Here is a 103,132-nt window from a genome sequence, read left to right on the forward strand (position 1 = left end):
AAATCAAGTTAATAAAATAAATGTCATAATTGTCGAGTATACAGTTATAAACATAATAAATATGTATATTTTTCCCAATGTTATAAGTAAATTAATCTTCCAGTGGAACTAGTGATTTTTTAAAACAATATTAAGGATTATTGACTTAGAACAAGTTCCTATATCTTGCTGAAATGTTACTTCTAAGTTAGTTTTGTCTTATTTCAAGTGTGATAAGATATTTGCACTAGAAACTAGAACAAAAATACTTGGTAAAATTGTATATTTTTGCAGTGTATAAACACTAAAACGAAGGCTGTTACGTCTATAATTTCAGTATTTTTTAGCTAGTTTTACCTCTGAGCTGAATTTGGTTGCTATTCTCTTTCAGATTTATGAATACCAAGGCTGCCAGGCAGCTCAGGACCTGCTGAGAGGCCAGGAAGGAGAGACTCTGTCCACCGCCAACGACCAGTGCTCCCTCAACATCCGCAGCCGCCTCTTCCAGCGCTTCTTCTCGCTGCTCCACGTCACCAACGTGGCTTCGAATGGAGAGCACCTGAACCGCGAGTGCAGCCTCTTCACTGACGACTGCAGATATGTCATCGTCGGCTCCGCCGTCTATGTCCCCGACGATCCGCCGCCGTACTTCTTCGAGGTAATGAGGTTTGGTTTGAGCGAAAAGCAGCCGAGTTCAGAGGTTTTATTTTTAGCTGACGTTCCACCAGGTGTATCGCAACAATGAGTCAGTGACTCCCAACCCGCGGTCTCCGCTGGAGGATTACTCCCTGCACATCATTGACCTGCACACTGGCAGGTTGTGCGACACCAGGTCCTTCAAGTGTGATAAGATCATCCTATCTCACAACCAGGGCCTCTACCTCTACAGGAACATCCTGGCCGTGCTGTCGGTCCAACAGCAGACCATCCACGTCTTTCAGGTGAGCAGGTCGTCCCCTAAGGGGTTAAATCCTTCACTGGGGAATCGGCAACATTGTTCAGATGATTTAGGCAGCAGGGCAACTAAACTGGGCTAATTATTCTGGTTTGTTTAGGTGGAAAATGTGTCATTTAGAATAGGCAAAGTGAACTGAAACAAACAAAAAATCTAAAAAGTGCATTTAAATTCCTAGATGATCTGCAAAGTATTTCAGATATTTTAGAAAGTGGTGCAGCTTATCTGGACTCATTTTTCTGATTTATTTAGCTGAGAAATGGGTTGTTTAAAAAACGTTGTGAACTGAAGCCAAAACATCTGAAAAGTGCGGCATGCATTTAAGTTCCTTGATGATTTGCAAAGTTTTTCAGATCGTTTAGGCAGCAGTGCAGCTTATCTGGACATATCTTTCTGGTTTGTTGTCTGAGAAATCAGTCATTGAAAACAAACATTGTGATGCGAAACAAAAGAAATCTGAAAAGTGCAGCATGCATTTAACTTCACCCCATTTATTAATATTACCCTGAATTAAAACCAGTTCAGCTTTGTTTCCTAGTGTCGTCTCAGTAGTAAACTTCTTTGTGTTTAATGTTCGCTGAGTATTAATCCAGATATTCTCTGAAGGCCTGAGGTTCTTTAGAGAACAACCAGAATCATGGAGACCAAGAGAAATATTTACTTATGTACTCCAGACTCCCCCTAGTGGTCTGGGGTAAAAAGACATAAAGTATGATGCACCTTTTCTTTAATTCCTCCACGTTTCTTCTGGATATCCTGTCTTTACTGAGTGTCTAGTCCTATGTGATTTAATGGTCGACTCCCCCTAGTGGCCTGGAGGGCTTTGAGTTGTTGGAGCATTTGATATTTGCTGTTGTTTTTCTGTATTTTCCCTTTTGCTTCCATTTTCTGCCTTTACAGCATTTTTCTTTGGCAGTGTTTTTCTAGTGAGTTTGTTTTTTGTGTGTGTTTTGGAGTTTGCAGTATGTTCACACCTGCTGGTCACCATTAAAGAGTAAAACGGCAGCAAAGCTACAATAGAACTGCTGATAAAGAAAAGATCCAGATATTGAAAACTGATGCAGCGACCCAGTCAAAGTCCAGACCTCAAGTAACTGAAATGGTGTTGCATTACGAGTGATGGATGGAAGAATGTCGTCCAGTTTTATTAAAAATCTGTTGTTGTTTTTTTTTTTTTTTACACAAAACATTTAATGTTTTTGTAGATATTTAAACACACGTTCACCTGCTGCCTTCTGTCTCTTCTTCTGTCCTCAGGTGACACCTGACGGGACGTTTCTGGACGTGAGGACAATCGGGCGCTTCTGTTACGAGGACGACCTGCTGACGCTGTCGGCGGTTTACGCAGAAGCTCAGGCGGAGAGCCAGACTGGCTTCCCGCGCCTCTACACAGACAAAACCATCAACTCCCTGAAGCACAGGCTGCTGGTGTACCTGTGGCGGCGAGCCGAGCAGGACGGCAGCGCCACCGCCAAGAGGAGGTGACAACGCCGATTCACAAAGCTCCCGTTCTTAGTTGATTTTTTTTAGTTGAATGTGTCTGAGGCTTGTTAGGTTCTGACCCGAGTTGTTCCGTCAGGTTTTTCCAGTTCTTCGATCAGCTCAGGCGGCTCCGGATGTGGAAGATGCAGCTGCTGGACGAGCATCACCTCTTCATCAAATACACCAGCGAAGACGTGGTGACGCTCAGAGTCACCGACCCGTCGCAGGTATGCATTCCTCCCCCGCCGATCTTTGTCCCGCTGCCCCGGTTTCCTCGGATGAGGAGAATTTCCCCCGTCGGGTTTCCAAGGAAACGATCGTCCAACGGATTCTGCTCAGTCCTGAGCTTCACTTGTCACAGGAACAGAAGGATTTAATTAATCCACAGTTCATTTAAGTGGAGTCTGAGCAGATAAAGATGGTTTATTTAGCATATACATTTTTCCAAACACACACAGTGACTTGAAAACTAGTTATACTAAAGTGTCCTAGTCAAATCCTCTAAAAAAACAAATGGAGAAATTTAATCAAACCTTCTCACTTTGTTTTCAACTGTTTTTTTTTTTTTTTTGATTGATTGGTTGAGTACATGACTGGATGGATGAGTAGATGGATGGATGGATGGTTGGATGGATGGATTTCTCTAACAGAAAGTCTTTCTTCTTCTTATCTTTCTCTCTGAGCCTTTTGCGCTGCGTTAACCTTTGACCCCTGGTCTCCCTACCAGCCGTCGTTCTTTGTGGTGTACAACATGGTGTCCACGGAGGTTCTGGCCGTGTTCGAGAACACGTCGGACCAGCTGCTGGAGCTGTTTGAGAACTTCTGTGACCTGTTCAGGAACGCCACGCTGCACAGCCAGGCCGTCCAGTTCCCCTGCTCCGCTTCCTCCAACAACTACGCCCGCCAGGTCCAGAGAAGGTACCGCTCCGCCGCCGCTCTGCCGCCGTGGCCCGAACTGACAGGATGTCACAGACAGACGTTAGGACGAGGTAGAGACGCCCGGGGGAGTTAAGAGCAGAAACAGGACGGAGATTCAGGCCGTTAACCTGGTCAGCTAAACGGGGATCTGATTGAATTTCACCCATTCTGGTGATAAAACCCTTTATGGGAGGAAAAGCTTTGTTTGATCTTGAAGGGATTTATTATGATTAAAAAGTCACATTTTACACGTCGAATTCACATAATACTGCCTCTTTAAGAAACCAAAAACACCCAGTCGTTTCTGTTTTTTTGCAAGAAATTGATGTATTTTGATGTATGCAAAACGAGCCGTTTCAAAAGCTAACAGAATGTAACGTCACAAATCAGCAGGAACTGCCATGTTACCTAGCAACCACAGCAAAGCCCGTCACCTAGCAACCAAAATGGAGCTCCAGTCCATTTGGTTAGTTGGTTTGGTCGCCGTACAATGGCTGCTGGAAAAGACAAGAGTTTTGTTGTTGACTTACCATCCAGATACCATTTGCTGCGTTATTGTTGGTTGTGCAGGAGGCTCCACTTCTGCTTTTCAAAGATGTACGGTTGTATTGTTCTGCATCTGTTTGCAGTGATTATCGTGTGTGAGTGTAAATGTTGGGCTGGGGGGGCATGGCCAGCAGCAACTTATTTGGATTTAAAGAGACAGAGTCCCTAAAACACTGAAAATAGGCAGAACTGATCAGACTGAAATCTCATTGTCTAAAAATTATTTTTAATGAACGTGTTTTGAACAGGATAGAACCTGCCCTAATCTGTTCAAGGAAGCATAATGGGTCACCTTTAGAGTGAAAAACGAAGCAGAAGAAAGTGGAACTGAAGTATTTTCCCCGTTTTTCCTCCCCAGATTCAAAGACACCATAGTGAACGCCAAATATGGCGGCCACACGGAGGCTGTGCGGCGGCTGCTCGGTCAGCTGCCCATCAGCGCCCAGTCGTACAGCAGCAGCCCTTACCTCGACCTGTCGCTCTTCAGCTATGACGACAAGTGGGTGTCAGTGATGGAGAGGCCCAAGACCTGCGGAGACCACCCCATCAGGTAGCCACTCCAATCAGGGCGCGCACACCTCCGGATGGCGCAGCCCTGCAGTCAGGCTAATGGGGTTTACATAGAGATGACTTGAACTGGAACAGCTTCTAGGGTTTTAATTGGCATTTAAAATCATCATGGAGGTTTGCTATCACCTTTTGCTTCTTATCGTTTCCTCAGCTGAAAGTTCAAAGATGCAGCTTTGCTCCTTTCAAGTTAACATCCATCCTTCTGCTGTTTGTTTCCACGTCTTTCATTCATCAAACGACTCTATTGTTTATTAATATACAAGTAAAAAACATAAATATAAATAATAGACTGAAATAATAAAAATAAATCTACAAAAATGATAATGAAACTATTTAATTTATATATATATATACATATACAGTATATGTATATAATATATACACAGCTAATGAAACAATTGATTTAAAAAATACAATAAAGAAACAGCTTTAAATAAAAAAAATTATAACAAATTTGATAATGTATAAATACTGGTTTTTTTTTTTTCATTTAAGGAAAATCGATGAAAATAAATGAATATAAATAAATATAAAGACATGGTCAGATGCAGCAGTTTAACGGAGCCGCTCTGCCTCTGCAGGTTTTACGCCCGCGACGCCGGCCTGCTGAAGTTTAAGATCCAGGCGGGCCTTCTGGGTCGACCCGTTAACCACGCCGTGCGGCGCCTCGTCGCCTTCACCTTCCATCCCTTCGAACCATTCGCCATCTCCGTTCAGCGGACCAACGCGGAGTACGTGGTCAACTTCCACATGAGACACGTCTCCGCGTGACGGAGGAGAGTCGTCCTCCGCTCCTCACTCAGGGATCCTGGACATTTCTACTTGCAAACGTCCAGACTCGAGTTTTCTCTGAATTTTAAAGACTAGATATAAAAACTCAGAGATGTTCTCACAGCTGGATTTCAATATCAAACCAAAAAAGAAAAACAGGCAGATGGACGGATGATTAATGAAACTTTTACAGTTGGATAAGGAACATGAATTTTTTTTCTCCAGACTTTACTTCCATACTTTTAGGAAGTAAGATTAGGATCCCTCTTTCCTTCTCTGCTTCCTTTTTTTTTTCTCATTCCCTGGTTCTTTTAATTTTTTATTGTTTTACTTTTTAATATTTAACTCTACATATCCTACAGCTAATAAAATTCATTTGATTTTTAAGTTTTATTACCAAGGAGGTTTGACTTTTTCTTCTCTCTAAAGAATGCTAAGAAATGTTCACTTGTATTGGAGAACTGGAAGATAAATTTGTTTAGTTTGAGTTTTTTCCCGTCTAGCCTACATTGTAAAAGCCACACACACAAAGTTACACTGTCAAGAATTAACAGCAATAATTTTTGTTGTTTACTCTGCATAATGAGAAAAAGAGGTTTAATTTTTCAGTCATGTTTTCACCTGTTTTTAAAGGTCACAGTTTCAAAGCTGAATATTTTGTTTGCTAAAAAAACTATTTAAAACCAAATATTTGGATCTACACTAAATATTTGGTTTGAAGCTAATGTTTAGCATGCTAACTAAATATTTATTTGGAGCTTGGCAGTTTGTTAGCGTAATATTTTTCTAGTAAATTAAATGTTTAGTTTGTAAACTAAATATCTCACTTGCAAGCTAAATACTTAGCTTCAAACCTAAATGTTTAGCTTGATAAATAAGTACTTAGTTTGAGTCTGTACTGTTTATGAACAGATTTATAACATGGTGAAAATGACATTTTTTCACTTGTAACAGACTAAATAAAATTATTGCTGTTAATTTTCAATCAAGTTTATTTGTTTAGCACATTTCAACCAGTAACAGACGTTACATTTTGTCAAGTACCAAAGAGAAACAAAACATCTCACAATAAAGCCTTACGTACAAACCTAATTGTTGAACTTTATGGAAAAATATTAATTAAAATCTTCCAATAAGATTAAGATAATTTAATCAAGTTTATTTGTGCAGCATATTTCAGCAACGAAGCAGTTCGAAGTGCTTTACTCTGTGAAAACATTCAAAAACAAAAACACCATAAGCACATCAAATTGTCAATAACTGAAAACCAGTAACAAAAAATCATTGCTACCCATCAAAATGTTTATCAATGTTTCATTTATTATGTTTTAAAAGCGACTCTAAAAAGGTGGGTTTAGTCTGGATGTAAAGGAACTCGGTGTTTCTGCTGTTTTTCAGTTTTCTGGAAGTTTGTTCCAGATTTGTGGTGCATAGAAGCTGAATGCTGCTTCTCCATGTTTGGTTCTGGTTCTGGTTCTGGGGATGCAGAGCAGAACCAGAAGACCTGAGAGGTTCTGGAAGGTTGACCCAACAACAGCCGATCTTTAATGTATTTTGTTGATTTATAAACTAACAGAAATATTTTTGAATGTGTATCTTTCCGAACCGCGCTCATACACACACGGAGAGCTAAAAATCGATTTCAGGTGTCGCCGGCTGTGACCCTGACGCTGCTCCCTGCCGTCTGTTCGGCAGCGTCTGGGATCAGAACTTCTGTTCTTTACTACATCCATCTGTTCTCCACCTGCTTAGCTCAAATGTATCATTAATCACACGCCGGCACGGACAGAAATCTGCAAATATGCAAATGGTCGCAGCAGCAACAGCAGAGACCCTGGAGCTGCGCAGACATGTATAACAAACACACGAGGGCCTGAGAGGTGCAGCCGTCCGGCCAGCTGCAGAGATGGAAAGCAGGTGCGGAGGGGATTAAGTGTTCTGCTGCCTCTGGTTACACAGAACAGCCGATTCACGTTTGTGTGTCCGACTGACTGAAGCGAAGCGTTTACTGCAGAGTAAATGCAGATGAAGGACGAAAAGAGGCCATGTTATGTCATTACAGTGTGTTTGTGTGACAACAAGCTGTGATAATCAACTAATTATGGGAAACTCGCATGGCGGGAGGACACAAAGCAAACAGGTCACATATAAGAGATGCAGGAGCGCCAGAAACTGGAATCTTCTCATTGAAAATCATTTGTTTTCAGATTCAAAAATAATTTATTGATCCCAAAGGGAAAGTAAATGTTGTAACTCATTAATTCAAATTCTTCAAAGAGTTATTGTAGATGCTGATGGCTGTTGGCAGGAACAATGTCTCGTAGCAGTCTGTGTTACAGTGAGTTTGAAGACGCCTCTGACTGAAGACACTCTGTTTTCCCAACACAGTCCCATGAAAAGGATGATCAGGGTCGTCCATAATTTTCTTCATTTTATGCATCGTCATCTGTTAAGACTTCAGAGGTTCTTTACAGAAAAATCTGCATCATTTACACTGTAAAAAATGAAGTTGTCATGTTCTGTGTTTTCTGTGTGTTAATTTCGAGTTTTCCTGTGTATCTGTGTCTCCGTGTTGTCCTGTCTCTGCATGATTAGTTCCCAGGTGTTTCTTGTTCCCTGATTACCCCCAGTGTATTTAGTGTCACGTGTGCGTCTGCTCTTTGTCAGGTCCTCGTCTAATTTGCGTTCTGTCCTCCGTCTTATCCAGTCGTTTTAACGGTTGCTACCGGCGTCGAGCCCTGGCTTCCGCTCGGCCATGCGGCCCGTTGCTGGACTGTGTGTTTCGTTATTAAAATCTACTATTCATCTTACCTGGGTCTGCTGCGTCTGCCTCACCACCAATTCATGACAGAAGTACATTTTACAGTAAAATGTGGTTGGCAAAACTTTTTTCCTTTCATTGTTAGATGGCATCATCATTGTTGATTTTGCAATTCAAATTGCTACTGGAGTCAATGTTTTACTGTAAAAAGGTTTTAACTTAAGGAAAATAAAAATTTTTTCTAAAATCAACATAAAAACAACCTATAAAATGAATGTACAAGTGTAAAATATACAAGCAACTGTTTTCACCAGTTAATCAACAGCTTTAAATTCTCAATAGTTAACAGATGTTTCCTGTCAATTTTACTGTATATTACTATTGAAAATACAGATTTTATTTTACAGTGTACTAGCTTGCATTAGTTTAGGGAGGCTGATCATCCACTGGATAAATATTTAGTTTGGAGCTAAATTATTTCTAAGCAAAATATTTAGCTTTGTAAATTGGTTTACCCTGCTAAATATACATTTAGTTTATACCTATAGTTTGTAAGCAGATTATTTAGCTAACTAAATAGTTTAGTATGTAAACTAATTGTTTAGCCTACTAAATACATATTTAGACTTAAATTGAATATTTAGTTAGCAAAACAATTAGCTTGCTAAGAGAATATTTAGCTAGCAAGTAAAATCTTTAGCTTCTTATCTAAATGTTTACTCTCTAAACTAAATATTTAGATTTGAACTAAATAGTTTGTAATCAAATTATTTAGCTAAATGTCTAGGTGATTGACTAAATGTTTATCCTACAGCTAAATATTTAGAATTAAGGTAATATTTAGGTTGCTAACTACATGTTTAGCTAGCAAATAAAATATTTAGCTTACTTGCTAGCTAAATGCTTCTTAGTGACAAACTAGCATTCAAGACGCTGTGGGTTTACAAACTAAATATTTAATTTGAAGATAAATAGTTTATAAGGATATTATTTAGCTAAGTGTTGAGTTTATAAACTAGATGTTTACCCTGCCAGCTAAATATTTTACTTTTTAATTCATAAACTGAATGTTTACCCTGCTAGCTAAATATTTAACTGTTTAATTCATAAACTGAATGTTTAGCCTGCTAGCTAAATATTTACCTTACTAACTAATTATTTAGCTATTCAGTAAAAAACTTTTCAACTTTTGTAGCTCAGAAATTTCCTTTTTTCTGAGGTTAAAAATTATTAATTTTGGCAGAAATTTACTTCTCCTTTTTTCTATGTACAATGAACTTAATTCACCATCGTAATTTAGCTTTTTTTGTCGTCCACTTCACATTATTTTCTGCTGCTCTACCGTTTCTACAAACACATGTACAGCTTTCCGTGATCTCACCTGGGACCCTGCGGGGTTAAAGGTCAAGCCAAACTCTCTTGAACAGGACAGCAAACAAACCGCCCCACATAAAATAATAAATAAAACAAAAGACGCTCCTGTATCCGTCTTATTCCTGAGAACCAGGTAAAACTCTGAGCCTTCTCCCTGACCTTCGCTGCCATGGCAACATAACCGCTCTCTGCTTTCTAATTGCTGTTGTCTTGGCAACAGCGCAAGCACAAAAAAAAGGAAGAAAGAAAAAGAGTCCAGAATCCTGAGTGTTTCCTGTTGCAGCGTCCCTCGCAGAAACATTTCGAACCACACACACATTTCTCCAAGCTGTCGCAGCAGAACTGACCCTGAACCCAGCAGAACTGACCCTGAACCGCAGGCTGGGCTGGAATAACTCAGATATATCGCCTTTTTTCTCAAGTTTCTGCCCTTTCGATGATGACGTTTCACTTGCTTATGCTCAAAGGGGAAGAGTTCAAGGCGTATTGACAGCGAGAGGTTAAAAATAAAAATTAAAAAATAAACCGAAAAGATACTAAAATAATTAGTATTTCCTGGAGCAACACCCTAAACCTAAAGTCTAAATCGAATTCCTCTCCTTTAAAGCCTGAGAAAACCTTAGAGAGATGTTGACTGGATCATAAAATAAATGGTTTATAAATATCAACTCTATTCATCCAGACGATGTTCCAGCAGGGAGAGGTTGCAGGGTTCAGCTTATTGAAAGAAAAAGGTTTTCACCCTTAAAACAACTCATTTTTTCTGTATTTCCGCAAAAAATAATCAGATGAATTCAAGTCAGTGGAGTCGGATCAACTCAGCTGAAAATACTGATCTGATCAAACTGATTATTATTATTATTATTTATGTTATCATCTGGTTGGAATCTATGTGCGTTTTCAGAATCAGCTTTACAAGACTTGATTTCATGCAACAACAAATAAACTTTAGAGATAATAAAATACTATTATTTTTTACAGCATTTTCCACAAATATCAACATACCATAAAGAAAAGAATGTATCCATCTACTTTATTGCCATTTTTCTTTATTTTATACTCTTAAAACTGAAATAAAATAATGGTTCTTTAAATATTTAAACACATTTTCTTCAATAGACATTTATCAACAATTATGAACACTTTTTTTATTTTTAAAGATCAGGAAACAATTTGCGGCTCTTAAATAAGTTTTATTTCGCTGCGCTGAGGGGAAAATGACAAACCCGATTATAAAGGTTGCAGACTCAATGGTCTAGCCAAAGTCCAGACAGAAATTTGAGAATTTCTGTCGCAATAAGAGTAAAGCAGGATGTATAACTCACAATTTGGACTTATGGACGCCTTTTTATTGGCTTCATATGAAATCCTGAAAAAATACCTTGAAGCTCATGATTAGAATGTGACACACGGCAAAACCACAAAATCTTCCCATGTATTTTTTTTTATAGTTTCTAGAGAAAATATCATAGTACACTTGAAATAAAACAAAACTAACTTGAAAGTAGGTCTAACAAGATAAAAGCTTGTTTTAAGTAAATAATTTCTTAATATTGGTTAAAGAAAAAGTACTAGTTTCACTTAAACAAGACATTTTACTGATATAAGTGAAATAATCTACTAGTGGAACTAGAACTTTTTCAAAACAAGCTCCTATATTTAGCTAAAGTTACTTACAGGTTAGTTTTGTCTTATTTTGACTGTACAGAGAAACTTGACCAAAAATACTTTTTGTGTTTTTACAGTTGTGCTCTTTATTTGAAAGTAGTTCCGACAGGAAAAAGAGACACGGCAAATGTCACCAGGCTGGGAATCGAACCTGCATCCACTGCCACGAAGACCAAGGCCTCAATACATGGGTCGTGCCTTTCCCCTGCGCCACCACAGCACCCCGAGTGTTTGATTTTTAGACCTTTGCTGAGGTGAATCAAATAAGCTTTGCATGTAAGTACGGGCCGATTACAGATTTCCCAAAATTAAGGAAATCGGTACCAATAAATTGGTGCACTCCTAAATTATATACCATATTTTTGCACTTTATATATATATATTTCTTTTTTTTGAAAGGTGAATTTTTGCAGTGCAGTTGGGATCTCCAGAAACAATTCACATTTTGTGAATGCTCAGCTGGAGTTTCATTGTAAACCAAACTACCTGTGTTTACCTTCACCTGGATATTAGCTACACTGGAATTGTTTTTCTTTGTCTTTTTTTCTCTTGCTGTAACATATAAACCAGTGTCAACATTTCATTTCACACGTCTATACAGTTTACTGAGACCCCCTGTGAAATCACACCACCTCCTAAAGAGCAGAAGGGAGGTCCAAGTATTGACAGCTAATATTTGATTGAGGGAACCAGGCGTCCTGTGACTCCTCCGCTCCTGTCTAGGTGCGTTATCACCTGTGTTTGACGTGCACAGGTTGAGATGCTCCGCTCTTTAGACTCCACGCTGGGGCAGATATACAGCCTGACTGTGGGGGATCGTTTCTAACTGGCTTCATTTCTGACTCGGCGACACCTGCGCACGTGCAAACACTAATGTTTCCCAATAACACGCTCGCGCACGAACACCTGACTGAGCGCCGGTCGGGGGTTCAGGTGGAAGTCCGCAGGGAAGGGTCTCACAGCAGGGCTGACCTAAAAATATAAAGTGGAAAGATGTCTTTTGTTTATGAACGAGCAGAGGGAAACCAGCAGAGCTGATGTAACAGAAAATACTTTGAATCACCTGGAGAAAATCACACGAGGTTAGCTAGAAAATCACACGAGGTTAGCTAGAAAATCACACGAGGTTAGCTAGAAAATCACACGAGGTAAGCTAGAAAATCACACGAGGTTAGCTAGAAAATCACACGAGGTTAGCTAGAAAATCACACGAGGTAAGCTAGAAAATCACACGAGGTAAGCTAGAAAATCACACGAGGTTAGCTAGAAAATCACACGAGGTTAGCTAGAAAATCACACGAGGTTAGCTAGCTGCGTCTCTTTTCTTTTCCTTTACCGTGAAGTAACAATGGCAGAGATAAGTGACGATGTTTGTCCCCTAAATACACAAACTTCACTAGTCAGCCAAATAAACAAGGAGGTGAAACAAAATCAATGTTTACTTTATCCGGGTTCATCTACTTGTGGATGATGGATATGGCAAACTGATCGGCATTAGAGACTAAACATTATTTGAATAAAAATAGCATATTAGCACTTAAACTGTTATAAAAAAAATGAAATGTTGTGTTTGCATATACATATTAGAGAAATAAAAACAGCTAAAAGCTATCTCCTGTTCCCGTACAAGCTAGCATTAGCACGTTAGCACAGCTAGTTGCTCCTAAATGTTAGAAAAGTAGCAAGAGAAATAGGAGGATAAAATGCTGGAGAATGTAAAATCACAGGAATGAAAAAAAGAGTCAAAATCAATTGTTTACTTGTTCCTGTGGATATAAAATAGCAGTAGCATTTTAGCATAACTAGTTGCTACTAAAAGTTCAAAATAGTGACAGAGAACATTGCATTTTGAGAAGCAAAAAGAACAGCAGAGCTAGGATGGTAGAAAAGTTGCTACATAGACTTTTATTTTCTTCAAAAGTCTAAAAGAAACAAAAACATTTGGATTAATTTTATGGCACCAATTCACAAGAAATACTCATGAGGCATTTTGGGAAAAAAAGTTAATTCAATCCAATTGTACAGACAAATTCTGGTCAAAATACATGCATTCAAAAATGCCATTATTAAACCACATATTAATATGTATTAAACCACATATTAAGAAAATGGTTTTCTTTGCCGCAGGCCTAACTTCCTGGAACATTTCACAACCCGAGACATGGTGCTCTTCTTCTTCTGTCCGTTGGGTTGTCATAGGAACCCAACCAGATATGCAACCCAGCCATTTTCTAACTGACTGGGTTGGTTGTCTTTGTGTAGCAATGTCTCTCAAAATAACTACTAAATTAAGCGTTGCACCAGCAATACCAGTCGTGAATTTCCTAAAAACCTGATGTCAACTTACGATTAAAGACGTTACATTTTGTTTTGAAATAGGACAGCAGAAGTTTCCCACAGAAAAGCTGACTTATGATTTTATTATTGTTATTTATATAATTTGTTTTCTTCTTTTTTATTTAAAGCTTTTTAAAGCTCTAGTTGCCAACAATTAGAGCTTAATTGACCAAATTCCTGATTTATTCATCCCAACCCTCTTCCACCAAGTGATTTTTACATGTAAGTAATAAAATGTTTGTTGTTTATTCAGTGTATTGGCTGAATGAAGATGCACCTTCATGACCCCAGAGCCGTTTCGGCTACAGCGGTCAAAGTGCTCCCCCTGCTGGTCAGACAGTGACGCTGCAACCTTCCTGTTTATGTTGTCACATTAATGGGGATTTTTAACGATTTTTCAGATTTTAGTGGCGTTTTACCAGCATGATCAAATAAGGAACATATTTAAAAACTAAATTATTCTCATATTGACGTATTAAAAACGATTTATTTCATTTAATAGCTTTTAAATTAAATCTGCCTGCAGTTAAATTAAATTACTTTTTTTCTCTCCTAAGCAGAAAGATTATTTTTACAAGCTGACTTTGAGTTATTATTATATATTTTTTGACATGTTGGTGTTATCTTATCTTGGACATGACCCTGAAACTAAACCTCAGCATTTGACCGTTTTATATTCCGCTTGCAGTATTGTTACTCCTTTCTTCAAATTAATTGGTAATTTTTAATAAAGTATTTGTTTTACTTGGACTTTAAAACATCTATATATTTCAGATAGATCATAGTGGATCACATGTAACCAGGTTTCTGTTTGACTCATTTACAGATTAACTTTAGCTTTGAATGTATGGCTTAAAAATATATGGCTTAAACTAATTAATTAAAAAGAGCTAAAATATAATTAAATTAAAAATATTTTAGCTGTTTGTATTTTCTGTTCATCATTGTGATATTAGCTGGCTGGTTGTGCTTTACAATAAGTTAAATCAAATTTAAATGAATCAAATGGGAATAAGCTTTTTGTTTTAAAATTTGAATTTGACCTGTTTGTATTAAATAAAAAGTACTGCATTACGACGTTAATTGTTAATTGGTGCTTTTTAATAAATAAATCAAATTAGTCAAACTTCAGTGATTCTGAATTATTAAAATGAAACAGTTTAACAGTGATCAACTTCCATCCATCCATCCATTTTCTTACACCCTTGTCTCTAGTGGTCAGGAGGTGCTGGTGCTCATCTCCAGTGAACGTTTCACCCTGGACAGGTCGCCAGTCTGTCGCAGGGCATAATCAACTTCCAATTTGTCCCTTTTACATTGTACATTTTTAATTTTTAAAAAATTTGATTGAACTTAATTAGAATTTTTAGGTTTTGAGTGAAACAAAATGCGTCTCCAGAGTGATTTCAGCTGCTAGTTTAAAATAAGCTGAACTGGATTGATTGTATTGAATTTATTTTATGTACAAGGAAACTAACCTAAATCTGAATTTAACCCACTAAAATGTAGTGTATAGGTTTATCAATCAATCCTGAAATGGAATAAAAGCTTCTAAAGTGGCGTAAAGGGATCTTTCAGTATTAAGATATATTTGAGATGCTGCAGGATGAACATCAATGATTGTTCAAAAATCTGTCTTGTAATCCAATTTGTAAAACTGATTTTCATATTCCAAAACGGGTTCATGGGCCTGTGCAGCACAGACTTTCTTAGCTCTACTGACAGCACTGTAACAATGAAAAAGTAATAGTTGTTAAAAAAACATTTTGAAGTCTTGTTTGAGCAACAGCAGCATCAATAAAATAATCAGCGAATTACGATTAAACAGTCTGTTTCATTCCGTAACAGGTCTAATTAGCACCATAAATAAGTTAACACAAATGTTGGGTGAAAACATTAAATTAATAATGTCTAATTAGTTTAGTTTAGTTCTGTATGTCTTAATCTTGTTATTTATTCTCATCTTTAGCTAAACGGAACAGAACTAAATTGAAGCGGACACCAGCCAATGAGAGACGCAGACGGCTGAGTGACGTCAGAGGTCAGCTGACAGGTTTGTTTTGCTTGCCAGAGCTCGATAAAAACAGAGAGGCAGGAAGGAAGCGACGACATTACAGCAGCTCTGAACTCAGCCACCTGGACGACCTCCACTTTTCATAAAGCCTTCGCTTTTCTTTCTGGCATTAATTTCCCTTTTTATTTCTCTCTCTCTTTTTTTGGCTTTTATCTCGTGTTGACTCTGCTTTTTAACGCTGCCAGCTGACTTTGACGCAATATGTCTTCAGAGAAAACCTTCAAACAAAGAAGGACCTACGGTGAGTCTCTGCTTCTTTTACGACCTGCTGCTGTTTTCCGTCAGGTTTTATCTGCAGACATCTATACGTTTCAAAATGACTATCATTTCTCTGCGTGCAGCAGAGATATTTCTGACAATTGGCGTGTCTGTGTGAGCTGATTTAGGCCTCAGTGCTGCTGTGGGGTTAAATGAGGGTTTAAATATGGCATGTTGGCTGTTTGCTGCACAGCCTGGCCTCCCTTTATCTCTCTAGTGTTTACTTGAATGTGAGCAGAGGCAGGAAAACAAAGTGGTGTCGAAATGCAGAGCTGGAGAGCTGCAGGATTGGGGGGCAGAAGACAAGAATTTCCTTTGTGTGTGTCAGTTTGTTCACCAGCTTTGGTATTTATCTTGATTAGCTGTGGAGATAAACCGTGAGAAGATTACTCAAATTTCACCCTGGCTTTAGTTTCTTTAAAAGTGTTATCATTCTGTTAAGACCTGCTGATTCGGTTTGTCTAAACTTTGTTTTAACACAACAAAATCTACATAGATTTTCAAAAATGTAGCGAAAGTATTTGTAGGTTGCACAACAACCAGTCTCTACAGTTATTGTTTTTATTTGTACGTCACATTTAAAAGCAACTTGAAAGTGAAAAACTAAAATTCTTTCAAGATTCGTTGTCGTCATATTTACTTCTGCATGTTGCAATCAGACTAGTCATGATAAATTTTGTTTGATAAATTGTCCCAGTAATTATTGTGATAAATGATAATGTTGTTTTGAGGCCATTTTCAAGTAATGTATTGACATTGGCAAAAATAATGCAAGTTTTCCCTCTCAAAGACCAGCAGAGTTTTAATTTAAGAACTGGAAGATATTTTAAATACCCAAAATAAATCAAAATAAAACATAACAGCCAGAAATGATAAATAAAAACTACACGCAGTGAAAACCAGAAACAAAATGGGATTTGTCTAACTCATTTTAATTTAATGCGGGTAATTGCTTGTTGCTACATGTTGAGGTACAATACAAAAATGTAGTTCTTAGGTCCTAGATATAAAACAAAATCAAACACATAAAAGACAGAATTATTAAATAGCAAACATTATATTGAACCAGATTCAATACAGGCCAAAAAAAGTGGGATTGTTTCAGATTATTTTATGCATGTAAGAAGCAGTGGGGGATAAAAATCCAGATGTTTTGTGATGTGGGATAAAGCGTTCTGGGAGTCATTGCATACATAATAGTACAAGATAAAATTCAGTGTAAATTCAATGACTAAAACAGTCTGATTATAATGAGTGTATTTCTTTCATGCTTTCTTAGTACATTGTACTTTTCAAACGTTTAGCTGACAACTTCTAATAATCCAGATTAGTAAAGACCCAAAACAATCCCAAAAGCTAAAAAAAAAGCTCAACGGCTTAATTTTAAAGGCTAATGAAACATTTTTCAAAAAATCTACATGGCCTCCTTCATTAAAAATAAACACCAGTTCTTTGTTTTCGACATGTTGAACCTGTTGGTGTGAAAGAAAAAGATCCTGAACAGAACCTCGAGCCCTGGAAATATGTTTTCCCCGCAACGCTATTAATAACTGACCTGTGGCGAACCGTCATGTTGCTGGTCCAAAATTACTCAACTTGCGCGTGTGGGGCAGCCCAGCAAACAGAAGCGTCACGTGTGGGGAAACACGTTTCTGTGACTCGCAGCTTCATGTTCAGAACCACAGCTACTGGGTGGGGAAGAGGTCCAAACGTTCAGAACCATCTGGAGCTGAAACCAACCATTATTTGAGTAACCGATTAATCGATTAATCAGATCAAAAATAATTGGCACATTCTGCACACTTTTCAATATAACCTCTTAAGTGTTTTTTATACCATAGAAATAAATTTAAAATATGCTGATTTACATAAATGTTAAACATTTTATTCCCTACAAAGACACGACAGCTTTCCTTTAGTGAACGCCTGATCATTTGTAGCAACATTAATATGTGAAAAGATCAGTTTTTCCTGTTTTCTTTTGAAGAGTCTTTTGTATACTCTGTTAATGATTAATTGATTACTAAATTAGCGATTAATCACAATCGTTTCAGCCCTGATAAAGTCACTCTGGTTAGTTCTTTTTCTTGCCCGTCTGGAAAACTTTCAAATGGATGCATCTGTCTTGTTAGAAGCAATCCTTTTTTTTTTAGTACTTTTCCAGGGGGTCTTTTGTGGGATCTAGTGTCCCTTATATGAAAGTAGGCTGACAGGAAAGGGGGAAGAAGAGGGGGGGAAGACATGCGGCAAATATTGCCGGGTCCGGGAATCGAACCCGTGACAGCCATGTCGAGGACTCAAGGCCTCCAAACACGCTATCCCCTACGCCCCGAAGCAATCCTTTCTACGTTTATTCTACGAAATAAATATTTGCTGACTAATTCTCATAATTCCTCACGATTAATCCGATTAATCGTTTCATCCCTAGAACCGTCGCTGGTTGTTGACCTGTTACTGTGACTCAACCCTTCGGATGTATTTGACGTTGCGAGTTAAAGCTGCTGGTTTGATGGTTTAGCAGCTGTGATGAGCTGATGAGGAACCTCTGAGCCGACTCATTCCCAGGTTGTGAAACACAACAGAAGCACGTGAGAAAAGCCATGAAAACGTCTCCAGGGCGAATGCTTCCCACTCTGGGTTTGTTTGTCCTCTTTTGTTTGAACGCTGCTGACTCAGAGGCTTCGCAGGTCATGAGAGACTGACTCTGTTCTCAACTGAAACCTGATCACCGATTGGCGTTTTTACATTCCCTCTGTGTTGGCGTGAAAACGGCCTGAAGGAAGTGGCCGTTCAGTCACACTCTGACCGCAGTCAGTCGTCTTGAGTAAACATTTTGTTTGGAGACGGTCACAAGACCGAAGCAGCAAATTGAGACGGCACAACTTAATGTTGCAAACCGTTTCTGATTTCATTTGCCCACCTGATTGGTTTGATTCAGTCAAAGTTCAGCTGTTTATCAGCCTCATACAGTTTATCAGCCTGTATGTAAATTTCTACCTCGTCGTGAATGAAAAAACTAATTTCCTGGTTCTGGACCTTTAAAATTGGTCTAACTTGATGTATTTTGACGAAACAGAAATAAAATGCACCAATCAGTACCGACCTGCTGATTCTAGCTTCTTTAAAAAGGCTTGAAAGTCTCACAGTTTGTTTTGCTGTCTGTTAAACATCTCAGCTGCTACAACATTTCTGCAGTGTTGGCAGAATATTGTTTACTATTTATTGTGAAAAATCTATTATGATAACATTTCCTGTTGTTGTTGTTACCATAAATGTCAGTTGATGTTAAAAAAAAAATTTCATTTTCTTTCTGCACCGATTTTTCCACAAGAGCATTGATGAATATCAGTAAATTACAAAATATGATTAAATGAAGTCTGTGTTTGGTGATTTAAATCACATTTCTTAAAGTAAGTAGCTGCCTGAACAAACTTACCTCGAATAGAAATGATTTTAAAAAGCTGTCTTCATGTTTGTGGTCTTACAGTCACAGCAAAACAATTGCCTAAAAAACATGTGGTAAATAGTTATACAATGCTACCACAAAAATATCGTGGTAAAATATCGGCCATCAAATATTTTGTATGTCGTGCATCAATAATGCAAAGATTGCAATTCAGTAACATCTCTGTTATTGATAGTATAACGTTAAGTGTAACGTTATAGAGTAACTTTAATTTGTTTTTCTTGTTCAAACTGGATTCATTCAGATCTTGTTGGTTCAATTAAACGCCATTAAAGCGTAATAAAATAGATTTGGTCGTCCGTAAGTCATCCCTTCCAGGTACAGCAGAAAGACTAAAGTCTCAGAATGAATTGAGAAAATGTGGTTTCATCTTTACCGTCTTAAAAAACAAAAAGGATTCACAACAAAACTGTAAAGAGCCCCAAAAAGGGCAGAATCAATTGTTAAACAACGATTAATCATTTCTCCTTTCCCTTTTGGTTGCTCTAATTTGATTTTTAATTCAGATTTCTGTTTAAATATTTAGTTTTTTTACTTTCAAACAAAAGCAGATTTTAAAGTTCCAGAGTTTGGGTGCAGGGCTGCAACTAACGATTATTTTAGTTATTATCCGCTTATTTTTGGTTATTCTGACAATTAATCAATTAATCTTCTAAAAAATGTTGGCACATTCTGTGGATTTTTCACTTAATCGCTTAATCTTATTTTATACAATATAATGAAAATATAATAAAGGATGCAAGTAAACAAATGGTTCAAGAAAACAAATATTTTAATGCCTAAAATGTAATAACAGCACTCCTATGTGAATATTGGATTATTTGTAGCAAAGGATGCATCTGCAGCTGAAAATGTCCTAATAAAATCAACATGTTCAGGCTGATCTGCTGATTATTTTCGGAATTAACTGATTCAATAATTGGATAGAAAAATCTTCTTAAAAGGTGCTAACTGTTTTTATCTTAAATGCTAAATGTATATGTCTTTGGTTCAGTTTTGGCTAAATTTCTGCTCTGAGTAAGTTGTTCTTTTAGAAAATGACCTTTTTTGAGTTTGTATCAGTTAATGATTAAGTGATTTCTAAATTAGTTGATTATTTCAATGATCAATTAATCACGATTAATCGCTTCAGCCTTAATAAAGTTCTTCTAGTGAGTAGTTCTGCCAGCGGTTCCCTCCTGTCTCCAATGGGAGACATCCATCCATCTTGCAGGAGGCAGTCCTCCTGCCTGCAGAGTTTTTCTGCTGAGAAATAAATGTTTGCTCTCTTATTCCCATAAACGTGTCAGCTCTCAGTCTCTCTGCAGAGCTCTGCCTCCTGTCGCCATGTTGGCACCAGTTTAAATACTGGATTTGCAAACATCAACAGCAACCCTTGCAGTACAGCCTGTCCATATGAGGGGAGTTTTTTTTATTTTATTTAAATTGTAGCGTAAACCTGTTGAACCACAATTGCCTGTATGTTGTAACCAAATCCATTATGATGCAGAACAACTTTATTCAAATTACAGTGTTTGGATTTTCCCTCTTCCTCTCTTCTAACGGCTCGTTCTGATGCTTCTTTCCTGTTTTCTCTCCCAACAGAGCAGCGAGTAGAAGATGTCAGACTGATCCAGGACCAGCACCCCAACAAGGTTCCTGTGAGTTCAGCTGCCAAACGTAAAACTGAAACTAGTGTCTGGGTTTTTTTTTTCTTTCTTTTTAAAACGCTCACAGGAAGACGAGACGCTTCCTGCAGCAAAAACTTCACCGACCGCACACTTCCTGGGCGATCACCTTTGTTCTCCTCTGTCTGTCTGACAGGTTTCTGCTTTTCTTCTCCTTTATTTCTGAGCTTCCAGAAACTGCTGCCGATCAAAATAAATCAAAGTGGTAGTTTATTTTAGGGCTGAAACAAATAATTATAATTAATTAACTATTGACATAACCATCAACAAATCTGGTAATCTATTAATTGTTAACTCAAAAAAGGGCCATTTAATGAAAGAACAACACAGTCAGAGCAGTAATTAAGCCAAAACTGTACAAAAATGTATACATTTGGCATTTAATATTAAAAAACTCTTTGTTAGTAAATATGTTTTTTCTCCTAGTGACATTTTTAGCTTCACCCACTTTGAATTCTGCAAAACAAATCTTGTATTTAGAAACTTTTGCTTCCCAACTGTCAATTAGTTCATTCATAAACTAATCATAGATCACCTACATTCTGTACAAAGACAAGCAGTAAGGGTGAAAAGTATTTTTTAAATTTAAGATTCATCCTTTGCTACAAAAGGAGTGCATCTTAAGAAACATAAAGTTTTATCAAAAAAGGTATTGGATTGTTTGCATCTATTAATGTATTTCTAATCTCCCTTTTTCTTATGATTAATCGATTAGTCGGCAGAATAATCTATAGATTAATTGATAACTAGAATAATCTTTAGTTTCACCTAAACGTTATTTGTTAAGTCGTCTGTGAGGTCGATTCTTGCGAAGCCACTAGAAAGCAGAAGCTCACTTTGTGTTCAGCGACTCGTCGTATCATCAGCAGATAGAGTATCAGCTCTGCTGTCCATCTGCTGCCGGCGGCGGCGCACCCCGCCCCTCCATCTCTGCTTTCTCTGCTTCCTGTTTGGTCCTGTGGTTAGAACCTGCCGGGTCACATCGTGCGGCCAGAGCGAAGGCAGATGTGCTGCGTCACTGTAATGAAACACCATGAAGACGAGGCGACGTCTCGCGTTCCAGACAAACCCTGAGCTAAACTTGGATTAATTCAGAGTTTAAAAATAAAAATCCTCTCTCACAACGAGATCAAGCTGGACTTCTCTCCATTCAGGCTAATTCTTGCTTTTGCGTTCTGGTCACTTTTCTAAAATATTGACACTTGCTGAAGTTTTCCACATTTTGTCACGGCGCAACCAACCAAACAAACAAAAGCAACGACTTTAGAGAAGCAACTGAAGATAAATCGCAATACTCAGAAAAATTGAGTTTGCAGGTTAAAATGTTGATGACAAGGCAGTTTGAAAATGTTTGCTTCGTTACACTGTCAGCTACTTTTCTTTAGCGTTAGCTTCTGCTAGTTTTTGTGTTTATTGGTCTAGCATTAGCTTCTGCAATTAAAAAAAATGTTTTTAGAGGTTTAACATTAGCTTACTTTTTATGTGTTTAGCATTAGCTTCTGCTAATCTTTTATGTGTATGGTAGTTTAAAGTTAGCTTCTGCTAATTGTTTTATGTGTATGGTAGTTTAAAGTTAGCTTCTGCTAATTGTTTTATGTGTATGCTAGTTTAAAATTAGCTTCTGCTAATTGTTTTATGTGTATGCTAGTTTAAAGTTAGCTTCTGCTAATTATTTTATGTATTTAGCAGTTTAGAATTACCTTCTGCAATTTTTTAATACTTTTAACAGTTTAATACTAGCTTATGTAAATGTTTTGCGTTTATGTTTTTAGCATTAGCGGAGCTAAGATTCTTCTTGCATTTGGATTAGTGGTTAGTGAAGCTAATGTTTGGGTAAGCTGTATTCGCAACTGACAATAACTACTGCCCACTTTTATGGCAAACAGCCATTACTCCATTACTACCACGGTGGCCATTTTGAAAAATGTTCACCAGAAAAAGGAAACGCAAGATAAAGAAAATGCATCTGATTTTTAAGGTTCATTTTTAAGGCTATGATTTGACAACAGACACATTCATCTAATTGCCCGTTTTAGTGCAAGATTTATTTCCAAACATGGCAGCCATTTTGAATTTTTTATTTTTATTTCTATGTTCCAAATATGCACAATTTAACACAAAAGTATTAATATGTGATAAATAATGGCAAATTTAGTTGAAAATTTTATTTTTTCAAGAATTTTTCAGTTATTCTTTTTTTTTTTTAATTGTAACTTTGTGCCAAGTTAGTTTTTTGTATCTGCATGTTAAATAATTATCTGCTGCATTAATAGAGACTGCTGGGTCAGAGGGTTAGATGTTCACACAGCTTCTGCATTTCAGCAAAATGAAAACAGAAAACATCTTCTGGCTTCTGATTTTAAATGTTTTAGTAGAAATAAGTTGATTATTTACAGAACTGCAGCCTCATTCCTTTGGTTTCTGCTCCAACTCAGATTTATTTGAAGTGTTCTGGTTGTTTCTGGCCCACTGGGTCTGACTGCAGGTTAACTGCTGGAGAATCCAGAATGAATGTGATTGTTTCCCATTTTCTGCTCCTGCAGGTCATCATTGAGCGATATATAGGAGAAAAGCAGCTGCCCATCCTGGATAAAACCAAGTTCCTGGTACCGGACCATGTCAACATGAGCGAACTCATCAAGATCATCAGGTACAAACTCAATATTTAATCAGCACTTCTTGCTTTAGTCCTTTCTGTTTTCACCTTTTATCCAATTCTTTTGGATCGTATAGTGGTCAGTACTCTTGCGTTGTGGCCGCAGCAACCCCGGTTCGAATCCGGGTCACGGCACCAAATTGTTGTGGGAAAACTATTTTACCAAGCACTGTTCAGGTGAAATCACTCAATCAGGTTTATTCATATATTGTGCACAATACAGAGAGCTTGTAGGACAATCAATGATGAAGCAGGTCTGGATGAAAAGCTCTGTTGAATTTAGGGCCTGAAATGCTTTAAAGTTCCCAAACCTGTATGTTGATTGTCAGTGTCTCTAATGAGTCTTTCATGATGGAGCTGCATAATTTAGCTTAAAACTGTGAAGTGGAAAGAAAAAGATTCTTGGCATTTTTCACAAAGAAAAGTCTGAAGTATTGTATTTTGAAAAGGTTTAAAGAGGAAAACATATTTCAAAATTCCTTTTAAATATTTCTAAAGTTGCGTCACAAAGTCAGTGAAACGATCACCACGAAATACTTTGGCAGTGTGAGGTTTATCAATTAACCATCCAAAAATGCTTTACCTTTTTTTTTTTTTTAGTGGCAGAATCCTAAAACAGCTGAAAATAGGCAGAACTGAGAGACTGAACTCTCATTTTCCAGGAATGATTTAGTGAGAAAAAATGTAATGAACATGTTTTATGTAGACTGTGGACCGGTTCAGGGAAGCACACCTTTACAATATCAGCAGTAACTTCAACACATCCAGGTAAATATGAAAGGTTTGATGCAAAAGTCGACATGTTGTTGATGGTTCCTTAAATCAGAGAACGATAAAGAGAAGAAAAATAAATGGAAACAAAAGAAGGAAAGATGAGAAAAAAGGGTTTGACGCTGTATGCTGATGAAACTTTCCTTTTTCTTATCGTTTTTCTGCTCTGTCATGTCTCTGTCTGCCCACCAGGAGGCGCCTCCAGCTGAACTCCAACCAGGCCTTCTTCCTGCTGGTCAACGGCCACAGCATGGTGTCCGTGTCGGCGCCCATCTCTGAAGTGTACGAGCGCCAGAAGGACCAGGACGGCTTCCTGTACATGGTGTACGCCTCCCAGGAGACGTTCGGCAGCCACAGCTGGGGCCCCTGGGGGCCCTCGCCTCCTGTGCTGTAGCTGGATTTATGACCATGTGTTTCTACGAGTTTCAGGTAGTGAGGTCACATCTCTATGGATCCATTTATATAAATATATACATAAACCGTTATTAAGCCCAGCTTTATGGTTGGAGGTTCAATAGGAAGCGGCTCCTGAGTTCTCCTGTTGTTTTCATGCAGGATTTTATTCAAAGTTTGTGAATTCTTTTTTTTTTCTTTTTGAAACTCTGGAGTAGATGCTTATGCTTCCTCATTCCCATCATGTTCCCATTTTTATTCCCGTCTCTTCCTTCCTCTCCCCGTAACGTCTCAGAGCAGACCGCTGTTTGTGTAAAATAAATGGAAATTTAAGCGATAGTGTGCAGCTTTCTTAGAAGTGTCACCAAGTCGAGTTGTGGACCCACTACAAGGAGCTGATGATGATGATGTTGCCTGTGAGGAAGGGCGGGGATGTCTTTGTCTTCTTCTTCCCTCGTTTCATTTCTTTGTTAAAAACTCCCAGAAGTTCGGAGCGCTGCGATCGTGGGAATCAAACGCCTCCCTGTTGGGTTTGTTTGAAAGGGCTGAACTTGCTCCTCCTCCTCCTCATCTTCATCATAACATGTTGAGGTTTAGCTGCTTTATACTGAAGTGTTATTATTTTTGGGGTTTGTTTTATTTAATGTGATTTTATTCCATGGTTTTGTAAAGGTGTCCTGTTACACAGGGGCGGCGGATTTGTCAAAACGTCGCATCCAGCAATATCTCACAGCATCCTTTATGTATTTATGTTGGTATTTTGTAAACAATAAAGAGATGCAAAATATTATTGTGTTTAGTTTCTGGGAGTAAAAACAGCCTTAAAGATCTGGTTTGTTTTAAAGATCTGCAGTTGAAACCAAAAACTTACTTTTTCTCTGTCTGAAGTTGAATTAAACCAAACGTCTCTAGACTTAAGTTAGAATCACCAAAGTTAGTTTATTTGATAAAAGCAGGAAAATTTAGTGAGAGGAATTAATTTTATATATATTTTTACAACTTTCATTAAATTAATAAAACTACTTGGATTTCAATTCAGTGTTTCCAAGGTCTGGAAAGTGCTTGGTTTCTGTGTAAAGTCCTTGAAAGTCATTGATATTTAAACTGCAGTTTCTTAATGAAGAACAATCTAAAGTTTGACTAAAAGCTAAAATTTGGAAAATGCTAACAGTTAAAACAAGATATTTAAAGACAAATTTTTTTTCACTGAAGTTAAATCAGACTAAACTTCTTTTAGGTCAAAATTACAAAAATTATTTCTGTTTTGCTAAATGGAAGAAAACTTGGCAAGATTTCTTTTGTTTTAGATTTTTTTTGCAAACATTTAAATTGATAAAATTAAAATTGATATTTTATTTTTATTTTGTATAATATGGAACTAAACATATTTTAGTTTGTCAGAAATTATCCTGTTGATTTCTGAGATTAATCAGGAATTAATCTCAGAAATTTGTCTGTGAAACCTCAGAGATTTTTAGATTAATCTCAGATATTTTCTAGAAGAAATATGGAAAATGTTTGACTTTTGGAAACTTTCTAAGTTTCAAAAGTTGAAAATATTTTACTTTTGAAACTTAAAAGTCCCAAGTTTTCTTTCTAAAAAATTTTAGATTTTTCTGTGGAAATTTACTCCTCTAGTTTTTCTATCTACGCTTAATACAAGATATCAAACAAATGTTACATAATAGTGAATTAAAATAACTTCTTTCGTTCTTTTGTATTGTTTTTATCTCTAAAATGTGGCTCTGAAAAAGTTGGATTATGATCACAGATGCATAAAAGAGGAATGCATCTGGATGAAGAATCTCGTCGAATGTGAAACTAGAGGCAGTTAATCAAAGTTTTAACTGTAGGGATGTGAATAATGAAGGCACTAAATTCTTTATATTACAATGTTAATAAAGAAATAAAGACATAATGAGCCTTAAATCTGAAGAAAAACCATCAAACAGACAATATAAAACCTGAACTCCAGACAAACTGCTGAAACATTTGCAAACAAAACATTTTAAAAAGTAACATCAGACGCTGCTGGAAAAAAAACAAACAGGAGCAAAAACTATAAAAGTTGAACTAGAGATTCCCCCAAAATAATAATACAACCCAGAACATTTTTATACAATCATCTGAGCCTCAAAACACAAACGAACCTTTTTTATTTATTTCCATCAGAACTTAGTCGGACGTTTAGTATTTTAAATTAAATCCCCTTCTTGCTTTATGCCTTCCCTGCAGGGGAGCAGAGCAGATCTGGGTCCAGCCCAGAATCACACACCTCAGACCCCAACACACACACCGATACTTCCTGAACACGTCGCCGTGCTGCCAGGCAGGGCAGCCGCTAGTCTGCAGGAGCAGCGAAAAGCAGGAAAACCGAACTAAACACAGAGAAAGTCGGACCTGAGTGAAATTGGCCCCACAAAACTTCTTCAAATTAAACCAAATTGGTGTCAAACATTTGTGCTGCAAAAAATGTGTTTGTGCCGCTATCATTTTAAAGATAACGAATGTTTCCAGAGGTCATCAAAGGTCAACCAGGCCACACATATTTACAAAATCAAACGAAATGTGGCATCAATCAAACATGCTGCAAAAATTTCCCAGAGATTTGTGCTGCAAAATTTTTATTTGTGCCACAATCATTTTAAAGATATTAATAAATCCCTGGAGAGGTCATCAAAGGTCAACTGCAACACACATATTTACAAAGTCTAACACATATGGTGTCAGTCAACAGCACTAGTTTAGTGCAGCAAAAAAGTTTGTTTATCCAATCAAAATGAACAAATCTAACAAATTTGATCTAAATTAATTGTGCTATATTTGTGCAGGTTTGTGCTGCAGTTTTGTTTTTTTTGTGCCACTAATGTTTAAATGTACTAATTAGAGATAATCAAATGTCAATCAACTGCACTGCTTTTGGGCAGCAGACATCTTTTTGATACATTTAAAATGATAGTGATACAAAAACATTTGCCTCATAGACGTTTGACACTAATTCGGTTTAATCTGAAGGAGGAGGGAGTGGAAGTCGGCGTTTTTGAAACGTTTCGATGTAAACGTCACATGATTCTGCCTTCAGCTCAGATCTGAGGTAGAAACGCTGCAGAGGCGACATAAACGACGACAACGCTGCTGATCAGCAGCGACGTTCAACTCAGCTGCTGCCTGAAACATGATTGGCAGTTCTGAAGCGGCCGTCACCTGAACGCCTCGTCGGTTTGGGTCGACGCTGGAAAAAGAGAGAAAAGTTTCACCCCGTTTTAAAATCTCCTTTTGAATATGATTGTTTATGTGGAATTCAGCCGATTGAAACCCGACTGCAGCATAACGGCGAGCGTTAAAATGAAGGATGACACTGAAATTACAGAGTCTGAAAAGTGAAAACCCAAAGTTTGGTCTAAAGTCTAAACACTCCATAGTTTGGCAGAGCAGCTGCCTCTGTGGTGAGGAAGCATGAAGCTCTTCCTGTAGTTAGTCTGAGTCTGAAGCTCCGCTTTGTTGGAAAGTTGAACCGTTTCTCCATCAGCGTTTCACCAACTCGCTGATTTGTTCCAGCAGTTCAAAGGTCACCGCCTCTCCGTGGTTCATTCTCCTGAGTCTTTGCTCTGAGAGTGAGGAGTGAACTTCAGCCGAAACGTTCCTGAGAAACGCAGCAAAAAAACAAGTTAGAATTTAAAATGTCCAGTTTAGAGCCAAATATCAAGTAGTTGCACCAAAAACTAATCAATAGATCATCCATACATCATATTAAGTCAAACAGAAAAATGTTTTTTTAACTTGCAACAAATGACCAAGTGTTCACTAAATAAATGCTTTTATTGCAATTCTTGTTTTCTTATTTTAAGTAAGGAGTTGGATTATTTGCATCTATTAATGCATTTCTAATTTTGAAAAAAAAAAATGGCTAAGAAGTCAAATCTGCCATGTTTATAAACCAAATTAACTTTATTCTCATATTATTTCAACTTCAGTACTGTAATATTTTGACATTATTATAGAAATATGACATTATTCTGGTATTATTTTGATTTTATTCTCGTATTTTTATTTTTTTACTTCCGGTTTCTCTCTCTCTCTCACCCTGCTGCGCTGAGTCCATCGCCGCCTGCTTGCAGTCCTCGGCTCGATGTCCGCCGCCGCCGCAGTTGTAGCACGACATGTTTCCTGCCGCACGCTTCTGGCCTCCATTTCCCACAATGCCGTGCGGCTGGTAGAACCCGAAGCCCTGCTGCTGGTCATGTGACGTGGGGCTCTGGCGGTAGAGCGGAGGCGGGACCATCATGGAGTAGGAGAAGGGCGGGGCGGCGGCGCTGGACGAGGCGATGAGCGGGCTGAGGTGGAGCAGCGGCCCCAGGGTGAACAAAGATGGCTGCAGGTAGCCGGCGGCGGCGTATCCAGGCAACGCCGCGTACGGGCTGCAGTTACCGCGGCAACCACAGGAGCTGCAGACGCACACGGAGGCGTTGTGATCGGAGGAGGGCGGGGAGGATGTGGGCAGGGCGGGGCTGGAGGTAGACTGGTAGTACTGGTTCCCAGCGGCGTTGGCGGGCGGGGCGCAGGCGGCGGGGGGGTAGATGTGATACCCGGCCGGGGAGGAGGACAGGTGGAAGAGAAGCGGGGGCTGGGAGACGTGGTGCAGGCTGTTGGAGGTGGAGGTGAGGGCAGAGCTTGTTTCTATCATCAGACCCACAGTGCCGCCGGGCTGCGTGCGGCACGCCGCGGCCTCCTGAAGGCCGCCGTCCGCCACGCCGAGCCCAGAGAACTGGCTCTCCAGCCGCGCCGCCACGCCGACCCCGGGCCCCAGGCTGAACCCGGCTCCTGCTGCCACGGCGCCCAGCGGCTTCGCCCGGTCATCTGCGCCCAGCGGCGAGGGGCGTGGCTTCCTAGGAGAGGACAGGACGCGTGTCGGGAAGCTGGGCTGCGGCAGGAAAGCTGTCTGCAGGGCGCTGAAGGGGAGGTGGGAGGAGCAGGACGGGGGGTGGAGGGGCGCCGGGTCGGTCTGAACCGGAAGAACCTGAGCCGTGGGACGGGCCGGACCGGCAGAGCTCAACAGGAAGCGCTCCTTCTCCGTACCGCCGGCGGCGTTCGGACCTGGAACACAGAACCACAGCATGAGAAACCCTGATGAAAACACAACAAATTCAGAAATTCAACTTCAAAAATAATTTATTGATCCCAAAGGGAATCAATAAATAAATTAGACTGTTAAATAAAGTAGAAATGTCATGTTCTGTTGGTACGTTTATGTCTGGAATGTGAAATATGTCTGTCTGTCTGTCATCCCGACACGACTGAATGAAAAAAATCGGATCCAAATCAAATCATCTTGTCCAGAAGCAGCTTAAAAGTGACTAAACATGTTCATTAGATTTTTCTTTAGCACAAAATCATCCATAGGTAATTAAATTTTAGCTGTTTTAGGGCCTCTGTCACTTTAAATCCAAATAAAGTAAAATTGATACCAAAGTAGGTCCTTAATATTCCTCTATTTTAGTTGTTGTTTGTTTCGTCTAGGAGTTAGAAAAAATTACAACTTTATTCTGGTAATATTATGACTTTATCCTCGTATTAAGTTGACTTTATTGTCATATTACTGCGACTTTATTCTGGTAATATTATGACTTTATCCTCATAATTTAAAAAAATAATGGTAGTCTGGCCCTAATATTCTGTTGTAGACTTGACCTGAATTTAAAGTTCAAACAAGTAAAAGCTGTAAATTCACTTGTCAAACAAGATGGCCGCCCTGGACGCACTATGGAAACAAAGCATTTACAGGTGAAAAAAAATCCAGATAAAATAAAAAATAAAACCTTCTGAGACCAAAAGAACAAATTAATGAATAAAACTGATTCATTGCCTGGTCCTACTTACGGCCCACAGCGTCTCTGCTCCTGTCGAAGGCTGAGTCGCAGCAGAGCGACATCCAGGAGGAGCTGCTGTCTGTGGACATCAGATGAGGAGGAGGAGGAGGAGGAAGAGGAAGATGCGGCACTCCGTCCACCTCCACTCGCAGCTCTCCTGCACAACAGTTAAAAAAAAAGGTTTTTCTGCAGAAACCTTTAACTTTAACACTTTAATATTTCCCTAAAACTTTGCTCTGGTTTAACATAAACATAATATCAGCTAATCCATTAGGAATAAATGTAAATGTTTAGAAGGGAAATCAAAAATAAATCCAAAAGTATGTAAACCTTTTCTTTTTTAATATTGCAACTATACGAAAAGCACTGATTCAGTTTTCTAGGCCAATTCTAGTTTCCACTTTTTGGCGTTAATAAACTTTTAACCTTCTGTTTCTTGATTGGTCAAGAATTTGTTAAGATTTTCAGCTGCTGTGATTCTCTGTCACACTTTGTCAAATGAACTGAACAGATTTTAGTGGCTGGAGGATTTCTCCTTTGTTTATTGGTAAAAAACAAAGTTCCATTTCTCCAGCTAGCACTAGACCAGGGGTGGGCACTCCTGGTCCTCGAGGGCCGGTGTCCTGCAACTTTTAGATGCATCTCTACTTCAACACACCTGAGTCAAATAATGAGGTCGTTAACAGGACTCTGGAGAACTTGACTGCACTTAGGAGGAGATTCAGCTGTTGGATTCAGGTGTGTTGGACCAGGGAGACATCTAAGAGTTGCAGGACACCGGCCCTCGAGGACCAGGAGTGCCCACCCCTGCACTAGACTAACATGTTTGTTTCAGTTGTATTTACCCAGAATGCACTGCGCTGTAGTTCGCTTCCTGCTTGTGGAAAAATCTCCGGTCCGCTTGGCGTTCAAATGCATTCAAAACGCACCAGAATTTGTCGGTTTGTAGGCGGACCAGAGTTTGCCTTTTTGGTCCTCATCAGAGTTCAGTTACACATTCACACCACCCCAAACGAACCAGACTTTCTACACAAACAAACTTTGTAGTTTGACACTGCAGTATGAAAGAGAGGCTGAAAATGTAGCAAACATTGCAACTTTGGTCCCCAATCGAACCGGTGTTAAGACATCCTTAAATGTAGCATTCTTTCTGGCTATGTTTATAAAAAGATACAATCTGTTTTTGGGTGTGGCGCCTCTTATCGCCCCCTACCTGCGGTGGAGGTGGGGTGCACTGAAATTCCCATGTGACTGGACGGGGTCACCCTGGCGATGCCGCTGCAGGGTCGCTTCTCAGTCTTCATCTCTCTGCTGCACCAGAAAAGACGACTTTTATCCACCAGGGGGAGACACTGTCCACTAAATCTGTCAGCTTGGTTGTAATTTAAAAACATGTGGAAAAACTGCTGGAGGACATTTCTATTTTCTGCTTCCTGTTTGAGCACAAACACACACATCCCCACCTGGCTGGAAAGTTGCTGATGCTGACAGACGAAGGAAAGGATGCACAGGTTTGGACTCACAAAAGGGTTTTCCTGCAGGTTCAGGAGTTTTTTCTGTTTCCACACACACATTTCCAACCCGTTCAGTACATCTTATCTCTCTGATCTGCAGCAGCCGGTTAACCATTCACCGTTTATGGACTCTAAGTTCAGCTTTTACACCTTTTATATCGGCGGCCGATCAGCCAGCTTGTTGCTCGATAATGGAGTTCAAACCGAAGGTATCTCAGAGTAAAGCAGACTGATGCTTCAGCAGATTGATTTAAACATTTCCTGATCACAAAACAATCATTTGAACCCTGAATCGTATCTGAACTTCACCGCAGAAATTAGGAAACTTGACTAAGAATGATAAAGATCAATCAATGTTTTTAAATACAGATACAATTTAAAAAAGGAGCTTTCTAGTATTTTAATTAAATAATTTCTACAACAGACATTAAAAGTACCAGGAGTATTTCTTCGGATCAATTTTTCCTTGTCTTTTGGGTGGAAACCAAATCATTGATTCTGCTGAATCAATTAATAGGGTTAATTGTGATTGATTATTTAAAATATTGTCAACTGATTTAGTGGTCGATTAATTGTTAACTGGCGAATACAGACTCAATTAAAGGTCATTTGCTGAAAGAAAAACATACTCAGAGTTGTAATTAAGCCCAAAATGTGCAGAAAATATATACATTTTCCAATTAAGATAAAAAATCTTTTGTCTGTAAATTTGTTTTACTCAGAATTCCGTAAATGTCAGTTTTAGATTCACCCAGTTAAAATTACTGTATAAAAAACTACTAACCACCATTTGCTATGCAATTATTAATTGGCTAAAAGTTCTTCTACCACATGGCCTTTTTTGAGTCTGTATAGTCCAACTAATGATTCATCTGATTAATCGTTAACCACGATTAATCAGATTAATCGTTTTAACCCTGAGTGATCGTTTTATTACCCTAAGATGGATTACAGCCCTGAAGCAGAAGCTTTTCTTAGTTTCCTGATTTTCTGAGACTCTTTTGCAGCCGAACGCATCAGACAAACCGAATCTCCTGCAGCTTACTCTGCTGACTTTTGAAGCTCCAGCTGAGTCTTGAGTTTCTTCTTCGCTCCCTGGGTCAAGTCGTACTTGTTGAGGTCTTCCTCCGTCAGCGCTAAAAACTGTCCACAAACAGGTCGGGACATTTCTCAGAAGAGGTTAGAATATTTCCCTCACTAATTAATGAGATAAAAATAGAACGTGAACAGACCTCCTCCATGGTGAGCTGTTTGAAGACTGGGTAGTACTTATGGAGCCGGAGTTTACGCAGCCAGTCCAGGATGCCGTTCTGCTCCGGCGTGTTGGGTTGATTCTGCGTTAACTGGGCCGGATGGGACTGGGAGCGGGTCAGGGAGGGGGAGTGGGACAGGTGCAGCGACTGCGTGATGGGCGGAGGGTGGAGGTGGTGCATGGAGGGAGTCAGCGGCGTGGGGGGAGACAGGAGGGAGGACAGGTGAGGCGGGGAGCGGGTCAGAACCGAGCTGTGGGTGCTGACCACGGGCTGGACGCTGGCCACCCGGTACACCGCCCTGAACATGGAACAGGAAGTGACTCAGGTTCATCTGATACAGGAGACTTAAAGGGACAGTATCGTGTTTTCCAGGCATATAGTACCATTTTATAGCATAAAGAAGTAACTATGTTACCTTTAGTTTTCATAAACATGATATATACATATATATATATATATGTCACATATGACTTAGAGGAAATTTGACTTCCTGATGTAATGCCTTGAAATTGGGCCTCTGTCTCTTTAAGAAAGTCCTGCTCTGCCAACATGGCTCCTCTGTTAACCCTTTAACAAAGTTTTACCTACAATGAGAAGTAGCTCCTATAATGATCTCAGCAGATGTGCAGTTTCAACAGGTGTTTGCTAATTGCTGCTGACTAGTCTGAAGAAACCCAGTGGGGGAGGAGCTGCACCTCGAAGGCGGAGCTAGGTCCACCCAGGCGTTTTGCACAGCTGGATGGTTGCCATGGAGATAGCAGGATTTCTCAAACATGTATGAAAGAATCAAAGCAAAACTCCAGATTTATTTTTGATGATTGAATAATGATGTAAAGCTTTTAAAATCCATTTTACATAACACTTTCCCTTTAAAATAAAAAGAATAAACAGAATCATCATCCCATAAAACACATTTTCCATCCCAGATCAACCTTCTACATCAGCGACTAGCTTACTCTTAATATTTGAAGTTTATGCCTTGAAAGCTGAGGTATGTAACTTTTATATAAAAGAAATCACTCCATCTTTTTAATGCTGGAAAATGGCAGGATTACTGTTGGGTTTGACTGGCTGATTTGATTTCTGTTTTAATTTATTCCATATATGTTGCTGATGTTAGTAATAGCAACTGTCGGTTGACGATGATATTCACTGGTGGTTTATCACCCAGAAACCTTTGGGGTGTGCAAGAATGTTTACCTGTTAGCTCCTCTGTACTGCATCATGCAGCCGGTGTCTGAAACAGAAACAAAGAGTTTCATCAACTAGAAACACTGAAAACCTCAGAAACATGCACAAGATTTTAAAAAGTGTTATTATATTGAGGACATATGTTATCACATGAACAAAGCCGATCAATTATGTGAATTTATTCCTCTATAGAGCTTGTAAAATTATTATGGCCCTTGGATGTTTTACCCTTTTTCTTGCTTTTACAAATCAATCATTAACCCTAACCCTATTTCTACAAAAATAATAAGCGTACTGTAACTTTTTTTTGTTCTCATCAAACCAAAGACGATTCTTCCATTTTACCGTTTATGGGTGAATTAAATTACTTTTTTAATTATATTTTCATTTATTAGGGCGCACCTAAAGAGAAACTGCAGTTGGCTTCGGTTGGTTTCGGCCGGTCAAAACTTTACAAAACTCAAGATTGTAGAAAAACACTGTCTGATCTCCAATCAAGACCATTTTGAGGTGAGAACAAGAATATTTTACTGCTTGGATTTAGCACAGAATCATACAAACGGACCAAACAAAACACTCGATTGGATTCCACCTGCACAGATTATTCCCAAAGAAACTAAATCTAAGGGAGCATTAACACCAAGATCCTGCAGAAATCAGTTTTGTAATTGAAACAAACTTATAATCATATTTGAATAAGCTTGTTCACGTGATAAGTCATTAAAAATTATGGTGCATGTAAACAGTTACATGAGATATATTCATAATTATACTTAGGAGTAGCTACGTATGCGGCGTTTTAGGAAAATTTTACTCAGCCATTTTACATGGAGCGCTATGGAGTCAACACATTAGAATGACACACAACTTTTTGTGAGTTATGATGCTGTAAGAGCTCTGGTGGAGCCAGCTGCACATTGTCCGAAAAAAGAAAAGCAAAAATAATCTATAATTCTGCTACCACTTCCTGTTCTCTTTTTTGGCGTTTCCGTCAGTAGTAACATCCAGTTGTTGATCACACGGCTCGTGTCGTATGAAAAATATTATTTCGATACGGCTGAAAATCCATCTCATCGTAGTGCCAAAACTGTTTATCGAAAAACATTTTTAAGAAATTGGCGTCTTTCCATTAAGTGTCATTTCAATTTGTGCTATTTTAAAATGAATGGAAACACAGCTAATGATAAGCAAGCGATCAGGTTAAGGGGATTGTTCTCCCAGTCTAGTGTGTACTGGAAAAACTGTAAAAGTGTGTTGATGGAAGAACTTCCCCCTGACGTTCACAATGCTGCAGCTAAGAGCTGGAACAATTCAGAGGCATAAACACTGAGACATGATGACCGGCAGCTATAAATACACTCCGAGATGAAGTCACACTTACACATCACACACACACACACACACCCACACACACACACATTACGTCTATTATGTCTTTCTATCTTCATAAGGACTTTCATTCATTCTGCGCCATCTTAGTAGGTTAGCGCATAGCAGAACCCAACAAAAAGCTTTGAGATCAACAAACAAAATATATTTTTCTCTTAGAAAAAAATATATGAACAAAACGAATGCTTTCGGGATCAATTCATATGAGATGGAGAAGAAAAATATATCAGACAAGCTGCCTCGGATCTTATACTATGACTTAGTTAATAACTACTTAATGAACTTGAGTACAACATGGAGGATCTTCGCAGCCTGAAATCCACGGGCCGCTTGTACGTTATTGTTTACATCCAGACATTTTGCGCCTGAGCACAACGCCGGAGGGGAAAAAGACCTTTCTTTCACTTGTCATCCAAAGCTGCGCTGCAGCGGTAGAACAGATCTGTCCACAAAATAAAACCTGGAGATGCAGGTTTTATTTATTTGGTGCAGTGAGCAACAACAAATGGAAAATAACAGAACAACATTTGCAGAACAACTGAAAACCACTCAGACTCTTTTTATCTTTTTTAAATAAATTACATTTAGAGCACTTTTTAAACAAAAAACTGCTAAAATCAATATTTACAGACATATTTAGACACAATAGTTAATTATAGAGAGCCATAGTGGAAAGTTCAAAGAGCCACAGGTTGCAGACCCATGATGTAACCCAAAAACAAATCTGAGTAACTGTATTTATACTTAACTATTACTGCCATATTTCTAATACTCATAACTAGTACAATACAATAGAGCTGAAAAAAACTTTTCCCACTGTTGGTGAAAGAGGTCCTCTGTATGTAGTATATTTGAGTAACACACACACCAGTATGAGGTCATCCCAGTCTGGGCTCCCAGCATGCCGCAGTGAATTCCCACACCGGACTGAAATAGACCCGGTCGGCTCCGTCCAACACCTCAAACATCTCAGAGCGCCGCCTCACCTCGTCTCTATGACCGGCTCTTCCTTTTCTCATCCCAAACAAACCACACAGACTTCCTGCACTGCAAAACGCACTGCGTGGAGTTCACTTAGAAATATTATGCAAACTTGATGCCTCAAAAAACATCAAGTTCTCCAAATTTAGAAATGTTGGTGGGTTTACACAACGCAACAAACTTGATCGTTTTGAATAAATGGTCTGTTGCAAGAAGCAATAAATCAATTAATGACAAATTTAAACAGTTTGTTGCTTTTGTCCCATCCAGATGTTTTTAAAGGAACATTTTGTTTAGAGACTTCATAAATCAATGAATTTTTGTTTATTAACTCAAAAAAATAGAATTTAAAGCTTTAAAATTAGAACCACAACCAAAATATTTTGTATATTTGCATCAGAAATCAAGCAATAAAACAGTTTAAAACGTATTTTAAGAAGCTCATCACTGCATATTAATATGAAAAATAATTACTGCTATAATCAATGTTATTGTTACTAATTAATGAAGTTGTCAATTATAAAATAAAAAAATAAGTTTATACCCGGAGTTGGGTAAAAGCTACTTACATAGTTGCATTTACTTGAGTAACATTTTGGAAAAACTTTTAGGAGTACTTTTACTACGCCGTACTTTTTACTTTTACTTGAGTAATTTTATCATGAAGTATTTCTACTCTTACTTGAGTCAAATTTCTGGATTTTCTATCCACTGAATGAAAAACATGTTTTTCAAATTCATCAACACAAACCTGCAGTTTTGTTAAAGTGTTTAAGTTTTTTAGTGAAGGAAACTGATTAGGAAAAAATGTCTTTTGCCTGATTTTGTTGTTTTTTGTTACTTATATGAATTATTGTCATTTTTGTCCTTAAAATACCAAAATGTCCACTAAACTTTATATTTTGGTCCGTCTGATAATGTCATTTTTAAATATTAAATGATTGATCCTTTGATCAGTTACTTGAGTAGAATGTTATTGAGTCGACTTAATACTTCAGTAATTTCTTGGATGGCTACTTTTTACTTGAGTAAGGTAGAGATATAAACCTCAGTTTATACCTCTATCCTCTCTATTGAATGTGTGAATATATTTCCTTACTGTTCTCGTTTGTTGCTTTTATTTTCTTTCTATAATAACTGTTTGTTCTTTTACCTACGTTCCTGGTCAAAGTAAATATAACAATTCAGGTGGAAGCACGGCAGGACTTACTGGAGGCTGAGCAGGTGGGGAAAGTGGGAGGTAACCTGGTGGAGGGAGGAGACACGGGGCAGCTGGGGGTCAGAGGTCGGCTGGAGTTGAAGAACAGCTGGACGGAGTGATGCTGCAGAACGGGGCCGGGCAGCGCAGCCAGACACCTGGGTGGAGCAACACAGCCACCCAAAAAGCAACATGACAGTGAAGAGAGGACATATAAAGAAGGAAGGTTTTTTGTCTCACTATCAATCAATCAATCAATCAATCAATCAATCAATCAATCAATCAATCAAGTTTGATTTACATCACAAAAACACAAAAATCAACAACTGAAACATTACATTTTACCATGTGCCGTCATTACACATAAAAATGTTGATCAATGTTTCTTTGATTATAAATCAAAAGCAACTTTAAACAGGTGGGTTTTCAATCTAGACGTAATGGATGCAGAATACCGGTTTAGCCTTTTAGAAGTGAAAGTTGGGGTGAAAACAATTTGATGTTTGGTCAAAAAACTGAAACTTTAGAGCGATGAGGTTTCTGCACTGACCTGGTGTCGACCTCTACGGACTGAGGGAGGAACTTCTCCAGTCCATCGTCAGGAAACACCTGAGAGAGCTAACAGAGCAACATTCAGCATGATTACATCAAAACTACCCACAGTTTACTGCACAGTATCACTCTATGCTGACGATACTCTGATTTTTACACAAAAACCTGAACAGTGGAAACAATAATTTTACCTAAAGCAGAGGAAATATTCTGGTAATACAAAAAGTCATGTCCTTGTTTATCCCTTATTGCTTTGTTTAGTTACTTTAACAGGATTCAGTTGAAATCCCTTTGGGATCAATATGTACAGTATATAAGCTAGTTACACCATTAGAAATCACCGAATCCCAGTAGCTACCATTTGCACCAGATTATTACCTGGGATATCAGCTCTGCCACTTCCTGTTGAGCTCTGACAACAGATGATGTAAAACCGTCGGACCAGCCCACCTGGAGAGGCAGAGGAAAGGAGGAAAGCAATGAAGAAGAGCAGCAAACAACCATAAAAAACTACCTTATTGGAGTTGATCTACCTCAAACACATATTCGCTGCCGTTCTCTGGCTTGTGTATCGCTCTTCTGAGCACCACCCGCTCAATCACAGCTGCAAGACGCACACATCAGTTCACAGACCAGTAAAAACACAGTCAGAATAAGAGCTGTTCCACTAAAAAAAAAAAAGCTGAACAACACATCCCACACCAGTAGGTGGCGATAAAGTCAATATAACTGACATGCTAAAATATAGAGAAACTAAATCAAATGCAAGGGTAAAAAATTCATGTTTTATATGTAAAAACATAAAAATAATGAATAATAATGAAACTATTTTCAAACCTTCCCTGGTAGGTTTTCCTACCAGCTTTTTTATTTTGATTTTTTAAAATACTTTTATTATTCTATTTACAAATGAATCATAACTAATTTGGGTTTTTGAAAAACATATTTACAAAATAACCCCTTTAATGTCAAATTGACAATTGTGCACAATGCAAATATCTTCATGTTAATGACTGAAACGATTAATCAAATTAATTGATTATAGAATCGTCAACCTTCACTAATAAGTCATGACTAACAAATTTTCTTAGTTTTTGACAAAAACATTTACAAAAAAGACCCTTTAATGTCAAATTGACAATTCACAATACAAATATCATCATATTAATAACAGAAACAATTAATCAACCGTGATTAATTGATTATAGATTAGTTTAAAGAATACAGGCTCTAAAAAAGGCAATTTCCTGAAAGAATAACACCTCTCAGCAGTAATCAAGCCAAAAATAAAAAACAAACTGGATGACAAAAGTTGTCAGACTGATGTTATTTTGTTTACAGAAACTTCATGATTCATATTATTTGTTATTTCTGTTGTTTAGTTTATTTATTCTGGATATTTAAAATATCTTCCAGTTCCATTCAAATTTAAAGTTTATTGACCTTTGAGAATCTGATCTTACATTATTATGCCATTACTATTATATTACTTGAAAATAGTTTCAAAACCACAATATTATTATTGTTTAGGGCAATAACCTCTGGGACAATTGTCCAGGAAAATTTGTTATCACTGAGTCAAAGTTTGAAAAAAACTAAAACTACTATCAAGATTAATAAGAACTAAGCAATACTTAAGCACTAAAAACCAGCAAACATACTATGAAAATGAATTAGAACTAAATGAATTAGACAAAAAGTCAAACGAATTAAAACTAAAGTCAATGGAAAGTTATTGCGAGTAAAAATGTGGGTGTGGCTTTTGTTATGAACAGATTTTTGACCGAACTTTGGGCGTGAAGGGACAAGCTGCTGAGACGGGAATAAAGGGTTTTTTCTAAAAGCTTCGGGCCGTTTTACATCAACAAACTGTTTATTACCTACTGATTTTATTAGTTTACAGCAACAGCTTTTACAGAGTGACAGAAAAATGAAACAATCAGCTGCCGGAGAAACGCAGCTAAACAAAAAAGCAACGAGACAACACGGATCTAAACAGGTTGCTCTCCTGTTTGCACGCTGAAGGTTTTATGTCGGTGGCAGCCATGCAGTGTTAGCAGAGGTGACATAGCTGAGTGTTGTGTTGCAGATCGGACGCACTGGCGTAAACTCTGACACATGAGCTGCTCAACGAGTCGCTGATTTCTAATAGCTGATAATGGAAGACGTCCCTGTTGATCAGTTTGGCTTAGAAAGCTTCACCTGACTGAAAAACATGAGGTAAACAAAAAAATCCAGCATGTCTGGAACCTAACCGTAAATAAAAACCAAGCACAAACGTTTTAACAATAAAGTTATAATAATAAAATAATAAAAGAAAAAAGTTGTATGATAATGCATCAATAATATGACAATAAAGTCATATTTTTGCCAGTATTAGTTGTAATAATACAGGAAAAAGTTGTAATATTGCCAGAACAGTTGCAAACAAAGAAAAAGTCATATGACAATAAAGTTGAAGTAATTTTAGAAAAATGTTATAACATTTCCAGAATAAAGTTGTACTAAGAGAAAAAGTCGTAATATTATCAAAGTAAAGTCAAAATAATACACACATAAAGTTATAAAATTACCAGAATAAATTCCAAGTCATACGAGAACAAAGTCATAAAATTAGTATAATAGTGTTATAATTTTATAGTAACTCCAACATAAAAATTATTAAAATGAGGAATGTTGGGCATCTTGTGAAGTTATATGTTGGTATTGGTCTTAAAACTGGGAAATAATTCATCTTTTAACACATCAGCATTAAATTATTATTAGCAGGAGGATTTTGAAACAATCGTTTAATCACCTGGGTTTATTCAGAAGAAAGAATCACACGAACTGATCTGCTAACGTCAGACGTTGATAACTTTATAGGCTTTTTTCATATTAACTTTTTTCGGGTTAAAATGTTTTTCCTGCTGATTATCTTTTCATAATTAAATAAATATTCTCGTCACGATAACAAAATTTGCTGGACGATAAATTGTCCCAGAACTTATTGCGGTAAATGAGAATATTGTTGTTTGGAAACCATTTTAATCCTATGCTTCTCTGCCCTGGACAGTTGGTGGTTACCATAGCAACCAGTAACTGACAGCTCCGCCCCCTTTTTCTGTTGCCTTCTGTTGACTGTGGAATCGGCTCCAAGTTTTATATTTGAATATATATTTTAGACATAATTAATCATATACAGGGTTTCATGTGTAATTTTGCTTTATGTTAATTCATTTTTACTGTACCAAAACATTAGACTGACAACTTTTATCATCCAGTTTATGGTAGAAAAAGAGAAAATATTGAGCTTGTTTTAAATTATAAATTGATTTACTGATTAATTGAGGATAAAGAAAATAAAAGGCACTTTTTCAAAAATATTTTCTGTCATTTGTAATTTTTTTCTTTCTTAAAAACTAAAAAATCTATTTTTATTTTGAAGTCGTATTGTCCAGCTCTAGTTGGTGCTGATTCTTTATATTTTTGTGTCTCAACCTCGCTGCAGTTTTCCCGCCCAGCCCTCAGGGCCGCATTCTTTCTGCTTGTGTTCAGACGCAGCGGCATGCTGCATCTTGCTCAGATGTTTTCTTTAGGTTGTCGTTGGCAGCTCCTCACCTTTCGCTGCTTTCTCCTGGCGGCTCCTGCTTGCATCCTGGACCTGCAGGGGCGACGGAGGAGAGCGGCGCTCTGGGCGAGGAGCCGGCAGCTCCTGGTGGACCGCCTGCTCTTCGTTTCCCAACTCTGCGCCGGAGGACGGGCCTGACCCCGTCGACGCTTCTCTGCTCTGGTTCTGGGGGTCAGAGGTCAGGAGAACACATGAAATATCAAGGTTTACTGTGTTTTACTAGATTCAAGAACAAATGTCAGCAAACTGAAGCATCATCAGGAACTTTTAATGGATCTGATGAACATGAAACATGACAAAATGTTTGCGAAAGAGACATTTTCAGATCCAAGTGAAACCAAAGAATTAAAATCAAATAAAAAATCAAAGGTTCTGTGCAGAAGTTGTTTTTCTTTTTTTGAACAATGTCTTTAGAAGAAATCTTTGTCCTCTGAAAATGCAATACATAGTTCTCATGTGACGTCACACATCCGGGAAGCCATCTTGGTAGGCAACTGCCATGACAGTCAGGCCTGTCGCAATAAGCAATAAATCAATAAATCACATGATAAATTAAACCTTGTCAATAATTTTAGATTGCATGATTTATCGTTTTTCTCTTTTCTCTAAATGTTTTCAGTCTGGTGCTCAGGTCTCAACCAGCCCTTTGTTTGAAGGACGATTTTGTTTACAGAGACTTCATAACCCATTTTATTTGTTGTTTTTGATATTTAAATGCCTTCCAGTATTAAATGTTCATAAGAATTTAAATAACACATTCTCAAACATTTTTGATGTTTGAGAATGTATTATTGCATTATAATGCTATTGTCATTATATTAGTTGAAAATGGTCTTAAAACAATGTATTGTCCCAGAAGCTGCTATGGAGTTGCTATGACAACAATAAACAAGTCACAAGCTTAGATTTAACGTATGAACAATATCAGTGCATCACATCAATTAAGACTTAAACTGTTTTTTGCTATATACTTTGTTTTTGTTGGTTTCAAAGCCATGGCTCTTCTATGCTTGCCCACCAAGATGGCGGATCAGAGGCATTAATCCCTTATTACAACAAAATGCAGTGAGAAGAAAAAGAACAAACAGTGACTCTGCCAGTAACGCATTCAATAACGTTTGGTAGGTGAACACTTTTCACAATGCTGTGTCACATTTAGAAAAGAAGTGACAAATAAAATTAGATATAATAGCAATATAATAGCATATCATTAGAGCTTAGACAATAAATCAATTACAATATATATATATATAAAATATATATATATATATATGTGGGGGGGGGGGGGGGGGTCTGTGTGTGTGTGTGTATATCGCAATAGCCACATGATCAGTATAGATAACACATCTGATAGAATATTCACTGAACTGCACAGCATTCTGGGAGATGTAGGCAGAGGAAAGGTTTTAGCTGCTCAACCTCTCACTGCAACTTTGATGGCTTGAACTAACTGATTCACTCTTTGGTTGCCTAGCAACAACCTGCTGAGTCACTGGAACAGCAGCAGTTTAGCATTTTTTCACTGTGACTCATAAATGCTTAAAAATCAAAAACAGTGGAGAGAAAACTGGATGAAACAGGGAAGGTCATTCCTTCAGTTTGGCAGCATTTACGGTATTTAAAACAAAAACAAATCAAAAAAATTATTTTAAATGCAAAATATTTATATTTGTTGTAAAATTTTGACTTACTTGCTGCCCTAACTGTCAGAATCTTTGAGTCTACTCCTGTTAACAATTGATCATTTACTAGATTATTTGATTATTATTGCAATAATCGATTAGTCTGATTCATCCCTAAAACATTATACTAGTATTTTTTATTCAGTCAGGTCCTAAAAGATATGGAAAGGTTGCAACAAAATAGAAACAGGACGTTTTTAGTTCACAATTCCATATTTTTCGTTTTACTTGATCTGAAAAACAGATTTATTATAAAAATAACTTTTAATTATCTGAGGCATTTCACAAAGCCAAAAAAACATTCAGCTGCTAAATATACAGCAGCGACTCCATCTCAGCAGAATAGAAACAAGATTTGAAATGTCTTCAAGATGTAAAAAAGGAACTTGACGAACTTCATGTGGAAAAATGTAAAATGTGTATTAACAGTTTCTAAATGGAAAACTGAGATAAATACGTCAAGCGGGAAATAGCTCCAGTGATTGCAGCAGATTTCTTTCCATCCAGTTTTTTGCTTTTGAGGTTGATACACATTTGCTGAAAGCTGATCGTTAACATGTGGCAAACTTGCACCACAAGCTGTTTCCAATATAAACAATACCTCAACTGGTTATGAAACACTCCCAGACCCGGATCCAGGACTATTGTCGAGTTCAGACACCAATAAACCTAATCTGAACTGGAAATGTTGTAAACTAGCTAGCTGATATATATATATATTTTAGTCTTTCCATCCAAAGTGCATCAGAAATTCCCTACTTAAAATGCTGAGTCATCAGAAATGAAAACCCCAGATAGGCTACGTGCTGTTAGCAGAAATCATCCAGGCCGTAGATCTGAAAACAATTAAGAGTGCTACCGCCACATCCGCATGTTCCTGAGTCCGCCTGCCAGCAGCCTGGAAGGAAGCAGAGCTTCGAGGTAAAACGGGGAACCAACATTGGAAGCTGAATTAAAAGAAACTCCAGGAATAAATTTAACAAAAATACATGGCTTGAAGCTATAAAAATCCAGATTTCTGGTACAGTAGCTCCTCCTTTCTCTCATATAAAAGTCAGCTGTTAATTCCCACACAGGCTTTGTTTTTATTGCCCTATAAAGTGCGCATATAATGGGCCGATTATGCAGGTTTCAACTGGCCTAGTAATGTTGTAATATATTGCATATGCTGTGTTTAAAGCACCGCATTGTTTCTGCATAAAAACCCCTCTGGAGTCACTCAGCATCCATCTGCTTCGTGTTAGTCAAAGGTTAGGAGAGATGACTTGAGAAACGGAGAGACTAGAGAGACACGAGTCACAAGAATGGAGTGATGGCATGCAGCAAGACTCAGCAGAAACACGGCAGAATATTTGGTCAAAATGGTTAAAGATTTATTATTAGAGTTCAAACAGTTTTATAAAAACTGATGTTTATGCAGTTTATTGCTCTCGAGAATAAAGATGTGCTAACACAATGCAAAGGCAAAAAACCCATCATGATTTCAACTCCAGGATTTATCAGCCTGGCGGGCTGCCAGGATTAAAGTGTCATGTCTTTATTTATTTTAAACAGATTTAGTTTAAATGTATTTTTATCTGTTATATTCATCTATTTACATTACATCAAAGCAATTTGCTTTGTAATAAAGTGATTCTGATTAAAAAGCATCTTTAGTGGAATGGAAGCACAATGGTGGCATAAATGCTCTGCAACTAAAGATTATTTTAGTAATCAATTAATCATCAGATAAATTCATTAATCGGATATAAAGATTGGCACACTCAGCTACATTTTTATTTAACAGTTTTAAAGATGCAAATAATTGAATCCCTTCTTTAAATAAGAAAACAAATATTTTATTGTCTAAAATGCAATAACACAGCATTGTTTCAGTGAAAAAAATTAAAAAGACTGAATAATAATATATATATATATTTTAAACTAAGAATATTTTAGTGTAGGGCTGTGTGATATAAAGCTGTGCCATTGCAACAAATAGGAAAATTCAACTGCAAATTGGAAAATAGGAAAATTCAACCTGTTCAATCCAAAGGCAGCACTGAGACGGTTTTAGGCAAAATGTTTAAGAATTAAATAAATATCAAAATTTGCACAAAAACTTGAAGATAGCAAAAAAACTTTATCTGCAAAAAACAACGTTTATTTCTGGTTTATTTGCTCTTTAAAAGACCTGTTGCAGAAACATTCGTCCATCTATCGGGATTTGAACCAAGGACCTTTTTGCTGCAGGACTAATTGCTCCAGTGCTACGGAAAAAAGATGCAAACCTCATAAGCTGAAGCAGAAAAAACTTCCTCCCCAACAATCTGACTGACTGGTGAAGTCATACAGACGATGGTGAGATTACTCATCTAAACAGGATATAGTTAAAATCAGAAGTCACAAATATCCCTCCATTTTCTCACTTCCCAAAAAACCTGCATTTCTCTGGTTAATCTGTGATATGTGACGATTCTGGATTTAAATAGAAGCCCGTCGGTCGCTTCAGAGAGATGGAAAGACAGCCAAAGAGAGAGCATTTATAACTTCCTGGGGATTCACTGGAGACTCACACACACCACAGAGGGTTGATTTCAGCACTGAGAAATGTGCTGACCTGCACTAAGCAGGAGCCAAGGGCAACAAAACACTAAATACAAGCGCTCCTCTGAGCCGGGTACTTTCCCTGCTCCTGCCTGCGTCGGATCGACTACAGGCTGTAAAACTGTGTTTACATCTGCATCAAGTTAAGAAACAAATTAAATGTTTTGCCTTTGAACTTCTCCTCTACAGTCGTTGCTTTTCCTCCCATTTTCTGCTCCTTTGACCCTGTGCCGGATGATCCGAAGGGTTAAAGGAGCAGCTCGGTTTCCGGCATCATCTGGAAATCCCCTCCTTTTGCTCCCGCTGCGTTCTCCGCGTTTCATCACATCCCGGCTGCGCCACCACATCTGGGTGGAAACGACAGCCTCCGCTCGTCGTTTATTAACAATATTTTGCTCCTGAACTTGCTTCTTTTCCAAATATTTCTCACAGCGCTGCAGGTTTTGTTTTGAGAAGATTTAAATAAAACTTTCTTCCTCTACCAAATTAAATGTGGCTTGTACAAAGTAACCAAACTGGAAGGGTTGCATAATTTAAAAACACAAAAAATAGACTAATCTGAATGATAAAAGCGAGATTAGATTTTATTTTAAGTTAACTTTAATTCCTCCATCTCAATCCACTGTTATGATTCTGCAGCTGCAGGAATTTGGGAATCAAAGGAAAAATTAAAAGTTTGTTTCCTACCTTGTGCCAGTAGCAGGTTGGCAGGCAAGTGGTGCTGGCGTTGGGCAGGGAGGCCTGAGGCACGGCGGCGGTGGCCTGATGGCGGTAGTGGTGGTGAGGCTGAGCGCCATAGCAACCAGCAGCTCCATCACTGCCAGCTTCTGCTGCAGCTTCTCCTCCTCCTCCGCTGCTAGCCTGGAAAAAGGTGGTGGCAGCATCATGCCTCTGTATACCCTTGTCCCTTAGAGGGGTCAGGGGGGCTGCTGGTTCCTATTTCTGGCTAAAGTTCCGGACGAGAGGCGGGGTTATATATATACATGTATATATGTAACAAATTTGCTAATCAAATTGATCTGAAAGATTCACATTCCCATAAAAACACCTAGATATTAAATACTTAGAGCTGAAATAAATGTAACCAATATTATAAGCAGAACAAACTCTTCGTTCTACTTATCTAAAAAGATAACGCCCTGGGCATTTGCCCATATCATTCATGTCACAAATCACCACTGTCTGCATCATTAAACAGAGCAATTGAGGCAATGCCCTGAAGGTAAACAACGCTCAACTATGAACACTGACCAAAGAGCAACAAGCAAGAAGTAACCAAGCACAAGGCGCTCAGCATGACTGTTCTCACCGTCTGACCCACTGCATGAAACCAGGCAGCACAAAGCTGTAATGTCTGCCATCATGGCCACTTTGAACGAAAACAATCAATGAGCAATGCGCATGCTCTGCATGCTCTTTCGTTCTTGTGTTGTATTTATTTGCTAATTAAATAAATATCAATGTATATAATTTAATAATATAATAATAAGTAATGATAGCTACTGCATTGTACACAGAGCATTACAAGAACAACGAACGGCTCTCAGTGACTCTCCAGTCGTATCTTCTTAGTAAAGAAAAGTTCAGAAGACTCAGATCGTTCGTGAACAGGGCGCCGTATAGGGGGGAAAGGTTATGCCCCTGACCAACAGGGGGCCCACCACAATTTTTTTTTCATAGAAATTTAAAAAAAGGGGTCTGTGTCAATTACAAAATTAATTATATTGTGTTTTCTAAAATTGTTTTTAGCAGTAAAAGTTAAATGTTACCCCTCCCAGACCAAAAAACACACATTTGCCCTGAACCTCCCGGATCTGTATGAAATGGTTCCTTCCTGCTTGGTGCTTGACGGTGACAATGTTCAGCAGCAGACAGTGGAAAACAAGAGCGACTGTGGCTGTTACTATGCTGCTAAGAAAAATAATAAAGTTAGGTTTTCAAAAAATAGAGAGACAGAGAGAGAAAAGGGTAAAAGTGTCAATTTGTAACCCAGTTTTTCTCCAAGAGAGGTGGGTAGACTGTGTGATTATCAACCATTCAGCATAGTTAGCTTAGCCACAGTCTACTGTTTGCCTCCATTTCACTAGCATTTAATGAATTAAGGAAAAAAATTACCAAGATATTCATATATTTAACGTGTCCCTGCACCTTTTACCATCTAACAACAGATGAGTCAGTCAGCAGCAGCTCTAACCCACGTCCCTCCTGACCCGTCCTCTCTCCTCTCCTAAGTGAAATTAAAGCTGCAGTATGTAACTTTTATTAAACATTTTTTTTAACATATTTGTTAAAACTGTCATTATGTTGTGATAGTATGGCATGAGAGATAATCTGTGAAAAATCTATTTCCTTTGCCTTTTCCCAGTGCTTTCTAGAAACAACCAATCAGAGACGGGAGAGTTTTAGTGCTGTCAATCACAATCTCATGTGGCTGCTCATCCCTGTAGTGTAGCTAGCGCAGCCTGTTGTGAATGCTCAGTCTAGTTAGCATAGCTACCAATAACAGCAGATAAACATTTTTCCTCTAATGATATGTTGTTTTTCCACCATTAGCACATTTAGCAGTGAGTGAATGAGGTTGATTGACAGCGCTAAGACCTTCCTACTGGTTCTGATTGATTGTTTTGGTCGGAACGTTGCATTACTTTAGCCAGCAATAGCAGTTCAGGTGGAGGAGATTGATTGTTTCCACAGATTATCTCTCATAACAAACTGGCACGACATGGTGGCAGCTTTAACAGATGTGGAGAAAACATATTTTTATTAGTTATATACTGCAGCTTGAATAAAATGCAACTACATAGCATTTTTGAGAAATCTGGATTGCTTCATGTATATCTTGCATGTTGCCTATGACTGTTGCTGGTGGAGAGATATTTCAGTATCTAAAGCTAATAGAAAAAATTTAAGCAACCTACTTGCATACTGTATGTGGACTGTTGCATGTAAAATTCATGAGCAGTAAATATTGTGCTAGTTATCAGTATTGGACCAAAGAAAGCAAGGCAGTTGCAAGCCTTTAAAATTGTGACGCTTTGATGGGTCAGACAGACTCAAAAAATTGTAACAGCAGCTGCGTGGGGGGCCCAATTAAATTTTTTGTCATGGGGCTCAAGATTACCAGCAGCGCCCCTGTTCATAAGTTTAGTGATATTTTCACAGTTGCGGTTTTGACTGGTCTTGAAATAAAATCCCGAGTCCTCAGCACCAGAGACCGAGACAAGACCGAGACCGAGACCATCAAAAGACCAAGACCGGTCTGAAGTGCTACAACACGGCATCATTTTGGGACCAGTTCTCATTCAACATTAACATAGATTATTGTTACATTTTATAACATATTCTAAAACTTTTTTTGCAGATGACACTCAGCTTGTGAGTTCTTCAAACTAACTGAGATGGTCGATAAAGTTATTTTGTTTAAAGAATTTTTCCATAGTAAGAACGTTGGTGTGAAAACGAGAGCTTCAGACGGTTATTTATGCTTTTGTCTTGTCTAGATTATTGCAAAACTTTTCCCACGTGTCAACTCCCAAATTAAGCAAACAAAAAAGTTATTTTCTGTAATAACTGAAAATATTCTGTTAATGAGCCATATTTGCTTCAACTTTTATTTGGTGAAGCGCTTGGTGAGTTTTTACCAGAAAACCTTAAATCTGTCAATATTTTATTTGGTTGTGAAATCAAATTTAATGTAAATTTAAAAGTACACTCTATAAGGTTTGAGATTTCACATCTAACTCAAAGGGAAACATAAACGTCGACGTATCATTTCCAACTTTCCCATGTAAGTGTGTAATTTTCCTGTTGAATAAGTAACAGTGGAGGTGAGTTACAGCCTGTCATTGTTGATGTCTCACCTGTAATTAGGTACAGAGGAAACATGTATGCTTGCTTAACTCCACCTACTTCAACTAAAGACGCTTTCCTTTCTGCGGTCAGGTGGAGACGGCTAGCCCTGCAACTAACAATTATTTTAGATATTGGTTAATCTATTTTGATGATTAATCGGTTAATCAGTTAAAAAATAATCAGCATATTCTGCTGATTTCTCATTTAGTCCTTTTTTAAAATAAAATATTGGAAATACCTTAAAAGATGTAAATACACAAATAATTCACTTCCTTTTTTAAATAAGAAAATAAACATTTTAATTCCTAAAACGCAACTACATAGCATTCTTTTAGTGAATGCTGGATTATTAAAAGCTCAGAATAGAAATCTGATGTTTTTTGATTCACTGAGAAACAGATGCATCATTAATTATAAGGAAGACATTTCATTGTTTGAGCTGCTTAAATCCGATTAATCGTTTAAGCCGTAGAGACGAGCCAGGGTTACATTTCCTTTTAAGAAGCTCTCTGAGAATTTCGATCCAAACTTTAAGATTTTGATTCAATCCAGCTGTTGCACCTCCGCCATCTGTTTAACTACCCGTTTTTCTTTAGCTCCAACTGTTTTTCCAGATATTTTCACAGTTTACTGGTTTATTTTACCGGCATTTAAGAGATGCTTTTCCAAACCTTTTTATATGATGCATTAAACTTTGCAGCAGCCGTGTTTTTAACTTCCAATGCCTTTAGAAAACCTGACAACCTCACATTCAACACTGTTTTCTGCTCTGGTGTCGTCACTGTCTTGTATTGTTGATGTCATTCACACCGCAGGCTTCTCCGTGAAGCTGCTTTCACTTCCTCTTGCAAAAGGAACAACACTAAGAAAACCCATGAAAACACTTCAGCTGTTTGTAGAAGAATTTCCACAGAGACACAAAAACAGAACCTAAAACGAAGGATTCTGGAACATGAACGTGATATTCTGTCCCAAAGCAACAATAAAAATCACTCTGTGCTTCCTCGGACGTCCTGGGAAACTGCAGCAAACATTGAGTGAAATCTATTATCACTTTTTATTGACTGGTTGTTTGAAGATGATTTTAATCCGACAGGACAAAATTATTTAGATTAAAATCTGATTGAAAGCAGCTGGGTTTGAATCAAACTTGTTCTCACCAGACCGTTCTGTTCTCAGACATATTAATATAATTAAAGCTTAAAATAAAAAACATTTAAACATAGAATCTGGAAATAACAGAATGAATCATAGGAGGCATTGACAGATGGTTGATCCGATTATTAGATGACTAAAAGGATAAACAGAGAGATGTTGGACCGATAAATGGATAATCAGTCCTGGAAACACATTTTTCACTCTCTCTACTCTTTCCAGATGTGGAAAATAAGGAATAAAATTCCATATTTTTCCAGACTTTGTAAGAGTTCTCTATGTTTTGTTCTGTTACATATATCCCATGAACAATTATTTTAGTAATCGATTAATCTATTCTGACGATTAATTGTTTGGCTTTGGCTTAACTGCAGCTCTGAATATGTTGTTCTTTTGGCAAATAGTATTTTTGAGACTGTATTCTCTATTTAATGATTCATTGATTATTAAATTAGTTGACCAATATTTCTATTATCAATGAATCACAATTGATTATTTCATCGATGGTTGTGTAACACTTTCTTCTCAACATTAACAAGGTGTAGGAATCATTTGTTTACTATTGTTTGGATGAACTGATCAATAATTTTCATGTGCATGATTTATTGCTTTTCTCTTTTCTACCAAAAAATTGGATGATAAAAGTTTTCAGCCTGGTGCTTTGGTTTCAACTCGCCCTTTTTTTGAAGGACAATTTTGGTTACAAAGGTTGGTTACATAATTCATTTTATTTATTGTTATTAATATTTTATTGATTTCTTTTGGATATTTAAAAAGTCTTCCAGTTCCAGTATCAAATGATCATTAGCAATTAAAGTTTATTGATCTTTGAGAATGTGTTCTTGCATTATTATGCCATTATCATCATATTACCTAAAAATCGCCTCAAAACGACAATATTATTGTTTATCACAATTACTTCTGGAACAATTTATCATCCAGCAAGATTTGTTATTGTGACAGGCAGACAAGGGTTTTTTCAATGTTTGTATTTTGTACGGTTTTGACTTAAAACTGCTCAGAATATGTTGTTCTTTCAGCAAACTGGATTATTTTTCCTGAATCTGTGTAGTCCAGGTAATGATTAATCGATTACTAAATTAGGTGGATTCATCACGATTAATCGTTTCAGTACTACATCCTATTGAATTTGATTAATTTTTGAGCGAGTTTATTTACAGAAAAAGAAGATTTTGTCATTATAAATGCAAAATGTATATTATTCTTGTAAGATTTCGACTTAACTACTTCTCTGAATATGTTGTTCTTTCAGCAAAACGCATTTTTGAAATTGTTTACTCCAGTTAACGATTAATCAAATATTAAATTAGCTATATTCCTCGCCCCTTTCTGTCATACTTAACTTGGTTCATTGTTTAGCTGGTTTGTGTCCATATGGACAACACCGACCTTTGACCTCTGCCCTCACCTGCAGGATGTCCTGGATGTGGCCCAGCTGATGCCTCAGCACCTGTTTCTGGTGGAAGTTGAAGGCCGGGTGGTTGGAGGCCATGGTGAACAGCAGCAGGAACTGCTCCTCCGTCCTGCCGTCGTTCAGCGCCAGCCCGTAGTTGTTGATCACCGTGTCGATGTGGGTCAGGGTCCGGTACAAGACCCCCGCGGCCTCCCGGTTGTCTGTGCCCAGCAGCGCCAGCGACACCAGCAGCTTGCTGCGGACCACCTCGTCCGTGACGTTGGTGAGTCCCGAGAGGTCCGCGGGGTTGTTGGCTTTGATCTCCGCATCCCGCAGGGAGTGGTAGTCCTTGCGGGCCAGGTCCTCCAGGCAGGAGCCGAGGAAGCGCAGCTCGATGGGGATGCAGAGGTCCAGCAGGCCGCAGAGGAATTCCGCTCTCTGGGCGGAGGTGAGGGTGGAGAACCAGCGATACACCCCCTCCCTCTGGACGCAGCTCCGGCTCTCCACCATCCTCACACCTGGAACCACCTGGATCAGAAGAACCTGTCTGCGTTCACATCAAAGAAAGCGCGCGCGCGCGTCAAAACTTTTGGAACTTTCTCCAAACTCCTGTGTTTATTCCCAGCGGGGGGGAAAGAAAGAAGAACAAAAGTTTCCTTTGTTTTCGGACTTCTTCCACAGTAATCCCGGCAGGGTCTACTGAGGTCTGGCCGCCCGGTCTGGGTCACTGTCGGACCTCACGCTTCCTCACAGTCCGTCTGCGGACAGTTGAAAATTCTTGGTCTCGTTCAAGCGGAACCGTGCAGAGACTTCGGAGCGGAGCGTCCGCATGGTGCCCCAGTAAACTGTTTCAACTGGGACGAAGCTTAAAAAGCAAACCCGGAGCAGCCTGGGGCTACAGCCCGCTGCAGCTGGGAATGGCATTTGAACATTTCAGAGACATTACCTCACCAGACGGAGCTGTGCACGCAGGTCTCAGCGGTAAAAGTTCCCGGTTTATTCACCGTTCAGCAAACTGGAAGTTTAATCCTGCCTGAATCCTGCCATGACTTCAGAAAGAGAGGAAAAAAAACAGCTGTGAAGAACATTATCCCAGCTCTGGGCCACGGAGAGATATGGTCTCCTCTGATTGGCTGACCGGACAGTCAATAATGAGATCCTGCGTTCTGATTGGTGCAGAGGTATTTCCGCTATCCTCCTACTCCACATCTTTTCTCATGGCCTTCATAAGTATCTCAGATGAGTTTCTGGCTCTTGGGTAACTGAGGAAAGTCGCCTTTAAATACCGGTTTTCTTTATATTTCACCAATAAATACATGATAATTCATTAGAAATGTGTTTTATCTGATTGGTTTAGGCAGAAATGTAATAATATGGAGACATTTATTTCTTTTTTTAATATCAGATTTTTTGTTGTTGTGAGATTGTAGTCAGACAACTCTGGACTCAGCCATCCATCCATCCAACCAATGATCCATCCATCCATCCATCCATCCATCCATCCATCCATCCATCCATCCATCGACCAACCTCCAGGCGACCTGCTGCTCTACTCTTGGCTCCTCCAGGCTGGTGGAGCTTTTCAGGAGGACTGAAGCTGAGACTCCCAGACAGAACAACCTGATTCTGGTCGAAGGCCTCCGGGATCCCGCATTTCTCTGGCAGAACTATAACTAAAGGTTTTACTATCTGATTCGGCTTTTTTCTTCACCAAAACTTAATGGAATAACATCCAAACTGCAGCAGACAAAGTCTCACTCTGTCTACCTCCAGCTCCATCCTTGAGCTCCTTCAGACATCTAAACTGGAGAGAAACTTTTAATATTTTTAGATTTACCTATAACGGAATATTAGTCAGTTCATTAACAATAATAAATGCATTGTTCATTTAAAATGTTGTGGTTCACATCTATGTCCAGAAGATGGCGCCAGATGTCTACAATGAAATCAAATCAAAGCACACCTGCTGCTAAAAGATGATTTACATTCTCAGAAAAATAAACATAAGACTACAAAATAATACAATATTTAAAATATAACGTTGTTGATCAGATCTACGACATAGATTTATATTTTTCCCTCACATTTACCTTTTTTTAAAAGGAAAAAAAAATCTTCTTAAGATCACCTTTGGTCTTCAATCGTCATTGAACACAAAACAAGCCACGCCCACAGCCAGCTAACTCCGCCCCCTTGTCTTGACGAGCGAAACTCAGTTACGGTTGCCATAGTAACCCCACTCTCCCTTCCCAACCGGGCCCACTCCTTCATTGCATCAGGGATGCCGCAAAACTGCACAAATACACACACAGCAGAACCAAATCATACACACATATGTACATATAAAAATACACGGGAGGCAAAATGTTTTCTTTGAAACACTTTCATTATTTTCTCCACACAACTGAAAAACAAAAACAGAGTATTTCCCAGAAAGAAAGAAAGAAGAAAGGAAAGAAAGAAAGAGGAGATTCAAACCTATATAGAAAGAGCTTGGCATGCTGTGGCATGCTGCAGACTAAAACGGTGGCGCAGGGCATCGTCACCAGGCTGACGGCATACAGCAGAGCCTCTGAAATTCTTCCTGGGACCCATAATAAAATAAATCTATTGTTCTGCCTCTCAGGCTGCAGGCACATCCGACTCAGCTGTAGTTGGAATAAGTTGGAGAAACACCAGAAGTGAACCCACAGCCTTTAGTTTCTGCTCCAATCCCAAGTTTAAGAAATGCTGTCGGACAATTAAAAAAAAATTTAAAAAAGAAGAGAAAAGAAACCTTCAAAGTCCCCTCGGCCCCCCTGGACGCCATTACTGATGGTATCAAACACGGTGTGCAAGGAGAATGGAAACGTATGCAGGTAAATAAAAACAGATGCTGTCAATATTGTTGCAGTGAGGAACAGAAATGTTGCATTGGATCCACTTAAAAGTTTTACAAGCAGTGAAAGCAAGTAATTTGGTGCAGATGGAGATCTCTGATGGGTAAAATGTCAGACAGCTGCAGGAGAATCCAACAGTACTTCATTACACCGTAGGTGTCCCAGTCCAAACAAATCAAATGGTCATATCATCACTAACCTAACCTACCATCACTAACCTGGGACTCAACTTTGTTTGTTGTTACTAAGTACTTTTTTTAACACTTAATTTTTTGAAAACATGGATTTTTTTCACCACTCTGTGTTTACATAGTTGAGGATGGTGCCAGGGCGGCCATCTTGTTTGAAAAGCATGTTTTACGGTTTACTTATTTACACTTTGAATTCAGGTCAAATGATTGAATATTAGTGTCATAGGAATTGGCACTACAAGAATAAAGTCATAATATTAACAGAATAAAGTTTTAGCAACACAAAAATAAAGTTGAAAGAAAATTAAGTTAACATAATACCAGGATAATGTTGGAATTTTATGTTGACTCCTACACAAAAACTAACAAAAACTTAAAATGAGTTCTACTCTGGTACTGGTTTTATAGATAAGGAAATACTTTGTCTTTTAACACTTCATCACCAAATTATCAATAGCAGTTCTTTGAAACAATTGAGCAAACGACTGAGTCGATTTCGAGGAAAGAATCACAGACTTGCTGAGCTGGACTTGTCAGGCTTTAATAAATATATCCAAGCTTTTTAAATGAATTTCTTGTAATTTTAGGATGCTCTTCTGGTAAAAAAAAAAAAAAAAAAGTTGGAAACGATTTGTGAATTTAGCGACAAAATAATCAAAAACTGGGTTATTTCCAACTCAAGTGTTAGCTAGCTCTTTAGCTAACTCCCCTGGATGATGGAGGAAATGCTAATACTTTTAGCATTGCTCATCCAAACGTTGGCTTAATGACCTAATGTGTTGATTGTGATGTCATCGCACAATATTTCTTAATAAATAATAATTATTATTAATTTCCTTACGTTTTCATCTGATTATGTCCTCAGTAAGCAGAAGGATTTTTAAAGACTGCATCTTCCAGCAAAGTGTAGATACAATTAAAAACTAATGCAATACCAACCCGAACTGTTGAACAGTTGCAGAGTCTCCTGTTCTTTGTAGATGTATAAAATATCTTTTTTCAAATTAGCCGTCACTTCTGACCACAAGAATCTTCTGCAGTCAAAGCACATTTGCGCAGCGCTTTCTACTTTGACATTAAATTTTTGTCTAGGTCTAGGTAAGTAAGGAGAGGAGCGCCATCTAGTGTTTGGAAATACGAATTGGAGGCTGTAGTCAAAATCAGAGCGTCCAGTACAACACTTCAATTTGGCTTAAATTACGGGACACTTGGCAACAACTACTCCTTCCTTTCACTGACGTGTTTGTATTAGAGCAGAAAGTATTATGCTGTTACCTTGTAATATTGATAATTGCTTGATAATATTTATAACATTCAGATGTAAAGAGTTCGGTAGTAACTAGTTACATTTACTCAATTATATTTACTTGAATAACTTTTTTGAAAAAAATTACCTTTAGAAATATTTTTACTATGCTGTACTTTTTACTTTTACTTGAGTAATTTTATTATGAAATATCGCTGCTCTTACTTGTGTAAAATGTCTGGATTTTCTACCCACTGAATAAAAACGAAACATATTTTAGCCAAAAATTCACCAGACACATACACACAAACTGATTTGGAAAAAAATATATTTTGCCTGATTTTAGTTTTTGTCACTTATATGAATTATTGCCATATTTTGTCCTTAAAATACCAAAATTACCACTTAACTTTATATTTTGGTCCATCAGATTATGTATTTTTAAACATTAAATGATTGATAATTTGATCAGTTGCTCAGTACCTGTGTAGACTTTTCCTTTTGAGTAATTTCTTGAATGAATACTTTTTACTTTTACTCAAGTAAAAATATGTATAAATAAGTAGTACTATTCTGCCCACCTCTGGATGCAACTGGAGAACACACACACACGCCCACGTACACGCACACACAGATCTGCACAGGTGCATGAAAAACGAGGTGAAATGGAAACTCGCCGCCCGGGTTTCACCGCCCGTACCATCAGTAACAGCCGCTGGGGAGGCGGAGGAAGTAAAAGGCAGGGGGTTCAGAGAGAAGAGGGTGGGTTGCAAAAATAAACAATACAACCATCAACGTATTGCACATGGGAAGAAAAAAAAGTCAATAAATAAATCTGAAGTTACAAATCTGTCGAAAACTATGATTTGACAATGAAAAAGTCCATCAGTCCTGTCTGCTTGTTCAAGTCAGCCCATTTCGGTCACGCAAGTCCAGGTTCCTCCCTGGACCAACCTGCTGTCCTATTCTTTGGCCTCAGCTCTTCCTCCACCCGGACCGGACCCGGCTCGGCCTCGGTTCCCCCTCTCCAGTCCTCGGTCTGGGTCTTCTGTCGGCCGGGACGCACGGAGGGGCAGCAGATTTGCTGTAATATTTGTGGTTTTCATCGTGTTTCTGGCATAGATAGGTTGACTCTGAAAGCATCGCCGCCTTTAAATAAAAAAGTGGATAAACAAAATAGCCACTCCGATGTTGAGCAGAATCACCATGGCAACCAGGATGGAGCTGTAGGCCTGCGTGGGAGAGAGAAAAGAGAGAAAAGAGAAGGTATCAGTATTAAGGATGCGCACAGGCGAAGCTCGCACACTTAAAGACTGTTTTCATTTGCGGTCAGCGGGTTGCATCCACTCAACACCAACATGAACGATGAATTCATTTTGGGGTTTTCGTTTTTTATTTGGACTGTTCCTTTGCTCACAATGGGGATTTTTAAGATTTTTATTGGAACTTTTGTCAGAAGATGCACAAATCCCAACTAATGTTTGTGTGAATATGGGCTGCCGTTTGTGAAGTTACACACTTAAAAACTCACCGCAGTAATTTGGGTTAATTAGTCTTAAAAAAAGGGAGCTTTGCCTTTTAAAGTCATATTTTAACTGTTATTCAAATTAAATATTTAGTTTTCAAATTAAATCAATGGTGTCCAAACTTTTTGCCAGGAAGGCCAAAATCATTACGTCAAAAGAACTTGAGGACCTGCACAATTTTTTTTAAAACAAACTCTTTGTGCCTTTTTTTAAAAGTTTATTGGCTGAATAATGAATTAAAGTAAACTTTTAAATCATTGTAGATTTAACAGTTTCAAAACCTAAGAAAAGTTTAGCATGATTGCAATATCATAAGACAGGCCCACAGTTTCTGATGTTTTGTGGTTGATTTTTAAAAAAATTTGAGTTGAACGTTTTGAGCTTGATTAAAAGTTTGTCGATCTTTGTGGTTCCAGTTAGTCCAAAGCTAAGACGAATGCAAAGATGTTGTTGATAAATGGGAATATATTTTTTGTACCTCATATTTTTTAACATGTTATTTATCTGTAAATAATCTTGCTCTATGAAAAAGTGTCCATCTGGATCACTAGCATTGAGGACTGAGGCCACACAAAATCCTTCAGAGGGCTGCAAATGGTCCCTGGGCCGCACTTTGGACACCTAACTAAACATTTAGCTTAGCGCTAAGTTTGCAGCTAAATATTTAGCTTTATTTAGCTTTGACAAGGGTGGAGAGTTGGACATTCGATCTTTAATCGCTTCAGCCCTTGTATCCTCGGGCAGATTTTCATGTTACTTGAAAAGCTTCACCAATGGATTTGAGAAGGCTAGCTTGTTGCTGCGATCTTTAGCATCATGAGCATCCTCAAATACATCCTCCATCAAAGTGATGGTTGGGTTTGACATATTAAATGCACAGTTTTTCTCCTTGCTGGACGTTCTTTTAACATTTGCAAATCCAGCACATACATAGTTCCCATAATTCTGTACCAAAAGTAATCTGCGCCATCTTGGTAGGCAAGCACAGCACAAAGCATAGCTGAGCCATGACTTTTAGACCAACAAAAAGAAAGTAAATTGGCACTCTTGACCAATGTGCAAAATAAAGATACTGTATATGAACAAAAATTGCTGAGACTGGCAGAGTGCATACATGTAGTAAACATGTAGGCTAAATGTCCATCTTATCTAGCAGATAAAAGCCACATTAGCAAAGTTAATTTGTACCAATAGTACTAAATATTGCTGATATTTATCTTAACATTATAGTACTCAAAAATTGACATTGAGAAATAGTTAAGATGTACTTATATTATTGTTGTCATGGAAACTCCATAGCAGTTAGTCAGGGTAGCTACAAAACCTTAAAGGCCGTTCTCTGTTTGCTGCAATCACACGGTGTTGGGGTCCTTCTGACCCTTTATGTTTTTATTATTTCTGTTGTTTTTTTTTAACACCCTGCGGTGATTGATATTTTATTTTTTAAACTATTTAAAACTATTTAAACATGTTATTCGTTATATCTGGCCGATAAGAATGACGTCATAATTTCTTATCGGGCCGATAATTATCATGCATCCCTCTTATAAAATATAAACTGCAGCTTCAACGTTCACCAAAATAGGAACCAAAAAAGGTGCATTTTGCATGTTAAGATAAATATTGTCCTGCACTAACGGGGTTGTTTTGTGGAGCGGTGTCTGAGCAGATGCTTGCTGACAGCCCGGGTCGTCGAGGTGAAGGCCGTTCTTTCCAACCACCTGTCCACTTTGGGTAAATATGAACGGCAGAGTCCTCCGTCCTACTTATTCCCGACTGTTTTAAATACATTTTGGTCTTAAAAAGGAAAGGATTTATCTGCAGAAGACCTGTTGTTTTAATTACAGCTGTAATAGTTGTAATGATGGCTGCAGAGGGAGATGGGAAATGGGACTTGGTGCCACACGGTTGTAGATGGATCCGTTCCGTCCAGAGTGGCTGCCGACGAGGTTTCTGCTGATCACCGTGGTGTTAGGCTTATCACAGATCTGTGTCAGAGATGATTACCACAGCAGAGGCTGGACGCAGATCTGATCGGGTTTTATGCTCACACTCTCTGCTCCTCGCTTACTGCTCTGCATTATTTTATGACGCGGTTTGTTGGTTAGCTTCTAAGTTATGCAAAAGCATAATCATTCACAAAAAAATCAGTAAAGTTGTGGGCAAATATTTCTGCATTGAAGGAAATGTTTGTTTTGCTAATAAGATGCTAAGATTCCTGCAACGCAAAGAAAGAGGTGTAAAAGAGAGACAGATGAGCTGAAATCGTTATTTTCTTGTCTGCATCAAGACAGATAAAAACAACTGCGTCATATACGAAACTGAAAATCTCGACCAGTGGAGCTGGTTAGATCTGAGGCTCTGAGGAGGAGCTGCGCCTCGAAGGCGGAGCTAGGTCCAACCAGGCTTTTACACAGCTGAATGGTTGCCATGGAGATTAAAGGACTTCTAAAACATGCATTAAAGAATCAAACACTTTCTGCTTCTGAAGATCGAACAACAACATCATATATATCATGATGTAAAGCCCAAAAAAAGCAGATTTTACATAACACTGCCCCTTTAATTCTTCAGTGATGTAATAATAATCTGAAGATCTGCATGAAACCAACTTCATTTAATTCAGAGCTATGCTAACAGTGCTAATTGCTGTCATTAAGACACTGTATCTTCCCGTCACAGAGATCCATTTTACCAGCATGACGTGTGAACTGCATCGATCCCTTGCTGCGGCCCGCCCAGATAAACTGCAGAGCAGCCAAAACGCGGCAGCTGACCATGATCACAGCTCAGACCATGTCAGCACACACCTGTTTATAGAAGATGATCTGTCACACATGCTTTCAAGACAGATATTTTGTTAAATCACTTGGCTTTTATGGGGAGAGTTTGATCAGACGGAGGAAGGAAATTGGCAATTTGTTTCTATCTAACTGCATTTTTTCTTTTCCCTCTCTGTTGGTGCCATTTTAATTGCTGCGGAGGGTGAAAAGCCTCACCAGTCTGGGGAATCGTCTTCATGTAAATATGTGCCAGTGGGACGCATGATGGACTCAGAGGTGTTTACCTTCAAAGCTTTTCATGCCATACTGAATGAAATGAAAAAAAACAAAAAACAAGCATCTGTTTGGTGTTTTGCACCAACAGTAGGACAGTCATGTTTACTCAGTGACTGACTGGAGACGGGTGTAGCTCTGTTCCCATGGCGCTCGTTGTGTATTTATGATAGTATTTGTGTGTACTGGGAACCTGTTTACCACCGATCTCACTCGGCTCTCTGCTGATGCAGACACACACACACACCCCCACACGCCAACACATGCACACACACACACACCAACTCCCCATCGTTTGATTGGCTGCAGCTGAAGCGATGCATACGCTGTTCCCTAGCAACAGAGTGCTGGTTAACCAATAAGACAACTCTCTGAGAGCAACGGGCTACTTTTTCATTCCTCTGTTACTAAGGTGCATCTTGGGGTTGTTCTCTGAGCATCTGTGTACTGTGTACGTCTGCCTTCCTGCAGCAGGTAGCGGCTTCTGTTCCTCAGCGTCATCAAACTGCTGCGGACAAACTGAGGCGAGTCAGCAGAGGGATGGAGAAACTCCACTTTTTCACTTGAATTTTCCTGTTGCTTTCATTAGCTAATGCTAAAGCCGTATTATCAGCAGGGATTAGCGAGTCACCAGCTCGAGTTAAGACATAACCCGCCAAAATAAAAAAATGAATAAAATCACATTAAACAGTAATCCCTTCTGCTTGTTCAGAGAACCAAAATTATTTTTTTTCCCCAAAGGGTAAACCTTGCGCTTGTCCTGCAGGATTATCTTAATATGAGGGATAACACTGTGTTATGTCACGGTGGACAGGATGTATTCTTGTGACAGCGGGTAACAAATCCTTTTAGTCAAATCAATGTGTGGCAGTGACACGACAATTTGACAAATGCATCATACGGCTGCTGTGCGGTTATTAAGTCATGCAGATATAAATAGCGGTGCAATGTAAAGCAGCAATGATGAATGCTAGGAATGTTCTCAATCATCCTGAGCCTGAAAAGTTAAACAGGTCAGATTTGATTTATTAACTATTATTTATTTATTTATTTATTTTTTTTTGTCTTTTGTGGGCTCTAGTGTCCCTTATATGATAGTGGGCTGACAGGAAACAGGGAAGGAGAGGGGGGAAGACACGCGGCAAATGTCGTCGGGTCCGGGAATCGAGCCCGCGACGGCCGCGTCCAGGACTCAAGGCCTCCAAATACGGGTCGCACTAACCACTACGCCACCACGGCACGCCCCTATTAACTATTATTTTATGATATTTTATTTAGCTTTTAGTATATAGAGGACACTTGAATTTTAACCAAATATAAAGAAACTGTAGACAGAAGATTATAGGCCTCACAAAGATGAAAATGTTTATTTTTTAATCATTATAGATGTTAACACTGTTAAAATTTGGTTATTTATTTGCCAAATTAATTTGCCAAAATCAGAAGATCTCTGTTACGCTGTCAGTTCCTCCCCTTGTGACCGGTAATTAGCATTATACTTTTATTTAGTATTATATGTAAACTTAAGGTTTAGACAAATTTCAAATCATACAGGGTTACAGGTGTACATTTTCCATGGTTTGTGTATGTTTCTAACTAATTTCATAATTAATGTTGTGCGTTTTAGCTGCGTTTAATTTTACAACTGCTAACTACTGTTAGCTCCTCATTGGGAGCTTCAGAAGAAGAGTTTGAAATACACAACAAAAATGTGTTACACAAATATTATTTTGTCAATAAAATCCATAGAAACAAAAGAAGTTCCACATTAAACGTTTTGAAGGTCAACATCCGAAGGAATCAGACAACAAGAGGTAGAAATCTACGGTCATGTGAAACCACAAAAACTGCCAACTTACAATAAGTCTGTGACGCTAATGTTATTTCTTATTACAAATTGGCTTTTGGAAATGTTACACATGCTGTACTTTATTTTTTTCTGTAATGTTTGACTTTTTGCAGGCTATTTGGTTTAGATTGTTTTTACATTTAAATTGACACAAAGCTGCTGTATCTGTGCATTTTTGTTTTGCACTACAGGCAAACCTAAAACTCATCACACTGTTTTGGTGGTTTAAGTTGTTTTTCTTTGTTCTCAGAAGACCTCAGACCTTGTGATCTTGAAAAAGCACAATACCTCTGTGTACTTTATTTTTGGTAAGAACCTTAAAACAGATCTGCAGTCTGACCTGTTGGTGAATGAAAGACAACAAAAACTGATTTATTTATTTTTTTTAAAGTTTGAACCAAAGTTCTCATTTATTTTCTGAGCACTGCCTCCTGGCTAGTAAAAACGAGTCTGTACTGTTAATTCAAAGGTTTGTTTTTCAATCAAATAAGAGAAACATCTGACAGAGTTGGGCAGGTCAGGTTTTTGTCCAGAAAACTGCAGTCAGTGCATCAATAATTTAGAGTGAAAGAGGGTCTGATCGATGAATATTTTCCTGGGATGCGATGTATGTATTGTACATCATACTTATAAACATTAAGCCAGATTTCCTCCCTCCCTTGGAGAAACCAGACATGACTAAGCCCACAAATGCATCTGTGGCGTTCAGAAAACTCCAAGGTTTTGAGTTACAATCTCGTCCATTAGCAGAATGTATCTGAAATGGACCTGAGAAGCTGGAAAGTGAGAAATCAGTATGGGTTAATGTTTCTGTCTGCATTTAAAAGCAGGGATAACACCACACATTTTCTGACACTCTCTCCAGGGAGACCCTGAAACTGTTGCTTTGGGTTGTTGCCACAAGTGACTCCTCCTGACTCCATATGGCTGCCTCCTCTTGGTGTGAAGTGGGTGCGAATGTTTGGCTGTCAGTTTTGAAAAGTTACAGGTAATGGTCCAAATGGGTTTGAAACATTACCTAACCTCTGAACAACGTGCCTCAGCAGCCAGCAAAGACTCACCACACAGATAGAGGTTATTATAGCAGCTTACAGCTAGACGGTAATCACTAGTTTGGCTTTATTTATCCTGATTTCATGGAAAAACACATTTCTGTTTTAGTTGTTATGAAATCTGCTCATGCAGAAAGAGAAATTTGGAGACCAGCTGTTAAATAAATCCCACAAATTATGCCAAATAAAGCAAAACCACATCCACAAATGTCAGTGAAACATTGTGTTCAGGGCAGTGACGTGCCGTCAGGAGAGCCTTACTGAGACATAAAATAGATGAGAGAAAATCAACTTTAGACGAGTTCAAGCAATTCTTAACGCACTGATGGAGGGGTGATGCAGCCATTATCAGCCAAAAACTGTACACCTTTAGGACCCACCCTTTATTCAACACATTTAACAGCAGCAACAGCCTACAACTGTCTTTATGTTTGTGGGTCACCATCAAAATGTCAACAAATACAAGAGAAAATTTCAAAGAGCTTTTTTAAGATTGCCCTTGGTAAAAATGAAGCACAGAGTAGATTCCTTTCAATCTAGAACTGCACAGCATTCTGGGGGATGTAGGCAGAGGAAGGACTTTATCTGCTCAACCTCTCAACCTCTGGCTAGCTAAGCGAGGTTAGTAGCATCAACTAGCTCAGTCCTTCTCTGGTTACCTAGCAACAACCTGACGGGTAAGAAACAGCAGCCTGTTGCTAGGTAATCAAGCAACAGAAACTGCTTGCTTGGTTTTCCCACTGTTCCTCATAACTGCTTAAAAATAAAAATCAACAGCCTGGATTGAAAGGAGAAAATGAGCCCAAACAGGAAAAGTGGGTGAAACAGGAAAAGTCACATCACCAGTTTGGCTGTAATAAAGATATTTAAAACATTAGCTAATTACCGATATTGACTGATATCGATGCTTATATCATGATACACTTTTCAGGCATATCGTACCATCAGAGCATGTCAGACTTACCGAGTTCCCCTTGCTGGGCGTGAGGCTGAGGTCCTGCCGGTCGGGTATGATGGGGGAGGACTTCAGAGGCGGGGACAGGGTGAGGTCTCGTCGTAGTGGCCGCGAATCCATTTTCTCCCCCTTGTGTGTCGAGTCCTTGCCCCCGTCCCTCCCTTCCCGGTTCTTGTGCCTCTGCCGTGGCGCGCCGTGGGAGCGCCCCTCTCCGTGCCCGTGCCGCTCCTCCCCGTGCCCATGGGGCTTGTGGGTAGTGGAGTCTCTGGGCTGTAAAGGCTTCATCTCCATCTCGTAGTTGCTGATCTTCTCCTCGTCCTGCTCCAGCAGCCGGCCCCCCCTGCCGTAAGTCCCCCTGTGCCCAGACGTCCAAGTGGCGGATGAAGACGACTCTGTCCACCTGTCGCCCCTGGCCTGCCTGTGATTGGACGAGCTGTGTTCCCGCGATTTGTGATTGGAGGAGCTGTGTTTGTGTCCGTTGGTCCGGCTACCTCCACGGCCACTGATCCCGCCGCCTCCTTTTGACAGCACCCCCCTCCTGCTGTCCTCGCTCCAGCTGTTGGCGCGTGGATACTCCGCCTTCAGTCCTCCCTCGCCGCCTCCCTCCATCAGCACTTGAATCTCAGTGTGTCCCCTTTCTCCCCCTTTCTCACCGCCGTCCTTCCCCCGGTCTCCGTGGTCCACGGCGCTTTGCCGGTGGAATCGGGCGCTTTTGCTTCGTTGCGACGGTCGTGCAGGTGGCGGCGGCGTGTGGGGAGGTGAAGAGGAGGGTGGGCTGAGGTCGGGGGTCGCGGCATCATTGGAGGGGTCATCAGATCCAACACTTTTTGTGTAAAGATCTGGGCTTTCCGCGGTGCCGGCGCTACTCGACAGGCCCTCACCCTCAACTTCACTGGAAACCTGACGTTTGGGTCGCTGAACCTCCATTCCTGCAGAGAACATGAGACGGATTCAGCAATCAGAAGGAAAGCATCGAGATGTTTGTTTGGCTTTAGACTTATTTATGGTGACCTATTATGCTTCCTCAAACAGGTTAGGATAGATCTATGAGTGATACAAATGGATAGCAAGATTTTACTCTGTTCAGTTCTGCTCTTTGAAGATCTTTGAAAAGCAGAAGTGGAGCATCTTGCACGACCAGCAAGAATGCAGCAAGTAGTTTCTGGACGGTGGGTCAACAACAAAATACTTATATTTTCCAGCAGCCATTGTGCAGCGAATACAGACGTAAAACCATCTGACCAAACAAATTGAAGCGCCATTTTGTTGTTAGGTAACGGCACAGGTCCCGTTTTTCTGGAGGTTTTTGAAATGGCTCGTTTTTCAGACACCAAAAAACATAAGCTTATTGCCATAATACAGCTAGTTTTTTTTTTTTTGCCAGATCCAAATGGAAGTACAAAAAAAGAGCAAAGTGTGAATTTTGACTAAAGGATTGGTCTATGGGTGATACAAAAAACATGTTCATTCTTTTACCTTGTTAATACGTACTAAAGAAAATTTGTTTTCATTTTTAAAGATTCATCTTTTTTTCAGTTTTAGGTTTTAGAATTTAAAAAAAAGGGTTGAATACATTTTCGTCAACAGGATGTTGAGATCTGTGAGAAATCATGCAAAAAAATCCCACAGTTATGCATGTAATAACAAGAAAAAAACATCTAAAACAATTTGGGGAGATTTAGTGTCATTCTGTTGGGGAAATTCAACATATTTATTCTAATGAAAAATGTAAAAACTGCTAAATCCCACAATTTCTAATTATATTTAGATTTTAAAGCACCAGCTGGTTATTTATTATGTTTGACCAAGAGCTAAAGCCATGAAAGGTCCACAGAGCTGCAAGTTGCAGCCCATTGATCTAAGAGAAAGATAATATAAAGTCCAAGGAACAAAACTTAAGAATAAATTAAGAAACAGAACCCAAAGGAATGGATAAAAACGGCAACACCTTTGTAGCAATAATGACCACGGAGAAAAAAACTTTCTAATTTAAGTTCTTATTTTAGTCAGTACAGTGATTATTTCAAAAGAAAACAGTAGGGCAGCATGAGGAAGATGATGTCCAAGAAGTCCAAACAAACATGCGGCTAAATGTCAGAACTGATGCTTGTTGGCAGAGACGTTCTCACAAGTGAGAGCAGAAAAGATGGCGGTTGTAACGGCCATGCAGTCTGTGTGTGCGGGTGCGCCATGATGCGTGCTCCATATGGGACGGCTACCTGCGGAGCGCCACAGATGTGACTGACAGGCGTGGAATGGCGAAGCTGGAGGGAGGCCGTCGATGACCTTTAACATCAACTCCCCCCAACTGACACATATAGCAGCCTTCAGCATCTATGCACCACGAATTTGGAACAAACTTCCAGAAAACTGTAAAACAGCTGAAACACTGACTTCTTTTAAATCTCAACTGAAAACCCACCTGTTTAGAATTGTATTTGAAATGTAATCAATTACAAATTTATTGATGTAACTTGACTTAATGATTGATTCTATATTGCATTGTGATTCTGTGTTTGTTATGATGTAAAGCACTTTGAAATGCCTTGCTGCTGAAATGTGCTATACAAATAAAATTTGATTGATTGATTGATTGATTGATATAACGTATCAACACGTGTCTGGTCTGTTCGCATGTGAAGTTTAGTTAAAAGTGAAACAATCTGGCAATGGGAATAGAACTTTTTCACCAATACTAAGGAATTATTGACTTTAAAAAAGCTCCTATGGACGCCTTGCGGTGTGATGTCACACGCTCAAGCTTCCTGCTGGAGACCAAAAAGCTGCTGGCTGATTATGACTAGCACTGGTTTTAGCTGTTAAGTTGTCATGATAAGGGCCTAAATCTTAAACGTACACATGATTTATAAAAGAAAAAAGGATGCGGTGCATTGCTACTAACTGTCAACACTACAACATCTAGACAACAAGGTCAGGAAAAAGTTTTAATTAAGAAAAAAATAGCGAGGGAGAGGGAAGTAGATCAGTTATGGTAGCTTGACTTTGATGACCTTAACATGTAGATGTGACGTGGAATTTGGTGTGTTTTGGTTCAGTTAAAACACTTTAAAAACGCCAAGTCATCAGTAGAGCAGGTGTTTAAATTACCTAATCAACCACCGCTGTGTTAGCTTAGCTAATAGCAGCGGTAGCTCATCTACTACAGCGATCACTTAATAGTAATCGCAAAATAAACATCAAGCCTAAAAACATAAACTGTAACGGACTGAATGTTCTGTTCTTTGAGTGGGAAATGTTTGAGTGTTTTTTGATGTGGAATCCTGATACATATGGTGGCATTATTGCCAGTTGCTTTGGCAACGAGTCTGCAAGAAAAAAGTGGTTTTGAGTTGTTCTTCACCGTTTTTTCTGCGTTATTTTCCTTTGCAGTTGCTCATTGCTTTAAATTAATAATATCTACATCTCCAGGTTGTCAGAGTTGTTCTACCGTGGCAGTGCAGCTACGGATGGCAAGTAAAAGCTCTCCATAGCGGCGCTGTGCACATGCATGAAATTTCTGGACATAAACAATAACATGCAATGGGTCCATATCTTCCTGAAAAGTGATTTGTAAGTTAGTTTTGTCTTATTTCAAGTGAACTAGGATATTTACAGTAGAAAATAAACCAAAATTAATTGGTAAGATTTTGTGTTTTTGCAGTGTATGAGGTTGAAAATATTTTTTAGCTTTTTCATGTCACTCTTACGTGTGCAACTTTGTCATTACGTGGGAATCGTTTCTGGTTTTGGTGTGTACTGGGAGCCCACCGTTTCCAGGGTGCTGGAAGGACGGGGAGAACTGCTTGGCGGTGACCCTCGCCATCCGACTCTCCTCGTGGGCTTTCTGCGCGGCTCCCACCGCCGCCTCTGCTTTGCCCTGCGCGTGAGCCGTCCTGAAACGCAGAAAACAATGAATACAGCAGCAGAAATGTTACAACATCCCAGGAAAAACGATGGCCCTTCTGGATAAACAAGTTTTATTTCAAATCAAAGGTTCCCAGGACCTTTTTTTGGAAGAGAAACAGGCCCACAGCATCACAGGGCCTCTGCTGTACTTATCAGTGGACATGAAGTGCTTTTCCAAACTGTCAGGGATGCCAATTACATTTGATTTCAGCAAAAGAATAATTTGTTTGTGCAGTTTTTTCTCTTTTCAAGCATTTTCAGGATAAGTTTCCACATTTTTCCAGCACTACACTTTGTAGATAACGATAATACAAATTAGCTAGAGAGGACACTGTAATATTACATAATTTATTATGGTCATTAATAATATCTAGTCTTTGCTGGAACAAAGTAAACTAAAATATAACATTTTATGTTTTGAAATTTCTCTTACTGGGCGTGTCGATAAACGTGGAGGCAGGTTAGTTTTTGTACTTTGACTTTCAGGAAAGTGATAGTGTATTTTTATTTAAACTGTTCATAGTCAATGGTGAACTGGAAGACATTTGAAATATCCAAAATAAATAAACAAAACAACAGATAAAATTAGTTATGAAATCTTTGTAAACAAAATTGTCCCTTAAAAAAATGAACTGGATGAGACCAAAACACTAGACTGAAGACTTTTATCATCCGGTTTTTGGTAGAAAGAGAGAAAAGAGAAAAACAACAAATCATGCAAATGGAAATTATTAAGCTTGCTTTAATTTATTGTGTGATTAACTGATTTATTGCTAATTGTGACAGGCATAGGCTTAAATGAACCAATAATCACAGTTTTCTTTTGCTCTTACAGAACAGACTTCATCTGTTTCTGGGTTTCATTGTTTATTCCAGGTGATAGTTATAATTTTATCACATTAGTTGAGCTAAAGAGGAGACATTTTTAACGCAGAGCTGAAATATGACGGTGAAGCTGCAGAAACCTTAAGTTGACTTTAATATCATAAAATAATTCCTCTCACTGAGTTTGATGTGTTTTAATGGCGGCTTTGCAGCATCTTTTTATGGTTTTGATTGTTTTTTATCACCCGCCTCAGGTTATTCTCTGATTACATCAAGCACACCTTTTGTCTCAATCGCAGCTTCATTCTCTCCACTCATCCATGCATCGTTTTCCCTTTCCTCTCTCTGTGGGCAGAAGCAGCCCTGATGCAGTGTTGCATGTCGATGGCTATTGATTTCCTTCCTCTCTGCCTCTGTGTGCCAAACCCAAACCGTACTCCACACCGCCGAGCATGAGAGCCTGTTGGCTGCTGGGCGGTGAGACGTAAAGGACATGAAGACGGTTCCTTTTTTTTTTAACAGAAATAATAAAGAACCGAACGCTTTGCATCCAGCCATGTATTAACACCAAATATTTGGGTTATTTAGCCAGTCATGAGAAAAAAAACAAACATGTAATTTCATTTTTCAAAGTCATATTTTCACCATGTTTTAACTTCATTAATAAATATCACAAATATTAAGCAAGCAAGTTAAATATTTAGTTTAAAGTTAATTATAATTAGGAGCTAATTCCTTAGTTTGTAGACTAAATGTTTATCTCCCTAATTCAATATTTAGTTTAAAACGGTGATCTTTATTAATGAAGGAATAACATGGTGAAAATATGACTTTGAAAAATAATTATTTTTTTTGTCTTATGACAGTCTAACTATATTTAGTTTGGAGTGTAATATTTAGCTTGCTAATTAAATATTTGCTGTTAAATTGTCGCTGTGTAACTTTACAAATATCAAACCAGCCATGCTCTCACTCTCAGTAATTAGTTCATTAAAAATCTTTTTTTTTTTTTGCCTCTGATGGAAATTTGTAAAACTGCAAGTTATAGAGACAAAAAACAAAGGATTTATTGTCGCCCCTCCTCCCCCAACATGTTTCTGCTTGTGAAACAGAACATGTTCGGATAAAATGTTGATTACAAAATATCGCTTCGTGTCCAAAAGCCAAAGGAAGAAAAGAAAACAGATCTACAGATGGAGAGCAGGAGGAAAAAAGAAGCGATGCTGAGAGGTGATGGAGAGATGATGCAGAGTGCAGAGTTAAAAGGTGTTTAACTTGAATGAATCACAGCCTGCCTAATTGTGAGACAGCGTAATTACAGCGCTGTCCAGCAGGCTGTCAACCTCTGCATTAAAGCAAAATTAGAGGGGAGGACGAGGACAGGCCGTTATGTCTTCATCATGACTCAGTTTTCTTTGACACAACAGACATTTTGGAGACTCAGTTTGCTTCTTAACAAGGAGAACAAAGGTTACAATAGTTCTGAGTTTTTCATTATAGTTTAGTTGTATTTAGATATGACTTTTTATTTGTCTAATTCTGTTAGTTTAATTAATTTTTAGAGTGAGTTTACACTCCATATTCCTCCTGGTGGCGCCTGTGGAAATGTGCAAAATGGCGACAGCAAAAGTTGGGAGAAAAAACCAAAGTCGGTTAGTCAGCACTAATTGAATATATTTTTTTGAAAATGTCATTTTCTGTTGAGTATTCACTGATGTACACAATTCAATACTTGAATTTTACTGGACAGTAAATTGTCCCAGAAGTTATTGCAATAAACGATAATATTGTTGTTTTGAAACCATTTTAAGTAATATAACAGTAATGGCACAACAATGCAAGAACACATTCACAAAGACCAATAACCTTTAAATTATAATGAACGTGTAACACTGGCAATGGAAGACATTTAAAAACCCGACATTTTTCATTGAAGCCTTTTTAAAAATAAAATATTAGAAATACATTGAAATATGCAAATAAACAAATGATTCAATCCCTTTTTAAAATAAGAAAATAAACAGTTTATTGCTTAAAATGCAACATCATAGCATTCCCTGGTTGTACGCCTGATCATCTGTAGCACAGGATGAATCTGCGGATAAAATCTTTCTCAAAAGCTCAGCCCTTTTTCCTCGAATTCATATCAATACACTGTAGAGCTGATCTGTTAATATTTTTGGATTAACTGATGCTTAAGAGGAGATTTGTCTTTCACACATTTTCAACCAGCTGAAGCTAAAACTACCATTAGAGCAGTTCTAGGTAGAACATATTTACAAACTGTTTTTTATCTTAAATGGAAAGTGTATGAATTTTTCATAAAGTTTTGGCTTAATTATGAATATGTCATTTTTTAGCTAATGGCATTTTTTGTGTCCAGTTAGTGATTAGTCGAATACTAAATTAGTTGACATTTATATCAATAACCAATATGATTAATTGTTTCAGTTAAATTCTAACTTCTGATGGCCTACAGGAAAAAATGCAATGAAATCTTTCTTGAAATGTGCTGCTGCTCACTTCTAAGAAAACAATAAATAGCCACAAAAAAACATTTAAAAAATATTTGTTCATGCATAATTACAATGCTTTTTGTTTAATTGTTTGTGAAACTTTTACACAGTGCTGCTTATTGTGAATTGTTTTTAAGTTTTCAAATTAGATTTGAAGACACACAGGTTTATGTATTTTTTTCTTCATTGATTAATGGCCCTTATGGTCTTCCGTACGCTTCAGTTTTCATGCTAAATGTGAATTTGTTTTCTCTGAATCACAAGACATTTCTAAAATAGATCAGTGGGGCATGGATTAGCACTGAATGAACAAGCAGGGAGATCGATGCCAAGAGAGACAAGCGAGAAAAACAAAGGCTGAGAGACAAAACAAAGACGGGACAGAAGAGAGAGCGCAGCGAGCCGAAGAGAAAGTCTAATCCAGGCCTCACGTGCTAAGCTCCTCCATCATCTCTGCCATCGCTCTGAAGCAGCTGATGATGAGGACGATGATTCATATCTCACTGGGCCTTCCGGTTTGCATCACCGCTAATCATTCGTGCGTTCAGTCAAGTTGTGGAGAAGTAAATCTGTTGACACACCAGGCTGATATGCTCCCTTTTCTGGGAGGCGTACAAGGAAACCAGTTGATTTCTGCTTTGAAGATTATCTTAAAGGTGGCCTATTATTCTTCCTTGAACAGGTTAGGATAAGTTTGTAGCCTATACAAAACAAGTTCATTAAATTTTTTTCACAAAGATCATTCTTTGATGATGAGATTTTAGTTTGCTCAGTTCAGAGCTCCTTTCAGAATGAAATGTTTTAGGGTCTCTGTCACTTTAAAGTCAAATATTCTGCTGCTGGCCACACCCTCTAACTCAATGTTTACACTCACTTAAAAATAGCTGCAAACAGATGCACTATTATACAAATGTGCAGCGCACTGTAAAGTGCATTTAGCTGTGAAACCAGCTGACCAAAAGTCCTGGAACTCAGACTAGGTTGCTAGGTAACAGGTGGAGTTCCGCTGGGGTTGCTAGGTGATGGCACATTCTGCAGGTTTTTGAAACATCTCATATTCCAGGACAAACATTAAGTTATTGCCAAAAAAAACCCAGGTGTTTTTTTTTTCAAAACTCTGCTGCTGTTTTTGGAAACGGTAGAGACCCAAAGGTCTGCTTTCTGTGTTGCCAGATTTGTCTGCTTTTGAACACATTTGGCTGGAAAACCAGCTTCAAATTCAAATTCAAAAGGACTTTGTTGATCCCAAAGAGAAATTACATGCTGTTGTAACTCATATTACCATATTTGGGAGGGTAGTTAAAAGTTGACAGGTTTCTTGAAAAGTTTCAGAGAAAAGTTCTTACAAAATAGTTGCCATTGTGTGGCAGAAAAGCACATTTCTTTTTTTTAATAAAATGCTGCGTTATCGCACTTATTAGTTCAATTAATGTTGAAATCTCTCCAAGATGACATCAATGATTAGTGACTGGTTAATCAAGTGTCACTGTGTAGTAGCATGTTAAATCAGAAATCCCAGGGCAGCAAGATGAACATATCAACACAAAAAACTAAGGTTTGATTGAGTCAAGTCCTTTTTGCAGTCCCAGTGGGATCTGGTTCTAGTCAGAATATTACAAAGGACAACCAAAAATCTCATGGATTGTATTTAAGATTGATTGGTTAAGATTTGTGCTAATTATTTTTTGGCGTTGTGCAGATTTTACATTGATTTTGGGTTGGAAACTGTCAAATCTGGCAACCCTGTCCCCTTCTAAGCTGGAGTTATATTTCAGAAAATGTATGTTTATTAAAGCAACGTCCTGTTATGGGATGCAAACAGAGTGAATGTAGCAGTGACTCTGTGTGCGCGCGTGTGTGTGTGTGTGTGTGTGTGTGTGTGTGTGTGTGTGTGTGTGTGTGTGTGTGTGTGTGTGTGTGTGTGTGTGTGTGTGTGTGTGTGTGTGTGTGTGTGTGTGTGTGTGTGTGTTGGGCTCCAGGCGAGCTGATGAAACGAGGTCACAGAATTACAGCGAGAGGCTCCGTCCACAAAGCACAGTGAGTCACTGGTGTGTTTATCTGGTTTTCACTGATCACAGGTAGCCTAGTGACACATCGGTTACATCAGCACATGTGACTGCGCTAACGAGGGCACATCAGCCGGCGAGTGCGCAAATAAATCCTGGATTTACTGTAACATCAGGCATGCGGACGGCAGATTCAATCCCACCAGGTCCTGACTCAACCTTTACCTCCGACCTCCCCGCTCAGGTTGCAGAAACATCCCAAAAACTGGCAACGCTAGAAACACGCCCCATATCTAGGAAGTAAGCCAGATCCTCCTTGAACCAGTTTTCCTAAGTGCTTTCACTTTGCTCCGAGAAAGAGAATTGCAGCAATTATCCTGTGACTGTTTCACCTCTCAGGGTTTCTCCTGGAGTTCCTCAAGGAAATACCCTGCTGCTCTGTTCTGGGACATTCATGCTGAAGCTGTATGGCGCTGCAGGAATCTGGGTTAGATGTTTCTGTTGATGAGTGTGTGTGTGTGTGTGTGTGTGTGTGTGTGTGTGTGTGTGTGTGTGTGTGTGTGTGTGTGTGTGTGTGTGTGTGTGTGTGTGTGTGTGTGTGTGTGTGTGTGTGTGTGTGTGTGTGTGTGTGTGTAAGAGAGTGGAGAGCCAGGCCAGGCTAAAAGTGTATGCAGAGCAGGGTTATTCTGGAGGGAGAGAGTCTGATCTACTCCATCATTCTTCACATCAGGAACCTGAGTTTGTACACTACAGTAAAATTCAAGCACTTTTCGAGTTTTTAGAAGGTTTGTTTTCAAACCTTTCCAGAACCACACTGTGGTATGACATCATATGAGGGCAACTGCAGTTAGACAATAAGGAGGAGTAAAAATCAGACGCACCTCAGAATAGGAGGAAAAGAGGAGCCTGTGGAGCTACAATAATGAGGAATTCAAATCAAATGATCACAGTTCCATTTTAAATAGACCAGAGCTGAATGATTTACATGTGAAAAAGTCTCTATGATATGTCCACTTTAAGGAAACCAGCTGGTGGAACATGGCTAATGTAGCCATTAAGGGACGGAAATAATCAGCCAGAATACTCAGTTAGGCTGTGCAACCATACAGGTGTACCTAATAAAGTGGCAGGAAAGTGAATATGTCCCAGCTTGCCTCACAGACCAAGTGAGGACATAAAATGTCTCATCGTCCTCTGTTTCCATCTCCAACTTCACAAACTTTCTAGGTTTGAGTTTATGTGCAAAACTGGCAACAAAGTGACATCCTACTTTAAACAAGGACACTGTCTGTCCCCAGAAATATGCCACGGCTTTTTTTCTCTTTCTCATGACCCTGTCCTCATAATATCACAGCAATGTCTCCCTCAGCAGTCAGAAACTGAGGTTTAACAGGATTAACGGCAGTGCATATGAATGTGAAAATGTCATATCTGTGAGAAAGAAACGAAGCTGAGTGATGAGATAAAACAGAAACATAGTTGCTATAGAAAGTGACTGATATGATTTGTTTGTTAAATTTTTTTTGTCTTTGTTGCATTAGCTCTTTTCTAGAAAATCGCCTCTCATAGTGGCAGCATGTTGGAGTAACGCTCTTGTGTTTTCTCCCTCTGGTTTTGGATGCTGTGCAGCTGCAATTTCTGCTCTTACTTTCCCACTTTCGGACAGCTAAAATGGTGCGTAACCATGACAACAAGGTTTTTTCACAACTGGTGCCTCCTGACAAGCTCAAATAACTCCTGAACTATGACCCCCAAATCCCAGACAAGTTGAAGTTCATCTCTTCTATCAATCATAACGGGTAGAGACTTCAAGAGGAGTGGCAAAAGCAAATGAGGTAGATTAGCATGCTTGCTAGCAACCGATGGTTCATCCAGGACATATTGTCTCTGCTTCCTGGATATTGAACAGTTAGCGTGTCATGACGGTCATGACAGTGTCATAAAGCAACAGTCTTCAGTCAGAGGCCTCTTCTGATTCGCTGCAACACTGACTGCTACTGGAGATCCTTCCTACCCACAGCATCACTATCCACAGTGACTCTTTGAAGATTCTTAGAGGAAATGAGTGATGACAACATTTAATTTTCCTTTGGGACAAATAAATTATTGTTGAATTGAATTATATATGCCAAGCCTTGGACTGAAATCTTCAAAAATAAAAAGTGATCGGAGCTCGTTCATTTCATCTTCAGACACTGCAAAAACACAAAATCTTATCCAGTATTTTAGTTTCTAGTGCAAATATCTTAGCACACTTATAAGTAACTTCTCACCAAGATATATGAGTTTGTTTTAAGTAAATCATTTGAAAAATGAAAAAGCTTGTTTCATTGACAGATTATTTCACTAAAAACATGAAAAAAATCTTGTTATAAGTGAAATAATCTGCCAATGAAACTACTACTTTTTCCATTAATATTAAGGATTAAATTAGTTTTGTCTTATTTCAAGTTTATGAACATATTTGCACTTGAAACTAAACCAAAACGTCTTGATAAGATTTTGTGTTTTTGCAGTTCAATCGTGTTCAGCAGAATAACATTCCTCAGAGTTTTTTTTATTATACTTCTTGTTTTTGTGATGTTTAAATTTCTCTGAGAACTTTCGTTCTGTCTGCATCTTCATTCTGCACTCCTGAATCTTTTCACACACCGACTCCATGACCACGAGGTCAGAAATGCTACACATTATTACAATTGATCTGCTCCAAGGTCAAATGCTAATCCGATAGAGGAGCTAACCCACTTTCAGACAGAAGCTTCACTCACCGTCTCCGACTGCTGTCGCACTTTCAAAAAACTTCTCCTTCTGTTTTTTCCTCCTTAGAAGTGAAAAAATCTGCCAGGAGGACTAGTACTTTTTCAAAAAATATTAAGGAATTATTAACTTACAACAAGCTACTATTTCTTGATAAAACATTACTTATAAGTTAGTTTTTTTCTTATTTTAAGTGTAATAAGATATTTGCAACAAGACCAAAAATACTTTGCAAAGATTTTTTTGTTTTTGCAGTCTAGTACAAATGTAGTACAGATACTTTATATAAAATGTAGTGGAGTAAAAGTCGAAAGTACCCAAGAGAAAATCTACTCCAGTAAAGTATAGATACATGAAAAATGTACTTAAGTACAGTAACAAAGTACTTGATGAAAAAGTATTCAGTCTCTCCGGCTACAATTAAAGCTGGATCTATATTGGTATAAATCAATAATACATATTGCAATAGACACATGATCAATATCAATATATAACATGTCTGAATATATAAAATAGTCACTGAACTCTGATCCAAAACCGCACGGCATTCTGGGGGTTGTAGGCAAAAGAAACGCTTTTGATGAGCAACTATGGCATCAACTAACTCACTTGCTCTTTGGTTACTTAGCAACAACCTGTTGAGTAACTTGTAGCAGCGGTTTAAAGTTTCGACACTGTGCCTCAAACTGCTAAAAATAAAAAACAACAGCGGAGAGAAAACCGTAGACAGAAAAGGAAAGGTCACGGCCAACAGTTTGGCAGGATTTCAGATTATTTAAATAAAAATCCAATCTCTAATTATCAATATCGACCGATATGAAATGCTTATATCGTGATATGTTTTTCATCCATATCGTTCCGCCCTGGTTATGCTTTAAAGCCAACTCACTAACAAAGTTTCTGCATCATAGCCTGACCTCAACAACAGTCTGAATGCCTTCGATGCCACCAGGCTTCAATATTAATATGAATCTTTAACTTTAGGTTCTGGGACAGTAAATTAATTCCTCCTCTAAGTCCTAAAACTCAAACTTGAGCCTCATATCTCACCCTGAAGCTGTTAGCCGCTGTGAAGCAGGTCAGGACAGAGCCATTAACCCCGGATGTGCTCAGAGTTTAGCTAAATGGGAACAGGCTCCAGTTTCCTGCACCGTCTCGCTTCGATTGCCGCCTCAACCCTCCTTAACCTCTCAACCCAGTTTAACCCCGAGCCTGATCTTATTCTGTCACTGATTCAAAATATAAAACGAAATGGAAGAAACATGATCCAGGAAGCTGCAGGACTGTTTCCTCTCAATCAGGACGCTGCAATTAGCTTAGCTTCGCTAACAAGTAAGTGTTCAAGGTAAACATGGAGGACAGAATTAAAGTAAAAAGGACTATTGTGACAATTAATTGATTAATCAGATTAAAAAAATAAGCCCTTTTAATACAATATTAGAAATATATTAAGACATAAAAATAAACAATTATATTCATGTTTTAAATGAGAAAATAAACATATCAACCGCCTGACTTAGCATGAATACAGTGCAGGGCCGATGTGTTGATTAATCTTTGGATTAACTAATTAATAACTGGATGCAGAAGTTCCTTAATAGAAAATATTTTTAAATTTATTTTACAGAATTTGAACCGGATTAAGTTAAAACTGCCACCTGAAGAGTTCTGGGTAGAATATATTTACAGATAAAGATGTTTTTTTTAATTTTAAATACAACATTTGTATACATTTTGTACAGTTTTGGCTTAATTTCTGCTCTGACTGTGTTGTTTTTTCAGTAAATGGACAGTAAACAATTAATCGACTGCTAAATTAGTTGATGATTATTTCACTAATCAACTTATGTATATTTTAAATGGTTCTGTTTCATTATAATGGTGTATTTCTAGAGATTTGTGATTAATGAAGTTATAAGTGTAAAAGGACACAAATATTAAAGTTCACAGCGTATCTTTAACTTAAATTCACTGTTAATAACTTGCTATGAGAATAAACTTCAAAGATTGGCCAGTAAGGAGTAAGTAGTAATCTGATTCATAAAATCACTTGCTTTTGTTCTTTTATGAAAATACTGACAAAGTTTTGGTTGAATCCACATTTCTTTCCCGACGTCGCTGCAGCTGCATGAGAAACCTTGATTTTCCCAAAGAGCAGGTTTTAGTAAAAGCTGGGCGTGCGTTCAGTCTTGTTGGTGATTTTTTAAAGTTGTGCTACAGAACGTTGTGTTGTGCACATAATCATTTCTGCATGTGCTCAGATTTAAAAGGGTACACCGCATGCTCAACCGAAACGGCTATAACAAATATTCACGGACCATTACAGCTCTACTGATTAGCAATGCGACACTCGCAAATGGCAGCTTTACATTTTTCACTTATTTGTTAATATAATCAAAATAGACGGCAATAAAAACGTTGCTTTGACTTATTATTGACAAAATACTTGAAGAAATAGCAGCTTTGGACTTTTTGAGTCATATTATTTCAGTTTGGCTTGAAGGCAAGAATTTCTACAAAATGTACACTTTGCAAAAAGATTCCATGCTTTTTCTTAATTTAAATTTCTGGGGGAAATGGGCGTGGCCAACAGACAGAGGGGCGTGGCCAAGTTATTAGTAACAAATCTTGCTGATGAGCAGAGGGGGTTAAGAGGGAGAAGCATTGCTGCCAACTTAGTGACTTTGTTGCAATATTTAGTAACTTTTGAGATCCTCTAGTGTCTTTTTCAAAAAAGTGATTGGTAACAAATCTTGCGACATTTTTCTGTAATCGGAAACTACGGCTGCGAACACAAGAAAGCACCAGTTGCTAAGGTATGCTAAGGCTAGTTAGCATGGCCACAGATAATGGCAGAAAAATGGTTTTCCTGTAATGTGTCTCTGCCATTAGCACATTTAGCAGCGCATTTACAAGGATGATTGACAGCACTCAGGCCCTCCTTCTGGCTCTGATTGGTTCTTCAGGCAGCAAAGGCAGTTCAGGAAAGAGGTGGAGGAGATCAATCTCTTCACAGATTATCCATCTCGTTTTATTTTGTCAGAACATAGTGACAGTTCTAACAAATATGTAAAAAACTTATTTTTATAAAAGTTATATTCTGCAGCTTTAACACAGAGCTGCGTGACAGACATCAACCAAGCTGCAGAATTGTAGAACTGCATTCTATATTCCAGAGTTAAACAAATGTAAACAAAATGTCACAAAGAGATGTCAAGGATCAATTTATACAATTTATCTGCAAAAAAAATAAATAAAAAATTTAGGTTGAAGTTCAACAAATTGTGGCGGTATATAATTGTACCATGTGCTATGTGGATGTTATGGTGTATTTTTATTGCCGTTTTTTTCATGTTATGTATTCATTTGCAAAGCAAATTGCCCCTTGAAAGACAATAAAGTTATTTGATCTGAAAGGTAGAAGCATTTCTAGATGCTTGTGGTGTTCCTCTAGTGAAGAGCATCGGACCTGAACAGCAGGATTTGGTCCCATCGTCGTTATTTTACAGTAAAATCTTTAAACTAAAATGATTTTCTGAGGATTTGCCTTTGAGAACCAGAACCAGTCGGACCTCCTACCTGGACAGAGCGATCTCGGCCTTCTGCCGGGCGATGTCCGCCGCCTTCTGGGCCCCCTCCACGGCTCGGTCCACCTTCTCCCGGATTTTGCTGGCGCGGAGTGGGATCAGGTTCTTCCGCTTGCCGCTCACCAGGATGTTCTGCTTGTACTTCCCTTCCTCCTTGGTGCCGTCGGGGAACGTGGTGCAGCCGTAGCCGTGCCGCTTGTTGCTCAGCCACTCGCCCTCGTACTGCAACCCGTCGGACCGCCGACTCACGCCGAATCCCGTCCGCTTGTCGTTCTTCCACTCCCCGCAGTACGTCTCCGTCGCTGTAGCGTCAACGTCGTCGTCCGCGACCGCCAGCTCCGCGTCTGCGTCTCCAAGGCTGGAAAGGGTAAAGGTCGCAACGGTTTATGTTTTTATTTTAAAACTATTTCTTATCTGGGAAAACAAATACATTTATCCACACAGGGCTGGCCCAAACCTTTCTGGGGCCCTGAGCAGGTTTTCATTTGGGCCCCCCATAGCAACATGTCAACACTAGATGCTTCATCAATCCTAAACGGCTCCATCTGTGTCACAATAACAGATTTTGCTGGGAGAGAAATCGTCTCAAAAGTTACTGCGATAAATGATAATGTTGTTTTGTGACCATTTTCAAGTAATATAATTGTAAGGGCAAAATAATGCCAGAGCACATTCTCAAAAATTAATAAACGCTAAATTCTAACAAACATTTACCACTGGAACTGGAAGACATTTTAAATATCCAAACTGCGAGTGCAGCAAGCTCTCACTAGTGAAGCCCCTTAAAGCTCTTTCGTACGCGACACATTTCTTCTAAACAAAAAAAGGTCTTGAATCCGACGGTTGTCTTTAAATCTTTACTGAACTTAAAAGAAAAAGAAAAATAACAAACAGATTCAAAACAAATAGAAAGTGACGGTCAAAAGATTGTGTTCTACAATGAACAAGTACTTTCATCTTTCCCTTTATCTAAGAATTATTTTTAATGAAGAGGTTTTGTATAGACCATAGACCTGTCCTGTTCTATTCAAGGAAGCACAATAAGTCACTTATCAAATTATGTGTGGATATAAAATTTACCACCAGTTCCTAATAAATGCATTTTTACTCTGAATAAAATGTCACCTGTAATTCCAGGTATTTAATGGTTTTAGTTACTGATTCAGGTTACCTGATGGTGGAGTTGATGTCCGATGCAGCCGAGGAGACGGTGCTCATCCCAGCCTCGCTCCGAAACGAGCTCTGTTTGGACCTCTGCGACGCCAGAGAGCTCCTGGACTCGGACTTCCTGAGCTTAAGGCCAGACAGGATGGACCTCCGGAACAATCCTCCTTTCCTCTTCCCCTTCAGCAGCTCCGCCTCGCTGTGCGCCGTCAACACGAAGCCTCCACGGGACACCGCTGGGCTGCTGCCGCTGCTGCCCGTGCTGCACATGGAGACGCTGGTGGTCAGAGTTCCCGGAACCGTGGGCGGGCCCGGAACCAGGGCGCCCGTTCGGTCCAGCAGAGCAGTTCCATTGCTGTGCTCCGAACCAGAACGGAGAGAGTTTATGGAGGTGCGTAAAGGAGAGCGGATGACGGCCGCCATGCCGTATGGAACGCTCTGCCGGACGCCGTAGCCGTGACGCATCCCTCCGACCCACTGACCCTGAAATGTTCCTGGAGGAACAGAGCAGAACGAACACGGGTCAGATGCTAAAATACAACCAGAACACATGAAACAGAACTGTAATAAACAGGATGGAAACCTCAGACTAGCCGTGTTTCCATCACATTTTTATGTGCATTTTGAAGTACCACAGTGAGACTACGGCTTATTAGGGCCGTTGTACATGGAACTAAATTTTCGCCAAAAAAACAAAGAAATTTTGAAATTAAGCTGAGAAATGTTTCCGAAAAACAAAAAAAATTCTACATTTGAATTACAAGTAAAACAAATTGCTAACAAGATTGAGAAGTTTTTAGTTTAAAATGTCTAGCAAAAATTAGGGACTTTCTATATTTGAAAAATTTAACATTTGCAAGAAAAATCTGAAATTTTGAGACTAGTCTCAAACATTTTCTAGAATAAACGTGGAAATGTATATTTAACAAGTTTAAAAGAAAATAGATCTTTATACTCTGAAATATTTTTGTTTTATTTCTAAAATATTTCTGAGGTTAATCTCAAAATTTCCAAGTTTTTTGGTGCAAAGTTTAAACTTTTGAGCTTTTAAAAGTCAAAATTTCAGAATATTTTCGAGCACATTTAAAAAAAATGTTTATACAAAATTTCTGCGATTTATCTCAAAATGTTTTGGCTGAAATTTAATCACTTTTTTTTTTCCTTTTCTAGTAGTTTGAAGTTTGAAAAAAGCGACTAGCCACCAATGTAACCAACCAAGATGTTCCGTTGTAACCAGTAAGAAAATGCAACTGCAGTAGCCAGCATTCAACCTAAAGAGGGCAGCACTGAGGCAGTTCTAGGCAAAATATTGCAGAACTAAACAAATTGTCACTAATTTGCACACAAAGACAGCACAAAAACAAAAAAGAAAATAAAGGCATAAAATCACTTAAAACAAAAATAAAGTTATTGGTGCAATAAAACACATTAAATATACTGGCTTTAATTAAAAAAAACAAGCAAAACCAAAGTTTGTAACAAAGAAAAGAATATTGTGAGTTTGTCAGGAGAAACAAAGCATCTCGTTTATTTTATGATCATTAAATTAATCTGAATATTTTTTGATTATTATGTGTAAGCTGAATTTTTTCAGATTTCTTTGTAAAGTTTAGAAGTTCCTGTCATCACACTCCCTTCATTCATATCATTCCTGCTGCAGAACAATCCCTGCATCTCAGAGTTGCTGGAAAGTAGGCCATCAGAATGTGTGTGTACGTGTGTGTGGGTGTGTGTGCGTGTGTGTGTGTGTGTGTGTGTGTGTGTGTGTGTGTGTGTGTGTGTGTGTGTGTGTGTCTGTGTGTTTCCAGCTTTCCTCTCTCACACATTCTCCAGCGGAAGTGTGTGTTCCAATCGGAGAGCAAGCGATCCATCCCGCCCGCCTGCCCGACCCCTCTGATGTAACAGCACTCTGATTCATTCTGGAGCAAACGCACGACTACATGCCCATATAAGGACTGCTTCCACGTCCTGCGTCTGCATTGCAAACAAACGGCTCCCTGCTGGGCCCGAGGGTCAGGGAAAGCAGGAAGTGGTGAACGGAACCAAACTCACACACACCGATCCGCGCGCCAAGCGGTGCTAACTCCAAACCTGCCCCTGTCATCGGGAAGATCTGGCCCCATACCTGCACACACACACTAACACACACACACACTAGGACAGGGCCTGTGTCAGAGACAGATGGGCAACACATCTGGCCAGCCCTTTGTAATCATGTCAGCACACAGCTGTACGGCCATATGAGAGACGGATCAAAGAACGCACACTTGTACGTGAGCAACAGCTTAATGAGATTTTATCAAATGGATGCTTTACAGCTGGAGCAGAGCCAGCAGGAAGAGAAGAAGAAGAAGAATCAGGAAGAGGAGGAGAGCGCTGACTGTGCAGAAGGAAACCAGACGGGGAGCTAAGCAGAGTCCTGGATATTAAGAGACTGTCGACACGTTTTGTTCAAATAAAAACACTAAAATGAAGAAAAAGATCACACCTGATGCTGCAGCTGCATAAATATTTGACCATCAGGGTTTTTATTATGATGGTGTTTTACAAAGGGGAAAAAAGGAGGAAAAAATTTCTGCCAAAAAGTTTCAAGGTTAGTCTCATAAAGTGTGTAGAATTATTTTTGGTAAGTTCTGAGTTTCAGTAGTTGAAAATTTGCACCAAAAAATATGAAAGTTTGAAATTAATTTCAGAAATTTTCTAGGAAAAACATGAAAATTTCAGTTTCAAAATTTGAAAATTTTTAGAAATTTTGATCATATCAGAAATGTTTTAGAACAAATTGGACATTTTTGAGTTCGAAAACTCATAAATTTGCTCTAAATACCTGAGAAATGTTGTGATTAATCTCAAGTTAGACATTTTCAAGTTTCAAGAGTCAAACATTTTCTAGAAAAACTCACTCATCTTTATTCGCATTGATTACTCCAACAGCGTTTTCTGCCTACAAATCGACCCTCCAGCTGCAGCTGATCCAGAACGCTGCTGCTGGCGTTCTGACTAAAACCCGGAGGATAGAGCACATCACCCAGTTCTAAAGTCCCTCCACTGGCTCCCTGCAGCTCAGAGAATAAACTTTAAAATACTGTTGTTAGTTTATAAGTCACAGAACGGTTTAGCACCACAGTACATTAAAGATCTGCAGTTGTCATAGCAACCTTCCAGACCTCTCGGGTCTTCTGGTTCTGGTTCTGCTCTACATCCAGAACCAGAACCAAACGTGGAGAAGCAGCTTTCAGCTTCTATGGATCACAAATCTGGAACAAACTTCCAGAAAACTGCAAAACAGCTGAAACACTGAGTTTCATTAAATAAAGGCTGACAACCCACCAGTTTAGAGTTGTATTTGAAACATCATAAATGAAACATTAATCAACATATTAGATCTATAATGGTGGCACTGCTTGACAAAATATAATGTTAACTGGTTGACTGCGTCTTTTATGACTTTGTATTTTTGTGCTTTTATGATGCCTTGTTGCTGAAATGTGCTACACAAATAAACTTGATTGATTGATTATTTAAATAACAATATGCAGATGTGATGATTGGAAATATGACTGAACTTGTGAATTGTTTATCCAAAGGGCTTTTCTGCCCTCCTACAGTCAGGCTGTCCTGGGCGCCGCGGTGCTGCTGACTGCAGGACTTACAGCCGATCAGCTGCCAGCGGCGAGTGCAAACCAGGGAATACATGTGAGGCAGCGTGTGGGCCGATGTTGCTTCTTGAAAGCGTTTACAAGCCTGACTCTGAAACGTCGGAGTAAATGAAATATTTTCTGGTCGCTCTCCATGGTGCTGAAAAACCAGCAAGGAGCCGTTTCCCATCGCATTCAGGTCTGCTTACAGTTAGAGCGATGTGGCTTAAAAATAAAATCCAAGACTCGTTTCATACATGATCTGAGCTCCGATTTTAATCAGTTTCTGTTTCTCTGTTTCTTTTCTAAAAAAGAAATTACAAATAACTGAAAATATTTTCAAAAAGTGTTTTTTTTTCAATCAACCCCTCTGTGAGTTGTATGATGGACTATCAGGGCCAGTTTAATTACAACAAAATAATCATGACATTAGCAAAAATAACGACGCAATTTTACCATAAGAACACCATTAAATTTCTAGGAAAAAGTATTTTTAACGAGGAAAAATGTCAAAAATGTGCAGAAAAAAAATGAAATTTTGACAAATGTCTGAGGAAAACCTTTGAAACTGAGAAATGTCCAAGTTTTTTCTAGAAAATTTATGAGATTTTTTTTGATAGAAGTGTCCAACTTTTCAAACTCAGAAATTTTCAATTTATTTCTAGAAAATTTCTGAGATTAATCTTAAAATCTTTTAAAATTTTCTAGCAAATTTTGGACTTTTCAAACTCAGAAATTTCTAATTTTTTTCTAGAGAATTTTGGAGTTTTTTTTCTTGCCAATTTTCAACCTTACAAGCTATGAAAGTTTCTTGTTTTTTCTAGAAAATTAACTTAAATATTTCAGATTTTTTTTTTTTTGGCATAAATGTACTAACTGTTTTGTTTCTCCAGGGGTCCTAATACAACATTGTTTTTATATTTTACAGTAGGTTTGATTGAAATTCAAAGTCCAAATAAATAGAAGCTATAAAACCCGCTTGTCAAACAAGATGGCCGCCCTCTGAATTATGAAATCTCATGGAGCGCATTGATGAAAAAAATCCAGATCTTCAAAAGCCAAAATGTAATTAATCAATAAAATCGATTTATCGGCCAGCCTTTCTTACAGTTCTGCGGGGAAAATATGAATCTCCAAAATGAAACCTCTGATAGGACAGAAACGAGGCAGCCGTACATCTGGTTATCTTCTCTTTACAGCCGTGAACGCGTCACTGCTGCGCTGACGTAAAACAGACCTTTCCGATGTGACAAGGCTTCAACCTCTGGCCTGTACAGTTGTGAGGAGAATCCGCTTCGCAGCTCGCACGTCAAAACAATTTTCCTGATTTCTGCCTGGAGGCGCCAGCGGAAGGCGCTGCTAAGTCATACAGGCCTCAAACCAGGCGGCTGCGTCAGCCTGGTAGTCACACAAAAACACTGACAGCAATGAGATCAAGAATGCAGAAACACTGAAATGGTTGGATCACGTGCCAAACAACAAACACGCTTTCTGTCTGAGTTAAAAACTGTCTGAGGGTTTGTGTTTCACTCTGAGGATGGAAAACCTGTCAAATCTTCAAATATGGCTTTACTCTACACTTAAATTAAGATTTCATTCATCAAAACGCCTTCTGGTGACGCAACTTTGGAGTTCAGCCTCTTGTCAAACTTAGCACAGCGTTGTCAAAGCAGAGGCCACCAGGGGGCGCTGTGGGGCCCTCAGAAAGTTGGAGAAACGACGAAGAAAAAAAGACAAAAAAATAAATGGATCGCATAAACTTCTACACCTTTTTTCAACTTAGTTTTTGTTTTATATTATTCAATCATATTTTTAAATTAAATATAAGTTCAAATAATTGACTTAGATATTATTTCTGATGCTCATTTTCTGATTGGCTGCCAGGGAAATTCATTCAAACCAAAAGAACCTGACTACATAAACCATAAGAGCTGTGAGAATAAAATAAAATTTGATGTGAATAATATAAAATATTACATATTTTCTTATAATCAAATGTTGAAAATTTGCATTGTCTGGTAATAAAGTCATAGTATTTTATCTGATCAAATTTTATGCCACAGAACTACTGGCGTCTAAAATCAAACAATATGACTTAGCATTCATGCAAAATGAATGCAATAATTATTGAATAGTGAATAAAAACATTCTAAAAGTTGATGTTTCTGTACATATGCTGCAGCATTATCTGTAGATTTGCAGAAGTGGCATGGAGAATTTTGGAAACCTGTGATTTAAACAACCTCATGGGGACCAAGAAAAGTTTAAAGTTCAAAACTGAAGAAGCCATTTTAATGAGAGATGAATCTAAAGAAGTAGAACAAACATTTTAAATATCCAAAATAAATAAACAAAACGACAGAAACAACAAATAAAAAGAATTGAGTCTCTGGAAACAAAACTGTCCTTCAAGAAAAGGGTTTGTTGAGACCAAAGCGCCAGACTGAAGACTTTCATCATCCAGTTTTTGATAAAAAGAGAAAAACAATAAATTATGCAAAAGAAAATTAATGAGCTTGTTTTAATTTATCATGCAATTAGACTGACTTACTGACTTCTTCACCTTTAAGATATTAATAGTTTGTTAATCGGCCTTATCAGAATATTCTGGCCCAAAATGAAAATGAGTTTGACACCTCTGCTCCAAGGGGGGTGAAAAGTTAATAAAATGTAGCAACAAAGTTGATAGTAAGCAACAGTGTTTGGCCACACCCCACAGTGTCTCTTGGCTCCGCCCACTTTGGTGGAATTTTTCGAAACATTTGGGGGCGGGGCTTAGCTTTCACAGGACAGTCAGTTTAAATATAAAAAAGTTAAAACAGTTCAAGGGGTTTGAATAGCAACTTCAGCTTGGAAAAGAACAGAAAAGATGAAACATTTTCTTATTTTTACTGTCCAGCTCGCCGTGCGTCAGCAGAGGCAGAGGACACACTCCCAGGATAAAGATCTGGATTTGTTTAATGTTTCAGACTGCTCTGCTAATCCTCACTACAAACACCAAACCGCCGTTACATAAGCTGAGCCCTGCAGAGGAGCAGCAGCGGTAGTAGACGAGGCGCGGATTACAACTGGAAAACAAGGACGTCACAACAGAGTCCAAATAACTTTCAGGTTGTCGAACTTCAGCGCTTTTCGCAAAAAATTGATAAAACATCAGATAGTAAGGATTCAAATTCTTCAGTTTTTTTCATTCTTATTCATTTATGGATCATCTTCGAACCAGAAAACATTACTGTGTGATTGAACAACGCTTGCTGGGTGCGTAGATAAATGTGTTGTTGTGACAAACTGTGGCTGACCACTGAAAAGAGGGAAGGTCAGTGTGAAGCTAAACCTCGGTTTGAGACTTTTATCCGTTTAAGAGCTTTTCCATTGGCCTTTTTTTTCTGTCTGAGTCTCACAGATTTCTGTTTAGGGATTAAAAATCTACTCTGAAATTTCATGAAAAAGACCCACAAAAACAGTCAGTCCCGTATATGTTGCTTAAAGTAAGAAGATTAAGATTCAGATTAAGATTCCCTCCATAAACGAGGGCGATGAAATCTGCTAACAGAAACACTAACACTTTATTTCTGAGGAAATAAAATCTTTTATTCAGACAGTATTTCTCAAAGTCAGCATCCCTGTTGGCAGCTTCTGCATTATTAATTTTTTTGGCCAATTGCTGCGTTTCATTTGGTGCAAACTGCATTTTGCTGGAGCAGCTTGATGCTGATAAGAGTAAAATATGTTGCATCACCAAAAACACATGACAGAAAAAGTGCAATCCGCTTATAAAGCTGCTGCTGGAGCCAAAGCTTTTTAAACTTTTTAAAAATAAAAGTAGAAATATAACAATTTAATTACTAATAAATTATGAATGAAAATGTCCCAAAAATATGTATATTACTGCTGTATAACAATTGTAGCAATAATAAATACATAAATTAATGTATATAAATAAGTTTATTTTTATGAAAATTGTTTTGATTTTTTGTAGTTTTTACTCAACTACTGTTCTGATTGTGTTGAACTTTCAGCAAATTGTCTTTTTAAAGCCTTCAGTTTACAGTTAATTGACTACTACAATAGTTAACAATTCTTTCAATAATTGATTCATTGGGATTAATTCGATGAATTATTTCAGCCCTACATTGGATTTTGTTCTGCATTTATTTACCAGTATTACGTCATTTTAATAATTATTTAAGAACACCGATATGACTAGTTCTTTTTTATTTTACATTTTATAAATTAAATTCATTTACTTTAATAATCATTTTGTACTTGATATTTATGTAACTATAACCTGTTTTGGGATAATATAGTTGTAAATAATATAATAATGGTTGTAGAGGAGAATAAAGTTAAAAGCAGTCCCGGTAGACGAACTCCTGGTGTTTATCATTAATGTGGAAACTGTATGGAAAGCACAAAGGTTAACTACCGGAAATGTGCCAATTTCCTGGAGTTGACGATCTGATCTGTACCAGGTAAAGTGGTTAAGAGGATAAACTGGTGAAGAATAAAGGAATTAGTCATCATTCAGACCGAGAAGGAGCTGTGACGGCATCGTCAGGGGGAATATTTTAAGAAACGGACTGAGGTCAGAACTAAACACCCAAAGCAGTTACACACACAGATCTCCGCATTTCCTCTAAATTTTACTCTTCTTCAGTTTTCCAACTATCTCTTTGCTTTTTGCTGGAACATCAAGATTTTAACTATCTGAGAAGCTTCAGTCTAAGTGATGCAACAGCAAGCAGTTCTGAGGAAGTGCTGATGTGCAGCAAATTAAATGCAACAGGCGTTAAAGACAGATGTTCAGGGGACGGGAAAAAGGTAGAAATGTTAAAATATACAGTAAAATTGGTTTCCTAGGATATACCAATACTGTCCATCCTGGCTAAAACTTCCTGTTAACTAAAACGACTGAACCATCTCAACCTCCCAACTTTTAACCCAAACAACCTGACACATATTCAGTTTAATCCTGTCCCTAACTATGTAAATTTAATCTAAATTATCCACAAGACTTCTAGGCAAATATTCTGTGGATTGATGAGACAAAATTGAAAACTTTTTGGAGGCGAGCGTTATATCTGGTGTAAAATTCACAAGCTGTGTTTCCATCAAAGTTTTTTTTATGCATTTTATGTATTTTGAAGTGTTGCATCAGAAGAAGTTAATGGAAACAGTAAAATTCTAAATAACTTAAAGTTTTTATGCTAATGCAGTTTTTGGCTTTCCTGAAAAAGAGTTAATGCACTGAAAGGGAGATGGAAACGCATATGATGAATAAACTATGACATTTACTCACATTTCTACTAATCTAGAACTGAAATTTTTTGTTTAGTAAATCTCCAGAATATTCAAAAACGATTATCTTATTTAAAAACTTTCTGTATTTTACTGTAAATCTCATGTATATCCACAAACTTTTCTATTTCTTAAAAACAGAAATTCTTTTTTTATGATAACGTTCCTGTATATTGACAAACACTTGTATTATTTAAAAACCAGAAATGTTCTCCATTTTTACAGTAAATAATCTGTGTATCCAAAAACACTTCCATTTTTTAGAAAACATATTTTTACAGTAAATCTCCTGTATATTCACAAACTGTTATTTAAAAACAGTAGCATCTCTGTATATTGACAAAAATGTCTATTATTAAAAAGAAATGTCATTTTCTGTATATTTTTTACAGTAAATGTCCTGTTTAGTCGCATAAATTCTTATTTGAAAACTGAAATTTTCTGTGTAAAGTTTTTATAATAGCATAATATACTAGAACTACTAAAACAGGAGTTTTTAGATGCTTCTACACTGAAACGCGCCAGACTTTGTTGGTATCTGCAGCAAACTAAATGCTGTTGCACGTTTTGATGGCAACATTTGGTCCTGCGATGTTTTGAAGCGAGTTTGTGTTGCGTGACATTAGCTACTCAACATCCGCTGTAATCTGCCGCAGCAACCGCTGTTGTACACAATGACAGCTGTAATCTCTCTTTGTGACTCCATTTCCCGCTAACGTGATTACTGAATCCGTGCTGCCTTTTCGTTTATCTACTCCGCTGCCTCTTCGTGCCTCTGTGTCTGCGGTTGGTAATCAGTCAGCTTAGCTCTTCGTCTCGGTAAACACCCGGAAGAGATCCGGCCAATCACAGCCAAAGCTGGCAGGCCGGGTAGCCAATGGAGGCGGGGGACGCTCGGTCCCTCGTGACACGGTGACCTGCTGCACGTCGGCGAGCGTTGCTATGGGAACGCTGCAGCACAGAGCTGCTGCGTGGAAATGCAACGGAGCGAGGAAGGAAAGAGAAAGGCGGGAAGATCATGAGATCGGGGGGAAGATGCTGTGGGAGTTTCCTGGAAATGTTTGGTCAGGTTTACAAAGTCTGGATCCAGGAGAGAAACTGAATACTTTGATTTATGAGTCTGAATATGACTGGACTCTGAAAGCGTGTAACTTTAAAATGCATCCGCCTTATTGACATCAAAAATCATGTAGGTTTTGGTGAGCAGTTTTTCCACATATTTCTCATCTTCAAGTTTATTTTGCCAAGCTGAAGTTATTTAATATTATTTTTAACAGTCATCCTGAGTTCTTATGGTTTTATATTTTAAGCAGTGTCTAAAATGTCAGTTGTTGCTAACACCAACATAATGTTTGGCAGAAGCTAATGCTAAAACTTAAATTCAGATTATACAAACAAGAAACATACATGAACAAAATAAAACATGGGAAGTAGAGGACAAGATGTGAAAGTTATAGAAAAAGTAATGTGGAAATGAAATTGGAGCTTGAGGGGAAAAGAGTATTTGAAGAGACTTCAAATTAAGAGCATGAATATCAACGGCTAGCTACTTGAATGATTCTAAAATTAAACAACCAAATTTTAACGCAAATACTAAACTTTGTTAGACTGAAAGTTTACAAAACAGCCAAGTAAATTAGCGTTTTAAAATGTACGCAGAAAGTTCACAAAATTAACTCAAATGCTAAAGCGCTAAAAATTAGCTTAGATTATTAGGGCATTAGCTGATTTTAAAGTTAATGTAGAAATCCTTTCTTCATTAATAAAATAAATCCTAATTTTCAAACAGCATTTTTTATATATTTATGTCTCATATTAAAACAAACAAACAAAAACAAAACTGAACAAATCTGCAGCAGAGTGAAAACTTTTTCACCCAGCTGCTACGCTGGGTAGAAGTTTTATAGGTGAACTTACTTTTCATTTCACTTCTATATTGGACTAGAATATGTTACAGAACCGGAACAAATCGGAGTAATTGCTGACCATGTTAATCAAAGTCTTGCTTCAACCATATTGAATTGAAGGCAGCAGGTAAAGTAAGATGCTTTCGAGCAAGGAAACATCGTCTTCATAAAAGTTTTGTCTAAGAACTGGTAATAAGGTGCGTTGAGGCTCAGTGGAGGTCAAAGCCCAACATGTTTCTGCAGACATTTAAAAAAGCATAACTTTCATGGAGAAAAAGTCAAAATAAAGATGGAAATGCAGATAACTCCATCCACAGCAATTAATTCAAGATTAACTCACACATGAATAAAAACAAAACGGATCTATATTCTCTTTCTCTTGCTCTACATAAACCCTTCAGTTCCCCAAACAGAAATCTTATCTCGTAGATCTATATAAAGGAGTTCTGTTATAATAAGGACACTGTGTACCACTGGAGCTAGATAAACACTGATAACTAGGCCAAACTCTGCTGCATTTACTGGATGTGGGTTCAGATACTCAGCGAGTTGAAGTGACTCTCCAACGCGTCTCGTTTTATCAGGACCATATTTGTCGGTGCCGTTCTCTCCATAATGATCTCACTCGTCTCCTGATTAGTGAGTATCTTGCATAATCATCAGGCTAATCATTCTCCCATCCATACATCCTTCCATTATCAGTTCATTATCCAGCTGCTCCTTTTATCTATCATTCCCTGCAGCTGTTGGTCCATTTCTCCCGTTTTTGTCCTAAATCAACCCTGGAACCAGACCGCTGTGTGGATGTTATCAGGACTAAAGGCCGAGCGCTCGTGCTGTTAGGCGGCCTTCTAGTTGTAGAGTTATGTAATGAGGCTTTGGCTGCATGTCTGCGGCTGAAAGCTCGTTATCACGCTTACAAACTTTCTGCATGCACAGGCTTCGCATGCTTCTGTTTTAAATTACATCCGATAATCTCATCGAGAGTGACTGAACTGAATCAAGCTGTGAAGAAAATCAAAATCATTTCAATTTCATGGCGAAAGTCACGCTGATTTAAATCACGCAAATGAGTGATTTAACTTCAGATTTCTAAAGGGAAACAAATTCAAAAAGAAATTACATAATTAAAACATATTGCTGCAATCTGGACGAAGCTTTCAACTTTAAGGATTTAGAATAGAATAACCTCAAACTTGTGTTTTTATTAACTTAAATAAGGAAGACTGTGAATTTTTGCTTAACAGTCCTGCTAAGACAGCTTCCACTTGGTGTATCAATGCATATTAAGATATATTTGGTGTTTGAAATATTAAAATAGGCAGTTTTAGAGAAACTGTCTACTGTACTACTAAAATTAAACATGATGTAAACCGCTAAGTACAAAACTAGCTGTTCTAACCCTAAATTGCTAATAATAAACATTAAATTCTGCTAAAGTGCTACACAAACATAGTATTTAGTGGAATCTAATGTTAAGCACTGACATGATAAATTCCACCATGTTGCTACAAACCATTTGTCACAAGAAGGCGTGAAATCAGGCGAATACAGTTGTAATTTTACAAGAAATCCTACCCAAACAATAACTAAAAATTTAAACGAGGAATGTTGAGCTAATTGTGAAGTTATACTTTGGATAAATTTTTTTCAAATAACACCTAATTGTTAATAGGAATACAAATTATGTCGGCAGCTGGACTGGATTGTGCAAACAGCTGAGACTATTTTGGAGAAACGAGCTGCTAATGTCACATCCTGGAAACTAATTATAACAACTTTAAGATGTTTTTTTTCTGGCAAAATTGCATCTTTTTCAGATATTATTATGACTGTAAATATATATCATTGTAACAAATTTTACTAGACCATACAAAAACAACAAATAAAATGAAATATGAAGTCTCTCTAAACAAAACTTTCCTTCAAAATAAGAGCTGGTTGAGACCAAAGCACCAGACTGAAGACTTTTATCATCCAGTTTTTGGTAGAAAAAGAGAGAAAAAAGAAACGATATATCATATGGCAAATATCTATTATAATGGAACCTGGATCTGCGAAAACCACAAACCTTTTTTTCTCGTCCCCTAATGGGACGACTGAAGGCCTCGGAGTGCAACACGTCTGAACGTTCAGGCTTCAGAAGACAGACGTAAAAAATTAAAGCCGATGTTAATATTAAATCGCACAAACTGCGCTGATGTAACATGTTGGCTGTGTGTGAAAGTGTGTGAGTCAGAGTGACTGTGTTGTGGTGCAGAAGAAGCGCGGATGACCCCAGATGACCCCTGGAGAGATTCCTCCCACCGTGCATCTGCACCCAGCCTGTCATTCAGATGGACGTTTTACTGAATTTCACATGGACAGCTCATTTCTCACATCCTCACAGTTTCAAAACACCCACAATGCATCTGTCCGTGCGCCTCTCTCTCTCTCCCAGCGATGACTGTAATCAGATTACTTTTGTTCAAGTAATGAGTAAAGTAAGGGATTGCAATTGCAAAAAAACCAAAGAGTATTAGATTACTGTTACTGCTGTGTGAGAAGACCGTGATTTTGTTTGTGCGTCGTCATGGTAACAGGCAGGTGTGTGGATCAGCAACAGACAACATGGAGTGTGGGAGAGTATGACGGCGTGTCAGCGCCATCGTAGATAAAAATAAAAGGAGTAAATTTCTGCCAAAAAACTTTCTTACAATTTTGAGCTTAATCTCAGAAATTTTGTAGAAAAACTTTGAAAATTCTGAGTTTCAAAAATTCAAAATGTGCTAGAAAAAAATTCTGAATTTTGAGATTGATATCAGAAATAAGAAAAAAAAAACCCGTTAAATTTCAGAACAAACATGTTTTAACCAAAAATTCCCCAGGTAAAGACAAAACCCTGCAGTTTTTGTTAAAGTTTTTTATTGAATGAAACTGATTTGGGAAAATTTTCTTTTGCCTGATTTTATTTTTTGCTTCTTATATAAATCATTTTCATTTTGGTTCTTAAAATAGCAAAATTTCCACTTAACTTTATGTTTTGATGACGTATTTTTAAATATTAAGTGATAATTTGAACAGTGACTCAGTACCTGAGTAGACTTTTTACCAAATACTTTTTTAATGGAGTAATTTCTCCGATGGCTACTTTTGACTTTTGAGTAAAAATATTTTGAAGTCGTCTCATACTTGATTACAATTTTTGAGAACTCTGCCCACCTCTAATAAAAAGTTTTATTTTCAATAAAGTTACTCCAGTAACTCTAATTGAGTAAAGTATTATACCGAACTTTGAGCCTTACCTCCGTCCGAGTACGTCTCCGTCCCGTAGCCATCCTGCAGCCCGTTGTTCCACGTCCCCTCGTACTTCCCGCTCGTCCCGGTGCTCTCCCGCACACCGTAGCGTCCCTTAAAGCCGTGCGTCCACTCGCCTTTGTACACCCAGCGGCCTTTGTTCTCCACGCCCAGGCCGTGCCTCTTCCCCTGAGCCCAGGTGCCCTGGTAGGTGTTCCCGCTTGGCCAGGTGTAGACGCCGAGCAGCTCGAAGCCATGCGCCCAGGAGCCGCAGTACTCGCCCTGGCCCTTGGGTCCCGTGCAAATCCCGTAGCCATGCGCCTTGCCCTCCTCCCACCCTCCGCAGTATGACCCCCCATCGTCAAAGTTGAACCTGCCGCCAGTGGACATGCATGAAACAGCTCTTGGCAATTCCCCTGAAGCCTCGACAAAAAGAAAAAGAAAAGAAAAAGAAAAGAGAGGGAGGAAAAAGAAGGGCAGGTTGGTGCCAGAGGTGGGCGGATCGATCCAAAAAATACAGATAGATCGGATAGATAAGATCGGACCGATCAGATCGATTCTTTAGTTTCAGGTTATTTTACTTTCGGTGCTGTAGTTTCTCAAAGATTTTGTTTTTTTGACTAAAATGCACCCAGATTTGTCCTGTTCTTCTATAGTTTCTGTTTATCATGTTATTAAAGGTATTTTGTGTTATAAATTGTGTCCAAATTTTATTTTAACGGAATAATTCAAAGGAAAAATAACAAAAAAGTGGTGCAACGATTGCAGTTTTCTGGCCGATCTCTGGTCTACTGATTCTGATTTTGGCCATATCAGTTGGTGTTTTTTTTGTTTGAAATGCTGGAAAATAAAATAAGAAAAGTCATTAAGTTGGTAGCAGTGGGGAGATTACTGTTAACTGGAAACATGAAGCCATGACCGGGTGGGCCAGGCTGCCAGTCAAACCTTTTTCACAGAAGAGAAAAAAAGAGGACAGTGGCTGATTTTTAGACTTTTGTCAAGGTAGAAAAGATCAGCCAATCATCAATCTCCAAAAATTAAGGAAATTGGGGCGATTTATCAGCTAGTCGATTTATTGGTGCACCGGAACCTATAAACATCCAAATTCTGTCGTAGGTTTAAACAAAATAATTAAAAGAGAAAAAAACACGAGGTTTGCACAGGTTGCAGTTTTCTGGCCAATCTTTTAAAAGCCAGATCTGCAGATTCCGAATTTTGGCCGATCTGGGTCTGTCCGTCAAACCGTTTTCACTGCAGATCAAAACAAGGACAGTGATTGATTAAATTGTCAAGGTGGATAAGATCATCTGCAAACGTAAGTACCGTCTGATCACCGGTCTCTAAAAATTAAGGAAATCAGAGCTGATTTATTGTTAGACCCCTTAATAAACTTTGCCCAGATTCTGTCCTAGGTTTCAACAAAATAATTAAAACCTGGGGAAAAACCCCACAAAAACACAAAGTTTGGTGATGTATCAAACTTAAATAACAAAAATATTGCCAATATAGTTATTGCCGGTGTCTGTATTGGCGATACTGCCGCTGTATTTACTTGGACTGATATAAAAATATGCCATATCGCACACTTCTACTGGGGTCCAAATTCTGTCCTAGGTTTTATCAAAGCAATTCAAAGGAGAAAAAATACATGAAGTTTGATGATGTATCAAACTTCGATAATAAAGATATCAATATCTATATTGATATCGGCGGTAGTGCCGCTGCATTTACTTTGATTGATTGATGTTATTGTGCTCCTTTACTGGGGTCCAAATTCTGTTCTAGGTTTTAATAAATAAGGAAAAAAACACAAAGTTTGATGAAGTATCAAACTTAAATAATAAAAATATTGGTATTGGTATCAGAGATACTGCTGCTGTACTTGGATCAATATCAATATATTATCGCACACCTTTACAGGGGCCCAAATTATTTCCTAGGTTTTAACAAAATAAAGGGAAAAAAAATCACAAAAACATTAATTTTGATGACATATCAAACGTAATAAAAATATCAGTATCTGTATCGATATCTGCGATACTGGCGCTGTATTTAATTGGATCGATACCAAAATATGGCGTATCGCACACCTCTACTGGGGAGTTTGGGGGTTAGGAGGCTGGAAAAGGAGGCCCCACCTCTGTTTTCAATGAAAGGAGGTGAAGGATGAAAGAGGGGTCTTCCAGCCGGACCCTGATCACACCATCATCCCGCGGGGCTCTGATCGGCTTCGGCTAGCACCTTCCGGGTCCTCTGCAGCCGATGCAGGTGGGAGAGGAGGAGAGTTGGCCCGGAGCTGCCATTATCCTCTCTCAGCTGGAGTTTCACCCATCGAGCCAACACAGTCTACGACACAAACTCTTCCTCCCACTCAGGCCCACTTGTTCTGCCGCCTCCTACCTGATGATGCCGAGAAGTTTCCCTGCGGAGGCTCAAACCCGGTCAAGGCCCTCCAAAAAAAACCAAAAATAATAATAAAAAAAAGTATTTGAGGAAAGGTAAAATATTTTCTCCTCTTAGATTATTCCCAAAAATCCAGAAAAATAAAAATAAAATTAAAAAAGGCTCTCACTTCAGACTCATCGTCTTTTCCTTCTCACATGCATATTGAGTGTTACCGCACAATGCATGCGGGAGGGAGAGAGGGAGAGAGTGAAAATGGGGGAAAACACAAAGATACTCAGCTTTGAAGGCTGAACAGCAATGCAGTCTCCTACCTTCTGCAGCCACACACACACACACACACACACACCCGCAAACACACTCAGAGAGAAACAAAGTGCGCACCCTCCGACAATAAAAAATAAAGAAGTAAACTGATGAATTTCTCTCTCTCTCTCTGCCTCTCAGTCTGAATGCAGGTTTAATCCACTGCGTCCATAAGTGGTTTATCCTCTGCGTGGGTTGCCTTCAGGTTGCCTGGTTGTTGCCTGTTTTGATGAAACAACATCCATCTATGTGATCCGCGCTGCTCCGTGTCCTCTCCTGCTCATCTCCATGTTTCCCTATGGAGCACCGGCTGACGCACAGCCTGCTGCTGCCCCGCTCCCAGTCTCCTCTGACGGCCGGATCGCTCTCTCTCTCTCTCCGTGCTTTTTCTGTGGATGTCTCTCTCTCAGAAAATCTGCTCATTAGAGAGGACTGTTCCAACGCAGCTAGCGCCAAACCTCCCCTTCTCTGCTCAATAGCACAATCCGGCTTTTTTAAAGAGGCAGGTGCTGCATCACCTGTGGATCATCATGGAAACCAGTGTGGAAACAGCCTTCAGATGTTTCACTCATCGTTTGATTCACGCTGTATTATTTGCCTGACGGTGATTTCTAGTTAGTCTGAAGTTAGTAAAGGTCTAAATCCTGGCGGTTTGTTTTTCCAGTTCAGTATTTTCACCATGTTGTTCATTCATTTATAAATGTCACAGTTTTCAAACAAATTTTTTTAATTAGCAAGCTAAATATTTACTTTGGAGATAAATATTTAGTTTACAAATTAAATATTTAACTCTAAACTAAATACTTAGTAAACAAGCTGATTTTTTTGTTCGCAACCAACATATTGGCTCCAATTTAAATACTGAGCTAGCAAAACAATTATCTTACAAGCTAAATGTTTACTTAGGAAACTAAATATTTTGCTTACAAATTACATGCTTAATTAAAGTAAAATTGGTGAAATAGCTAATTTTTACAAATAAAAGATTTCCTACAAACTAAATGTTTAGCTTTAGCTAAAATTTTAGCTACAACTAAATACTTAGTTAAACAAAATCTTTAGTCTACAGACTTAATAGTTTGAAGCCAGTATTTCAATTGCAAGTAAAATATTTAGCTTTAGGGAGTTAAACATTTAGTTAGCAAGCTAAATATTTAGTTTTTTAGCTTGCTAACTAAATATTTAGCTATGACAGTATGATGCAGCGTCCCTCTCCTTACATAACACAGGGATGCATTAATGCACTAAGTGTTTGTGCATCATGTCTCCGGGATTCCTCGTCGTTAAAGTTAAAATCGACCATAAGCAGCTTAAATGAACAAAAGTCCTTTTATCTGATGACTGAAATGCTGCAGAAAATGTTTCCTTTTAATCTTCAGATAGTAGCAGAAACTTCACAGCAGGAAAACATTCATTTGTGAGCTTCATCTGCTGGTATTCTGGTTTCTGATTATATTTTAAGAGTATTTCCCCCTCAGTTTATTCAGCTGTATTTTTTCCTTCCAGTGATTTTCTCATGAGCGTTTAAGTGTTTAAGTAGTAGGACTTTTATGTCATTGTGGGGTAATGACGTTCCACTGCTCAAGTTAAAAACCAGCATTCTCATTTTTTCCTCACAAGCAGAGAAATCTTCTGGCTTTGCTTAATCTTTCAAAAGTTTGTGCATATTTCTTACACCGCTGTCAAGCAAATACTCGTATATCTTGCTAAAAAGTTACTTGTAAGTTCAAACTAAACTCTTCTTTCAAGTGTACTAAGATATTTGCACTACAAACTAAACCAAAAATACTTGGTTTAGTTGGAGGGGCTTAAAAGTTTTGCACAAAACTGGAAAACAGTTAAACTAGAATTATTCAGATTACTGTCTCAGACTCCACAAATCTCAGGTAGCACCTTTGTGAATATTATGCTACATGGGAACATTAATCCTAAAGAAATAAACTTCCATCCTCTGCTCTGGATGAAAAGGTTAACAGTTAAACATCTTTTCTTGCCGCTGTCTAGAATTTGAGCCATTTTGTTGCAGCGGCCACTAGCTGCTGCTATTCGATGCGGATCATGTCGAGGATTTGAGCAGACATTCGTCTTGCTAACTTCCTTAAGTCATAATCCTTTTGTTGGAGTCAGGAAATCTCAGTAACCCTCTCTCTCTTTTCCGTCCACTCATTAACCCGCTCTCCCTCGTTCTCTCCTCCTTTTTCTGCTTCCCCTCCGTCTCTCTCAGTGTTCGGAGAGCTCAGCTGTAATCCTCAAACTCAGTGATTTTATTACTGTAATCTGGCCTAGAATTGGCTTAGCTCCTGTGGAACCAGGAGAACAGGGACAACAACAGGACAGCTGCAGGACGGAGGAGAAAAGGAGACAGGAGGACATGGAAGACGATGTTTGAGATGAATTTAAAGGAGGGATAAGACTGGACTAAAGAGCAGCTGACCTGTATTAGTACTGAAGAAGATTAGAGCCACTGAAAAAAATGATTTCTTTTCTCAAAATTTTGATGTTTTTTTTCTGAAATCTGATTTCTTTTCTCAAAATATTTTTTATTCTCAGATTTCTTTACTTAAACCTCAGAATTCAGATTTTCTTCTGAAAATATTTGCCTTTCGTCTCCAAATTCTGACTATTTCTCAAAATTCTGGCTTTTTGTTTTCTGAATTTTTTTCTCACAATTCTGAATTTTCTCCAAATTCAGATTTTTTTCACAAATCTTTTTTCTCAAAATTCTCACCTAAATTTCTGAAATGAGTTTTTTTTTTCAACATTTTGACTTTTTTTCCTCAGAATTCAGATCTTAACCATATAAGTCTAATACTGTGTCAATCTATTATTTTGACACAGTATTATATATTATTATATTGTCAAAATAATTAGACATTCTTGGTGTATGTTACTTATGTTGTTAGCATATGAAAATAACGTCAGTCCTTAACAGGAAGTCGTGGTTGTTTTGAAGCAATCTGATTGGCTGATTAGCGCTACACTGCCCCCTATAGGTTTGGCATGTTTACAACAGTCTGGGGAACATTTATGCAGATTCATGCTGATGTAATCTTTCCTGAAACCGATTTCTTGCATGTACGATATTTTTTCAAACATAGTGGTGCAAATATTGGTTTAATAAAGACGTGGCTACGTGCGTTCAGGGTTTTGCTCTGTTTTTATAAACACTCTGATATTATTTTGAGCAAAAGGTGATCCTCTGCATGTTTGCTCACCATCTGGTCATGTTTGAACAGCGTGTGGCGTCTCCAGGCGATCAATGAGAGCATTCCTCTGAGCGGTCAATAAGTCCAGACAGGAAGTGCAGCCAACCAAAACACGCAGCTTCACCTCAAAGCAGCTTCACCTCCAAGCAGCTTCACCTCCAAACAGGACGCAGCAGAAGAAACCAACTCTGAGGTTCTTAATTTGTCGTTTCCCAGCTGGTTCATTCATGAGTGACGTTTCCACGCTACGTAATGCCGCGTCAGCAAAACACAAACGTCTCTTTTTTTGTCCTTGGGTTGAGTTTTCGCAGGAGAAAAGACGAGGAGCCTCGTTCTCATCCATCTTCTCCTCTATTATTCATGCCTCTCCTCATCCCTCGTTTGGGATGAGGAGAGGCTGGAGGATAAAATAGTCCATAGAGGGACCGAGACTGACAAGCTGCACTCATCCCTTCATCCCGTCTTCCTCCTCCAAACATCCATCCAGACTTTGATCATTCAAAAACTTCATTTTTTTAAATCAAATCAGATATTTGAATCCAATAAACGACTGAAATAAGTTTATTTATCTGGGAGTCAAAATGAAATAAAACCTGGACCGTCAGAGACACAAAGATAATTACAAAGTCGGTCTTCTGTCACCTGAACCTGAAGAACATTTCCAGGATTAAAGCTTCAGTCTGTAACTTTTAT

General features: G+C 38.5%; 4 protein-coding genes across 7 annotated transcripts in view; 2 read left to right on the forward strand and 2 right to left on the reverse strand.

Annotated features, from left to right (window-relative positions):
• Window positions 1–5,617, forward strand: part of det1 (DET1, COP1 ubiquitin ligase partner) — a 7,815-nt gene extending 2,198 nt beyond the window's left edge. For all 3 annotated transcript variants that reach the window (XM_023342698.1, XM_023342702.1, XM_005795873.2), the window contains exons 3-9: window positions 371–637; window positions 708–920; window positions 2,192–2,415; window positions 2,514–2,643; window positions 3,144–3,334; window positions 4,239–4,430; window positions 5,032–5,617. In XM_023342698.1, the coding sequence (XP_023198466.1) occupies window positions 371–637; window positions 708–920; window positions 2,192–2,415; window positions 2,514–2,643; window positions 3,144–3,334; window positions 4,239–4,430; window positions 5,032–5,221 (1,407 nt within the window). In that variant the 3' untranslated portion in view covers window positions 5,222–5,617. The remainder of the gene's footprint in view (window positions 1–370; window positions 638–707; window positions 921–2,191; window positions 2,416–2,513; window positions 2,644–3,143; window positions 3,335–4,238; window positions 4,431–5,031) is intronic.
• A 9,804-nt stretch (window positions 5,618–15,421) lies between these two features.
• On the forward strand, window positions 15,422–25,434 carry LOC102225513 (microtubule-associated proteins 1A/1B light chain 3B). The gene is made up of 4 exons (XM_005795773.2): window positions 15,422–15,676; window positions 20,744–20,799; window positions 23,370–23,476; window positions 24,446–25,434. The coding sequence occupies exons 1-4, from the start codon at window positions 15,637–15,639 to the stop codon at window positions 24,645–24,647; spliced, it is 405 nt and encodes a 134-aa protein (XP_005795830.1). The 5' UTR covers window positions 15,422–15,636; the 3' UTR covers window positions 24,648–25,434.
• A 2,061-nt stretch (window positions 25,435–27,495) lies between these two features.
• Window positions 27,496–53,988, reverse strand: zcchc14 (zinc finger CCHC-type containing 14). Of its 2 annotated transcripts, none has more exons than XM_023326404.1 (14): window positions 52,906–53,988; window positions 47,157–47,330; window positions 42,192–42,366; window positions 39,125–39,195; window positions 38,970–39,041; window positions 38,590–38,657; window positions 38,052–38,197; window positions 34,481–34,517; window positions 33,260–33,578; window positions 33,073–33,170; window positions 31,727–31,821; window positions 30,524–30,670; window positions 28,730–29,740; window positions 27,496–28,289 (listed from the first exon to the last, which is right to left on the reverse strand). In XM_023326404.1, the coding sequence occupies exons 1-14, from the start codon at window positions 53,398–53,400 to the stop codon at window positions 28,234–28,236; spliced, it is 2,964 nt and encodes a 987-aa protein (XP_023182172.1). In that variant the 5' UTR covers window positions 53,401–53,988; the 3' UTR covers window positions 27,496–28,233. The 2 variants fall into 2 exon arrangements, with proteins under 2 accessions (XP_023182172.1, XP_023182166.1); XM_023326398.1 differs by having other exon boundaries at window positions 31,727–31,824; window positions 52,906–53,987.
• Window positions 53,989–57,605: 3,617 nt separating this feature from the next.
• On the reverse strand, window positions 57,606–97,304 carry jph3 (junctophilin 3). Its single transcript, XM_005795774.2, has 6 exons — window positions 96,533–97,304; window positions 82,413–82,899; window positions 81,234–81,599; window positions 69,413–69,537; window positions 65,654–66,573; window positions 57,606–58,438 (listed from the first exon to the last, which is right to left on the reverse strand). Exons 1-6 carry the CDS (start codon window positions 96,912–96,914, stop codon window positions 58,358–58,360), a joined length of 2,361 nt encoding a protein of 786 aa, XP_005795831.1. The 5' UTR covers window positions 96,915–97,304; the 3' UTR covers window positions 57,606–58,357.
• Between the last annotated feature and the right edge of the window lie 5,828 nt (window positions 97,305–103,132).

Source organism: Xiphophorus maculatus, chromosome 2, assembly GCF_002775205.1.
Source record: "Xiphophorus maculatus strain JP 163 A chromosome 2, X_maculatus-5.0-male, whole genome shotgun sequence".
Lineage (NCBI taxonomy): Eukaryota > Metazoa > Chordata > Actinopteri > Cyprinodontiformes > Poeciliidae > Xiphophorus > Xiphophorus maculatus.

Coding starts and splice junctions, on each gene's coding strand:
- LOC102225513 (XM_005795773.2), top strand. CDS start 15,637: ATGTCTTCAGAGAAAACCTTCAAACAAAGAAGGACCTACG. Junction 15,677..20,743: donor CAAACAAAGAAGGACCTACG/GTGAGTCTCTGC, acceptor CTCTCCCAACAG/AGCAGCGAGTAGAAGATGTC. Junction 20,800..23,369: donor AGCACCCCAACAAGGTTCCT/GTGAGTTCAGCT, acceptor CTGCTCCTGCAG/GTCATCATTGAGCGATATAT.
- jph3 (XM_005795774.2), bottom strand. CDS start 96,914: ATGTCCACTGGCGGCAGGTTCAACTTTGACGATGGGGGGTCATACTGC. Junction 81,600..82,412: donor GACATCAACTCCACCATCAG/GTAACCTGAATC, acceptor TACCCTTTCCAG/CCTTGGAGACGCAGACGCGG. Junction 58,439..65,653: donor CGCCCAGCAAGGGGAACTCG/GTAAGTCTGACA, acceptor TCTCCCACGCAG/GCCTACAGCTCCATCCTGGT.
- zcchc14 (XM_023326398.1), bottom strand. CDS start 53,400: ATGGTGGAGAGCCGGAGCTGCGTCCAGAGGGAGGGGGTGTATCGCTGG. Junction 33,579..34,480: donor CAGTACAGAGGAGCTAACAG/GTAAACATTCTT, acceptor TTCCATGTTCAG/GGCGGTGTACCGGGTGGCCA. Junction 30,671..31,726: donor GCACCCCACCTCCACCGCAG/GTAGGGGGCGAT, acceptor ACTGTTGTGCAG/GAGAGCTGCGAGTGGAGGTG.